Source organism: Aquila chrysaetos, chromosome 3 (genome assembly GCF_900496995.4).
Source record: "Aquila chrysaetos chrysaetos chromosome 3, bAquChr1.4, whole genome shotgun sequence".
NCBI lineage: Eukaryota > Metazoa > Chordata > Aves > Accipitriformes > Accipitridae > Aquila > Aquila chrysaetos.
In genome coordinates, this window is record NC_044006.1 from 5,478,546 (window position 1) to 5,597,189 (window position 118,644).

Here is a 118,644-nt window from a genome sequence, read left to right on the forward strand (position 1 = left end):
CAAATGATGAGACTTTGCAATATTGAATTGCAACGTCAGAAACATTAATCATACTCTATCTCCAAAACCCAGTTAGAAAAGACAAGATTTCAGTAAATTTCTAAGGTTTGTACCCTCTGCAGTGAGCGCAGTTCGTGAGGACGTAGCTGCAAGAAGTTTGCTCAGGTATTGACAACATTCAAGTACTGAAACAGAACTGTGAAAGTACCTTGTTGATTTTGGTTCTGCTAATTTTAAATAGTTTCACAGCAGTTGCTAATGTTCTCATAACTAATACAGTGGGGGAAAAATAGATCCCATGTAAATTACTGAACTTAGCACTATATTGAAGTTCATGCCTGAGCTAGGAAAGTAAGTGCTTGCTTACCTTTAAGGATGAGTAACTGCAGTGACCTGAATGTTTATATAGTTTGCTTTGCTGGATTGTGGGTTTGTGTGTATTAGTCCAAGCATCAGCAGAGTTACAGTTAGGCTTCACAGCTGTATAGCTGTTGCTATTTTGAAAAATATCATGACAAAATATCTCTGAAAAAAGAATGTTTTTGAAGATACTTCCATTTCTTATATGAGTAGAAAAATTAATTGCTTCAAATCAGGAAGTTCTAGATATTGTACTCTGATACTCTTGGATACAGGATTGATTTTGACAAATGCTTGTGATTGCATTTTAACTTAACTGAAAAAGGGAAAAAAATAGAGATTTATTGTGCAGTTACTGTTTAACAGAACTCTTCACTGCAGTGAGTAGGAAGTACTGCTTACATGTTGCTGGTGTGATAAGTAATAATGACATGAGTCCAAATTCTGATTTATGAATTTCATTTTCTTTATTGCAACACATTTTTTGTTGTTAATGATGTAAGATTATTATAGTAACAAAGAGTTTAAAATGAGTGATATATAACTGCATCATATGTATAGGTTTGTTATGGCAAAAAAAGTCATGTGTTGTGAATTGATTTAACCACATTTTCAAAAAAAAAATTGTTCTATTTTTTTAAATGATATTTTGAAGGCCTCTTCTACATTACTCTACTTTTTCTTCCATGTGCTGTTTAATCTCTGAAAAGCCAGGGGAGGCCATATCAGCACTGATACTGAGTGCTGTGTAAACAAAAGAAGTAATAAAATATATTCTGAAATTAGGTATCAGGGTTCAGAAATTAGAGAAGGGCAAGGTTTTGGTCAAATGGCCTCATGTAAGCTTTAGAATAAGATAAGACATAGACTCTACAGGAAGAAAGAGACTCTTATCAAAGGAATTAATACTTCTAGATACTGTGGGCCTGATTCTCATTTACATTGATTATCAAGTTATTTGTGTCACATATTACCTAATGACTTGAGACCTTTTTATTTAATAAATATAGCAGTCATAAACCAAGAATGGTGGTTAAGCCAATATGAACCGCTAAATTTAAAAAATCCAGGGCCCATTTTGAGTTGGGGTAGTAATAAATGATGTCTGGATATCAATGGCAGTGATATTAACATGTGATGCAAAATGGTTTTGTAAATCTATTTAAGGATTATATTTTCATTTGGTTAAAAAAAAAAAAGAGTAGCATCTATTGAGGCAGCTGGTATAGATTGGAGATCCAATTCATATTATTTTACAGTTTTTCCTTTAAAATTGTTTTAACTTTGTAGGTTCCTTTTTCTATTTCAATTTCAAGATCTTTAGGGTGGATGGGTACTTTGCAAAAATCTTGAGAGCCCTGGACTAAATGCGTGGAGTTAATCCTTTTCTTTATACCTTCTAATCTTCCCACCTCCAACATACTCCTTCCTGCCCTTGTGCAGAAGCAGCACAGCAGTGCTGTAAGAGCCAGCTATACTCTCTACACACAATGGGAATTCCCCTGTGCTAGGACACTTCCTCATTCTTAGGGCCACCCAAGCAGCTTAAGGAAGACAATCAGGAGATCTACCCTGTTGCCGGGTGTAAATACTGTATATTTGAGAACTTCTAATCGACTGAAGGGAGAATATGTCTTAGAGATGAGGTCAAGGCTGAAGGAGTCCTGGAATGTGGAGCAGCTGAAACAGATGATGTTAAGAAAAGCAAGCTCAGATTCCAGATTTTATATTTGAAAACCATGGACTGCCATTTCAATTAGGAACATAATCTTGGTTTTGTTTAGTACTTCTCTGCCCCTTGTATCTGTACTTTATACAGTCATGCAATTCTGAAGCAGAGACCCTAGCAGTAATTCCACAGCATTTAACCTTCATCATACAGGTTACTACGCAAAATAGTTAAGAGTTATAAAGAAGTTCCAGATGTGTTTAAATAAGGTTGGTTACTGAGGGAAACCACTTAAAAAGCTAACCTTCTAGGATATATTTACACTAGTAATAAAGTCTGTATTTAAAAGGTACACTAGGGTTTCAGCAGCAGTGGAGAATTTTTTGGCACTGATACCTATTCTTACAGTTTCACAGCAGGCCAAGAGGAAAGCCTGATCAATACAGATATGATACTAAATAAAGGCAACCAATCTATTTATGACATTTATAAACCATTCATATCTCTTTTGCCACTCTCTTGCTTCCTTCTTAATCACGGTGTTCTTCCTTCTTAATCACAGTGTTCTTCAGTGTTGTTGAAAGAAAAGATCATACTAAGCTGCAAATGCTGTGTATTTAATAGCACACTGCATCACTCTCGCAAGGCAAGCAACTTAATAGATGGTAGCTGATGTTTGAAAAAATGTGCTGAAATCAGTAGGTTCTCAAGAAAACCTTATCTTCTGATTATTATTTGTTACTTTTTGCTTGGGTTCTATAGCCAGAAAGCTGAAGTTAATCTTGTTTCCCCTCCTGTTACAGACAGCCCTCTTCAGAGCCCTTTGATGTCAGTGCGAAGAATCCCATTTTTAGTGGCCTTTGAACCAGATGTAGTAAAAGGGCAACTGAGCATTTTGTAGGGGTTGCGGTTGGGTAACTTGCTTAAAGGAGGAAAGTTCTGTTACCTATTTCTGTTTTCCCATGCTTTTTATTATTTTTAATATTTATATACCATTGAAAGTAATGTAGATACTTGGTAAACAGTAAAGAGGACAAATGCCTCCGCTCTGACCATATTACAATTTATTTAGATAAAAGCAAAGTAAAAAAAGGAACTGTATGGCTGTTTTTCAGCCTTCATAGCAGTAGAGCAATAGCACACAAATTTAATGATTCCTGCTTGTTTCAGCTATTGTGAAATTTAGGAAGGAGTTTGCATAAGATAACATATCCTGCTGTTGTAATATACTGGAGACAGGTCTCAGATCTCTGGATAAGGAATGCTGCAAAAATCCTAAGTGTTATTATCACCACACACCACTCACCCCAGGATCTGAACCTGACCTCACTTCCTGGATCCAAACAATCTCTGTCTTTGTGAAAATAACAGGATTTTACAGGAAGAGAATTTTCTATAATTATTACGTGAAACAGTTCTTTTCCTCGACATTTATTCAGGTTTAGGCATGTTACTGAACAAAGAGAATTCCATATTAAAATATGATCAATGTGAATGCTTCTTGTGTTTGTAAAGAGCGGACGGAGAGCTGCCAGCAAACAAGAAGCTAGAGGCGGAAAACTGAGGCGGCTGTGTTGCCAAAAGAACTTAGCACATTTAAAAATTAATAAGGCGGAGAGGCAGACCACTTGGGAGGGACAGCTTGTTTCTGGACATGCACTGGCAGGAGGAAGAAAACACAAGTACCAAAGCAAATAATTTTGGGCAGAAGCCATTCTGGAGGATGATGAGAAGAGGGAGGGAGTAGTGTGTACATATAAAGATTCGGGTTCTGGCCTGGTTTTCCTTCCTCAGCGGCCTGGTAGGAAACTTCTGGTCAGTTGTTTGTAGTGTGAGTGACTGGGGAAATCTGTAGTCCTGGGAGGAAAGGGAGGTGTAAAGGTAAGCTGGAGGAAGGTGGCTAGAGAGTAGGTATGTCCTGAAGACTATGGCTGGCCCTCAGGCTATTATACAAAAAATGAAATTCATGTGCTTCTCTGACAGCACTTCCCTGAGAGCTCCCCTTCCTGGAGTGCACTGAGCTGAAGCTTGCCTGGATGCCTTTGAAGAGGGCATTTTTTGCATTTGTTGGAAAGCCAAAGGACCAGAAACCCTGAATCGACTGTCCTATCTGGAGCAGAATCTGCAGAGGAATACACTGGACTGCTGGAGAGGTAAGTGTCTGCCATTGCCGTTGCTGTGCTCCTAGGAGCAGGATGGAGCAACAACGTGAAGTGTACTGGGGCACTATAATGATGCCGCTTTTACGGCTCCCTTTGTCCAGAGATGTAGCAGCTTAGGTGGAATAAAAGCCTAAAGCTTGTGTTGCAAATCCTGTGGTTCGTAGCCCTTCTGGCTGTGAAGGGAGCTTTACGACATCTGCTGGAATTTAATTAAGAGCATGGATTTTACAGAAGTGGTTGGCCTTTTTGTGTGGTCACAATTCCTGTTTGCCTAGCTAAGCAGTTTGGGGGCTTTTTTCTTTGTGTGGCTTCATGATGTGACATGCAAGTGATTGTAGAAATTTAAAAAACCCTGTGTTGGACAACTGACATGCAGGAACATCTTTTTACAAATCTGTAGATGAGACAGGTGTCTTGTAACAGCCTATCTTGTTACACAATAAGGGCAGTCTGGAACAAAGCTTAATAAAATGTGGAGTAGCAAAAAATGTGCACATGAATAAAATATCCCTAATTTATATGATGTGCCCAGGTGGACAAGACTGTTAATGTACATGCAGCAGTCAGTATACTGTGTGATAATAATTTATTCACCTATATGAAAACCAAACAGGCTGGTCATAACTACCTTTATTCTGTGGCAAATCTCCTCTTCAAATTTGTACTTAACAACATTAGTAAGAGATTAATGTTTCTGGTGCTGCCTTGTAGGATAGTTTAAATAAATGTTCTGTTGCAGTTACCAGCTACTAATGAAGTTAGCGTCTCCTTATTGCAACTTCTTGGTAAATCCAATTTTAAAGACAAGTACAGGTCTGACCGTTTCTTTTCCTGGAGGATCTACAGCTGAGACTCATCAGTCTAGCAACAACCTTGACACCATGTTTGAATATATAGCCTTTCCTCTCCCCAAGTAACTTATCTCTCACTAAGAAAAGACTTTCAGAGAGAAATAAACAAGTGTCTCCCTGTATGAACTAGTAAAGGGAACATAAAATGAAAAATGAACTTGTATTATTTAAACAGTGTGACATGACAAACTGCAAGCACTGCTCACACCTAGTCCTCTGAGAGCAGCTTGCTTTGTTGATAAGCTTTGATTGAACCTGAACCTTTAGTTACTGAACTTAGCTTTGTGAATACATTACATTTTGCAATGGCATGATATTATAATCTTCCGGGTTTTCTTCAGACCATTTGTTGGGATGAAATCACGCAAAAAATCTGAACGCAAAGACAAGGCCAAGTTGGGCATCAATGTTGTGAGTGATCTAAGAGTATTCAGGTTTGGTGCAGAGGCTGAGTAGGTTAAATCATTCTAATACCTAGAAAGACTGTGTATATGGGGATCAGGGGGCTGTAGCATGAAATCTGGGGTAACAACTGTGAATCATCTGTGCAGGTTGCATTGCCAAGGGCTGGTGCAGGTTTAACTAAATGGGGTTAAGGAAGCTCATGCATTGCCAAAGTGTATGTACTATGCTCTAACCCTTCATGCAGTGCATATAAGGGTGCACAGCTATTTTTGTGCCTTCTAAAAGTCCATTTAGGTGTGCATTATGGGCCTAGCACATCTTATGGCAAAGAGAAAATTGTCATTCAGATCCAGATTACCAGGTTGTTTTCAGCTTGAGATGCTGTTGGTAAATAACAGATGGCACAGATATCCAAGGTAGTCATAGTTGCGAAATTCGTGTCTGTGGCTATGTTGTGTTTAGTCTGATGTCTTGGAAGAACTGGAATTGGCAGCATCCTTCTTGATGGTTCAAAGAGAACAGCTCTTTCCAGAAGAGGCAGAAGTCTGCAAAATAAACATACAGAGTTACAAGATGAACATAAGCCTAATGTAACATGGGATTTCTTAATCTATTTAGCTGTTCTCATTGACATGATTGGACTTATTCTGGAGGGTCTTGACCTCACATTCAGTTTAATAACATAAGCCTGGGAATAACAGCAATGCAGTACTTTAGACATGGCAGGAGTTCTGTACATTTTGTACATTGAACTACATATATTATCTTCTCTGTGGTTGAAACATCAGGATAGGAAGAGAGGTGGAGGAAGAGTAAGCGCACTGTACAACCTGCATCTAAGTTTTGAATGCAGCTGATGTAGCTTTTCCCTGTCTCACGTTTTCCACAACTGCCTTTCACTCTACCGTATTAGGGCTGGTAAAGCAAGTGCTAGTAAATCAGATTATAAGAAAAGAGTGGGTGCCAAAAGAATGCTCTCCCCTAGCTGCTAGGGAAGAATACTGGGGCATGAACCAAAATTGGACAGGGAAGGTAGCAGTGTTTTGTGGGAAAATAGGAAAGGTAACAGGGAAAAACAATAAGTAAAGGAAGGGGAAAAGAGAAAATCCATTACCTCGATTTTCACAGAAGTATCTTTTCTTTATAAAGACAACAAAAGGAAAAAAGAGGAGGAATAATCAAAAAGTAAAAAAAATACACTAGGAGACTTAATGGGGGAAGGAGAGAAAAGGAATAAAGAAACAGGGTAGAGGAAGAAAATGAGATGCTAATGTCTTGCCAAGGGTAAGTATATCCCTCTAACAGTTAGCATGGGTAGAATTTTGCTTCTGCTTTTTGCCTCTGAGTGCTTCTTTAAGCAAATTGCTAACCAGGCACCAGGCTGTTTAGATTAGCGGATTGTCATTTGAGCTTCCTAGGTATTACACTATTTCCCTGGCGAAAATTCTTCAGCTGCAAACGTTTTTAGGCCATGGTTGTGTTGTTAAGGGCATGAGGAAAAGAGGCAATCTGAGATAATTTCTTAGCACAGTGTTACTTCTCATATATTTTAGAAGATATATTGTGGTAAGAATTGAAAAGAATATTGAGGCAAACTAGAACAAAAGGCAAGTTCAAAAAGCTGTTTTATTGATTGAAGGACTTGATGACGGAGGGAATGAAGAAGGACTGGAATTTGTACAACTCTGTTAACAGTCTGGCTGCATTCCTTTGTCAGTATTTTTATTGACTTTCACTTCCAAAGAAACAATGATGCTTCAAGCTGTTCTCTGAAGCCTGGATATACCTTGCTGAACTAATGAGACAGAATGCATCACAGCTGTTAGCAAGGGTTGCATGTGTGTACAGACGTTTGTACTAGAAGAACAAAGTGTTGTGGTCGTATGTTTCTCACTCTGAAGTGCAATTGTTTCCATGCCTTTTGAGTTTTCGATAACAGCGCTGCACATGTTAGAAGGGCCATAGTGAAATTTATTATCCCTGAAATAATTTATTGTTGTTTTGACATTTTTTCTCTTTTACTGTTTTGTCTTTTCTCAGACTAGGAATAGAGAAGTAGGAGTCAGACTTTCTGCTTTTGATATTTGCAATTTTGCAAGCAAAGATTGACCTAATGTCTATACCAGTTAAAGTTAGACTGGTAGTGACTATCTGTTTCAGTGATATATAGCTGAAGAGGAAACAGGACATTTGTGATGAATCAGAATCTAGGAGCAAGGATTTTATATGTCCATCATTGTCGTAATAGTGATGGGCAGAATTCTGTAACAGTCTTACTACAATGTAGCGGCAAAAAGGATGATAAGGATTTTTATAGGCTCCAGTTAAATAGCATAAAATATGAATTGAGTAATGATTGTCAGTTTTTCACTGAATAGTTTCTCACTGAATCTAATAGGTATCTGATCAGATAGGGATTCATTCAGATAGCTTTATTTGCTTTTAGGTACTCGGTGAAAAGATGCATGAGTTATTCATAAATTGTAACTAACTATTGCTTTAATGTATTTGCTTCAAATAGCTTATATGTGGCGTTCTGAATATGCACCAGGACCTTAAAATTTGCAGAATATAACAAAAATGCTAAAAAGGGTTGGCATCGAGGATAAGGAGATGTGAGCAAGTAAAGATAGTCACACTGCTGGAAACTGGCCACCCAAGAAGATCTGGCAGAGAAAGTAAAGTATTAATAGCTTTATTAATCTACTGAGTTTTACTGCTTGTAAAATAAGTAGAGAAAGCAAGATCAAGGAAGAGAAGTTATGAGGCAGCAACATAAATAATGTAACAAATTTACAGTTGTCAGAAGTATTGTTTGTGGTTCCTGTTACTCACAGTTTGGTATACACAGGGACAGCAGCTATGCCAAATGTCCAGATATTGCAGTTCGCAGTGGGATAAAGGGCATAACACCGTTTAAACTCAGTATGCTTCTCAAATGTAGTAAATCCCCCATGATTATTTATTACAACAATCAGAAGCCATTTTTCATGGGTTTGTGGGGGAGGGGTTTGAATGCTGAGTTAATCGAATGCATTTCTTCTACTTTTACTCTGCAGAGTTCCAGTACCATGGCAGTGTGCCATTGTTACTTCTTGCGTATTTTTCCAAAAATTAAAAGTTGTTTTCCTGGTATTCTGGACAGATATTTTTTTTTCAGATGAACAGTTCCTGTAACTTCAGAATGTCTCAACCCATTGAGACTGTCATTCATGAAAAATTTGCGTCACAGTTCACATTGTTTCTAAAAACCACTTCTTCCCAATCCAGCACCACTCAAGGCAATGCCACATCAGGCATTGGAAACCTCCATTTTGCTTTCTGTATGTATTCACATCAATGCTTTGGCAGAAACGTGTTAAGCTTTAATCAAGAGGTATGTTTTATTTCTAATTGCATAAAGAAAATTCTGCTCTAAGTCTGTGGTTTCTGTTAGGGTTCAGATTTAGTTGCCAGTTTTCAGTGAATACTTTTCTTTTATTCACTATTTTGTTTTGTTGCTCTTGCCTTCCTGACACTGACCATGACTTCATAGCTAAATAATGATCAGAATAAATTTTTCAGTATATGCTTTTCAGAGGTAAAGAACAGACTGGAAGAGCATTCAGCTACACAGGCCTCCCTGAAAATGACATGAAGCTATTTTACTTTTTATTTTATTTTAATGTTTGGTTTGTAGCATCAACTTAAAGGGCCAAAACAGAAGGATGTGAGTGCTAGATCTACTGCATGTGCATAGGTAGCTCCTACCTCCTCTGTTCTAATTGTTCCTGGTCAAGACAGTAGGTTTGCACAGTTGGAAAACTGAAAGTAGTGATGGGTCAGATGATTTAGAAAAGATTGACTGAAAAAGGAAAATACTGTGAAACATCTTTGCCTGACATCAGATAGAATAAATAACTGACAGTAACTTTTTTTTATACAGAACATGTTCAATACGAGTGGTCTCTAGCAGTCCCTCTTTATTACACAAAGCATGATGAAGCCAAGTGCAATTAAATCCAGAAACTGATCTATCCACTAGAAAATACAGACTTTCCAGGATATGGCCCAGGCTATTCCACGTTACGTGGTCTAGGAGAGGAGGGAGAAAAAAACGAACACATTGGTGATTTCATATCCTACTATAGATATATTAGGGCTCCTACAGATGGGTTAAGAAAGGATGCAGATTCCAGGCAAAAGGCCCAAGTAAATACAATATCTGGGACAATAGCTTCAACACAGAAGACTGTAATACAAAATGATATCTGTGGGGAAAACAACATATATTCTTAAATAAACAGATGAGACCTATCAACAAAGTCACATGTAGCTAGAATTTCCTAGAAATATGAAAGGCGGAATAGGAAAAAATTGTTTGGAAAAAGAGAATAAAAAACAGATCAGCAGGAAAATGGAAACTTAGTACTTTAGCTGTCAGAGAGCCATCATTCACTTTTTGATTCCTCAGAAGAAGAGGAGAACACAGTGCTTTCCTCTGTTGCTTCAACTTCTTAGTAAAAATCTGTTGTTTAGTTTGAAAATTCACATCTGTTTTATACAAAGTGCATGAGTATTTTAAACTTCAGCTATAAATGCTGTTAAGACATCATTTGCTGGTCACAGTATGGTTTATAATTGGGATCACGTACTCCCTTCTTGAACCAGGAACTGAAGCCAGGATTCCCTATCTCGATAATCATCTCAGAAATCAGTGACAAACAGAGTCTCATCATCTGTGAGCTGGGCTCTGCCAAGGGTGACAGACTGCTGGTCACTACCGGTTACTATGTTAGCTCAGATGGAAGAGGAATGTACTGGGAATCCAAAGGTACCAGCCTCTAGAGAGAGAGGGGGCTTTGGTGTAACAGATTTTTTTTTTTTTTAACTTGTCTGTTTGTAGTAATTTGTTTGTTTTCAAAATCTTCCTTAATTCCTTTTCCCAAACTAAGTTAAACCCAAGCAAGCATCCTGTTTAAAGGTAAATAAATAAACAAAAATTCTAGCTATGTAATCAACTCTCAAGTACGTTGCTTATGCAAGTGATCTGAACTAACTCAGCATGAAAAATCCAGAGTTCTGGTATTTTACCTCCTCAAAGGTTTTAAAAAGATCTTTTTTTTGTTGTTTGCTTGTTTTAGACACCTCTGAAAAACAGTTGCTTTAAAGATATAGTGCCTTTTGAGGTTTATTTTCTAACCTTCTTCCGATACTACCGTCTCCTTCTGTCTTTGGGTTGTGTATCTAGCCATTTGCTTTTTTCTCTTTCTTTCTGTTTCTCAGGATTACTCATAATCTCTTGGGTCTATAAAGCATGTCCAGGTTGCTTTACCATTCAGAAACTGAAGATACAGCAGTATAGAAAGCTGAACCAAACCTTTTAGGTTTAATTCTGATAGAAATTTTCCATTATGATTTAGGAAGTCATCATCTCTTGCTGGTACTATCTGACAATCTGGGCAAGTGGTGTTCTTCAGGCCTGTCTATTTAGGTTAGAAGCCGTTTGAGGCAAATTCTCCTCGTCTTTTGTGTGAATACTGCCTCGGTGTTTGCATTTTGACTCTAAGTACAACTGAAATATGAAATATGTAATGGTAAGTCCCTCCAGTTAGCTCCAGCTTTGATTCATAGCTGCCACTGAAGATATGCTGATTATTCCCCATTTTAAAGATCTATATCTTAAGTAAGCCAAAAAGTTGAAAAAAAGCTGCATCTTGCATAAGCGTTAGTATTCTGTTTCAGTGATATTTTGCAAGTTGAATATTTTGTTTGCGATGGATGTTTGGAGTTAAAATTCAGTGGTATTACAGAATAAAGGCTCTGTATTTGGGGCATTTGAAATGTGTGGTTGGTTTTATTTTCCTCTTAATTTTTGTATGCTGCCTGTATTTACATTTTATGCCCAGATGGTTTTCTTTAACGTCTTAGTATAACTTACATGTAACATCTTGCACCAGTGTTGTTTTCTTGATTTATGCCTCTGTGTTTGAATAGTTTGAAAACTTTGTTAGGGCACCTAATGGGGAAACTGCTTTTTTAACACTGTGGATGGCTGTTCTCTATCAACAGAAAACTGGAAACCTGTGGTTTGTGTGTGAATTGTAGGACAGTATTATAGTCATGTCATGCTGTTGTTTTTTTTTTTATTTTGTCTTTTAAAGAAGCCTAAAACCTTTACCCCCAATTGAAAAAGCGTTCTTTCTTTGCACATTAATAGCTCTGGAATTAAGGATTAAGTAATTGATATTTTTCATAAGGGATCATATGCTTCTCATGTAATAAAATGCCATAGAAGATGCTAAGGCCTGTATGACTAAGATAAAGATGAAACTTATGAGCTGATACATGTGACATGAACTATTCATGGAAGGAAAATCCAGTGTTAGGTAGAACTAGAAATGCTCATTGAGTAGATAAAAAGCCTGCAAATACTACTGGCTATAACCTTTCTGTACACAGCATTATCTGAAAGGAAAGGTTGTACAGTAAAGAAATATTTATATAAAATTTAAAAATTACTCAGCAACCTGAATGTGCAAGTCAGATGTCCTGCATTGTAGCAGATAATTTCATTCTATGAGTACTTGCTTTGCAATGGCAGCCTAAAAAAATAGGATGTATAGAAATCCATAACGTGTTAAATTGAACTAGCAATTGAGGGTATTCTCAAAACAAAATAATACAGGCTTCCTTCTTTCTGCATCTGGGGAGGGCCTGAGGGCTTTTGAGATTACTTAAAAGGTGAAGTATAATTGTGAATGAAATTATCCAGCTGGCACAAGGAATTGATTTCTTATCAATTTTGACTAGGCCAGTCGTGAAGTGGTTTAGCTGCAATGACTAACAAGTATTTCTGTTCCACTGTTGAACAAAATGGGCTAGTAATACTCACAAACAACGGAGTTTACATTTTCTCTTGCAATGTGCTGTTGCCAGAGTTCCATTTCATCCCTATTTAGGGGAAAGAAGAATAGGAAAAGCATCTCATTTTTGTATAATGTGAATGTAATAGAAATTAGGCAGAGTACATCAAATTTATTGTAAATGTACCACCTAAACTGGTGAAGCTTAAGTTACATTAGTAAAGTGAAGATATTAGCTAGTTATACCTTGCCAACACAGTGAGATCTTTTCAGGGAGGCAGGACTTCTGTGCAATCCCAAAGAGATGAGATCTATTAAAGTAATTCTTAGTTACACAGAAAAGTACCTACTTCCTGTCTGAAAATCTTTCCATGTATGTTTGTTTGCATCTCATACCCCCTTCAGACAAGTGCTTAGAGGAAAAATATTATGCTAAATTCACTAGGTTGGCAAAATGTAATTAGAAAACTTGAAAACAGCAGTTTTCACTAAATCGTGATCTGCAAGTAGTGTTCAATATTGTAAACCTGCACTCTACATTCAGACTCACTGAACATACCAGAACATATCAACTCTACAAACAACCTGAAGCATGATCAGATCTGTAGCTTTGAGTGGAAGAACAAGTCTTTTTTTTCATTGACTACAACATTTATGTTTGCCAAGGTCATACAATCCTGCAGACCGTCATTGGTAAAGTATAAATTTTTCTGAATTAGTCTTATGACTTGATTGATTTAGTGGAGGGATTTAAATCCTTTTAGTCTGACAAAGGACTATTGGGATTTCATTGCTTTTAGGACTTCTTTATATTTCTGCTTTTTTGCAGAATAGCTAGTGTTCTCCCACAAAAAAAAAAAAAAAAAAAAAAAAAAAAGACAGACAGACTTGTAGGGTTAGGATGTAATACATATTAGGCAGATATTGCCCTTGGAGCAATTTACTGCTTTCTGGTTTTGTTTGGTTTTTTTTTTTTTTTTTTTGGAGTTGAGTGTGTTTGATGCAGACTTGTGGTCTGTTTTAAGTTGTGCTATTCTATGAAGCCATTGTCTCCCAAATGATGTTAATTCTCCCTACATTGCATAATTTTGATTTCTCAGTGGAGGAAGGGAAAGTACCTGTGAATACATTTCAGTTCTGTAAGGCTCCTCTTAGGAGCTGCATGCAAGTGGCAGTGCCACTCAGTTCTGTGGGAGACAGAGGAAGGTCTTACCTGGTTGGTCTGATATCGCTGTGGTGCTCCGAGTCTCCTCCTGACACTGCTTGTACTGCCACTGAGAGAGAGGCTTCACAAGCCTACGCTTTCCCATGTGTCTGGGCAATGTTCTTCCTAATTCATGTTCATGACTTTCCTTTATTTGCTGCTGATGTCACTCCCATGCCCATTTTTCAGGCTGTTATCTCTGTTGGTTTCAGCACCTGCTCGTCAGCTAATCCCCTGAGCCTCTGCCATCTTTCATAGCAAGGGAAAGCACCAGAGGTCTCTTTGATGCTCTCTGCCCTAAAAATGTAGCTCTTCAGCATTAACTCCCTAAACTATATCCATGGCTCAGTAAGAAGTTTTTTTGATCTGAACTTTTCTCTGCAGCTACATGCAAGTCTCCCTTCAGCATCCCATTGCTGTTGCATTCTTGTGCTTCGTTTCCTGTCCCGAATTCCTGTACTCCACAATGACGCTTCCTCTCTTTGGTTGCTTGAATAACAGAGTTGTCTTCTGGCAGATAGCTATTGCTATCCTTCCTCTAGTATTTTTTCCACAATGACCCACAGCCTAGCCATTTCCCTCCTCACCCTTTTGAATTTGGAAATAAAGAACCAAAAAATTAATTAAAACTCTACTTGACTGGGTCCCCTAGCTGCTTTTTCTTCCATTCTCTCAAGTATGTTAACTTGGCAAGTGAAGATGGACTTGGTGAACTAGAGATTTTGTGAGTAGACTGGAAACGTACTCAGACCTGAAATGTTGCATTTAAACCAGTCTTCAAGGATACGTTGGAAGCAGTCTGATGACACAGCTATTCATTAAATGCTTTGAAATTCCTTTTTTATCAGTTATGGAAGTTCCAGGGCTTCTCAACAGGGCTTATTGGCTTAGGTGTAGCTCCCCATAAGCACGACTAGACTCTGAATAGGTTTACTTCAAGCCAGCTTGATATGTTAGTTCTGATCTTCCATGTTCCCAATATTAGCCTGAGTTAATAGAGTTTGGACAGAGCCAGCTTTGTTCTTCCTGAACCCAAAAGCGTGTAAGAATGTCCACCCAGCACATAAATGGAGAAAACCAGCATGTAACTGGAGCCAAGGGACGTGAGAACAATGGAATGAAGTGGAAAGACATGTGGTAGTGAGAAATCAACATATTCTTGAAAAGCTCTTCCAGAAGATGCAGTACTTGCTGTGAACAGACTAGTTGAGAAAAACTTGCTAAGTTTTATGTTTGTTTTTAGTAATAAATGTTTTGGCTGCCAATGAAAATACTTTATTAAAATAGCAAATTGCAGATTTTAGAGTAGTAGAATGCGTATAGTGAGACAAAAGAAGCGCAAGCTATGAACATGTTCTGCCACTGGTGTACGCATATTAAAAAGGCTATTTTTTTTTTTTTTAAGCAAAAGTCAGGCACTAGTTAAATAATTATTGCATGTAACTGCCTTTTTTTTTGGCTTTCTTTTCAGATGTCTGACACAAGGCTTGTAGCTCACTACTGCATTATCATTTATGTAGATTATGAGAAATAACTGAAAGATCCATTCATGGGTAATTTAAACATACTTTTTTTTTCAACAAAATTATCTGACACACTTAAAAAGAGGGAATTCAACATCCAAGTTAACTGCCTTTTGGAACACTAGCCCTGAGTCTTCCCAGAAGAATGTAGAATGAATTTAACTTTTCAGGGAGCAAAGATATTTAAAGCAATGCAAGCTATGTAAAGAGCTTAGGGATAGTCAACTAAATAGTTTTCTGTTGACTCAAGCACTCTTTTTCTTATTGTCACGCAGCATGGGATTCAAGGGTAGTGGAAATATGCATGTGAAGAAGTGTGAAGAAATGGCTTGCTCTCTTTGTATATCTTAGTGGCTTTTTTAGCCTTGGCCTTACTGCAACATAGTTACTGTTGCTACAGTCCAATCTGGAATCTTTCCATTAGAAATGCTATTTTGAGTACTGACTTCTAAATGTTTCATATCTCATTGTTCTGTAATTTGTCACATCTAGAGCTTGGGAGGCAAATTAAATCCCATTTAATTTTAGATGGATTCTTTGCTATGCTAAAGACCAGATTTGGTTTTGTTACTTTTTTGGCTTAAGATTTCTGTTGATTTCTGAAGCCAGAAACATTATAGAGTCAGAGAGGTGGGTAGCAGAGTCATCTGAATGGCTCAAGTAACTAGGCACGGGATGTGTGCTTTGTGTGTAGACCAGGACATGTATTTTTTTTAAATGGTTGGTACTAGTCTAACTTTGTTTCAGCTGAGCTGAATTAAAAGTACAATGAACACGGTGCTTCTGGAATTCCTATTCATGCAATACGGATGCTCATATATAGATAGCATCAAGCTAACTTGCTACCTGTTTTCTTTGTTCCACTTAAACAATAATCTTTCAGGTTTGTTTTTGTAAGATGAGTAAAGCACATCTCTTGCTCAGCATGTGAACCTCAGCCATATCCTGAAGAAATTCCTGGACACACACAGAGGGTCATGATTGGGAATAGTCAGCATGGATTCATTGCATTCTCTGATGAAATTACTACGTCAGTGGATGAGGGGATTGCAGTGGATGTTATCTGCCTTAACTTTAGCAAGATTTTTGACATGGTCTTCCATGGCATCCTTGTGTCCAACTTGGGATGTTAGTGTAGACAGGTGAAATACTAGATGGATGCAAAAAATGGCTGGACTATTGGGCTCAGAGGGTACTGATTAATAGTTGATACTGCATCTGGAGTCCAGGTACCAGTGGAGTTCCTAAGAGTCTGTTCTTGGACCTATCTGTGTAATGTCCTATTTAATATCTTTATTGCTGACCTGGAGAAGGAAATGGAATGCAGCTTGTTTAAATTTGCATGACACCAAATTGGAGGGAGCAGTCACTCAGCACATGAAGGTAGCATTGCTGTTAGAACGACCTAGGTAGCCTGGAGGAATGGACCAACCACAACCTCATGAAATTCAGCAAGGACAAATGCAAAGTCCTGCACCTGGGATGGACTGACCTCATTCAGTGGATGACTAGCTGAAAAGCAGCTCTTCTGAACAGGATCAGGAGTTCTGGTGGGCTAAACATGAGCCAGCAGTATCCTGGGTTGTGTCAACAGGAACATAAACAGTGGATTGAGGGAAGTGATTATCCCCCTTTACTCAGCACTCATTAGACTCCATCCTGATTACTGTGGCTCCCCAATACAAGAGAGGTGGTAAACTTGAGCAAGTTTAGTGCAGGGTCACCAAGATGAGCTGGAGGCTGGAGCCCATGATTAGTGGGGTGAGGCTGAGACAATGTTCACCCTGCAGAAGAGAAGATATCTTTGGGGTTGAATACTGGCATGCCTATAGTTCTGAGGCAGTTACCAACTAGATGGAACCAGACTCTTTACTGAACTGCATGTTGGGACAATGAGACACAATAGTCATAAGTTGAAACAGGAGATTCCAGCTGCATATAGAAGTGTGTGTGTGGGATCATTCTGAGGACAATTATGCATTGGAACAAGTTTCTCAGAATGATTCTTGAATCTCCATTCACAGAGGTTTTCAAAATTTGGCTGAACAAAGCCCTTGGATGCCTTCCAACCTGAACAATTCTATGAAATAAATAACATCTAAGCAAATAAAAGTAGTCCAGTCCACTTATCTCCTCATGGAGGGTTTTATTCTGCCTACAGAAACTACCACCAGAATTTGGATCTTGAATTTTCATCCACTAAGAAATGTGGTGAGACAGTCACATTTGTTTTATGAGTTTCATCACACTAATGTAGATTTTACTTAGTCACTCTGTCTAAAAGCTGTTATCTCTATACAGAGATTTTAGTTGTAAGACTGGAGGAAGGAATCTTAAGGGGAAGGTCTGAAAGTTGGAAGAGGAAGAATACAGTCAAGAACATAGTCATAAGCCTGAACACTGACTGACTGATTTCAGAGATTTGGCAGATACTTTTAATCATGAACAATTACTGCCAGGGTACTTTTTACAACGAGGCTAAATTTCCAATTGTTAACCCTGAACATGATAGTAATATGAACGTTTGCAAACATTTTTCTGCCTTTTGTATTTCTACCTGGATTTGCACGTGCAGAATTTTGATGCATTTTGGGCATAAGTGCACGTGCTCTGAATCTCTTTGCCTAGTGGTTAGTAAATTAAAATACTGGCAAACATTGTTGTTGCTTCCAAAAGCAAAATACCAGCAAATATATGTATTTTCAGATCTATCTTAGAAACTCTCTCGATCTTATTATCCAGGAGGCAAGAATAAGTGGTAAGATTGCTCTCCTTCTGGCCCCATTATTTTGCAGTGTCATAGTGTCATTGTAATTAAACCAAGAATGGTGATTTTTTTTTTTTTTTTTTTTTTTTTGGGGGGAAGCTCTTCTTACACAGTGTGTTCTTGATGAATGCAAAATGGAACATCTGGTAGACTTAGCACATAAAGGCAATGCAATTACATTTTAGTAACTGATCCAGCTTGGATAAATTTTCATAATGCATTAGTCACTACTGTGTGAATTAAGATGGAGAGAAATAATGGATACAGGCATAAAAACAATGAATGTAGACATTGTGTCTGATTTTATGAATGACAGGTATATCTAAGAGAACTGCTTGATCGCATTCTCTGGCAACCTCCTGTGTATAATTATTTTGTACGGTGAGTGGCTGTGTTCTAGCTTCATGTTAAATATCCCAGTGGAGGTATTTGGTAGCTATAACTGCAGTGGAACATTCTCTGGCTGTATTTTTCTTCTTTTCAGTTTAAATCTTATTACAGGACCTATTGCTTCCCTAAAATATTTTACCAATTCCTTTCCTTCCGAAAGGGAATTCTTTCTCTGAGTATTTCTAAGCAAATTCTTCATATCATATGTTTCAGTCAAGCTTTTCTCCTGGTTATATTGGTACATCATCACTGAATTTAATTGGAGCACATTGGTGTAATTGAGAGCAGAAGATTTGTTCCTTTAATCTTTCTGCGTAAGTAATCTATTTCCCCAATCAGTTCTTTTCCCTGCTTGGAATGTCTTCAAATTTGTCAACATCTTCAGGGTAAGGACATGCTCCCAGTTCTCATAGCACCTGAATTCTTTTTGAAGCAAAGAACATGTTTCCGCAGGCATGTTATTAATTATGGATATTTCCCTAATTCCACCTCTCTGACTATTGTCCAATAGTTCACATCTGCCTATCCACATCTGGTACAAATAAAAAAAAGTTTTTGTGTTTTTCATACCAAACATGTGATAATGACCATTTTGCTTTTGTTCTTATTTTAAAATCAAAGTTTGTAAATCCTTTTTATATAATCTCTTAAGCTTTATAATATTGCACAGGATGAGGCAGCTTTTTTTATGGTTTACTTAGCTATATTTACTTTCTTGCTTCTGGACAACTAGTTTTGAGGTCTGAGACCTTTGAATCATTTCCCTTTTGAGTATTTGCTCCATTTGGAGCTAGCTTAACCCATAACTAGAATCAACAAAGTTATGCAAAACTTCTTCATAAGAGGGATGAGTTGGAATAAAAACCACTCGTGGGCTGCAGAGGCTGTGATGATGTGTTTTATGCCTGTATTCCTTTCCATTTGAGGAGCTCAATGCAAATTATTCTCTGTAAGCAATGGGAACATTAAGAGGCATCGTAGAGTTAATGGTCAAATTACTTTTTAAGAGGTGTAATTTTCCTTGTTCCTCCTTCCAGCCAACACACATAAACATGTATGTGCACATAGCTATCTAAATTGCTAGTTGTGCCAATCTTGTAATTGCATTTGTATATACAGGTTTTGAGATTCCAGCTAACTATTATAGCCCTGGTTTAGCTTCCCAGTAAAGTATTCCTCTTCTCAGACTGTGGTTTCCTATCACAGGTAGGAACAACCCTGGCTCCCTTTGCCCTATTTAGTTGCTAACCGAGGTTGCTGCCAAAGCATGCTACAGAAATAAATTTTGTTCTTTTCTTTTTGCATTAACCATTTTGACAGAGAGGGGGAAGTTTTTGTAATGGCTCCTTTTTACAGAGGAGAGAGGACAACAGCAGCTCCTCTGAATGACCCTGTCATATTCCCAGCTGTGTATTTGAGACAAAATGTTTTACTCGGGAATGTACAATGAAATGACAAGGATATTTTCAAGAAAAAACTGAATATGGTATCTATAGTAAAGAATGATAAATCACAGAAAGATTTTTAGATACAAACACAGACTGTAGCTCTATCAGTGTAAAAAGAGTGGGGAGGGCTGTTGATGTGACCTTAATTTTGCCCCGTGAATACCTCTGTTATGTGTAAGAGGCTTTGCTTTGCAGAGGTTAAGTGTAATTCAGGAAGATACATTGAAGCCTGACTCCATAAAGGCTTAGCTGTCTACGTTTGTCTAGAATGATTGACCTCATCAGCAGTACTACTGAACCTAAGCAGTGTTCAGAGACATCTGGAAAACAAGACCACAGTAGTTTATGAAACACAGCTCCCACGGCTTTCATCCAATTGTTCATTTTGTTAATGGCCTAAGAATCTTTGAAAAGAATCAGTCTCATATCTGATCTAGCTCACTCTGAAATACTTCCAATCATTGCTGGATTAAGTACATACTCCTAATATTATATCCAACATTGTAATTAGAATTGCTTGTTTTGTCAATCAGTGAAACAAAAACACGCTACAAATGCATATACACGAAACTTGTGATGCTTAAAAAACTGGATTATGGATTAATTAATTGACTATATTAGAATCACCTTGTTTTGTAAACACTAACAATCATTAGGGACTGATAATGAGACTTATATAGTAGGTTTTTTAAAGTCAAAATAGTCTATGCACCCATGGCACAAGAATCCTTTTTGACTACTTTGCAAAGCACCCACAAATATGTTCAAGTGAGCCCATCCCTTGTAGTTCTTCTAAACTCAAGCATTACATAAATACGGAACATATTTAGGCAGTTGTCATGAGTAGTCAATAGATAAATTGACTTTGACTGTGAGAAAGAAAACTGCTTTTTTATATTTAAGTCCTGCTTAAACTTAAGAGAATGACTTATAACTGAACTGTGGTAACATTACAGTTCCCTGGAAGACACAGCTTTTAAGTTATGTGCTTCTACGTGACATTTATCCGGTTCCACCAGGACACTTTAAATGTGCTGTTAAAATCTCACGGTATTTTAAAGTCTAAGAAAAATAATACTGACCTTTTCATCCATGTGACTTTTGTGGAATGCCGATGGTAAATGAAAAATACAGGCCAGGAGTCTTAATCTGCAGCCATAATTCCACACAAATCCTTAAGGTAAAATTACCAAAAATACCAAAGCTATTTAACTACATGATTATAACATAAACACTCATGAATGGGAACAAATTTGGTTGTGTAAATAAAACATAGGCAACATACAAAACCAGATATACATTGTGAGTAATGCAAAACAAATGTGTTTAGGTACCACACTGTGTGTGTATCAGTAGTGCATACACAGCCACAGAAGTAGTAAATGTTTTAGGCATTGTGTTTTGGGGAAGCTATTGACAAACAAGAATTTATGAATAAAAAATAGGTCTGGAAAGAAAGTCTGTTCCAGCCCTAAATAATATTATCCCTATAATAAGAAATACTTGCCTTAACTGTTACTGAATTCCCAAGTGAATGAAAAGTCTATAATCTTCCTGGGTTATTTGTTACATGCTTAGTTGCTCCTTAAATAGGAAGCTTTTCTTAATATCTAGTTTATATGCTGCAAATTAAGCCCATCATTTCATATCCTCCCAGAATGGATGTGAAAGACAGATGATTGCAATAGTCTTCCCACATTTCTCTACTGAACTTTTTTGTGCATATTCCCTTAATTTTCTCTTCTGATAGCTAGACAGCTCTTGTTATCTTTTCTCATAAATTATGTATTCAAGGCATATCTTTGTATTTGTGGGTGATCCCTGGGTTTGCTCTGGTTGGTTTGCATCCCTGTCATCCACCCTTGTGTGTGAGTTGGGGTTTGCCAGGCAGATCAGTGAAGTATCAATAAATTAATAAGATCGAATAGAAAAGTTTGAAACAATAAGAAATAGTTTGTTTGCATGTAAAGAGGGAAAATCTGAAACATCCACTTATTTAGAGTCTATTTGAGTAACTGTAGGTGTTGAATATAGATCTTATCAGTGATCAGCATTCCTTCTTAATTTGCTTCCTTTCATAGAAGGAGGAAAAAGTTGATGAGATGCATTCATGTGCAAAGGAATTTCAAATTTGTTTATAGCAAAGCAATGATCCATCAGAACTGCTGCTGACTTTGAAGGATAAAGAAACACAGATTTTTCTCTGTGCCTAGTGCCCTCATGTGGCTTTGATGTTCAGCTTCTTGCGAATTAATTAAGTACCTCACTGCATGGCTGACACCTTTGCAGTGTAAAAGGTAGAGAATAATTTGCCCAGATAGCCTTGTATGTTCTTCTGTGAATACAGCATCTTCTGGAAAGCCAAAATATGCTGGTTTCCATGCGGCCAACTGGATTTGGATATGCAAACTCCTTGAGTTCCCTAAGTTAAACCAAGAACATTTTCACAGTCTTCACACGTTGATGTACGTGATTCTGACCTTAGTCCTCCAAGGGTTGTTATGGCTAAAAAGGTTTGTGCTAGAGTCGCTACCTTCCTTAGTGATACTGTTAAAAATGCCACCATAGATCTATTGGTGCTTTTAAAGAGCTACAATTTTTTGGTTTTCAGCTCTAATGTTAGGTCAAATTTTTATACTGTATACTGAGCTAAAATATTGAGGATTACTTCTGTCAGGAAACAGAGTTTAAAATGTACTTTCTCAGCTAACTTAAAATTGTCCCATTTTTCTTCCAGCTACAGCTGCAGTATGTACAAAGAAATTTCTATATTTAATGCTGTAAAATATACACAGGATAAATGTTTCTTTGCACAGCACTTCTGAGTCTGTCATTAGAATATTTCTAAATTACTGATCTAGAAATTCCACTTTAAAACACATCATTTAGCCACAAACATTATGCAGAAAACTTTATATAGCATATCCATTACATGTCCATAAATTATAATAATAAAACTCTTGCACAAGCAAGAGATGAATATAGTTGCTGTGGAGGCTGCTGGTGTGGTTTGATGCAATGGCTTTCTTGTGCTGCGCTTTCTAAAGGTGCTTGTCAAAGCTTTTCTTTACAGCTGGATCAGACAGATTTGATAGGTTTGGAAATTTTCCATTAGCTCTAAAAGACTATACATTTTTTAAGAGACTTTGCAGAACTTTGAAACATTTGAAATTTTACTTTGTCAGATTTTTTGATGGAATGGCACAGAATTGAAAATTCTGATTAAAAATTGAAAAAAATGCTTTCTTGTCATCCATACCACTATTAACAAAGATATATAGGGAGTTTGAAAATGAAGAAGGAAAAAGATCTGAAGCTAAAGCAGCTGAAACCAGGCATATGCTTTTTTGTTACTGTGACTCTCTAATGAACGTATTCATGCAAGTACCTGTGTGATAGCAGTCGTATAGCCTTTAATAAAGCTTGGCCATCAGTATTGCTGGGAACACTGTGACTTGTGTATTTCTGTAAGCGTTGCATTTCTTTTTCTCCTGCTTTTTCTACAGATTCAGAATCCAGCTGTAACTTTGAGTGATTCCATCAGAAAAAAGTTCCAAAACTTTGAATGGTTCGATATTGTGGCACTATTGAGGGCATCTCCTCTGCCTCCCTCTTCCCTATTTTTTTCCTCTTTTTCTCCCAAATTGGAGTTATATTAGTGTACTTCTTTGAATTCACACTATTTAAATTCTCTGCACCTGGGATTCACCCAAATTCCTCTCCAGTTTGATTTGGAGCGCAAATACAGAACAGAGCAAGAAAGATTTCGAGACAGTTTTTTCTTTGATCCTTCTTGTTCTTGTGATACCAAACCCAGTAAAACTTGCCATATTAGTGATGTTATCAACATTTTTCTTTCTAATAATCTCACTCAGAAGTTTCATAAGTAACCTGTTAGTTCTTCTGCTAAGGTTTGAGGTATACAAAGAAATTTAGCATAATTGCTACTAAAAAATCATTAAATGTTAATATGCATGAACTATAATACTAGTGCATGTACCAAGATCGTCATGTTTCATTTTTATTAAGATAAAATAATTTAACAGTATAAAGAGAAAAATCTAATATAAAAACAATCTACAGCTATATAAATCTTTTCAGCTGTATCATTCTAAACAAAATGGTATATTTTGTACTGTATGTCAGTCAACAAAACAGGCAATTTGCAGTGCCTTGCAACCCACCATTGTTGATGCCATTCATTCTTCAACTATATGCCTGTTCTTGCTGAGCTCTAAATTCCAAGCTTCCCAAGTTAAGGAGGCTGTTCCTTCAGCTTTTCCTCTCATTATGTGGTATGTGGAGATAAAATTGAGGTTTACAGAAGTCTGCCATAAAGTCTAGCAAAAGAGCAGACCGGTTCACTGGATGTCCGAGCTGCAAATTCTGATCACAACCCAACAGATTAGTAGTAATACTATTCTTATAAAACCCCAGCACTTGGTAAATGAGAAGTAAAGCAGGAGAATAATTCCTTAAACTACTATTTTTTTTCCTGGCAGCTTTGACACCAATTATTGGTGTAATTGGTGTAATATTGTAACATTTTTAGAAAGGGAAAAATATCTTTCATGGTTCATCCTCTATTCTGAAAGAGTAGATTTTTTTCCTAACTTTTTTTTTTTCTTTAACACATTAGAATTAGGAATTGGTATAATACTTTCATCATGATTTTTTTTTTCTGTACCAATAATAAATTTATGAGCATAATTTGAAGCTCAAGGTGAAGCTCTGTATGGACTACCTCAAGTCTTGTCATGGTTGTAAGACATCTGAAAACACAGGAATTGCATGGGACTTACCACTTGTTTTATCTGTTAGCTGTTTTGGCATTTTTTCGCACATACACATTTATTTTTCTCATGTAGTATACTAGATTTCTTTGTGAGTATGATCTATATAAGCTTACCTGTGCATGATTAAAGTAAAAGCAATTCCAAATATGCCATGTAGGTTAATCCATAAGACCCTATGTATGACTCACAATATAAGAACAGTAGAAGTTTAACTATAGAATTTGACTGTAATGTAGAAGTGGAATGTTTTTAATGTTTATCAGTTTAATCAAGCAAGTGAATACACTTGGTCAAATTAAAATATCTAATTATTTATTCACATAGAAACCAGTAAATTTTAGGGTTTGTAGCACAAAACTTCTTGTTAAAAACAGAAAACAAGCTATGCCATATAGCTCCTTTACTCTCAATAAAATAGCATAATTGCAGTTAAACTTAAGATTACAATAAAAATTAAACATTCCAGATTACATCAGTTGGAGCACAATGTGATGAATATAATGAGAAAATCCTTGTCAGAAATTTTACCACAAGGAAATATCAATAGCTAACACCCATATTCTCCAGATAGAAATCAAGAATATTTGAGTAGATCTTGGCATAAAAGGCACAAAACACAAAGCAAAGCATGCTTGTGTCATTTGTCACAAAGAAGCATTGACATTTGTGCAACATGGAAAAAGAACAGCATTTTTCCAGACTCTTCCAATATCACAGATACTTAGGGAAGAGATCTTCCCCTTAATGCCAACTGTATGACTCCCAGTACAGATGGCAGTGGCTACAAAAGAGGAGTATATAGAAGAGGATACATCCATACCCTTCCGGGAAATCTTAGCTCATATATTGAGGAAGCTGCTGCTATTGTATTGTTAGTAGTAAATAAATATACTGCAGCCTTTTAATAATACAACTACTGGCAGCTAGCACTTGTGGGAATTATATAAGACTGGTAAGAATGTTAACAATGCTGGAAACCCCTCATAAACACAGGTTTACCACTTGCATTTAAATGTGTGATGCCAGTTCCCTCTTTGCTTCAAATAAGTTTTTTTTAAAAAGTTTGAGTCCTTGAAAGGATGGACTCTTCAGAAGAGAATGCTGCCTATTGCACAGAGGAATGGCTTTTCTGATTTTAAGGTGCTTCAGAAATACAGATCAAACATCCCTGCTATTCCCTTCTGTAACGGGCCATCATAGAAGCATCTTGTTAGCAGCCTATTTGCTATATTTCTATAACAAGCCTATCTTCATCATCACTGCTAGTGTCATCATATTCAACTCTGGTTTGCTTCCTCATCACCTCTAAACCTCTCTTTTTGTATATCTTGGAAGGTGTTGCAGAGTAAGTCTTGAACTCAGGGGACCTGAGAGTAATTGGGGGCTTTTTAAAGGCAGTAGTAGCTGTTTCGCGTGGCCTCCCATAGCTATTTGACTGCAGGTGGGTTCCATTCTTGTCTGCACTTCCGTGAAGGTCAAGGATTTTTTGAGAAAAGTTTGCCCGCTCTCTGTATACTGTACTGGGTAATTTAGCCCTTGTGACTGACTCAGGATGAGACTCTGCTTTTGATCTGAATACATGTGAACATCCAGGCTGGGAACTGGGAGTTGAGTTTTCTTTTAGAGATGAATATGTGTTTTCTTCAGTTGGAGGTTTCTCCCTTCCTGAGGCCTGGATCACCGGGTCTAATGTACCAAATATTTGACTCTCTGACTCTACATTTAGTACGTTTTCCTGGCTTGCTTCTAGATGTAAGGAAAGAGGACCAGTAGGCTCTGAGTTCCTGCTGTCAAGTTGGTCACCTGTGCCTGTATTTGTAAAATCAAAAGGGCAAGACCAAAAAGAAGATGCCATTGAGTCACTCTGAATGTTTGGCTGTGAATCCCCTGGGACTGATTGCTGAAGCACAAATGGTTGTGTCACTAAACAGCAGATTTCCACATCACTGCTGACTTGCTGCGTGGCTGTATTAACTGTGGATGAAAAGGAATGAGCTGTCATAGATATTTCCAAGTTTGTTCTTGTGTGTTCCCTGATTTTCCCAGAAATGTCCTGTAGAAATTAGGGGGGCAAAACAATTTACACTTAAAATTTTCAATCCAGAGCAATTCCATCCTCCATAAAAGTGCAATGATAACTAAGTTGACTATATCAGTAGACAACATTTACTTCTGCTATAACTTCATATCAACTGAGTAATTAAACATAATGTCAACCTTTATTTATACAACTATGATTATATTTGCACTCCTTTTTTTTTTCATTACTGCAGACCAAGTTACTCATCTCTCTTTTGATGAGAAAACTTTTTTTTTTTCCTTCCAGTGTATGGGGGAGGTGTAGTAAAGGATGTATTTTTTCCTTTTTTTTTTTTCCTTGGGTAGGTGACAGATCATGCTAATAATTTATGGATGATGGGGATTAGGGGTTTGAAGCTGCATTCTTATGTACTGTCTAGGATGATGTTCTTTTCATTAAGATATTTTAATATACATATTGCAACAATGTTTGTGCAATGTAGGGGGAAAGGTTTGTGATGAGTCTGTAGGAAATATTACAATGTCCGAGGTGGTGAGATATGGGTAGGAAGTAAAACTACTTAGTAAAAAACATTTTAAGGATTAGGTTCCTAACTATGATACTGCTTATGCTACATGAAGAACCAGTGCTTATGCTACATAACAGCAGTATGGCTCAGTAGCTTTGGACTTCAAGTGTGGCCAGCAGATGTCTAGGGAAAAGTATAAGTAGGATAAGCATAGAATACTCCCAGAAGCTGTGCTGACACTGCATAGAACAGCACTGTTGCAGCATGTACAGATGTGTCTAAGGCCCCTTCTAGCTAATGCAGCTACTGGTAGCATTGAAACCACAGCAGCACTGGCTTCCACAAAGGGCTAAAGAAATCCGGTTGTGACGCTGGGTACACATTCTTCCCACCACTGTGTGGCCATTACTACCCTCCCCACTTTCTAGTTTCAAGCTTACTGCCTCTGTCTCAGGATACTCTGTGCTACATCTACTGGCACCTCTGAAATCAGTGCTAATCAAATCTCTGACAGCAAGCACGAGAAATATCCTTTTCAATTGATGCAAGTTTAATTGTTCTTTTAAAAAGGCTAATTCTAACGTTAGTAAGTTTTCATTACATTTTAACCCAAAAAATACCTTTAACACATTTTTAAACAAAATCTGTGATACAAAGTAGTCTCAACTTGAACTTTAAAACAGCTGAATGTAATTCAGGATTTAATTACCAGTATCTTTTTTTCTTTTAATAAAAAGTAATACATGAATTAAGGTACAATACCTACTTTTTTATCCATTTTGTCTTTTTGTTTAACATGGTTTAGATTTTCAGTATGGGAAGATATTCCCGAGTTATTCTTTCCTTCTTTTTTCCTTCTGCAAAGTGGCTTGTCTGAGGTGGAAAAAGATGTGTCTTTTTGCTGGTGTAGGTAATTTTCTATTGAAAAGAGGTTGAAGAAACTTTTACTATGATTTTTATTCCCCCACATGCTAGAACTTACTAAATTTCCCATCATATCACTGAACTAACTTCTATGTTTTTACTGTTTTCTGTAGAATTCTATTCTAAGCCTGATACATTTTCTCATTTACTTATATATGTTTGGTTTTTGTTTTTCTTTTTAATTGGCCATTACTGTCCTGCAAAGTAATAGCTATTCTATCTGCTATGAATGAACACAAGGTGTTGTCCCTGCTTCCAAGATGGTTGTGGCATAAACATCATTTGCATTAATACTGCTAATTAAACGGGGGGGGGGGGGGGGGGGGGGGGGGGTGGAAACACAGAAAGCAAGTCAATACTCCAAATTTCACACTGCAATTGTACAATCTTGTTTCAGAAACTGATAAAGATCCATCTTAAAACTGTTTAGGCTTCTAGTGGAAGGTTATTTTGAGTTATAGAATCATAGAATGGTTTGGGTTGGAAGGGACCTTAAAGATCATCTAGTTCCAACCCCCCTGCCCTGGGCAGGGACACCTTCCAGTAGACCAGGTTGCTCAAAGCCCCATCCAGCCTGGCCTTGAACACTTCCAGGGATGGGGCATCCACAGCCTCTCTAGGCAACCTCTTCCAGTGCCTCACCACCCTCACAGGGAAGAACTTCTTCCTTACATCTAATCTAAATCTACCCTCTTTCAGTTTAAAGCCATTACCCCTTGCCCTATCACTACATGCCCTTGTAAAAAGTCCCTCTCCAGCTTTCCTGCAGGCCCCCTTTAGGTACTGGCAGGCTGCTAGAAGGTCTCCCCGGAGCCTTCTCTTCTCCAGGCTGAACAACCCCAACTCTCTCAGCCTGCCCTCACAGGAGAGGTGCTCCAGCCCTCTGATCACCCTGGTGTGCCTCCTCTGGACTCGCTCCAACAGGTCCGTGTCCTTCTTATGGTGGGGGCCCCAGAGCTGAACGCAGTACTCCAACGAGAGTGGAGTAGAGGGGGAGAATCACTTCCCTCACCTGCTGGTCATGCTTCTCTTGATGCAGCCCAGGATACGGTTGGCTTTCTGGGCTGCAAGCACACATTGCCGGGTCATGTTGAGCTTCTTGTCAACCAACACCCTCAAGTCCTCCTCCTCAGAGCTGCTCTCAATCCACTCATTGCCCAGCCTGTATTTGTGCTTGGGATTGCCCCGACCCATGGGCAGGACCTTGCACTTGGCCTTGTTGAACTTCATGAGGTTCGCATGGGCCCACCTCTTAAACCTGTCAAGGTCCCTCTGGATGGCATCCCTTCCCTCCAGCGTGTTGACCGCACCACACAGCTTGGTGTTGTCAGCACACTTGCTGAGGGTGCACTCAATCCCACTTTCCATGTCGCCAACAAAGATGTTAAAGAGTGCTGGTCCCAATGCTTCTCTAGTGTTCCTTTTATCACTGATGTACCTATAGAAGCTTTTCTTATTGCCCTTGACAATCCTGGCCAGATTTAATTCTATCAAGGCTTTAGCTTTCCTAACCTGATCCCTGGCTGCTCAGACGATTTTTCTGTATTCCTCCCAAGCTACCTGTCCTTGCTTCCACCCTCTGTAGGCTTCCTTTTTGTGTTTGAGTTTGTCCAGGAACTCCTTGTTCTTTCATGCAGGCCTCTTGGCGTTTTTGCCTGACTTCCTCTTTGTTGGGACGCATCGCTCCTGAGCTTGGAGGAGGTGGTCCTTGACTATTAACCAGCTTTCTTGGGCCCCTCTTCCCTCCAGGGCTTTATCCCATGGCACTCTACCAAGCAGATCCCTGAAGAGGCCAAAGTCTGCTCTCCTGAGGCCCAGGGTAGCGAGCTTGCTGTGTGCCCTTCTCACTGCCCTAAGGATCTTGAACTTCACCATTCCATGGTCACTGCAGCCAAAGCTGCCCTTGAGCTTCACATTCCCCACCAGCCCCTCCTTGTTGGTGAGAACAAGGTCCAGCATAGCACCTCTCCTCATTGGCTCCTCCATCACCTGGAGAAGGAAGTTGTCATCAACGCATTCCAGGAACCTCCTAGATTGCTTATGCCCTGCTGTGTTGTCCCTCCAACAGATAGCAGGGTGGTTGAAGTTGCCCATGAGGACCAGGGCTTGTGAACGTGAGGCTGCTCCTGTCTGTCTATAGAGGGCCTCACCCGCTCGGTCTTCCTGGTAGCAGACCCCCACTATAATGTCACCTGTCCCTGTCCTCCCTTAAATCCTGACCCATAAGCTCTTGGTCAGCTCCTCATCCGTTCCCAGGCGGAGCTCCGTGCACTCCAGCTGGTCATTGACATAGAGGGTGACACCCCCTCCTCGTCTGCCCTGCCTCTCCTTCCTGAAGAGCCTGTATCCTTCCATTCCAACACCCCAGTCATAGCAGCCATCCCACCACGTCTCCGTGATGCCAGTAAGATCGTAGCCCTGTACGTGTGCGCACATCTCTAACTCCTCTTGTTTATTCCCCATGCTATGTGCGTTTGGATAGAGGCATTTCAGTTGGGTCCCTGATGAAGCTGACTTACTGGCTGGAGTTATTTCTTTTTAAATTGCCCTCCTAATTGTCAAATTCACATATGTAAGTGTGTGTATGAAAATCATTGTGTGTTGAGTTCTGAAAATATGCGAGATGTTTGTATTTTTACTCACAGAACATACTGAAGGACAAAAGTGTTTTTGCAGTTCCATGTGGAACAGGTTCATGTCAGAGATACTGCTAACATTCATTCTCTTAAAAAATAAACATTCAATATATTAAAAAATATTCAAAATACTTACCTTGTACCTTTGATTGAGCAGAATAGGACTTCTTATACTTCTTAAATTTACAGGGTTGTGATGAATAGCCCTTTTTCAAAGTATCCAGTGTTCTATTTGGAAAACAGTGCCGCTTGCTTAGTTGGCTAATTTTCAACTGAGCATATCCATGTACATGCTTCCCTCTGTACCTGTATTGCCAATGGGTAAAAAAGGGTAAAAGAAAGGGTAAAAAAATATGTGCAATTTAAAAGCAGCCAGAGTAGAATAATACCACATCATCAGGTAAATTTAAGTCTAACAGCAAGTTACTACTGTGAAGGAGATGTTTGTTTATGTAGACTAAAAAAAAAAATCAGGATTTTAGGCAAGAGACCCGTAATTATTTTTTATTAAATTTTTCCTCAGTAAGTTTCAGTAAATCCTTGGTTTGCTAACAGGAAAGGATTCAGGAATAACAGATCCTTTTTCCTATATCTGGAATTTTAAAACAACATACTTCATAAAGACTTGAATTGCACAGGAATCACCTGAGGCTGCACAGTTGTTGGATTTTTTACTTTTCACTTCTTATGTGCTACGTATTCATCGTCCCTAATGAACAACACAAGTATTTCAGTTATTTAGAAAACTCACCCAGAATAATCCAACTCTGCTTTGTTTTCTACCCTAGCTAGATCCTTCAATAACTCTTAATGATTGAGACTGAAGTACATTGGAAGGTCCCATTCCTGTATCGATAGAATCAGTCACTATACACAGTGTAATAAGTAAATCTAAAAGGGCGTGCTTATTCAGGTGTTTCATGTATTAGAAAAATATATTACATTTCATGATTAACAGTTTGGCCACATAGCTACTAATGTGTATGACACGAGCTTTCAGGACCCTGTACTTAATTAAGTCCCTGTACTTCTCTGATATAGCCAAATAAATAAATTCTGAAACCAGGGGGAGGAAACAAAAAAACACACAAAAACCAAAGCAGAAAAAAGTCCTAGAAGAATGTCACTAGACTGGATAACACAGACCTGAGTCTTCTATTTTTGTTCTTATGGTCCTTCAAAATTGCAGTGCTGTTTGCCAAACTAGACACAGTGATTAAGTTACTGACACTGATTTGTCCGCAAGGGAGTCACTCTGTCTGATTTTGGTCATGAAATAAAATAAGAGGGATGTAAGCACACAATATGTTTTTCTTATTGAAGCAATTCCTCAGACATTCTGCTACCCCACACTCTTGAAAGATTAGAAGCTAAGTCTTCCACTGATATGAACTCCCATTAAATACAGAGAAGCTGTGCTGATTGATACAATGTGCCTTTGATAGTTTTATACTGAAATTCTTCCTGCTTTTTATTTAAACAAATGATCCTTTAAACTACAGATGGTATTGTTAGTTTGTGTTAAAACTTGATATTTATTCTTCTGCATTCTCTTGTGAATACAAGTTCAGGATATAGATCTTCTGGGGACAAAAGCATCTCACACACTGCTTTTAGCTGTAACAGGATTAAAAACTGAAGTATTTTGGTTCCCTTCAAAGCAAAGTAAATGCTGACAATTTTGACAGATAAGAATCATTTCTAAAGCACAGTGAGAGTCAACTGACCAGTCATCATCTTTCTTTGCTATATGTCTGTTTTGCTTAGAAAAGTCTATACCTGATAGATACTAAACAACATACTGATATTTTTTTATAATTTACCTTTGTGGAACTGCTGCAATGTGGGAATAGTTCTTTCTGAGAGATTGATTTTTTTCCCCTGATTTTGACAAGGTTGAATTTTGGGGATGACTTGTTATTTTCTGTGGACTTTTAACACCCATTTTAGCAAAATTATATCTGTATCTAGGGAAGCTGAAAACCATATTCCTTACCATTTCGGGGTGACTTTAATCTTTTTCTGTTTGTGGCTCCTCTTGAGTTTATTTGTTGAGAGTTTTTCCTTTTTGCAAACTACTGTTTTCTTCTTTTGCTCTGAAATATTTTTGAAAGCAGCACCAGGAGCTGCTGAGCTTAACTGTTGAGAAAGAAAATGAAGTATATGAAAATTGTGAATTACATTAACTGAGAGATTGGAAATCTATGCTCTTTTTAGATAGCACTGAATAGCATAGTAGTTAAATAGCACAATTCTGAATTTTCCCTAGAATTTGTGTGTTAGTTTTTTCTAATCACTTTGTCCATCTACTTTTGTAAAATAAAATTAAAACAACTCACTGCTTTTGTAGATCTATATAGAATTAGTATATGATATTTCACATTCTTCTTCCTATATAAAAAGTAAGTTTAGTCTTACAGACCTGTTCTAGGATCTGTACAGACAGACTAGTCTATCTTCACTTACCTAAAAAAAGAAAAGCTTTCAAGCTTTAAACACTTTACAGGTTATTAATGCAATTTGGTTTTGTTGACATTTCAGTGCATCTAAACAATAAGAGATTTAGTACACAGTCTGCCTTTGACTCCAAGTATCTCCAAGTATAATAAAGTCTTGACATTAGTGGTTTACTTAAGTCCTACTCTAATTCAAATATTCATTTAAAATTAAAACAGTGAAATATATATGATGTTACAGAAGAATATAAAATATACTCATAAGGGGAAAAATCAAGAAATACACTCTTCTCACTAGACAGCATTCCTACTGAAATTCTCAAGTGAAAGAAACTTATTCACACAAAAGTATGTATTTTTCATGAATCAAATGAATATGTAACTTATCTTATAAAAACATAAATTGTAAATTCTGTAATTTGTACAAATCTGTAAATGTCCATAAATATACTTTTGATAATTCTTTTACTTTTCTAATGGGGGCGGGGGGGGGCGTGTGTGCCAGCCAATTACACCCTCTTGAGAAAGGAAATAGGATTATTAATATTACCTCCTGCATCTGTTGTCCTTTAGAAAAGGATGAAACCAATGTTTTTAAACTCCTGTTTGTTAAGCCATATGCCACAGTCTTGCTAATATTTTTCATTTTGAAAATGGAAATATCGTATTTTGACAGTGTGCATTCATTGCTAAATTCCTTGTCACAGGTATGCATGGAGGAATAAGCGGAGTCTGCATTCCCCTTCTGCTCAGCAGGCAGAGGAAGGCTTCTTGTTAAACAACACCAAGTCAGTCGAGGTTCAGCATTTAGTGATGGGAAGGGGCTCTTCGTGCTTGATACTGTTAAACTTCCAGAGTAGCAAGACAGACTATTGTGGGGTAGCACTGGGAATTCTCTACAGTGAGTGGTGAGAGTGTGGCAATAAAATGTGCCAAAAGAATGGCAAAAATAAGCGGGGTTGTCTGTTGAGCTCTGAGAATGCTGCATATCCTGCAGTGTTGGTGAAATGTCCTTAAGAGTGCATGGACTTCCACCTCTGTCCCATCCCACGACTGTTGGCTCTGCACCCTTGCTAGAAGCTGACGTCGTTGTCAGAGAGTCATTTCCTGAGCAAAGATGATGTAAAACCTTTCTCTCTTCTTTGATGTCAGCTGATATGAAAAAACCACTTGTGTACATAGAGGTAAAGCATATTTTCTTCTTTGGGGTCTGTGTAGAGGAAGCAGTTATGCTCATCCACTTCTCTTCTGTTTGCCTTTGATAATTTAATTTATTTTTGTTCTGTTTGTTTTTCCAAGCATTTCTTACAATATCCTGCTGCCTGAAGTTTTTGTTATAAAAGGTGTTATCTGCTGTGGTTAAGGTATTTGTTGTTTCTGAATTGACTGGTGAACAAAATACTGGAGTTTTCCAGTTTGCATGTACGTTCCACCGTAGCTCTCCTTTGCTGGCCTTTTGTCTCACTTCAAATTTTAAAGGGGACCACAATACATCATTAGAATGAGAACTGAGTGATCCGCTGTTGGAAGAGCAGGGGGGGTTAGTTAAGTTGTCTGTCACAGATGTGCAAGGTGTAATCTTCTGTTCTGATCCAAGAAAAAGTGACAAATCTGAGGCTCTCTTGTCTTGCGGCAATTTAAGGATATATTTTGGAGAAAAGGCATTTTGTTGTGGGACTGGAGTTAAATGACCAGATTGCAGATGATGAATTTTAGAGGACACATCAACAGCATTGTCACTGAAAAGTGCTACTTTTGCTCCTGTTTTCACAAGACCTGTTTTGACATCCTTATCTGTTGTGTTGTGCAAGGCAAAAGAGTTGCAATCACTTCCCCTTAATTCAGGCCCTAAAACTCCCACAAATGAAGCTTTTGAGATACCTGCTGAATGTGAAAGAAGGTTAACATCACTATAATTAAGAGCTTTTGTGGGGAGTTTGATTGTTTTCATATATTCCACATTCTCAGTACCTCCAGTGCATTCATTAATTCCTGCGCTTAATTTTTGCTCCTCTGCTTTACTGGAGAATTTCACTGGTGCTGTGGAAAGACATCGAGTGCTAGCACAACAGACTTTCTCTGCTTCATTCACTGCATTGTTTTCACTACTGAGACTAGGGCAGGACTTTGAAATAATGTTTTGTGTCTTCTCCACTTCAAATTTCAGCTTTTTTCTTTCTGATGGTGAATTCTGGGATTTCCCTGCGGCTTCTCTGCTGTTGTTGCAATGGACCCATGGGGGTGTCAGGGCATGCTGGCCAGTTTCTTTATTCCTGCTATGGTTTCCATAACTGTTTGAAGTGCTTTTACAATCTGATTCAAATGTACTAGATTCTTTCCCAAGGCTTGGTTTTTCCCACTTGCTACTCTGTACTGGCAAGCAGTCATCATTCCTTCTGTTAGTGTTCAGCTGACACTGAGTATTTTGAAGCCTGGACTCACAACTGCTTGGAGCTAGTAATGTGCTGTTGCCAGCTGTGTATTTATCTGTGTCGCTCCCACTGAGGTCTTGGGAAGTTTTGGTCATTACAGTATGTGCACTAGCGTTTACTGAATGTGATGTCTCCATTAGGTAGGTTACACTGTCTGCAGTTTCCTCAGAGGACACATTCTGTGGAATATGATTACCATTAGTACAGGTTTCTGATTTACCAGTGTTTAAACCTGTTGTCACAAGGGAGGAAAGACTGTCACTTACAGAGCGCCTGCCATCTCTTTCCTCAGTAATTTCAGTACTGCTGACTGATTCCTTTGAATTAGGAGCGAAGCTTGTAATATCTGTAATCTTATTTCCCCTTTGTTTAATTTTCTTGGCATTTTGACTGCTTTTCATTTTTTGGTAGATTTTCTTAAATGTTTCATCTCCATACATTTGCCACTTTTCTTGAGAGAACATCTTGAACTTCCTTTGATTGTGTTTCTTATTGTTAGCACTGATTACTTCGCCAGCCCCAAGCTTTTTAGTCCCTTGCAACTCCTCTGATGGAGGTGCATGATCAACCACATTACTTAGTGGCAAATCATCCACTGCTGTTTGTCTGACTAGAGCTCGGGGATGGCTATTAGGAAAATCCACTGAATCTGCAGCAAGATTGTTGCTAGGCAGCAAACTAGCAGTGCCTGTATTTACAGACTGCTTAGTAAGAGAAAGTGGCTTTGAGCAACCTGCTTTGTCATGTACCATTCTTGTGCCCTCCACAAACGGCAAGGAGTTGCTCCGTGTAACAGGCACAGTATCTATCGTTGTGGAGAACTGGGTGGGAACTGAATGAAAAAACATTGGCTTGCATTTTTCTAGGGGTGCAAAGGTAGATTTTGCTGAACAAAGGGAAAGATTCTTTTTCCTATTTACATCACAAGTTCTGATGTCAAAATGGAAAGAGTCTTTGTATGTATAAGGCATTGGCAGATCAATGCTTCCCTGCTTTGAAAGGACAGTTTTTCTGGGCCTAACGTTGTCTAAGTGGGTATCATCCACCACACTTTTGTTATGAGAAATAAGTTTTGAAATGTGTTCTTCCAGCCTTTTTTTCTCTAGCATCAAGGCTGTAGCTTTCTCAGCTGCATCTAGCTTTGCACTGCTTGTGGAGGTACACCTTAAGCTGCTGAAAGCAGTTTCGTTTTCCAGTTCTGTGCTGTGTTCATAGAGACTATGCAACGGGCTGGATGATGCCATCTGTTGTTCTGTACTATCAGAGCGTGACAGATACCCTGAGTCAGTGCTCTCACACTTCTTTAGCTTGCAGTCAAATGGCTTGCAATCCCACTGTTTTTCTGAAGAGGTTGCTTGCTGCCTTTGCAACTGAATGTGCTTATTGGCAGTTGGAGTTCTTTGCTCCTGTATCTTCTTTCTCTGGCACTGACCATTTGGCAAAGCTCCTGGAGATGATAAACTTTGAGGTTCTCTTTCAGGAACCCCCTGATTAGCCTTTGAACTAAAGGACTGATTCGTTGTTTCATGATTTTCCGAAGCAAATGATGAACTGTTTGTTGCTGGCAGCGAAAGGTCATTAAGAAGTTTCTTAGTGTCTGTGGCAGCACTGGTCTCTGAACTCATTTGTTTCATCTGTATCCCCTCGTCTTCACCAGTGCTACTAAGTAGTTTGCTGCCTTGATGTGAGGTGATGCTCTCTGTTGATTTCTCATTTTGCTCCAATATACCACTGTTGTCAGAGTCTGAGGGCAGTCTGGTATTGTTGACATGTGTTTGAGTTCTTCTGTGTTTATACAAATTGCTTTGAGTTTTAAATGCAATACCACAAGTGGTGCATGGAAAGGGCCTCTCTCCTGTGTGAGAGCGAATATGTTTCTCAAGGACACTTGGCTTCAAACAGTCTCGTCCACAGTGTTTGCAGATATATTTCCCAGCTTTTTTTGATTTTCCTGGGCTTCCAATAGATGCATTTACACAAGAATTTGGTGATGATAAAACTGGTAAAGTGCTCACTATGTTCAATGTTAGAGTTTGTCCAAGTTGTTTCTGAAAAACTGACTGAGGCTGATCTGTGCCTTCTGAAGCAACAAGTGGATTCAGGATTAGAGGTATGTTACTGCTGTCTAGATTTACACAGCTCCTGCCAGTCACTAACTGACGGTTTGGCTGAAAGCATCCTGCCTGGACAGGCTGATACAGTGGTATGGTAAGGGCTTTTAGATACACAGGTTGGGACAGTGCTTGTTCCTGTTGAGGAATCACACTGCCTTGGCTGAGATCTGAAGAACCCTGTGCAGGCTGAAGAGAAGAGGTTGAAACTGGTCGATCTGCTACTGCAACTGTAAAACCAGGCTGCTTCTGTGCCTCCATTTCAAAGGTTATCTGCCATATGCTCATGTATCTGTAAGGGAGGGGAAACAAAACAAGTAGGAGTCTTCAGATAGCAAAATAAAACACTTTCATCTGCTGGACTGGGAAAGTTGGCAATTAAGAATATCACACATCTTATATACAGGCATTGTACAGACAATAATTACTTCATTTTCCAATTAAATTGATTCATCTTTCATTTCTTAGCTAGGAATTAAAGTTCGGTACAGCGTAAAGAACATTGAACATTGCACTTAAAACCTACAATAAGTACCCAAAGTATTAGAAATAAATCTAAGTATCAGATTTGCAAATGGAGGCTCTCAGCACCCCAGAAATAATACAACTGTGATTTTCTGGAACCATATTGCCATTACATATTTGTACCTTTTTTTTAAATTTAAGAATTTACATTAATGAATGTTATATAGAAACACAGAACAAATAAGGTTAGAAGGGATGTCAGGAGGTCTCTAGCCTAAACACCTGCTCAAAGCAGAGTTAGCACTGAGGTCGGATGAGGTTGCTCAGGATGTTATCCAGTCTGGTTTTGAAAACCTCTGAGGATAAAAACTGCACAGCTTCTTTAGGCAACCTGCTCCAAACACAGGACATTAAACATTGCTGCGTATTATCTGTGTTTACCCAATTTAAGTGAGCTAAGGCTAAATAAATTGCAACAAGTGATGCAAAATGAAAATAGGTGAACAAAATGAAACTGATGTCGTGTTTTACAAGTGAGATTTACATAAATATGTACAAAGTAGAAAAGATGGTATCATGGGAAAGTAGTGGAATAAATTAAAGCTGTCTTTCATGTAGCCCAAATTAATTTTGTCTAATTAAGGGCAATATTATGGTATACTGCTTATTTTCAGATGCTTTCAATGCCAGATGAAAACATTTTGTAGACACAGTTTTTGGAAAAAGTAAGCCTATTCTTATGAAATCTGTCCAAATATATTCCGGGTTGGTGCTGGTCCAGACTACTTCTTATTTTAACAAAAATTAGTCTTGTCTTTTTTCTTTCTTAGAAACAAACTAGGAAACTATCAAAATAAGCTAGTTGAAAATTATCTTTGGAAGAGCTAATAGAGGCGTCAGCATAACCTCTTGTAATTATAGTTTGGGTGAAAATTAGAAGGTGGTCTGTAAATGTTTATTCAAATTCTTATTCAGCTATACTCACAGCTCTGTATCCATTGGCTGTTATGAATAATAGGCTGTTCTTGTGCAAACAGTCATAAAAATCCCATTTGAAATAACATAGTCAGTGGCTAACTATGAAATCTGCAGTTTGTTGCCTTACTGCATAATCTGTAGTGGTGTTTCTGTACCTTCCTTGGATCATTTTAATAGGTAATCATTACTGGGAAACAGTACAAAAATGTTTGACATTTGGACTGGTTCCATATGACACACACACTATGTTACCGTTATTCAAAGCAAAATCTCTGTTGCATGTAGTTACTGAGAATTTTGCAAATAATTCACGTAAAGGAGGAATGGCAAACTCAATGTAATTGGTTTTGAGTATTCCTCTGTTACTATTAGAAAAATTAATAAAACTTGTAAATTGATAGAAAGTTGGATGGAGATCCAAGAGAAGTTCTGTTACTTCACAACTGAAAATGATAGCATCTCACTCGCATCATACAAAAAAATGGGAAAATAACTTTCTATTAATGATCAAATGGAACAGGTTAAGGTCAATGAGTTATATGCTCCATAACAAATGTAATTAGCATCTTAATAAATAGACTAGGAATTCAGGTAGTTTTCATATTAAATGTATGCACCATTGAAACTGAAAGATAAAGCAACCCTCTTGTTTATTAGTCTTCTGCAAAGGAAAAGGTTTTGCATATTAGGATATTGCCTTTAATCCGACTGATTATTTCATCCCTATGTGTAGCTCATAATGCAACTGTAAATACTTGTCTCCTTGAGCAACAGAAAACTAATGTATCCAGAACCCAGCTATTACTCTGCGCTCCTCACTCTGCACCACTTGTGGAAGTTCTTTTGCTGGCTGGCAACTTAGGTTTCACGGCCAAGGTTTCTTCCAGTTTCTCTTTGATCTTCTTTGCGTATTGCAAGAATTGGAAAAGTGGAGGAAAAAACAGCGATGCAGTCTCTGGGATGTGTTCTCTGACTTTCCTTCTGGTCACAAGCAAGGCCATTAGTTTCTCTGCATGCATTACATGCATCAACAAAACTGCTGATGAGCCACTAAGTAACTGAAAAGCTTGCTACCAACTGCAGTGGGCTCAGGGTTAGACCATTTATGGGAAAGGTATCAGTGCCTGATGGGATTCTTTGTCTTCACCCAAAGATTTTAGTGTAACAAAAACCACAGAAAACAACCTGTAAAATGAACTGATCTATGCACTGCAATGTGTTAGATTTTGCCTTTTCTCCTTTCTCATGAAATTTATAAATCAAACTCAGTTATCAAGCATGGACTTTTCTTGTCCACTTCAGGGATTTCTACATGGAACAATCACTGAAGTGGCTTTGTAATATAGGTATTGACTCTATTGATGAAATAATGTTAAAAGAATGTAGCTCGTTAAAGGAATTAAGTTATTATCCATATTCTGCAGTGTGCTTAACACTATGGGATAAAAGTGGATTTCTCTAATTTGCAAAGTGAGGTCATAGACATTTCAAGTCCATTTAAGATGGTTCTTAAGCTATACAGTCATCTTTATAGCAATTTAAACACAGCATACAATAAAAATGGCAGCAAGTGATAAGACATGAGCCAATGATACTCATAAACCAAGCATGCAGTAGTTTTTCCAAAGATGTGAAAATACAGAAAAGTTGAGGGAAAAAAAATATGCTGCAGAGACAAGACTTAAAGAAGAAAGGTGAAGTCTGAATTCCATGTAGCTACAACATCTAACAAGTACCACATCAGACGAAACAAGCCGTAAGTATCTATGCTCCCCTCCTTCCCCTGGAGAGAAGAGTGGAAATGTGGAATTTACATTTCCACCCTGATAAGCCTGCTCCAGTGTCACAAACTATGTTCTCTCTTTGAATATCCTCATGTGCATGCATAGTTAATGGGCCCTTCAAGGCCAGCCTGTAAGTTAGTAGGACTTGCAGTGGGCAGATGTTTTTAATACGAAACCTGCAGTTCCAAAGTACCAGACTCTCTGTGTAATTTCACTTATTCTGTTAAGTTTCTGGGGGCCCAAAATACAATGTAGTCCTGAGAATCATTTCAGTGCTCTGTAATGTTCTACAAAGAAAATACGTAACTGATTACAGAAAATTTAAAGGAAAGTTTTAACTAATGCTGAACAATTAAACTAAATGGTGATACACAATGTCATTACTTTTAAGAGTTTAATAATAGATTTCTACCAGCTGTGGTAGTTTGCTGCTTTTCACAGCAAAAAAAAGATACTTTCTTCCTAAGTGAAACTTCTGTGGCTTGTATTCTACTGTGGCGAATACGATCATAATTTTCACATCTGTCATTTATATACAAAACAAGCCAGTGTATTTCTTTGTACATTGACAAAAATAGCTTATCTCAAACGAATTCTACCCCACGGCTAATTCTGCGTAGTCCTTGCTTAAAGTAGAAAAAATTCCTTTGTTGATTATCCCCCAGGCTCTCTTACTGAGCATCTACGTGATGTTCTGAGCTCAATTTATAACTTGTGGCATCGAACTACTAGTATAAAAACTTGATCCTAATTAGAAAAGAAAAAAATTCCAATAAACAAAACCAAAAGCAGAATTTGGACAATCCAAAATTTTCTAAATTAGTTTCTTAAGCCATCAAAATTGGTCAACAAGATTCTGTTTGAATACAATTATTTTGTTCCTAGTTTGAATTATACCTTCAGGTACACACCATAGGTAGGACTGTGGAACACTGAAAAGTCAAAAAGTGGAGTAGTTTCAGATGACAAATCAGTGTAGCAGAAACTGTCTTATTCTGTATATAAGTATAAAGTATTTTAATAAGAGGGGAGTGGTATTAAAAACTCATTTTAAATCCAATGTGTTCCTCTTTTCTATATAATTTTTTCTGAATGCCAAATAGATTTTAAAACTTGCTTCATTTTATCAGCACTCTTATAATAATCTTGGATTATACAACTTAGATTTTTTACTTCTGCATGGCACACGTGAATGCACTGTCAATTGCCCATCATTATTAATAAAAACATTAAATAAACAGGTAACTGCTTATTTCCTCCACTTACATGTAATTTTTTGACACACCATTGAGAGGATCATCATAGTCTTTAAGCAGATGCAGTACTCAATCCCCTGGCTTGGTCTACAGGTATAATCTGTAGACATGACAGAATTAGTTTATTTTTGTAACCACACAGAAGCAGCTTTTCAACATTCTGAACATACATAGTATGCTATATTACACTAGAAGTCTTTGCCTTTTTTAAAAGCTTTTGGTGATCCCTTCCTTAAATATAATAACAGAGAGCATACAGAAGTAGAATCCTCTTTAGTCTAAATAATTTTAGCTCACCTACCTTTTATTGAGCCAGGCATTTCAGCAAAAGAAGTCTCATTTCTGTCAATACTTGATGCAAGCAGAGAGAAACGAGGACAAAGACTTGAAACAGATTAGAAGTAGGAAGTTGTTTTTTTCTTTTTTTTTTACATTGGTGTCACAGTAACAACCTTCAGAAAACAGGAAGAGATGAAACAGAAGAAAATGAAGTAGCATTTTAATCCCTTTGTATCCTTTATCATTATTCATGTAGGAACCTATAAACAGAATCAGCTGCCTTTGAAATGTAGGGATTTTGTACATTGCAGTCAATTGTATCATTCAGTGAAATACACTGACACAATGGTAGAATTTTTTTTCTTTATACCCCTAAAGGCAATTTGCTTATAACTTTACAATAAAGATCTCTCTTAAAATGTGTTGGAAAAGAAAACAATGGTGAAGAGAAGACACTTGCTACATATGAAATGCTAAACTTAGCCAGCATGGGTATTGTCCACCAGCTTGTCCTAATGGTGCCCTGCGGTAGGACAGAAAGCAGTAAACAGGAGGGAAAATACTTCAAGAATGTTAAAAGTGTTTAGGACATGCTCAACAAACCTCCCTAAAACTTGTGAACAGCTGCAGGGAAAACAGGATAGGGGACAGTCAAGAGAAGTGAAAAGATCATTTTAAGAGTTTAGGTTTCATTTGTGGCTTGACTCCATGAAGAGTCCTCAGATAAAGCAGTCAGTAGAGCTAAGGTGTCCTGTTAGGGGGACAGCTGTTCTTTATGCAAACACCTGTTTAAAATATGGACTGAAATGGCTACTTCCTCCACTGCTATTAGACTAAGTAAATCCCAAACTGGATATGCATTCCCTAGAATGATACAAAATCAGCATATCTGGCCTGTAAAAATTCCTTGGGAACACTGTATTATGGAAGATGTATCTTCTAATCTTACTGCAATGAGCATCTGCCCAATTCGGATAGTTGCAGCCTGTATCTTGTAAATTGGATAGTGGTGAAACTGTAATATTATGATTGTCCAATATCTACTTGAGTGGAAGCTCTTTCTTTTAGTAATTCAGATGGTAGACTAATGCTGGAGGTGTCAGTGGATTTTCATTCTACACAGCGTTATTGATCTTGGAGAGTTTTACCTGTTGTTTGGATTGCTTTCAGTTTGTTTCTGGACCCTATTTTAGTAGGCCTCTAATTTTGGAGGTGGAGAAATATTTCTGTCTGATTCTTCCTATCTTTCTTGCCTGTCATTTAGTTAGTCAGGGGGCAAAAAAGCTCTTAACGGGCCTAGTATTGTTGCTTAAATTCCTTCTAGTTTCTGTTATACCCTGAAATGCTCCATGTGATTGGTAATGGCACTGCAAATGCTTAAAATCAGTGAATCTAGAAAACTACTTGACATTGTGAACTGCTTTACAATGACTCATGCTTCTGATCTACAGACTCATTCTGTCCATATGGATAAAACTACATGCAGCAACTAGTTTCAGCTCTACTGGGAGATGCTTTCCTAAAGGAATGGATTCTCACATATAAGTGAGATCTTCTGGAGGATTATTGCATGCTACAGTCAACAAACTAACAGAGAAAAAAAGATGCACATCTTATAATAGAATACTGGCATGAATCAAATCATACAGATGATTATGGGCATTTTACATAACGAGTCAAAATTAGTTTTTCAGTTTTATCACATATCTGAAGTCCACTATATTTTATTCCACTTTGAGACTGACTATTATTATTTTAAGTTAAAGTGAACTTACTTAAAAGGGACACTTATTTTAAACAGTACTAATAATTCCAGCAGTGTGCTGGAACTAGTAACAACTCTAAACCATAGATAAGCTTTTAAAATTCATTATTTAGAACACTCAGTAGCATATCAAATTCTAAATGCTAAAACTGCAAACTTCTTATCCTGAGAGGCTTAAAAAGAAGCAATAATTAAATAAAGCAAGTTACAACTAAATCAAGTGACTGCATACATATTTGCCACTATCACACAGGTTTCAGGGCTTAGCAGAATCTTTTGAAGCTTGATCTAGAATCTCTAAATCTTGAATAAGCAACTCGGGAATCATACTGACTCCACAGCATCCTATGATTCTTCCCATTTATATTAATGAACAGGTGGTTGTAATGGATAGAAGTAATTTGAACTGTACACTTAATACATTTAAGTTCAAAACATGATCCTGCTCGGAGAAACCCAATTAATTTCAGTTGTCTCAATATACAGCAAAATATCTATTTTAAGTGTATATAAAGATAAGCCTACTGTCAGGTACTACACAGTAGGGAGTATGTGGTGCTACATTGCACTTCACTCTCAATTCATGTCCTAATCAGGATTTGAGGAGATAAACCCATGTACCATTGGTATACATTTCTAGGTTCCAAGAATCTGTGGAAAGGGCTCCTTCCCAGGTGTCTAAAACCCTGCATCCTTCAAAGATACTACAGGGTTTTAGTCAAAGATGTGATCGAGTGGAAGTAGCAATAAGCATGCTTCCTATACTAATAAGGAAATAGATTTCAAAGATCCTATCAACTACATGTTTTAAAGTACTTTACAAACTTAAATGAAAAGAAAGTATCCTATAAGGTTGTTAACAATTGATTTTTCTTATGAGGACAATGATACTGAGAACAGCACACAATATCTTACTGTCAGCAGGAGATACAGATACTGGAATTATCATTTCCAGTTGCTAGTCTACCACTGATGGCTAGCATAAGGTGCCAGTGTTTATGAAGATCTCCCTTGATTCACTAGACAATACTTCTACTTAAATATTAGTATAATAATGTAATAGTGAACCATAGAGTCTGAAATAAACTTTGTGCAGGTACTTTAAACACTACTTGTTTGATGGAAAATTTTATGAGTGTACCCTAATTCTGGCGCTTTCTAGTCCTCAATTCAAACTAGCAAAATGGAACTGATAGATTTCCTGATTAGCCCAGAAATGACTGTTAATCTTGTTTTACTTAAAAACAATTTCTGCCTTTGCTCTTTTCTCAGTTTGACTTCATACCTTGAAATGTCTCATAACAGAAGTACTGACTTCACCTTTTCACTTGTTCGTAAGGGATGTATCTGAAGTTACAAGACTGCAAGTTCCACCAGCAGTGTGCAGACTGCTCATAACCTCATTAACAAAGTTGAGAGCCTCAGTCCCCTGCAGAATTAGGATGAAAATGTGTCATTCCCTAATCTTCTGAAATCCTCATAATCTTTCAATGATAACATTTCTTGCTCAAATTCTGACTTTGGGAAATCTTGCTACTTATTAAGAAGTCATTGTTCCTGAACTTTTGTCCTTCTTTATACGTTATAAAAGTATAAAGCAACTATAAAACATGCTGATCAAACTTTGAAATTCTTGTGCCATATCCTGAGGACAATTATTTTTGACACTTTACTTCCACGATTGTGCAATATAAGCAAAATTGTTTCATTTTTTATTTTTGTAAACACTGTATGAGAATACAGTATTAAAACCTTTTAAGAATGTGATCTGTAATACCTTCATTCTAGAATAGCACCAACTGTTTTGATCATTATTATACAATTTGTTATCTTTTTGATTCTCCTTTTCTCGAATATCCATAAATGAAAACATCAGAAAGGCTTAAATCAGTAAGAACATTGTTAGCTAAAATATATTTTAGTGTGTAAGGAAACATTGTATGGGCCCTTTTGATCTCTTCATGCAATTTGTATCACAGAATACTTCCTATTCTACTTCTTACGCTGCTACTTTTCTCAGCTCCAATAATAAAAAATGCTTTCTAGTTTATTATATGTCTTTATTTTAAATTTACACCACTTCTTTCTAAAAAGAAACATATCTAACACATCTGTTGGTTTTGTAACACTGCTGGTGGCTTCACAATGAAAAAAAATAGGATTGTTAGTGCTTAAAAAATCTAAAAACCTCAAAGGATTTTACATTTTTGTCCTTTCATCAAATTCACTCCTGTGCATTTCCCTTGTTAAGAAAGAGTTAACAACAGCCAGCCAGCAGTCTGTAATCAACAGGTTGCTCTAACAGAAAAATAATAACCCTAATCCATCTTTTAAAGTTTAGGAGGTTGGACTAAATGATGAAAAAATACTAATTAAAGCCCTCTTAAAAACAGAAGTGGGGCCAGTACTAAAATGCTTTGTGTTTTAGGAGAAAAATCTTTCTCATTGCTGAGTGAAAGAACCATCACATTAAAAAAATCATAACTTTAAAATTTCTGTCTTACCATCTAGAATTTAATTATATCTCTGTCTATATAAAATGATAACAAAACACTTGCTAACCTTTAGGTGGCCAGTTCACAGGCAGGTGGAGAGGTTCAGGTCTCTGGAATAGCGTTGAAACAAAAGAAGCATCCTGTTTTCTTTTTTCAGTGTCTTTCTCTTCTCTTTTTTTTAAGCATTTGAAAATTGAAGTGGGTGGTGGGGTGTGTGCAAAGAGAGGAGGGGGTGAAGTCAGCCCACGCTTAGAGTAGGAAGAGTTTTAATGGCCGATGCTGGTAATATGGTTTGCCTGCTACAGTGTCTGCACTACTGCAGCTCTGTGTGTGGGCGTAAAGAAATGACACGACTGGGTTTCAAACCATTACACTGAAGATTTGCAAACAGTTAAAAAAAAAACACAACCCCATCAGGCACAAATGAAAAATTATTACTTTTTTTCTTTTATCTTTTTCTAACATTTGTTTGTTGTTTTTTTTAACTTAACAGATGTAATCCAGTCCAGTTTCTTCCTCAGCCTCTAAATTAAAAAAGGTAAATTAAGTATTTAGGAAGGTTTTTGATTTTACATGGTATGAACATTTTGTTATGATTTTTGCTGCTATTTTTTAATTAACATGCAAGGGCTTGTATTCCAAAAGGCATTCAGATTTCCACAGTAAAAGTCTTCAGAGAACACCTATATTTCTGCCTTTGAACATAGTAAATAGGTACCCCAATCTTGGTAGCACCGAGTAGCATGGCACAAGAGACATAGCAGCCACTCCACAACTGGTCAGGTAGGAAATCTAAGACCGTGACTATTCCCATGAATATTCCACAAAACACAGCCAAGAAAAAACGGGGTATCCTGGCAGCCCATTTTTTTTCAGTAATCTAGCAGTGCATCAGGCTTACTGATCCAAATCGGACAGAAAACAGACTGTCAAACTGAATGTTTGTTGTAACTACTGGATATAAAGGAGACCAACAGGAGTGAGGCAAACGGAGCTGTTCTCTATAATATCATGGGGAATGAGAGGAAAACGCTATTTAAGCTAAAATATAATTGCTGGCACAAGAGAAAGTGAATATAAATGGTTATGAATACACTGTTGTTGGGAGGCGCAGGTGGAAGTTTTTTGTCAGACAAGCGAGAATACTTCTCAAACATATTTTTGACCACAAAGAGTGCAATGGAGACAAGACAGTTTTAGAAAGAAGCTCGAAAACTTCAAAGAACCTTTATGACTTGGCTGCTCCATGATAGTAAGGGACTAGCACTTGTTAAATGCATATCTTCATGTATGTATGAGAGAAGACATCCAGCTTGAAAATCATGTGTTTGGACACAAGGCATATGCATTCCTGAGTGTAATGGTTTAGGTGTGGTGTTCTTTCAAATATTCAAATGAGCCCCAAATCAAACAGGATTTCTATTGCATTTGGTATTCTGCTGACAATAAAAAGCAGGGCAACTGGATACATAGGCAAAGGGGGATGGGAAAGAGAGGACACACTTTATGATGCCCATATTGCTATTTAGTGCATAGTATCCCTGGCAGTTCTTCACCCCATCTCCTGGCCGCAGTGTGAAGAAAGCAGCTGAGAGCTCCAAGTGTCGAGGATGCAGAGCTGAAGACCAAATCAGCAGAATTCAGTGTGTGAGTAAAAACAGCAAGACCAAACTTGAGGACTTCAGACTACTAATCCCAAATTTTAACAAAGAATCACACTACAGTGAATGAAAAACAATCTTCAGTTCTGTATCTATCTGGTAAAACTGTCAAAGAGATATTACTGCTCATACACACAAGTACAGGCTGACTTGGTATTAAGTGGGGTCTGGCTACTAGCCACAGTAGAAACTTAAATTCTTCTTTCATGTATAAACTATGAGCTGAGGTCAGCTCCAGGAAAATTTTGCCAGAGAAATGTCTGTGGCCTCAGCTGATACAGAAAAAGTGCGTGGTTAGAGGGAAAATAAATATGGCTCCCAGCAGGGTTACATTCATGCAGACTGTGTGCAATTGTACAACATGATGTAGATTGCAAACTGAAATTGGTTAAATTGATTCAGTAATTTTTGTGTGTGTGTGTAGAAGTAAAAAAGACAGATTTTTACCTTTTTTGTTACTTTGTCTTTCTCTAAATTCTAAATTAATCTTTGTGTACTGTCTGCTTAATGAAGACACTTTTTGCCCAGTTAAACACTGCATTATTAATGAGTTGAATCTTTTACTATCATTCATATTTTTAAAACAATACTAATTACAATTTTCTTGACCCAGTTTGAAAAGTGTAGTAGCAAAATACATAGTCTGAAGCAGTAACTCTGAAAGCTATATGTTGCTCATTTTTGTCTCAGTATGTCATGGACAACTATGTATAGTGACTCTGTAGTAGTCATATTTCCAAGTCATTGAAGCGTTCATAATTTCTGCCATGGTACTGGCCACTTTGCTGCAGATAAAGTAACATCTGGAATGTCTAAATGCACCTAATCCTCCTCTGAGGACTAATCCCCATGAAAAGTCATTACATAATATTGCTATTGGCTATCACAAATAGCAATATTTCTTTTACAGATGTGAACTCTTAAGTTTGAATGTACAGAAATCATGGTTGCCTACACAACTTTAATTTGACCAAAGGCACAATTCCACCATGGTACTTAACATGATTTTTTTCCCCCCAAAGATCACAGCTCTGTAAATTGACAGTATCTGGAAAATTTTGAATATAAAAAAATATTCAAAGCAGGAGGAATGAAAGCATCCTAGTAAATTGGACAGCCAACTATTACCCTCATATCAATTCTGCATAACAACTACTAAGATTCATATGGCACTTTCATCTATTTGTCGACAGCAAGAACCACCACCCTAAAGAGGAGTATAACCCTCACATATTGGTCAGGCTATACCGAAAATAAAGTCCAAGAGAAAAGAACTTAAGAACAAAAATGTGCTTGAACAGCAAAAGGGAGAGACACAGCTTCATTAGAAGCAAACACGGGTCTAGTTGCCAAAGAAAAGCCAGTACAAGGAAAAAAACAAAAACACAAGGCAAAAGTAATGGATCCCATAGGGAAAAGACTCGAGGGCTGCTGAGAAAATGCTAAGGCAATCACAAAAATGAAAAGGTTCAGCTGGTTGTGCATACAACCTAAGTGTTTCACTAAGGATTGAATTTCTTCTTTAAAGTGCTTCAGTTATTTTCACACCCCAACAGCAGGGCTGTACATGTAGACACTCACCCAAAGGGGGAGAAAAAAAAAAAGCTAGCCTCAAACCATCTTCCATTAAAATCCCACAGACCTTTTTTCCAAACTTAGATTTAATGTGTTTTAGGTAAGTCTCTAAATGCTGAATCATCATACAGGGTGGCTTTGGGGTTTTATTGGGTTTGGTTTTTTAGTATTAATTCAGCATAAGCAGGTCTGGTGAAGGACTGTTTTATGGATTATTTCACAAGGATAATCTACAACCCAAGAAAAAACTTAGACATCTGAGAGAAAAAGCAGATGTGCAAGCCTAGCTTTAAGTACCAGGTGATAGGGTGGTAATGAGAACTTCAATTACTCCTCCTTGCTCAAGTCATTCTTTTGCTAACAGTTAAAAGGTTAAAAAATGGATGACATTATGGTGCCTCTTCTACAAAATAGATGTTTTGCAGGAGGAATATGAAGGATCTTTCCAGGTCTTTTAGATGGTTGGAGTAATGAGCTATAGTATTTTCAGGCATATCACATCATAAATATGAGTAATTACAATTATGATGCACTTAAAAGCAATGTAGCTTTCAGAGGAACAGTTGCTTCAACTCAAAAGGTCAGCAAGGTTAGCTGGTTTTTACACACGCACAAAGTATAGTCATACTAATTTTTCCATCTGTTTATTTGTCATAGAAAAACAGATAAATTCAGAACTTCTGATAGTATTCAGAAATGTTCTAAAAACCACCAGCTACGCTAACTTAAATGTACTTTATGGAAAATGAGACTAGAATTTGACAGGGTCATTGATCATTTGAACCAACTTTCAGATCAATGTCAAAAACAGTAAAAGGAGGCATCAATAACTAGAACTGTAGAAACACAGCATTCCCATCACTGTGACCCCAGACCAGTACCAGTCACATAGGTAAAGCCACGTTCCACAGCATTCAGCCAACTGAACTATTCTATTTTCTCTGTAAGTTTTTATGTAGTTGTGTTTTTTCTCAGCATGTTGTCAAGGAAAACCCTACATTCCTGTAGCTTAGTATCCAGCTCTTTATTGCTATAGACACAAAACAATTTAGGATTTTGAACTGATTGATATACTTTCCTTCCCACGATGAAGGGATGCTCTTAACACCATAAGCTGGATAGAGTTGAAGGAAGACCTTTTTTTTGAAGATTCAGTTCTTCCAAAATGCCTATGGGAAATTTGCCAATTAACTCTTCTATTTATTAATTTTATTAAATTATTTTACATATCAATATTCTATTATGCTATATGCTATCGACTGAAAAATAACCCTGTAATCTTACTGGTGTCCTCTTATTTACCTCTATCACAAGTCCCCTCTTACTTTATTGTCTTTGAACAGTGTTGAGTTCCTCTGACAAAAATATTTTTGGATTGTGTGAGAGCTGCCAGCTAAATTTCCAGTGATAATAATTAAGTTAAAGTTGCACACTCCTTGTATCCCTTCCTGTGTCATAATCTTAGCTAATATTTATACAGTTTTTCACTAGGAAAAGAGGTACTCTATAGATATGTACACAGAATTTATGATGCACTTTAGGGAACAACTGCTCTTCAGCACCTGGGTGTGAAATAGTAGTGTCCACTCTGCCCATGGTTAGCTTTCTGTAGAGTGCACTAGTCACATCCACACTGCAAAGCACTAGGTCAATCTCAGGGTTGGCACCTATTGTTTACATCTCATACATACCTGTTGTCTGAAAAGTTCTTTCAGCATGCTATATACAACACTCATCTGCTCCATGCATGCCACAAAAGCGTTCCAGTTCTTATCACAGGCTTTAACATGCCTTTTTAATTCTTACCCTCATGAAGATGATCAGTGAAACATACAGAATGCCTCATGCTACTGGATAACTTCAATAAAAGATGGGATGTGGTTGTGTGAAAAGAGTACTTATAGCTTCCTGGCAGAGTGAAATATGTTATTGCACTGGACTTGTATTTCAGTTGTATGTCATGGTAAAAGGTATTTCTGTCATTCTCTCCTTTGGGTTTCATGGAGCTATGCTTTTATCTGTTGTCAAGGAAACACCAGGTTTTTTCCCCCCTTGCTCATTAATGTCTGCATTTTTGTTTCCATAGCTACAAAGGAACCTTAGTGTTTTAAAATAGCAGTAATTGGATTACCATGACTTTTTGTAATTTATTAACACCATTAATGGCTCCAATTTTCAAAAGCAGACACCAAAACTGTATCAGCAGTTTTTCAGCTATTAACATTTGTTATCTTCTTGTCCTGAAATACTGGGTACATGCTAAGAAAAGTCTTCAGCATGCAAACACTCACTGCACCCAGGCTCAGACTCTATACACGGTACTCTAACTTAAGTCATTGAGTTCTTAACAGGAATGGGCAATCTGTTGTTGTATTTAAATGTAGTTTTCTGTCCATGCTAATAAGTTATATGCAAAACTGTGGAGATTTAGCCTGTTTGTTCTTCTGTTACAAGCTACTAAAGATTCCTTAAATAGCCACAATGAAATGTGACAGTTAACTTTCAATTGGAGGTTTCCCTGACCGTGCTTTGCTTCTAAAGTACCAGTTGATAGGGTGGTAATGAAGAGAGCTCCAATTACTCAGTACTGAATGAGCATCTATTTGGCACAAGCTGAATTTCCAAACACCTGCCCCAAAATGCCTTCATCTTGGCACAAAATACAAGCTGAAATTACTGAAAATAGTCTGCTTTTTAGTGGTATTAGTTTTGATTTCTGATGGGCACCTGCAAAGAAGTGCAGAGGCTCTATTGTGAATCTGCTAGGTGTTAACCCCAATATCTAACATATTGCTGATCCTTCGTAAATTTGACCCCAGAAGAATAATCTGGGATAATTTTTACAGCCAAATGTCTAGCCAACTCAGGATACAGGAACATGGAAAAAGCACAAAGAACTGAGAGCACCAGTGTTGCTAAGAACTGATATTGCTTAGCAGGGGCATAACTCAAGTTGTCTTAAGACAAAAACTGAAACTCCTAGACAGGCTGATCTGCATGTCTGTCTGTGTCTGTATACACACTCCTACCATGCTGAAATTGTTACTAAGTCATCTTCTAACACTTCTAATTTATTTGTTACAATTTACTTGCCTATTTGAAGTGTCTACAAAGCACTGTAAATGCATATTCTATACCCTTATGCTTCCTTTCTGGTATCTCCAGTTCCTCCTGTCCTCAGCATGGCTTGTCCCATCTCTCCTAATTAGGAGGCATCCACAGTTGTGGCTGCCTGGCCAAGCAGCAGGCCAAACAGAAAGCAACTGAATTCACCATATGGACTTCCCACCAGTGGTGTCACCACTTTGGGTTTCTGCACTCTGTCTACTGAGTCAGTAGACACATACCAGTCCCACAGTTTAAAAAGTTGTGAGAGGAGGACAGACCTCACCTATTTCTTTAGAAAAACAAGCTAAAGAGAGTCACCAAACTAAAAAGTTTACAATCTAGGTGTAAGAAAAAGGTGACAAGTGGCTCGACACAGATAAGTATAAACAACAAAGTCCCTTTAATCTAAAATATTAGTTCCTACTTTTCATAATGGATTTCTGTGCATCCTTGAGGCTAAGACATTCTATTACCATAGAAACAGTATCCTGTGTCACTGTGGACCTTACTGTAGATGTGTGCTGTTATGGAAACAGTCATCTTAACAGCTGTCCTCATGTTATATATTTCAATTATCGTCTTTGTAAAGATCCATTACTAAACTATCCTTTCAGGATTCATTTGAATAAAAACTAAGTCTCTGAAGTATTTAGCAATTTAATAAACACCTCAAGGCTGCTCTAAATTAAAAATACAGCATTAGAACAAAACGTATATTAAAATTACAGTGCCCTTTCAATAATTACCTACCTTTCCATATCTCTAGCATCTGCAAAGATTTGGGGGAAAAAATGGTCTGTCTACCCCAACAATCATTAGTAAAACTATTTCAGGAAATCAAGTTTTTAAGCCATGTGTTCTGTGCAAGGACTCCTTTGCACACACATCCTATATGCATGCATGCCTGAAAATGAAAGAAAAAACATAAGAAGGTACAGTGAGAAAATGTGGTTTAATTGATTGAACTGGGAACTGTGGATTCTTAAATTTTAATCCAAGCTGAACCATTCTTTTGTCTTGGAAAAGCCATCTAAGAGAGATCTTGAAAAAGATACATGTGAGTTGAAAGCTCAACTCCCACTAATTTTTTTCCTGGGGGATTGAGTCCTTAGCTGATCCTAGAGCTTTGAGAAGAATCTCAACATTTTCATATTTGTAACATCTGAGATACTACTACTTACTTACTTCACTAGATTTCTGTGGGCATAAGTATTTATTTTCTTGAATAAAGCCACTGAAGAATCTGTGACACAATTATAAGTTTTTATTTGAGTTAGTGGTCATTCATCACTTAACTTGTCAAATGTAAATAGCTTCCTGGCTAATTATGTTGATTATACTATTTAGTTACTGCAGTTTAAGACTGTAAATGCACACATTTTTATCTTTATCTTTTATCTCTTTATGGTTTTTTTTTAATCAAAATCATCTGTACTAAGAAGGTTATATCCTACCTCTTTATTCCTACACAAAATACTAGTGATTACAGCTTGTAATGGGAACATTTCCTAACACTGAAAATCTGAAAAGTAATCAACTACAGATAGCATTTTAATATGTATGAAGAAAATAGCCAACCATAATTAATTCATTGGTAACATTCAAGTACCTCCACTGAGCTTCAGGGAAGCAGGAAAACAAAAACTACTCAGAAACATGTCAGTTTTGAAACCTGGCTAATTTCCCCATATAAGGCCAGATATACAACAATACCTCAGCAATATTCTTACCATCATTTAAATGGAGTAATGTTTTTGTTATGTCCTTCTAATTTAGCCTTGAATTTGACTCCTTAAACGCTTTTTCTTTCCTAAACCAAACTACTAAAGACTGTTCCTGAATTCAGCTTAAAGAATATTAAAAATTAGTCCATCAAATCTCCACCCACAAAAAAGGTTTTCAGACTAGAACTTGCACTGCTCTGGGCACGGACGTGACTGTCTGCAGTCTGAGAGCGCAGTCACAGAAATGAGGAGCTGTCGGGGCTGGCACAGCTCATAGGCCGACTCTAAACTCACAGGAAAACTCTCAGTTGGTGGGAAACTTATTGGCATTCCACTTTTGGGATATGTAACGAGCCAATTAAGATGTCAACACAGAAATTATATTTTTTTTCCTTCAAGATGTTTACAGCCTCTCTAATGTTAGTACATAAATGTGCCAAAACCTGGAAAAATGTTTAAGTAGATTTAAGTCAAGTGAAAAGGAATGACAGTTATTTCCAGGACAAGAAATTGCTGGGTACTTTCACATTTTTACCTTGGAAAATCAGTGCAGCAAAAATAAAGTACTGAAAAAAAAAATCTTAAGATTTTCTTTAACTGTTTCGATTCTGCAAGCTTTGTTGTTTGGGATATGTGTCATAATTTATTTTGTTCTTATATTCACAACTGCCAAAAAAGAAGAGTTTGTTATCCAGATTGTTACCTGTGAAAGATTCCATCTTCGCAGTGCTGGTATTCCCCACTGACTTAGTAAGTAGTCTCTGTGAACTGTCAGAGCTCTCAGTGCTTTCTCGTATTATTTCTGAAAAGACAGAATAAATTGATGTGCTCAATTTAACTAACAAAGCTGACAGGTATAATCCCATTTTGTTCATCTTCCAAAAATTGTGTTTTAGTGAGGCTAACAGTTGTTCTCCTTCTCTCCATTTATAGCCATGTTTTTCAGAAAACAGATTCTCTGGTACTTATTTTTTAGTATTTCAGGATTTAGAATGCATGCCCGTGCTGCCTAGATTCTCCAAGAGGCAACAACAAAATATAGTAATTGAAAAACAGATAACATACCATACTCTCAATATAGACCTTAAGAAAAAGCCTACAAGCGGATGAGGTAGGAATTACTTTTTGAAGAAAGTCTTTTCTAAGTGATCACAGAAGAGATTCAACATCTGAGGTTTGCCTAAGTCCTAATTCTGCAGACATTTTTTTCATGTTTTTGATCCTCACAATTATTTAAATAATCAGATTAATAATTATTGAACTAAAAAGAATATTCACCATCACTTTTCTAAAGAAGGGTCTTTCTTACAGGTAATTGTAGTTGACTTTTGTTTACATCCATGCAGATCCCTTGTATGAGTGTTCATATGGTTTTGAAAATTCTCCTCTAATTTTAAGTATATCAGCAAGGATTAAGATATAGGCGACACAATGAAATACACATTTATAAAAGGAACAAACACTGATTTTGGAGTAACCAAATTAAATAAGTTTTAGTTGCTTCTGATACTGGGTTGTCTCCAAGTTCTGTGTTTAATGAAGCTTTGTGGAGGTTTTTTTATTAATATCATAGTTTTACTTAGAACTCGCCTTGCCTGCTGTGTTCATTGCTAATGTATCTGGCAGCATCAGTCCCTGCTTGAGTCCATATGCTCAGGGGAGTGTTCAGCTGTTCAGACAGTATTTGTTTTTTCTGTTCCTATGATACTTATACCACTGTACATTTTGGAGCTCCTTACTTAGAAGATACATAGTATGCATATTTTGATTAAAAAGAAAAACTGTTGTAGCTCCTATACTCTTCATGTTACCTTTTTATAGACCTTGATTTCTAATAATTACTGATTTACAGTATTTTGTGTATTTCAGAGAGCTGCTGTATGCTCAGAATTTGTCACCGCTAGCAAGCGTATATAAAAACTATTCTTATTTCTGAGCATGAAAACCATACATTGACACTAACCAAGAAGGTCAAACTCCAATTTTGCCATCTTATTAATCACAAACCTGCTGGAAAAACAATGCATATCCTATTGATTTAGTGCAGTAGAAATTATATAAATATTATTTACTTGTGCAGCAACTTGAAGTAGTTCTTAAATTACTCAAATTTAGAGAAAAAAATTAACTGAGGCAGCTAGTAAGAAAGTGCTTTAATGTACACTATGCAAGAACTAGATACAAAAAATTACATTTCAAATGGTTTTGTGAGAAGACTAGTAGTTTTAAGTTGTTAAAACTACTTTTTGCAAATATTTATTCCTTTTAAAAATATTTTTAATTTCAGTTTGTGGCTGTTAATGTTTTTGACTCTATACACACACAACAGAGAACATATATATATCCTGAAGAGATGGATGGCACTAATCCAAGTTGGCTTAATCATACTAGGTAAGTTTGATGCTTTCTCAGTGCTTTGAATTTAACATTTTTTTTCATTTATACATGTTGTTTATTCCTCTAATTATTGCTTTTGCTGAAACACCTAAGTTGCAGACAGCTTAGTATACAGCTTAGTTTCAGCATCGCATTAAGTGTAGGTAGTATGATGACGAAAAAGCTTTTGTCTCCCAAAGTGCTCTCTAACTAGTTAATCATCACTAATGAAGCTGCACAAATTAACAATAATAATAATGGGGGAAGACCTAGAAGAGTCCGAGTTTCCATGCCCAAATTCCATATCTGAGAACTGTCGTGTGCAATGAGCACTCTCCGTCCTTGGTACAGAGCAAGATGTAACAGTATGGAGAAAAACAAGTGTATGATTTTGCAGGTATACTACATGCACAGGTAGGAGTTAAGGCTGTGATGACACTAACTTGGTATTCTTCACAAAGTACAATGCTTCAAGTATTGTTCTGTAAAGGTATTTTTAACCGCTCGTATGTTCTTGTAATACTTATTAAATTCTTAGATCATTTCTAAGTTGTTGCATAAATTTTACTCAAATTTTCTTATTCTGTATGTACCAGGATTGTACAAGCCTATGAAATGTGTTTGGCTTTGGATCAGGACAGTTCTAGAGAATGTAGTGGAGTTCTTTCGCAGGACTTCTAAGTTTGTAAGTTTTCCCACATATTCCTTTCATTTTCCTTAAGTGCTATAATATTTCACAGTTAAGTGTATAAAAAACCATCCATAGCCTGTAGTAAGTGTCAGATGGTGGTTACAGTACAGTGCGGATTCAGGCATTTTATTTAGCTGGACTCTGCCACTTAATTTTGATCACACCATCTTGTTGCCTTTGATTTTGATTTTTCCTAAATGGAAATCTATTATTCTTACAGCAATGAAGATTTTATGGAAACTGTTTATTAGTTTAAAATGTTTATTAGAAAGAAATACTTTTGTCCCAACTGTACATGAAGAGTATTCTATTGCTTTACTTGCATAGAAGATACTTGCATTATGTTTCCATCTTAAACTCTATTTGATTAATAGTTTTTTAATTTGTTTTTCTTTTATAGTGTATCCCTTAGGTTGGATGAAATAAACTTATTAAAAACCCTCAGAAGACTACTTGGAAAAGATATGTATTTTCGGTGAAGCTACAAGCAGGAACCTACCACTGGCCTGATAAGATATCAAAACTTTTAAACTGTTGGAGTGCCTCATCCCCAGAAGGAGAAGGGTTCTCGTGCAATTTTTACTTTCAGTTTCGCTGGTTCTCTGTGGATTGTCAGTTCCATCCACACACCAGAATGTCTTCTCAGCTTGGAGTTGGGAATTCCTGCTGTCAAGCCCAGCTGAGAAGGCTGGGACTGAGCCTTAAGTTGCTGTTACTAGTAAAGATCCAAGGACTGTAGTCCCAGAGATGAGGTCTTGTGCTCTTGATTGCTGAGACTGGATCCTCCCTCTCCCAAAGAGGTAACAAATACAATCCCAGTATTAAGGACAGCATAAATAGACTTAAATCCAGGATCTACCTCTTCTCTGGCCCACAAAACCTTGAACAAAAATGATTTAATGGCTTGCCTTCATCATAGCTCTGTGGTCAGCCACTGACAGATGTAAGCTAGAGGTGTCTCAAGACTGTTTAATTTATAATTGATCTGATAATTGTCTCTGTGATAGTTAAGAAGTCAGCACTGATGATTAAGTAGCCACTTTCATGCAGTAGTTTGTGTATAAAGAATTCTCAACTTTTATTTCCAGGTTGCAGTTTCTATGTCAAAGGGTAGCTGATTGAGTACAAGATTTCTGAAACAAAGAGCTTTATATAAATTTGGATACAGGAGCAAGGTTTGAAGACCATGTGTTATGTTTGTGATGTAACATGTAATATGTTAGGACCACTACCTGTCATTGCTGGTTCTTCAAAGTTTTGCATTAGAAAGTTGCATTCAACAAATGTTTGATAGCATGGTGTTTTTATAAGAAATCTTGTCGTCTTTAAAATTAAACAAGGATCAGATGTAGGGGAGAAGCATGATTATTTCCAAACAACACAAATCATCAGCAATTTCAAAGTACTTTAAAATATGTGGTTTTGTCTTTAATTGTGCTGTTGCTGTGCTTGCTCATGAGTTGTGGGTGATAACATGTGATTATCATCTGCCTACTTGATCACATGCACATTTGTGATGCTTGCAAGAAAAAACATTATCTGGCTGGTAACTGTCATATTATGCAGAGTTTAAGAGACTGTTTCCCAGACAACAGCATAGTCATTTTGCATCCATGAAGTGTACACCATCGTGTATCTGCACTTAAGTCAAACACCCGGTGGCAGCTGCTGCTGCCACTAATGACATGGAAAAGATGGAACTGTTTGTATAGCCATAATCAAACTCCCTGAACTATGGAAGCCAAGGAAATTGAACAATTTAAAAAAAAAAAAAAAGTAAAAATTCATGGTTCTAACAAGTCATACAGCACATACCTTGTTACAAATTTTGAGTCAGTTTTTAAATTGAAACAAAATCATTCCCTAGCCAAAGGCCATTTAAGGGCCATGTACTACCTGTTTAACACCTCTGCTGCAAAACATAAATACAAGTGCACCTATGTAATATGGTATATCACTTCACTATGGCAATTTGAATATGTTAAACCAAAACACCACAGATAGCGGGTGGAAGACCTAACCTTAAAGGTAGCCAGTATGCTAATGATGAGGCAATGAGATGGCCAGGTGAGTGTGATCGCATGTACATTTATTTTTTACATTTTGTATATTGTCAGATGGGGGAGAAAGCTAGTAAGAAAAGGAATTATTTGCATTCAAATTATATAAACAGTATTAGAGCCTAGTTAGTGTAGACAATATGTTTCACAACTGCAGTAGATATATCACATGCTTGATAAGGAAGGTATTTGGCCACTTTTGCATATGAGACAAAAGTACTCTGAAGGTGTGCAGCTTTAAGCCTCTTAGAACATTTTATGGCAGAACAATAAAATAAAAGGGATCTGAAAATCAAATGTTTATTCCAGTGCTAGTGCCAGATCATTCTATTAAATGCACATTTTTAATATACCCTAACTTAAACTAAATGTTCTGAAGCAAAGATAATGTCTGGGTTTGATTTTTTTTTTTTTTTTTTGGCAGGGGGAGGATGTTGGTAGAGTTTGGGGGTTTTTTTCAAGGTGTGGGGGTTATTTGGGGAAGGGAGAGACATTAAATGCTAGGTAACAAAAACGCAATCTCTTCTGGATGTTCTTAGCTTCAATTAACTAAAAATGAGTGTGCCTTAGCAGCAGTGTAGCAATATCATCAATTAGCAGTTCATATACCATGCTATTATTTCACAGTCAGATGGCCACAGGTTTCTGAAAATCTTATCACAAATTTTCCAATTTTTACTTGTTAGGAATGACTTCAAGTGTGAGTGGAATAGTAAATAAATTTGCTTACTGATCCTGTGACATTCAGTCAGAATATCCTATAAATTTAAAAAGGTGTTCTCTGGGGTGTGTCATTCCATAGAGGATGGGTAGTACGGAGATCCAGGGTAGAATCTGATGGAAAGTTTATCATCTTCTATACATCTCTTTCACATACAGTTTCTGACTGCAACTCTGCCTTTCAGAGCTGCTCCAAGAAAGTAAATTCCATGGTCAAGTCGAAGAGGCCGTCCTCTCTTCAACCGGAGACTACTTTAAATCTTTTTGAAATATGCATCACCTTCTGCTAAGAGCCTACTAAATTACATTCTATGAATGCTATCCTAGGCATACTTCACTATTTCCATAGTTAAAGTACCGAAAGCTCTTATCTGACATTCAAGGCATAGGTCTACACCAGTATACTATAGTAGAAGCTTGCACTCTGGATTTTTCTCAGGTTTTTCTGTCTTGAAATCTCAGTCTGCCTTTACCTGAGACATCGTACATGCTTTATCTAAATCATGACACTGAAAGTTATGTAGTAGAATTGCACATGTGATGACAAGTATCTGCAAAGGTAAGAAAAGCTACTTCATCATAGATGAGGACTTCTGGGAATTGAAGTCTAAAAGACTGTTCTTGTATATGTGAGGCATCATGTATAGAGAGTGGAATACATAGACAACACATGTAATCCAGCATATTCCACTGACTGTGAGTGGTGTTTATTTTAGCTTAAGACAGTCCTTTGGTGCAGGAATCAGATGTTTATGAATAGAAAAAAATACTGATGTTTCTTTAAAAACAATTAGCAAACAATGCATTCAAGTTGACTGCTTCAGAAATATTGTTTAAAAGTATCACCTTGGTAGCACTGGCTCTTTTTTGACTGGATAGAGAAGATTCAGATATCTGTTCGAATGAAATGGCAAAATGGTTTTGCCTGCTTTTTAGCAGTGGATGAGGTCACCCTCATGCTAAACAAGGTTGAATATTATTTTAGTTTTATGATTACAAAGAACAAAAAGATCATACAAGGGAGAGAAAGTAGCTGCATTTTTCATCTATGATTACAAACCTAATTAAGATGCTCTGAATGCTTTTTAGCATGGATAATGTAAGACCATTGACACTACTCATTCACTGAAATAATTACAACTTTCTGCCTCATTACATTTTCAAAATACTTTTTGAAGTACTGCTATGTTATCAGTTATTCAAAATTTCCCTCTTCCTAGTAGCTACATACTTACCACATACACTTTTAAAGCTACATTTTTAAAACTATTTGCTGAAAATTACCCATCTGTTGATTTTCTGGAATTTATAATATTTGTCATAGCAGGTTCTTGACACCTAAATTTGCATTAATAAATATTTGTGAGTTTATTAGATGTAATTTTTACCCCTTCTAGGTTTCTTGATGCAAACTTACTGGCATAGACAGTAAAGTCCTGTGATTGGTGTATGCAAATCTTTGTATAGATAGTGAGCAGAGTAAATGTGTTAGCGTGTAAAAACTGAGCAATTGAAGCATGTGTGACTTACTTCTGCAAGTCACTGCCTTTTCTGTAGGGCAGGTACCTATCCAAAATGCAGCCAATCATTGTGGATGATAAAAAGTTGACAGACAGATCTGCAGCCTTGTGAGAGAAGGATATGCTGCTGTTCCGTTCATCTGCTGTCACCCTTAGTGAGGGATTCATTGGCTGTCAGCAAAACGTGACCAAACCACATTCACGTAATTGTCCAGTGTTGAAGTAATTTATGCAACCTGGTAAATAATGTTGATGAGTTAGTAACTTGACTGCTTTATTGAGTACATGGAAACACCAGTATGGAGACCTCCTTCCCACAAACAAATCTCAGATGGCTTTCGAAAGATCCTATGTTATTTTAGACCTTAGCAATTATTTTGGGAGCCAGGCTGTTTTAAAAGTGTCTGAGAAGGAAATTACCATAATTTTGAAACAGGAAATAGATTTGCAATAGTACTGTTATGAAATTGCATCCCTTTTTTTTTAGCTCCCTGTATCACCATGCTAGAGAACAGCAGCACTTTTTGACTACGGCCTTTGTACAACAGTTGTGCATGCATACCTATATATGAAAGATTTAAGCAGTAGAAAAATAATATATATAATACATATTAAGAAACTCCAGCAAGAATCCTTTTATGCAATCAGTATTGGAAAACATTCTGAATCTACATATAAATCTGTGGAAAAGAGTTAGTACCTTATTGTTTTTAGTCATAAGAAGGAAGAAAGTACATCTCCCCTTTTTTATGATACAGAAAATAGAATATGGCAGCTGGGAATAAATAATTCTCATTATACACTCTGCCTTTTCTGTCATATTTTTTCCCCCAAAGACAAGACAAGCTGTCTGAGACAAACTTCTGTGGTGTGGTTTGCACTCGCTGCATTTCATTTCTGCAATAAGATGTGTACATGAGCAATAGTACCTAGAATCAAAGTGTACAAGTCGGGGTTTGATATTGCCCCATGAGCAATTGACTTCTCTGTCCTTTATTTCCATTCCATAGGTTTACATGTGATTTAAATTCCTGGCATAAAAAAGTGATTTGGAAACTTTCTGGCTAGGCAACCACATGTTCTGAATCTTCAGAGTCTCACAGGATTCCTGCTGCCTATATTTCACTTGTCCTTGTGATGAAGGCAAATGTTGAAGGTGAGCATACAAAGATGCTAGAAGATTGTTATTTATATAGATGTTATCTGAAAACTTCTGGGGTTTTTCAGTCCTTTTGGGAAGACACTGGCAGAAGCAATGGATTTTTGGATGTATATGTTTATTATTCATTGTAGGTTACCTATGTCAGAGATCAGATTGCCAATTACAGTCCCTTTTATCCTTTCACTAGCAGAAGATGAGTATAGATCACTAGCATGTTGGAGGGGTAGCACCTTCCTGTGGTGTAAAATACTATGGTGGATACGTGCAGGGCCACTTAGATTATACTTTCAGAAATGATTTAAACTGGTCTAAGATCATGCTATTGTCAAAAGGACTATTTGTGGCCATACATTCCTGTTTCCTCCATTTTTCTGCTGCTGAAGTCATGCAGCTGAGCAGCCAGTAGTATCAGTAAACTGGTCCAGCAGTAAGTCAAGTCTTTTTGGTAGGTTTAAGTTTCTGACGAATTAACCAGGCTTAACTAGAGGACATAAAAGGGACCGTTAATTATTATTATCACTGTTATTGTTATTATTGGATGTTTCATTGCTTTTATGTTGAGTTTTCATTAATATTTTTGAAGTACTGAGAAAAAGGGCCTGAATGTATCTTTCCGATTTATTTCCAGCAAGGAATTTCTGTCTAGATCACATTTTAACATGGGAGCAGGGGAACAATTTCTTTCTGCAGAAAAATATGCTCTGGATTTAGGAGTGGGCAGCCCTTTGAGAGTGGTTGCTGCAGGGACCCAGAATCAGAGTGGGGATCTTGTCCTCATTCATATGGCAATGCTTAGAGATGTGGATACTTCGAGGTGAGTTCGCTCATGAGACGGTAAGTACGAGTCCTTTCCCTCTGATGGAGTAAGCACCAAGTCTTCACGTGGAGAACCTCAAGGAAATCTAGCCCCCTCTTGCGGTTTTTTCCACACAGAAGGCATTAATCGATTCAACCTTACTTCTGAATAAAAATATATATACCTGCAACTTTTCTCTGAAAGTTGATATGGTTACTGCTATTTCATCCGTTCTTAGGGATGACAGGTAATTAGTCTCAGGATAGAAAATAATAATCTGTAAAAATTTTTATCTGCATTTCATATGCAACTTAACAGCCATTTTCACCAGAACACAGGGGATGAGGGGAAAGGGATTTGTCGGCTATTTCTATAATCTAATTTTTCTTCAAATTGAGGGAGGAATAGCCCCAAATACTAAAGGATAAAAAAAAAGAAAAAAAGACTCTCCGGGTTGACTGGTAAAGAATAGAAGCAAATACAGGCATTTGATTGTCTTACAGTGATCTGTGTTTTACATTGGCTTGAACCAAATTGCACAATACTAACAAATACCAAGTCAGTGTTAGTAGATGAAGAACAAATGCGCTGCAGTTAGAAAACTGTTGAAAGTCTAGCTAAAACCAAGCTATGATTTCAGTAGGCATTCTTGGGGGGTATACAGCATTGGCTTAATCAGCCCTGACCACTTGTCTTGCAACCTCACTTCCTCCTCTGCAATACTAGCATGGCCTTTCTGTGATTTTTCAGTTCCATTTATGGTTCACAGTGCAGAAAACAGAAATTCAGCTTCATTGTTCCCTTACAGCGCTCATCCTGGCGATATGAATAGCTGTTCTGGAGCAACATGAGTAGCAGCTCGAGAATGGGAGTAATTGACCTCAGATGGCATCTGTTCCAGCCAGCTTAAACAGCTTTGACAAAAGTTGAGAAATCAGTTGTATAGAGTGTAGTTTGGCAATGTGTCTACTTTGACTGAGGCAGGTAGCTTTAAGATAGTATAGAGCTCAGTGGTCTTAAATGCTGTTTGCTGCATTCCTGTCCTTTCCGTCTGCCCTGGGTCAAATGATGAGTCCAGACCCCAGCTGTGACAAGGAATTTGGGACTACATTAGTTATGAAGAAGGAAGGTGAAAGGTTTTGGAGTGGAAACCAGCTTGCTGAAGCAGAGGGAAGCAGCTCTTAGGACTCAACATCAGCAGTGGAGAAAAAACTGGTAAAGAATGCTGGTTATTTCAATAAAACCACATTTTCAGTATTGAAGAGGAAATATTTTTATTCCATCTATGTTTCTCTGAAGAGATAAAGAGATGCACTGAAGCATCTGAATGCTAATCCATGATACAGTTTGAGCTCTGTCCTGACCTAGTTAATGTATCATCATGTAAACTCATTTGCGACTCACACTATGTTGTGATGTGATACATTGCGTAGCAGTGGCATTTCCCCATTAGTGACTCCTTTTGGTACTAATCAGAAATCTGGAAGGATCAAAATTACTTGAACAAAACCCCTATTAAAGTATGAGCAAGAACTAGAGGAGTTGGTACTACCCTACATTGAGATATTTCTGTGCTTTCTTTCTGAAAAGAAGGATATTTGCTTATTAAAAGTACATTTTGAGGTGACCTTTTCATAGAGAGATGTATAATGACTTGCATGGCATTAAAGAGCTGACTCTGGAAGCACTGAAAAGAGAGCTTTGTTATCTAACAAAGCTTTATTAAGAAGTACATACAGGAAAATAGAGTGAAGCACTAACAGCCTTATATACTGAATTGACTGCTGATGGTGAAAGAGTGTTTATAGGTGGGGTAGTCATTAAGAATTGTATAATGAAAGTCATTGAAGAGGTATGTCTGGAAAAGAAAACATCGATAATGTCAGTTTTCTGCCAGTACAACTGCCAGACTGACAAAGGGAGTGGGAACTTGTTTCTCCAGCTCAGGAAAAAAGCAAGACCTTTGAATGGTTTTCATTAATACTGCATGCGAATACCAGTATTTCACACACATCAGAACTTTTAATTTCGGATCAAGGAACCGGTGCAGTATTATTGTAGTGTTAGCTATATTTCAGAATGTGACAGGGGAAAAAATATATGACCAAATACATTTTTCTTAAGTGTATGAAATAGTAAACTTGCCTCAGTTGTAATCTGAAAACTGTGAAGTGTTGTGATACATGAAGCAGGGTAAGCAACTAGAGCTCATATCCTGCCTATTGCAAGGAAGTGCAGCAGTTAATACAGAACTTTCCCCATTACTCTTCACTGTATCAGTCATCTGCAGTCTAACCACTGTAAAATTTGGTTGTGGTGATCCATTATGAATGCCACTTCTGACCAGCACTCATTTCATTCAGAACTGCAGCTTGAATCACTGCCACTGTCACCAAACCCTTTTCAGTTTAGAATTTAGTGATATTTTGTACTGGAGAGTAGTCTAGTTGACCTCTGGGATTAGGGCTTTGAACCAGGATGGTGTTTGCTTTTCTAAGTGTGACAGAATACCTGCATTTTTCTTACAGAAAGCTAAAACCATAATTGTCTAAGCCTGAGTGGCTTTGACAATCTGGGGTTTTGGTAGCCGTTATGGAGTGCATCAATGATCTGGACCTAATGCTGGAGATAAAGTGACTTTTAGTTTGTGAGGTATTTCCTGACATTTATGCTTTTCAGTCAAAATAATGGATATTTTATGAGGCTGCTTAAAGGGGCCAGCTCACACCTCCCTGCTGGCAAACATGGGTCTGAAAATACAAAATCATAATGCCTTGTGTTCATTGAGACCTTAGAGCACTTTCATACACAATTCCGAGAACAATTTCAAGTCTTTCTTAGTCATGCCAAGGAGATTGCTCTGCCAAAATCTGTATGAAGCATATAATCACAAGGACCATTTCATGCATCAGTTGCATTTAGCAGAGTCATAAGCAAACAGCCCCTGAAAGATATATACGAACTAAGTAATCTCACCATGGGTTTCCACAGATTTTTATATTCTTTTGTAGATGTCCATTATGGTCCTTAATCATCATCTTGGTAGTACCTGGGACTGGACAGACTTAACTGAAAGAATGTTTTCTTTTATTTCAATTATTAGACAGATACTGTCAACGTATAGGGGAAAAGATATAGAATTTTACAGTATTAAATTCTTGGTCATAAAAATGGACACAATATTCTCAAGATGCAACATCACCAACGTGAAGAATTCTAATGTTTAGGATGTGCAACTTTTTCCTCTGCAGTTACAAATGAGCATTTTATTTTCTAAAGCCTGGCTTTATTATTTATAATTTTATTATTCCTTTTAAAAGTCAGGTTTATTAGGAGTTCAGCCCGTGATATCACTCAAATACTGAAACTTACTTGAACTAAACTCCTGTTAAAATGAACTGAAGTTTATATGAGCAAGAACTGTTGAGAGCTACCTCCTAATCTGCACCGCATGTTGGCATGCTTCCTTCTCGGAGATGTCATTTTGCTTTGCTTCCAGTAGTTAACATTTCTTTTACAGAAAAAACTGAGGAGAGGCTACAGGTAGCCTAATGGATAGGAGATCTGTATCTGCTGAATTGCCAATGTCTGTTTAAGGGTCACCATCCTCCACAACTATGTATTGCCTTCTGAGACCTCTCAAAATGCTTAGCATTTTTAACATCCTTTGCAAAATTCTCCAGTTGCAGAAATCACTCAGTGGGTATTAAGACTACAGTGGATTTAGAACTGACTTGCAATCTTCCAGAAATAACTTTGTACACTATGGTAGATTACTAGCATGTTAACAATGTTTAGGAATAGTCCCATGAGGTGGAAGAGTCAGGAAAAATAAGATCAAGATAGGTCTCTCCAGCAAAAATTTATTCTCTTAACAGCTCTCACTTAGGTACTTATTTGCTACTGACCGAATCTGGTAGTTTATCATCAAACAGTAGCTTCTCTGTATAATAGCTTCTGTATTTGATGTTCAGTGCGAACAACAAGAATGCATGGGAATATTTACTGAATCTGAGTCTTTGCACAGACTGGCTAGGACTTCTGGCACTGCAGAAAGTAAAGTAACCTGTTTCTGGGAAGTTTGCCTCTCAACCTTTTCCAGTGAGGCTATTACTGTGCAGTTATGAGCAAGTAACAGTCACTTACTGGTTGAGAGTTGTGTCCATGAAATGCTGTCCTGCTGTCTCCCTGTTTGAAAAAAAAACAATTTCTGCACAACTCAAGGCACTTTCAACATGGTTATTGTGAGGATTTTAGTAGAAAATGCTTGATGATGTGCCACGAAATACATGTGGGTTTGTTTGTTGCTATAACTGATTTTTTACGGCTTTATTAGTCTTGTAAATCACTTCTGCTTTATTCCAAGGATGAGTAAGAGAAACAGTTCGGGACAGTTAGTTGAAACCCTTCCATTCTGGAACAGCCTGCCTGTTACAGAAGGTCCTCCTGAAGTAACAAGGCTGTTTTGTAACTGTTGGTTATAAAATAACTTCCAGGCAGTATACTTACAAAACAAGTTGGCTGAGGACACCAGTAAGCTGCCCTGGGTGGGGCATGAGTATGACTGCTCATGCATCAGTTAAGGAGCAGCGCCCATCAACCCAGCACGTGCCCCTGTTCCACCAGCCAGCCTCGGAGGATCTCTGCGCCCTCTGGTGACCGACAACCGCGTAACGGTTTGCCCCGAAAACGGACCGTGCCCTAACGGCGCAATACGTAGAACCTCAGTCAACTGTAACGTTGGCCCATTTTACCCAAGGCCGTAAGAGGAGGGCTCCTGAAGGTCTGAGTGAGTATAAAATGCGTATTAATTCCAACTTTAACTGATTAAGCCTTTCAAAAGCTAATCGGTTGCATTTATGAAATGAGCGTCTTACAACACGCATAACTAGAAACGGTTTCAAACGTAACTGAAACTCAGTTCTTAGTTGACGGACGCTACTCAGTCGCACTCTTTATCCGCACCTCAACTCACGGAGGGGGAAAGAACTCAAGCAACGTGACAGCTGTTGCCTTGACGTCGCCCTTCAACGCCGTGCTCGGTGAGACGAGAACAACCCCACAAGGAGATGCCGCCTCTCGCACCGGCACCGGAAGCGGCCCCGCCGCGCGCCTCCCACGCCGCCGGCGCGCGCATGCGCACTGAGCGCCGCCGGGCAGGGCCACCCGGCAGGCGCGTGACACCCTCCGCTGCTCGGGCGCAGCGGCCGAGGCTCCTCTGCGTGACTTCCACGCGTGCGTGACCCCTGACGTCAACGCGGCGCCGGGCGGCGATTGGAGGCCAGCGTTCCGCGCCCCACGGCGGCTCCCTCCTGGCTGCGCAGGCGCAGCGGCGGCCGGCGGCAGTGCCTGGCTCCGGAGCGGCGGGGTGGGAGGAGAGCGCGGTGGCGGCAGCGCCCCCAGCCCCGCTCCCGCTCCGTGCCCGCCGCCGCCATGAAGATCTGGACCTCGGAGCACGTTTTCGAGTAAGTGCAGCGCGGGGGCGGCGTGAGGGGAGAAGCAGGGCTGGCTCGGGGAGGGCGGCCGCTCCTCCTCCGGCCGGCGGCTGAGGGGGCTTCGCCGCCGCTGGGCCGTCTGGCCCCGCCATCCCCCCCCCCCCCCCCCCCTCACGGGCCGGCTCGGCGCCGCAGCCCTGCTCCGGCCGCCGCGGCTCGCTCGCCTCCGTTGACCTTCCCCCTGCGCGTCCTTGCCGCCGCTCTCCGGCTCTGAGGCCGCTCTGCTGGGGGGTGCAGCCCGGCTACCGGAACGCGGGCGCCGCCGCTGCCGCCAGCGGGGCGGGCAGCGTGTGGGGTGACTGCCTCCTGTGGGGAGGCAGCCGGGGAGCCTGTGGAAGCCGCCTACAAACCGAACCGGGAGGCGTACCTGCGCGGCGCGGATCCAGCTGCGGTGCCGGCCGCCTTACGGGGTGTCTTTGTGCTGTCCTCGCCTGCGGGGTGCAGGACTGACCAAAGCATTGAGTCGCTTCGTGTTGTCGAGGCTCGAGGGCTCCAAAACACCTGTGCTGAAAAATAATCCGAAGGAAATACTTGTCAGAGGAAAGGAACAACTTAATGAATTACTCTAGTGCTACTGAAACTGGAAAAAATTGCAATCTTTCAGCATCATGTCACAGGGAAAACATTCTTATCACATTATAAGCCAGAAGCTAATTGAACTCAGGAGTCCTGATTAATCAGGTGTATTGTATGCTGAACTTGCATGTACCACCCTCCAATCCTTGAAACGGGTGTTTTCCTCCAGGGAAGGATATTTGTAGGGTCTAGAACTAGAAATTGAACTGCCTTAAAAATACAAATCAATTGATGTGTTGTGTTCAGTGTTAATAGAAATCCTGTTAAAAAACAAAGGCGTACAACTTTGTGTCTTGATTCTGTTTTGGCAGTCACCCCTGGGAAACGGTCACGACGGCTGCCATGCAGAAATACCCAAATCCCATGAACCCCAGCGTGGTTGGAGTTGATGTCCTGGACAGACACGTAGACCCTAGTGGGAAGTTGCACAGCCACAGACTCCTCAGTACTGAATGGGGAATACCCTCCATTGTGAAATCAGTATGTATTGTATCGCAGAGCTTGAAAAGGGTGCCGGAGGGAGGGGAAGCTTGTGAACCAGGTGTTGTAATAGGCCTGTATCATTTCATAACCTTAATGGTTTAAAAACGTAAGCATTTATGTATCAGGAAAGCTCAACAACAGTACACGTAATGACTTCCTGATAGCCAAAAGTTGCCTAGATCTTAGACTGGGTCCATCTTGAAAATGAGATCTACCTCAACTGAGTAGTTTTATTTTAAGCTAAACCCTAATTCTGTTGTCTCAGTGTCTGTTCAATACAGTAACCACTAATTAGGCTTTTAAAGGCACTAAAAAAATCACAGTTGGTTAGCATAATTAATTCCGTGTATGTTTGCTTGTCTTTTAGCTCATTGGCACGTGCAGAACAAAGACATATGTTCAGGAGCACTCTGTTGTTGACCCAGTGAAAAAAACAATGGAGCTTAAATCCAGTAATGTAAGTAGTTGTGTTGGTCCAGTTGAAAGAGATTACAGATTATAATAATACCTTGTAAATTTGAAAAGGAAAATCATCCTGACATTAACTTGAAATTTGCATTAGAACAATACAAGTTAAACCTTTAAGTAATGTGTTTATAGTTGACCGGTTCTGTTTTTCAGAAAGGAGCTACTAGGTTTTTGGAACTTGTCAGGACCAAAGCATCTGAACATACTGATGAGCAGGACAGGAGTAGTTTTGGGGGCATCAGCGGGGGTGTTAAGAAAAAAATTTTAAAAGCCATGTGGTGTATACTGTCACTGTTTCCTAACCATGTAACATTTTGCTCTTTGTACTACTTCATCTGTCTGATACCACTGTTGAAATATTCTTGTAAATGTGGTAGTCTATATTGGTAAATGATCCAAAAACTTAAGGAAAGAGAACTAGATCAGCAAATGCTGAACTTGGAAATTTCTCTACCTTGTTCTACAACCCTAATTCTTGCAGGAAAAGTATAATGTTTAAATCGGATATAAGCATTAGTTTTGAATCTGCAGTTTAATTTACATTCCTTCAATATTTTTATCAAGGGGTAATCTTGTCTTATGTTCTACAGATCTCATTCACAAACCTCGTGTCAGTAGATGAGAGGCTTGTCTATAAACCACACCCTCATGAACCAGACAAGTAAGTACCTCTTTGTTCTGAGATTGCCCTGAAGTAGTAGTTACAGACTTTGGCTTTGAAAATTTCCATGGTTTCCCTTGAACAGAAGATGAGGTTTACATCACCTCTGTTACGGTAACTTGTCTAAAAAAGAATTAAATGGACTGTCATTTTCTCTAGTGACATTGCTTCTGCAGAGCACTACTAGGAAACTTAGTGTCATGCTATGATGGAGTCCAATTCAGATCAGCTTTTCAGGGAGTTGTCCTACATCGTATCTGTAACTGAGTTTGTATACATCTTCAGTTATCAGCTCCTTATTTCTGATCTCTTCATCAGCCTGAGCACAGAACCGCCACTAGAAGCCACATTTATCTGCCTTCAGTCTATAGTTTTGGAGGTTTGGGTTTTGGTGTTTGGTTTGTTGTTTTTTTTCAAGGCAAGTCTAAAGCTTACCGAGTCTATACTGCTGGAACTAGTGATAATTCTGAAGGATCTTTCTGGGGTTTCTAACATAAGAGTTTTTTTCTTCTCATGACAGTCAGAAATGTTAAATCCCTGTTGTTGAAGGGGATGTCTTAATACTGTTTTCCCAGTTTACCTTCACTCCAAATCTGCTGTTTCCACTCTTAACTTCCTGGTGCTAAAGATGGAAATAGTTGAGTGCCACAAAGGGACACTTTGACTTAGTGGGACTCTTGGTTTTTGTTTTATGAGTAAAAGCATAAAGCAGTTAAGCACTGTGGAAGTGGGTTGTGTTTATGGGGCAAGACGTTCTGTGTTCTGCAGTGAAGCTGATGAGGGAATGTACTTGTTGGAGAGGAGTGAGTTTCTTTCAGCAATGTGTTATTTTTTTAAACTACTCAGAATAATTCAGTTTCCTGCTGTCTGTTTCAGAACCATTTTGACACAAGAAGCAATAATATCTGTAAAAGGTGTCAGTCTCAGCAGTTACCTAGAAGGGCTAATGGCAAACACAATTTCTTCCAATGCTAATAAAGTAAGTATGACCCTTGTGTAAAATGTGTGACCACTGGCTAAATGACAAAGGGAATAAAAATATCTTCCTTTTTTTCTTTTTTTTTTCTTTTTTTTTTTTTGGCTTCTTTTGGCAATCTTAGGAAGGGTCTGCATAGTTCTACTGCCTTTACTGTGGAGACTGAATGCTCAGCTTGCTGAACTTCCTCTTTTTTTTCCTCTTGTGAATGGAGATAATAAATTATTATTGGCAAAGCTCTCTGAATCTTCACTGGAAAAAACATCTCCACTCACTTAACAGTCTGCTGCTGTCACTGTTTTGCTGCCCTCTTGATGCCATCTGTTAGTTTTTACTGTTGAAAAAGGATATACATCCAGACAGATCTGAAGTAGTTATGTGGGAGTAATGAAGTGGTGTTTTAGTTGAGAGTCTGTCCTCTGGGAATCCAAAGATGTCTTGAGTTCAGCCTCAAGAATGATAAAACAATCTGGATAAAGTCTTTTGTGGTTCATAATGTGAGCACTGCTGACATAAGGAATTTTTTCATGAAATGTAAGGCAGTACATACTCCTGCAGTACTCTGGTTATTGAAGCAAAAAATATCACAGAGGCATGTATTTCTGTACCTTTTCTTCCTTTTTCAATTATTGTGTAATTAGTAATTTCAGTAAGACGGGGTTTAACCTATTTACTTATTTACTACTAAGATTTATACACTGATAAACTTCTCTTTAACTGTAGGGCCGTGAAGCATTGGAATGGGTAATTAATAGACTGAATGCTGAAATTGAAGAGTTCGCAGCTTCAGCAAGAGGAACCATGAGGAATTCAATGGCAGCAGCAGCATTTGTAGAGAAATGATAGTAAATATACCTGTATTACTAACAAAGTTTAACAATCTGAAGCTTCTCTCCAAACCTAAATACATGTATCCTTTGTTATTTAAAGGCATACCTGTGTATTAGGCATGTTTCAAATTTAATTTGGAGAAAAGCTGAATTCTTACTAATGAGGCTGATGCGCAAAGCCTAGTTAATATATTGGTTCAGCTGGACCGAATTTCAGTTACAGCTGAAGAAGTAATTTTAAAGTATAGTTCCTGTATTTACATGAACACTAACTTATAATGTTTTCATATATGAAATAGCCTCATTTAGTGATGAGGCTGCATATGGTGGAGGAGACTGGCATGTTAGGTTAACTTCTGTGGAATTTTTATTTTTGTGTGACTTATGGACTACCTCTTTTGGGACCAAGCCCAAAATTCAGCAGAATGGTTTGTTCCAGCATTGTTCTGTTTGTTAATTTTTGATAGTTGTGTGATACAACTTGGTGTAAAAGAAAGTTTATTACTTGATGCTTGAAATACAGAAGAATGTAGAAAATATTTTTTTATAAGCTTTTTAACTTGTTTGGCTGAACTAACATGGTACTCAAATTGTTTTTCAGTCAATATAGGTAAAACGTACAAAGTGTCTCTTATCTACTAAGACCTAAATTCTATTCCTAAATGCAACATTAATGAGCTGGGCATGCAGTAACTTAAAATAAAATTTTATCTTAAAGTTCTGTAATAAGTATCTCTGTTTCTAAAAGCCCATTGAATAAAGGGGTGCAACAAGTATAGAGCCTTAAAATCTTGCAAGCTGCTAGGGCATCTAAGAATAGTAGGCATTAACTTCAAAATTTCAAAGAACCATTTAAAGGACTAAAAAAAAACTTTTGTGAAGTTGGCTAAAGCAGTACCTTAACATAAGAGGAAGTAATATTAACGAATGTTAATGATGTACACATTAACTTGATCATGCTTCAAAAATAACCTGTTACATCAACTGAACATTGTGTTGTCCTTTAATTTAAAGTGTTCTAAGTTCCGGAAGTTCCTTTACCTTTTGAACTAATTTGCTTACAATACAAGGCTCTTCATATGAAAACCTTGAGAATAAAAAGTTTTCTACGGTTTGTGTTTGTTTCTTGGTACTTGCTGTAGATTCTTGGTACTGCCACCAGTCATTAGCTGTGGGAACTTAAAAGTTAGACCGTGACATTCTTCCTTACACAGTATACCAGTCTGCTGGTAGTCCTGTTGACTTCAGCAGGGGCTCTCTGTCCCATGAGGCTCCTTCAGTGTGAAGGAAAAATGGAAGGACATAGCCCTGAATTAGCTGATGCTTGTATTTTGGTGCCAGAGGCTTTTCCTGGAATTTTGATTCTAAGCTTACCAGTAATTTGAAGACTCTCTTTTAGCCTTTAAGAACTGTAATGTCACCTGTCCCAGCATATTTTATGTTGCATGCCGTTTCTGTTATATCAGAATTGCCTATTGAACAGTGTCTGCTATATAGAGAACCAGAGCTTATTTTAAGTGGTAAACACATGGGAACACATTCTTCTGTAAGATTTGTGTAGGAGGAAGAAAACAGGTGTGTGTATATACATATATATAACTTTTAAAAATTTAACTATTCTAAATATTTTTCTAAAAAGAAACAGTTTCAGACTACCTTACTAAATTGAAATCATTGAGGTTTGCCATGCTTTTACAGGACATTATTACAACTGAAATAGCATTTCAATTTAAAAAGTGTATATGAAACTTCTGCAAAACTGTACCATCATTTCTGATAAAAATGCAATGCTTTAAAGTCATTTTAAATGTTTGTTTAGCCATTAGCATCACTTGGTATTTTAAAGTCAATTTGTTCTTTTCCTAATTTTTCTGCACTAAGGACTGCACATATGAACTCAACTCACAGTTTGCCCTTGCACTGAAAAAAACTTACTGTTTAATTTTTGCAAGCATTCAAAAACTTCTTGACAGATCATGATTTTCTTTCTTCTATTTTATTTATATGCCTGCATTCTCATTCTGTCAAAGTATGGCTTTCTGTATGTGGCGCTTTTTAAATAAAACTTTATCTGAGTTCTGGCTAGTTGCTGAAACTTTCTGATCTATTTGATTTTTATAACTACTAGGCGAGTAATCTAAAATGAGGGAGGTGAAGAAATACTCTGGAGTTAGTAGCTTCTTTTATTGAAATGCATATCCTAAAATGCACATTCACAGCTGCTGTGGTCTTTTTTGTTTCTTAATAACTCTGCTTTTCTGCAACTCCGACACGTTAACTAGTGACCAGATTTCACAGTTTGCTAGATCCTGTGGAAGGATTTTCAATCTACTTGGACTGAGATTTGTATGCCACAATTTACCTGTTAAGGAATGCGTCTCTGCATGTGGAATCTAATGCTCACTATTGTTAAGAGCAGAAGAGAACAAAATGTTTGGGTCTGTACAAGTCATGTAACAGCTTGTCTGTTTACCCCCGATTCTCACAATAGGAGACTGCACCTAAAGTGGCTTTGATGGGGAGTGGAGGACTGTGTGTGCAGCAGTTACAACCTATGTGCTGTAGATACCTGCCTTGTGCTCAGTATGCATACATACTCTGATGGTTTCTTTGCTAGTCACTTAAAGTCATGTTCCCTCTGGATCAACTTCACAGTGCACTGCAGGGCTATGTCATGGCTGGCAATGCTCCAGTGAATGTAGGGTGCTGTGGATGAATGCACCGATACTGCAGTGAGTGTGACCTGAGGTACTGCAGAGAAGCTATGGGTTCTGGTGGTTAGAAGGAATGGAGGAGGTAGGTAAGAGAAAGGAGCTACAGCTGGAGGGACAAAACTGAAGGACCAGGAAGAAAGAAAAAAAGGGGGGGGGGGGGGGGGGGGGACACAGAGCAGAAGGGGCAGAAGTGGAAGAATGTGATGTGAACAAATCAGTGGTGTGGTCCCTGGTGGATCCCTACCTCCTTAAGCTTGTCTAAATGGATTCATGTTTTACCTTATCTGCAGATTTAGGCTTAGATCAGTAAACTTCAAATTCACCCATTTAACTTTGCAGAGAAATAGAACAGCAGTGAGTAAGTTTTAGATCCAAAGTTCAATGGCCTGGAGAATATTTGAGATGGCACTGTTAAATTTTTTCGTTCTCACTGCCTGCCTTCTGAAGTTTTCACCAAGAGATCATTAGGTTTCCTTGCTGTTCATTGTCTTAATTATTTTGGATTATTTTCTCATGTTCCTGTGACCCTTAAGTACTCCCAACACAGCTACTAAGGATTTCTGCCAGAAGGGAGGACATGCTACAAGTCTCCAAAGCATCCTTCTAAAGCAAGTTGGATCTTGAAATCCTGTTACAGTTAATTTAAAACCAGAAGTTTAAATTATAGTAGCTGGAAGTTGAGGTCTTCGCAAACTTAATGCCCTCTTCTGTTGAGACTGAACACTTACATTGTCTGCTGGTTCTACTAAGCACAGTGCCCTTGAATTCTCAAATATTTGTATGGATATAGCCAGGTGCCTATGGAAAGATTCTTCTGAATGAAACTGCTTACTTGATTTGTATCTAAAAGTTGAAACAAGGAATGCAAAAATTACTTTTCCTCAGGTTTGATGTAAGAATTGGCCATACCAGTGGTGGGATTTTGGTGTTAACTTCGTAAAGATTTTTTTACTGTAAATTACACCCACCTTGTCCTTGTCCTTCACTTCTTGATTTAAACAGGCTCAGGATGGCTAAAGCAGCAGTATAATGGATTATCTTGTTTTACATTAACTGCAAGGCATTCTAAGAAGAACTGATCTATAGGGTTTTAATTTTTTTTCAATGGTGTGTGGTTGTCTAGCTTCCATGTATCTATCTGCACTATAAACTTGTTAAAGACTTGTGTTTGTGCACCTTGCTAATTGCCTACTACTCTCTGTTCTGCAAGGTACTGCTTTTGACAATCTGAAATGAAAGCTGCTACCACGGAAGAAAGCAAAATCCTACATTTACTGTGACACTGAAATGACTTGTGTTTTTATGAACACTAAAATAATACCACTTTCTTCAGTCAGCAATAGAAATGAAGTACTTTCAAAAAGGCTTAATGTACTTGTGTCCTGGTTTCAGTTAGGATAGAGTTAATTGTCTTCCTAGTAGCTGGTACAGTGCTATGTTTTTGAGTTCAGTATAAGAAGAATGTTGATAACACACTGATGTTTTTCAGTTGTTGCTAAGTAATGTTTAGACTAAAGTCAAGGATTTTTCAGCTTCTGATGCCCAGCCAGCGAGAAGGCTGGAGGGGCACAAGAAGTTGGCACAGGACACAGCCAGGGCAGCTGACCCAAAGTGGCCGACAGGGTATTCCATACCATGTGATGTCACATCTAGTATATAAACTGGGGGGAGTGTGGGGGCGGGGGGATCGCCGCTTAGGGACTAACTGGGTGTCGGTTGGCAGGTGGTGAGCAATTGCATTGTGCATCACTTGCATATTCCAATATTTTTATTATTACTATTGTCATTTTATTAGTGTTACTATTATTATTAGTTTCTTCTTTTCTGTTCTATTAAATTGTACTTACCTCAACCCACGAGTTTTACATTTTTTTCCGATTCTGTCCCCCATCCCACTGGGTGGGGGGAGTGAGTGAGTGGCTATGTGGTGCTTAGTTGCTGGCTGGGGTTAAACCATGACAACCTGAGAAGTATTTCTTCTTGCTGATAATGGGTGTCAGCACCTGTTCAGTCATATAGCAGTTAACTATAAATGTAAACCAGTTGTTTGTTTTGGAAAAAAACAGAAAAAAATTTAACCACCCTTTCCTACAACATTGCTGATTGGTCTATTGTGGTCTATACTTGCAGTTAAACTGTACAGTCTAGCACATTTCCAGTAAATGTCATATATGGTAAACCTAAGCACCCATTGTCTAGTAACTGCAACCTTTCAAAGCCCCCTGACATTGACAGTTGGTTCAAAGGAAAGATCAGCACCTTGTTGAGATTCATGTTTATGGAAGACCTGAAGAGTGCCGATAAAGAGAGCTTCTCAAGGTGAAAGTTGTTCTTTCACTCGCACAGGACCTGTTAATTTCTTTCTCAAATAATTTGATAGCTTTGCTTTATATATTGGCATAGGATTGAATTATTCTAAAGGTGAGGTTACATGTTACAACTACACTGAACTAATTGCTTACCTTCAATGAAAGGAAGCAGTCCTGTGTCTGCCTGCCTTCTTGTTCCTGGCTGTGCTGTCCCACTTCTTCCCTTGCACTGAAGATAGTGGTCTTCACACCCTCTGTTGAGCCAAGTCAACTTGTTGAGCCAAAAAACCATGAATGTGAGAAATGATATAAACTTTATGCAGCCAGCAGCAAGGTGAGACACACTGAAAGAGGAGACATGGAGGATCTCTTTATCTATAGGAAGCTATTGGGTGGGCTGAAATGATATTGCCTCTGCAATGTGTATTACAATAATTTCATATTGCATCTACTAGAAAGAGTATTTGATGCTGTAAACAATGTATGTTATGTTATTATAACAGTAAAAATTACAGGTTTGTAAACCAGTAACATTGTTAAGTTCAAGTCTTTCAGGCTCATATATCACAAGAAGATCAGCACAAGGTGGCTTTTTTACATTTTCTTTTTCTCCAGAAAGATTTGACAGTCCTTTAATCAAAAAGTTTAAAAACACTAGGCTAAAAAAATATTATCAGCTAGAATATAATAAAATGAACAACATAACATAGTAAATATTTTCCTAATCATGCACCCAATCCTTTTTACACCAAATTAAATTAAACCATTGCCCCTGCTGTGAACTTCGGTATTCCTAGACCCTGTTCAACTTTGTGGACACTCTGGTAAGAAATCTGCTTTATAATACAGCAAGTAGCATCATTTTGGTGAGTTCTTGTTAATGGGTTTTTTTTGGGGGACTGTGTAGATATTATTTACCTGTCAGGTAACTGCTTTGGTTTATCTAGATTTAAACTCATTTACATATAGCAGCTGCAGCAAAATCTAGTAGGTATGTTGTGAAATTGGGAGTAAGGAAGTGGGTATCAGAATCTGTACTTGGAATTAATTTATATTTTATAGTCATGTCATATTCCGAACTATCTAGCTGAAGTACTAGAAGCATGTCACCTTCTTAGCCTGATGCTCTATACAGTTTTATTTTCTCTATTTATAATTGCCAGTTTTGAGGAACATTCAGCAAGCTACACAATTTCCCTGCTTTTCCTGTGAAAGAATAGATAGAACAAACAGAAGCAGGGTGCTACTGCACAGATGATGTTATTTCCCTATCTATCTGCAAAGTGAGATGCAATAATGGCCCTTATTTACTTAGGTTCCTAAGTCTCCCTTGTCTTTGAAAGAAGTATAAGCACGTATGAGACAAAAATTTCTGAAACCAGGCTCCAGCCATTGATGTCACCTAGGTGTTTTTAAAACTTCTATTCAATATTATCATCAACTGTGGACAGAATGTTTTACATTATCATGCCATTTTGTCATAAAAACATTTTAAAAGTAACACGGGTACAAAAGTTATTAAATACATTAAAACAGGAAGTCAAGCACAAGATTCTTAAAACTTGAGTGTACCTGAATTTTGTTCTGCAGATCCTGGGTCCCTCCAGAGACTATTTATGCCAGATTTTGTAGAATAGACAGCTGAAAATTTGGATTACAGTGCAAAATTATTTTTACTTTGAGTCCAGATGTCCAAAAGTTAAAAATTAATGTCTTCATCTACTTCATCAACTAACCTTCAAAATGTTGTCCTGTAATAGGAAACAGCACAGAACTGCAACTTTATCTTAAGATTACAGCTGATTTCAGAGTATGTTTTCTGCTGGTGCTCTGTGAGAAGTGCTGTACTTAGACAAGAGGAGATTTAATAGGAGATGACCTGTATTGTCATCAGCATGGCATGATTTTCAGTAGCTGTGGAACAGATTAGGGTCATCAGCAGAGAGAACAGCAGAGCTTTACCAGCACAGCCCAGTATGGCTTACACAGGCAGAGAAAGGAGATAAATCCACAGCTATCAAAGGTAGGAAGCTTTATTACCGACCTGTACATTTTATACAATAGTGACCATAACTCCATGTTTCTTGACAGTGTTATTTCATAGGAAAATGTGCAGTAACTTTGCCATTTTAAATTAAGGCAGAAGGAACACAGTGAAGAGATGATGGAATTTATAGTCTGTTGGAAATCATGTCGATACTGGCTTTTTATTGTATTGTAATTTGCCTTTTGTACAATTATTTGTTCTCCCCTGTACAATGTACTTCAGAAACTTTCAAGATTAAAGGCAGTCAAAAATGATAGTGGTGTTAGATAGCAAGCATTTTTTTAAGGGGTTAATTATTTTTGTTGTTTTATTAAGAATATAGGGCAGCAAGCAAACTTGGAATTTCATCACAAATTATGCAGTTAAGAAAAATTTGCTTTGCCTTTTGATCTATAAACATTGTACTCTTGATAAAATTACAACCATGTTGCATGAACTCTAAAATTACAGATGCATTACGAATAAATATTAAGTGTATTCAAGAACTATTTTGGGTGTTATCATTGGTACATAAGCAGCTTTTTTTAGTCTGGTAATTTTTGTGTCATGCTAAATCCCCACAGTTTTAATATTTGCATAGGAAGACATCATTCCTGTCAACTTCAGTCCATGTTCAGCTGACACCTGCTTCAGTTAAGAGGTGACCTCAGTGGGAGTTCCACCCATGGTGATTATGTTAAGTCCATTATACACGCATCTGGACATCAGTTGTGTAATTACATGGCAAAGCTTGGGTGTATTCACCTGAGACCCTGCAGACTCCTGTATATGTGTATCTTTCACTTTCTTGGTCCATAAAATACTCTTCTGATGACTCTCTGAAAACCTTTATGTGCATTCCTGTGTCGTCTGGAAAGACAACAGCAGGTTTCAACTACCCTCTGCTTTGCAGCACAGTCTTGAGACAAGAGAAGGCAACTGTAGATCAGCCTCTTGTTCTACTCATACTATAATTAGATGCACCTTTATGAACTGAAATATAAGCTGTTCTGTTCCCTTTTTAATTAGATGTCTGCCTTCTATCAGAACTTCTCTTTAGGGTATTTTTATTAAACAATGCAAACTAACCACAAATAAAAAATTACTGTTATTACAGTACAGGTTTTATGTCCAGAGGTACAAAATAAAAGCAATAAAATAAGACCTTTTTTTACCTGAAAAACAAGTAGAACTGATATTGCTGAAATGGGTATTTCTTAGTTTAGCATACTGCTAGCTTCCAAAAATAAAACCTGCACATGCTGCAGAGTAAAATACTGTTTACTTTGCCATTTTTGTTAGCATCATCAGGAAGATCCACATTTTGTAGTTAGATGTTATGAATCAAAAGGAAATAATCCCTCATACCTTTATAGTCAGAGGCCCAGTTTGACTTGCTGCCATTTACAGCTGTGTATTTTTTTTTAAATCTCTGTCCGTAATCAGTAAGCAGCCTAGTATCTGAATATCCTATGGTATCTGGAAAAGAAGAACAAAAATGTTTTAATTTCCATTCTATTACATAACTATTATTTTATTCCAGACCTTCAGGACAGGGAGATGGCATTTGACAGGAGGGTATTCTTTGTCAGGCTATCATAGATGCTAAAATCTGGTTGAACAAGGAGAGACATGCCAGGACAGAAGAATGTCTGCTACTGTACGTATTATTCTGTACTTGTACTTCTGTACTGGTCCTCTGTGAAGGAGCAATATGCTAAATAAGTCTGTCAGCAATTATTACTAGAATTTTTCTGCACCAAAAGAGAAACTGAGAAGAGACATAAAGATTAAAACTGTATGCTTAGTTATTTTCAAAAGTAATATTATTTGTGTTCATTATGTCTTTCTGTTTTGTTTTGGCATGTTATTAGAGATCTTTAGTTTAAAATGCTTCTGATTTAACACCAGTCATGTTGTGGATTTACTTGGCTTTTCAGTGTCATCTCTTCAGTCTACCTGGACCTACTTGGTCTCACTTTTTTGGCCTCCCTGGACCCCTCCAGTGTCAAGACTTCAGCCTCCTTGGAACACTTTAAACTCCCCTTTTCAGATTCTTTGGATTTATCCAGTCTGAGCTCTTCATCCTCTGTGGACTTCTCCAGTCTCACTTCTTCATCTTCTCTGGACCTTTCAAGTCTCACATCTTCAGCCTCTTCAGACTTCTCCAGTACCTCCTCTTCAATCTCCTTAGAGCTCTCCAGTCTCACCTCTTCAGATTCCTGGGAGCGCTCCAGTTTCACCTCTTCAATTTCACTGGACCTTTCAAGTCTCACTTCATCAGGGTCTCTGGATCTCTCTGGCGACAGCTCTTCAATCTCCTTAGATCTCTCAAGTCTCACCTCTATACCCTCCCCAGATTTCTCCAGTCCTACTTCTTCACCCTCCCTAGACCTCTCCAGTCTCACTTCTTCGTCATCCCTAGATGTTTCCAGTCACACCTCCTCAGCTTCCTTGGACTTTTCCTGTACAATCCCTCCATCCTCACTAAGTGTCTCAGAGCACACCTCCTCAACCTCTTCAGAATCACTAGATCTCACTGATTTTAACTATTTCATGTTTCAGGGCTCCTCTGAATTATCCTCATCGACCTCTCAGGATGTTTCTAATCTCATCTCTACACCCTTTCTGGATGTCTCCAATCTCACCTTTCAGGATGCTTCTTCCCACACTTCCTCAGTTTCTTTGGACATTTCTAATCTCACATCTTTAGTTCCCTCAGACCCATCCACTCTCACATTTCTGGATGTTGCTAATCGCACTGCTTCAGCTTCTCTTGATCTCTGCATCTAACCCTCTTAACATATTCCTTCTTCTCTCTGCAACCTCTCTACATGTTTCTAAACTTTCCTCCTTTATGTGCTCTTTTCTAAGTTCTGTCTCTGAAAGGTCTTATCTGAGGAAAGTTTAGGGCTTTACAAATATATCCTAGCATCTAAACAGAACTGGGCATGAAAACAGGTCATACAAATCTATAATGGTGCCTTGTTTACAGCTGCATAAACATCAATATATATATATATGGAATTTTTGTAGAGCACAATTTCTGTCACTAATTTCCATTCTGTCTCAGCATGGTACCCCCCCCCAAAAGTTTAACTTTTTTAATTCATGCTGAATTTTTATTTATCAAGATCAACAAATAGTAAATAGAGCTAAATGTGCGAATAATTGCATCCAAGTTGTATATCTCCATTACAGATTTAAATCTGAATGCATTGCACAGAATTGCAGGCAGAGGCATTTCAGATGGAGGTGCAGAGAGGGAAGATGTGGTGGGAAAAGAAAACTGGGGGAAAAAGAGGACAGGGGGTAGGGAGAAGAATCGGAGAAGGTGTGGGGCAGGAATAGAGGGACATGTAGCTGGAAGAAAGATGTTGAACTCTGCTAGCATAATTTTTTTTCTGCCAAGCCATACCTGTGGCCTGGGCTGCCCATGAGGCTTAAAATAATCTTATTGATAATTATTTTACCTATTAAATCATCAGATGTTACCATTAAAAGAGCATTTGTATGTAACATCCCCTTTATTAATATACTATATATATATACTATATATATATAAGTAGTGCAGTTACTTGTATTGCATCAAATATGTTGCATAGGTAGCAGAGAGGGGCTTCCTTAAATCTTGGTGCTTTCTTGTATCTTTTTGTTATCATTGTTATAGCTAGGTTTTAGAAAACAAATATGTTTTGTTTCTATATCATATCACTGGCACCATTTCTGTGTTAAAAGCACTATCCTAACAAATATTATTTGATTTAATTTTTACAAGTTGGAAAGCTTTGCTCCAATATGCCAAGTCTGTCTCAAAATTAGGATAGAAATGGCTCACACAAAAAAAAATAAACAAGGAAATAAATGCATGAAATAAGAATTATTTTCTGCCTCCTTTAGACTAGTTATTTCTTTAAAATTAAGTAGGAAAGATTGTAATACATGGATTTTTAGAAATGAACCCCAAATTCAACAGGAGCAAAATTGTTTAGCAGTTACTAAAAAAAATAACAAATCATTGGTCCAGATGGAAGGAACTAGTGTAATGTAGCATCCTAAGGTGTCTACTTTCAAAAATGTCATCACAACTGGCACTAACTAGAGTCTTCTTCAGTAATTTCAGCAGAGAGATTAAGTAGGCAAATTAAGGACAGGAAATTCTTTCCATCTTCCCACTCTTTCTTCCTGGTTGGTGTTCCTACTAATTACACTAATAGGCAAACTTCTCTTACTGTCATGTGCTATCCTGGAGACAGACTCTGACATATCTGGTGAACAATTGCTCTTTTTGTTCTGGTGGATCTATACTGACATTACAATGTATGGATTGTTAATTGCAATGGCTCTGGACTGAGATCTCTAATAAAGCTGAAAAATTACTCTGTGCTTTAAAAATGTACTGTAAGTGAAAACATCACTGCGTAGTGATGTGAAGTCACTGTGTGATTTCCAGGGATTTGTAGTTCAGCAGATACAAAAATCGGCAGGACTACAGAAGGCCTCTGTGCAAAGAGGACCAAAGTCACAAGCATTTCCTCAAGACCTGTACAGCTTCTGGCAGATTCTTACATATTTTGTGACGTGGTTTGGCTCTGGACGGAAGGAATACAGAGAAGAGGTATACATACTTAAGTGCAAGGATTTAATAAAAACCCAATCCATAATCTCCTTAAGTCCTTACTCCTAATTATTTAAATGAACATTAGGTTACGACCAAATTGATTCCTTATCAAATATGATTCAAGTCTTCTCATAATTTTTTGCTTATTATATATGGAAAATTGTCTATTTTTCCATCAAGTGTCAACAGATGATGACAGCCTCTAGTTTGCTATGTTGTCTTTTATGAATTTGTTTAGAGCAAATGATTGAATATAATTTCAGATGTATGATGCATAAATGGTCTTACATCCAAAAGAATCCCATGCTAAGGCATCATGTCTGATGGGATAAAACTGAGTATGGCACAGCCTGGCCACACACGGATTAAAGCTCCAAATTGAAGACAGTCTGTGTTTATAAAAATCATTGGCTTGTAAACCATTTTCTTCTTTACAGTCTTATGTAGAAAAAGCTAAGAACTGATGGCACAGAGGGGTAATGACAACTGATTTAGCTGGAAAAAACCATGCTTTTAACTACTTGCTTGGACTCTTAGATTACAACAGGACTACTTAGGAATGAGTTAATATGTAACTAACCTAAGAAGTGCTCTATAACTAGCCATTTGCCTCACAGAAGAGTCAGGCTTTAACTTCTGTTCTTTAGTTAATTGACGTGTAGTGTGTTTCTGGCAAATTACCGGCTCTGAATCACGGAAGACCACACACACACCACCCCCGAGGCAGGTCCCAGCCGGCCACATCCGGAGGCGGATCTGAGACCTTTCCAAAGAAGGAAGGTCCCAAACCTTTCCCAAACAGATCCCACCGCGGGGAACTGCGACAAACACGTCGGTGTGGAGCGGTGCTGACCACGTCGCTGTGCCTCCGGGCCCGACCTGGGCGCCCGCCGCGGAAGGGAAAGGGCGGCGGCGCGGCCGCTGTGCCTCAGGCGGAAAGGCCGGGAGTCGCGCGCCTTATTCAGCCCTCTGATTGGTGGCTCCCAGAGGAGAGCGCTTGCGACTGGAGGAGCGGCGGATTAGTTGCCATTGGTCAGACTCTCTGAGGTAATTCGGATTCCGATTGGTGGACGGATCATTCCTGCTTGTTGACTGGCTGGGAGGCAGCGCTGTGGTCTTTCCCCTTCCGGTGGGCGCTGACCTTGCCCGGGAGCGGAGCTGCCCGTTCGCTCCCGTCTCTGGGCCCCGCAGCCATGGTGGCATACTGGCGGCAGGCCGGGCTCAGGTACTCGTCTGGCGGCCACGAGGCTCCTCTCGCGACTTCCTTGCGATAGCTGTATCGGCCGGAGGCGAGGGCCTCGCGGGGGGGGCTGGCGGAGTCACAGCGGTGCCGCTGGAGGGGGTGGAGAAGCTTTTGGGGCGGGTTTGAGTCTCACCTTCGTTTTCTCGCCCCTTTTCTCTCCTGTCTTTAGTTACATCCGGTATTCCCAGATCTGTGCCCAGGTTGTTAGAGCAGCAATGAAGCCTCAGTACAAAGCAGAGGCAGAAAGGGCGGCAATGGCCACTGTGAAAACTCTGAAACCCAAGAAGGAATAAAATGTAAGTAAACTGAGTGGGCTGGGGTGCCTTATTGTAGCTTTTTATACGAGGAGTGTTGGTTTCCCGGTGTGAGTCGGGTTAATGACAGTCCATAACTGCTCGGTTCATTTCGTGCTCTATGTGGAAAAACAGCTCTGATCTTCATGCGTGAAACTGGAACGGATTGCTGACTGGTTTAGTGCAAATGTGTGCAGATGTCTCTGCATCCTGATGATTACACGTGGGATGGGAAGCTGCTTAATCTTGTTCGTTTGATAAAGTGAGATGTTATATCCATCAATCCCTGCTTTGAACCATCTGGGGTTTGGTCAAAGTTATTGTGGACTTATGCAAAACACCTGGGTTTCTGTAGTGATGTTCATAGGTTTCCTGTCTCTCACTTTACGAAGCCAACAGACAGCCTCTCTGAACTACTGTTTCCCCTAATTAGCAGACTTATTTGTGTAAGGGTTATCTACTATCTGTGAAAGATATATGCTACTTGTACCTTCATTTGTGACATTGCATGCATCACGAGCAGCTGAAATCTCTTCTAAGTAGAACAGCTTCTATTCCTGATCTGAGATTAAATATTACTACCTTTTGTTTGAAGCTGTCGTGGTTTAACCCCAGCCAGCAACTAAGCACTGTGCAGCCACTCACTCACTTCCCCCCTACCCAGTGGGATGGGGGAGAGAATCAGGAAAAAAAAAGTAAAACATGTGGGTTGAGATTTAATAGAACAGAAAAGAAGAAACTAATAATGATAACGATAACACTAATAAAATTACAATAGTAACACTAAAAGGATTGGAACATGCAAGTGATGCACAATGCAATTGCTCACCACCTGCCGACCGACACCCAGTTAGTCCCTAAGCAGCGATCCCCCTGCCCCCACTCCCCCCCAGTTTATATACTAGATGTGACATCACATGGTATGGAATACCCCGTCGGCCACTTTGGGTCAGCTGCCCTGGCTGTGTCCTGTGCCAACTTCTTGTGCCCCTCCAGCCTTCTCGCTGGCTGGGCATCAGAAGCTGAAAAATCCTTGACTTTAGACTAAACATTACTTAGCAACAACTGAAAACATCAGTGTGTTATCAACATTCTTCTCATACTGAACTCAAAACATAGCACTGTACCAGCTACTAGGAAGACAATTAACTCTATCCCAGCTGAAACCAGGACAGAAGCATACCTTGTATATATTCTTAATCGAATAACTTGTATTTTAAATCTCTTATAGGAACTGATCTGTGGTGAATAACAGCAAACTGCAAAGCTGTAGGCAAGCTCAAGACTCTGCGATACAATGTCATCACATTAACTGTAAAACTTGCCACTGTATGTAAATCAGCATGCTAATAAATGTAATTGCTGTTAAACAAATGAATGTGTGGAAAGTGGTGTTCCTCTTGAAACAAAGTACTCTATTTTGCAGAGACATTTACTTTTGCCTGTGTTAAAATAGAAGACTACCATTCAGTGGCAACATATGTTTATTTTTAACACAGACCTCTTGTTGGATATCATGCTGGTATTTCAGGTACATAAATGAGTGAGAGATTTGATTGTTGTTTAAAACTTTTCTGCCTACTTCATTTCAATGATTAATGATTACTTCTTTGGAAAAGTTTTCTTCACTAAAACTTATGTCAACAGAGAATATAGGCATATAATTTCAATAATTAAAAATACCTCTGTTGGTTCTCTCTGCTGGAAGTGGTACGCTGTTGACTTTTTAATATTCTCTCTCATCACGGTGTTCATCTTCCATTTGTGCTTAGAACAAAACTAACTCAGTGAAAACCGATTTGATGAGGCTTAGGGTTACGACTAAACTGGAAGCAGGATATTTTGCCATGGATGTGCTGCACAGGATCTAATCTCCAAAGCTGTTTGCAACACTGAGCAGTGAACTGGGAGTTGGAGACCTGGCGTCCTGTAAGAGGTGGAGAAGGAGGCACAGAAATCCCTGCACCGTATGCTAATTGCTCAGCAATTGGTTGTCCTTCTTGTTACCGCTGTGTCACTTTGCTGTGGGGAGAAGGACACGTGTTCACTGGGAAACAGTAGGAACGGAGGGTGACACTCCATCCGCTCATGGTTAGGGGGGCAAAGTCATACTTTCAGCTGTACTGGTTTGGGGGAAGTGTTGGTGTGTTCCTGCTGCTGTGTGTCTTCACAGCAAGTATGACACTGCCCCACTGCACAGGAAGAAATAGAGCATGCTTGCAGAATTGGTTGCAGGCTTACGTTCACCTATATGCTTCTGCTGTTGAGGCGTTACTTTCTTCAGAGTATAATAAACTCTCTCCTCTAAAAGTATAATAAAACTAGCTCAATTTTTTCATGTAATTTGAAGTTAGTCCTTACAAGAATAAATGATTTTTGTCTATCAAATGTTTCAAGTATTAAAGTATTTTATAGAATGGTATATAATTTTTATTTTAAAGAATATTATAAATACAGTGTTAAGTAGATGGCTGTGAAGGGTAAGAATTTTTTTTTTCTGAAGTCAAGATATGTTTTTGATTTAGTGATTGCCATTGAACTTGTATCTAACTAGCTGCAACCCATTCTATCCATTTTGCTGTACTGAATGATAGGAAGAAAATTTACAGTAGTTAGTACATGGGGGGAAAAAAAAAACCCAAACCACACACTGAAACTTTTACACAATGTTCACAACTTTCCATGCTAATATAACTCTATAGTTTGAAATAGAAACAAACCACACAATGATAATGAATACAAGCTCTGCAATAATATAAAAGCCAGCAATGTGATAGAACTATTAAAGTGACATTAAAAAAAGTAAGAATGTGCATATTGAGTCTTTTGCCCCATGTTCTTTCCCCTTCCCTCCCCTGCAACTTACTTACTTAAGGAACTGAACTAGTCTGCAGATCTACATCAGTCTGTGGGGTGTGTAAAATAGATAACTGGCTTTATAGGCCTCACAGATGTGCATGTGTTCTTAAAACAGTAACAAGTTCACAAACAAAACACTGACTGTGTTTACCTGAGAATAAATAAATCTGATGAGTTGATAGCATATTCTGCTGTTGCTTATCATTCTGATTATATACACAGACACAGAGGCTGTATATTACATTCAGGATCGGGTGATAATATTCTAAAAGTGAATACATTTACAAAAAAGGCTGTTACGAGACATCTTGTCTTCATAGTGGCTCTTTTTTGTGAGCAATTCAGTGTCAACAGTTGTTTAGGAGAGTAAAGCATAGCTGCCATTAATTCCAAAAGCATCGTCTTGTAATACTGGATATATTTTGGCCAGATGCAGAGTAAAAATTCTTAAGAAAGGTGTTATTTTCAGTATGCAGATGATGGCTACTGCTTTTTCTTTAGTGAGTGTCCACAGGCTTATTCGGAGAATGTTTTGATATTACCATTGTTTTTACTGTGCTTCCTTTTCTGGGTTGGCTTCCACTTCTACCTCTTCATATTCCTCAACATCTGCAGTGGCATCCTGGTACTGTTGGTACTCGGACACAAGGTCATTGGTGTTGCCTTCTGCTTCAGAAAACTCCATCTCATCCATACCTTCACCAGTATACCAATGGAGAAATGCTTTTCTTCTGAACATAGCTGAGAACTGTTCAGAAACCCTGATGAAGAGCTCCTGAATGGCTGTGTTATTGCCAATAAAGGTAGCTGCCATCTTTAAGCCTCGCGGTGGTATGTCACACACAGCCACTTTGACATTATTAGGGATCCACTCCACAAAGTAGGAACTATTCTTGGTCTGGACAGCCAGCAACTGCTCATCCACTTCTCTGGTAGACATTCGGCCTCTGAAGATGCATGCCACGGTCAAGTAACGTCCACGACGAGGGTCGCAGGCTGCCATCATGTTGCGTGCGTCAAACATTTGTTGAGTAAGCTCTGGCACCGAGAGCGCTCTGTACTGTTGGCTACCTCGAGCTGTCAGTGGAGCAAAGCCTGGCATAAAGAAATGCAGGCGAGGAAAGGGCACCATGTTAACAGCCAGCTTCCTCAGGTCTGCATTCAGTTGACCAGGAAAACGGAGTGAGGTTGTGACACCGCTCATCGTTAGGGACACTAAGTGGTTGAGGTCACCGTAGGTAGGATTGGTGAGCTTTAGAGTTCTAAAACATATATCATATAGAGCTTCATTGTCAATGCAAAAGGTTTCATCTGTATTCTCTATCAGTTGATGGATGGAGAGGATGGCGTTATATGGCTCTACGACCGTGTCAGATACTTTGGGTGAAGGCACAACGCTGAAAGTGTTCATAATCCTGTCGGGATATTCTTCTCTGATTTTGTTGATGAGGAGCGTGCCCATACCTGAGCCTGTACCACCACCAAGCGAATGGATGAGCTGGAAGCCCTGAAGGCAGTCACAGCTCTCACACTCATTCCTGACCACATCCATGACGTTTTCAATCAGTTCAGCGCCTTCTGTGTAATGGCCCTTAGCCCAGTTGTTTCCAGCACCTGAATTACCTGTAAACATAATTACAGAAAGAACAGCCACAAAGTTAACAAGAGAATTTTTAAAGGCTACAAAGATGGGAGTTAAAAGGCTGTTTTGGGGCAGTTGACTCTAGTTAGTTTGCTGACAGCATGATGTACATACCATGAATAAAATTGTCAGGTCGAAAGAGTGGGCCTATTTTGCTAGACCGTACACTGTCCATTGTACCAGGTTCCAGGTCCACCAAGATAGAACGGGGCACATATTTATGGGCTAGGACAAAAGAAAATGAATGCAAACAGTTACTGTTAGAAGTCAAACAGACAGCCTTATAATCTACTCTGAAAAATCCAACCCACCTATAGTGATTTGGGGATATTTTTTCTCTTAATTACTTATTTTAACCTTCATGTTGGCTCCGCAAATTGCTCTGCCAACAGTGCTGAGCACTTACAGTAAGCCTCATTGAAGTACACGTTAATTCGCTCAAGCTGCAGTGATGCATCCCCATGGTAGTTCCCAGCGATGTCAATTCCATGTTCGTCACTTATCACCTCCCAGAACTGGAAAAGGAAAGAGGTTCAGTACATTCACGAAGATTTATTTTTTTTCAGCACAATGTGTTCAGCACCAGCTCTGCTGCGCTCATGCCTGACTGCACATAAAGTGGGAACTGGGCCTGATGTGGAGGGTGTTTTGCCATTTACGTATTAGATCGAGCAGGGATCCTCCTCTCCCCCCTCCCCTAATAGGGTCAAGGGAAAAGTTTAGTAGACCATTTATGCTTCTTAACTATCACTCATGGACTAATAGGTGGAGGCCCTCAATTTGCTCCCTTCATAGTAAAGGAAAATTGGTATTAGCTTAAATAACACAGGTACTAGTTGGTACAAGCTTAACAAAAATGTCGGGGGGTTGTGTGGACTGGGGAGGGCTGCTTTGAGGCCTGTCATGCACGAGTGGGACTGTGGCATGGCAAAGCTGGCTCAGACAAATTTGTATGTGAGCAATGCTTTCCACAAACAGATGTTGGTCCTAAGCGTCCTATCTTGACATTCATATGGATGTCTTGTGCTGGGGCTCTTATCTAGGCAGCAGCCACAGCAGTGTTAATGTAGACACACCCACCCACTATAATGACCAGGCTATTTTAATTTTAAAGGTGTCCTGGTTTAGCATCCAGTCTTGTTTTGAGTGTAGAAATAGACCATTGCCAACATGCGCATGGGATGTGTGTGTGTGCCCACTTTTCTACAGGTCTTATTAGACATAAGCAGTTTCCAGGCCAAACCCAACAGAAAAAAATACAAATCTTTCAACTATCACACTGGCTGCATTCAAACTATCTGGATCTAACATGACATTCCCTGGCCATCCACAGCTTCATGTTCCAATAAAAGGAATCAAGGTGAGACTTGTGGGAGCAAGAAATGGAGGAAGAACGCAAGGGAACAATCCTTCAGCTATTATGTATCTTCAAAGACCTCCCAGCCCCAAATTAACCCAGATGATACTTTTTTTTGACAACTTCCTACTTATCAGTAAAAAAAAAAGGGCCATCACACAGCAAAAGCAATGTTTTTTTTTTCTCCTAGCACACAAAGTCAGCAATGAGGAACTTCTCTCAAAGCAACAGCATGCCAGCATTTGAACTACACAAAAATACTCCAAATGACATGACGACCTCTCGCAGGAGGCCAGTTAGGCAGAAATCCTTAAATGCACTTTATGCCACTCTTAGAAAAACCTAGTCGGTCACTGATAGCACAGGTCATTCTGTTGACTAATACAATCCCATATTAATGATTATAATGTGGCAGAGTTACTGCTCTATGGCTGAACTAAAGTACTCGCATCACGATTTCGCAGCCCTGGAATTACTGGTCCTTCACTTGTCCCAGTATTTTGCAGACTAGATTAGTGCCGCTGGGAATACAAGTTCCAGCAGGAATGCTCTGGAGCACTTATAATCACTGTGCCATAGTTATTGCAGATGTTTCATTCTTTGACAGACTTAACATTAACCTTTGCAGGAAGAACAAGCCCATGTTACGACTTTCATATCAAAATACTCATATTCACTGCTAATATGCCATGCATCCTACTATTGAGTTAACAAAGTAATAGTTCTCCCCGAAAGTCCCCATCTGTTAATGATGTTTGACCTGCTACCACTCATAGCACTTACTACTAATGACCAATACTGAAAAGAGACCTTACCTTAGCTCCAATTTGGTTCCCACACTGGCCAATCTGAAGATGCACAATTTCACGCATTTTGTGTAGCTTAGACCTGTTGGTGGCTACAACCTAACAGGTTTTCTAGTTGCAGTCCCCAGAACAAGCCCTCTTTCTGCTGCTGTATCAGCTACACCCAGTGCAGTCCGCCCCAAGGGGCCTTTTTATACTGGGGGGACTGTCACGCAGCAAGGGGAGTAGCCAGCTCCTCAGGCTGCTCACCAAAGCATTTCACAAGGAGGCAAAGTGCCTATTCACTGCCTGTGTACAGGGTACAAGAGTACAGGTACATTACTGAGTGGCATGGAAAAGAAAACTGTCACACGCACTCCCTTACAATTAATTCCAGTTCTCTGTGCAGCAAACAGTGTGATTCATGAACATCTGTCCACACTGTATTTGTTTTTCATTATTTTATACATAATATATGTACAAATATATATGCATATATAGAGGTTATAGCCAAAACCGAGTGATCTTAATCTATTAAGTACGTGTGTTTCTGACACCTAATTTAAATTTTAACATCATATGAGTCATACGGGACAACATCCATAATAAGAACAGTAACAACTTTTGAGCAGTAGCCAATCACGACATTCAGCGCATTGCCAGGCAAACTTGCACTTCACTAATAAGCATCATTCTCAGTATCTAACTGCATGACAGAGGGGTACAGACAGGATCAGTAACAAAAAAATACTTTGTAAAACATCAATATAAAACTGCACTCTCAGTGATATATGTTCTTTAAATATTTAATAAGAATCCATCAATTTCAGCCAAACTAAAATCTGAATCAACTTGTGACTAACTTGCGCAGATGCTTTCTCTCTCTCTCTTTTTTCTCTCTTTCTCTCTCCTCCTTTCCTGCCATTAAGAAATACAGTATTTCTTATGTTTCTTATTTTTCTTATATCTGAGATGTAGTATTCCAGAACTTGCCAGGAAAATGCTAGAGGTGAAAACCCAGTTCCACTTAAGTTAACTATAACATTCACTGTGTGAAATGTTTCACTGCATTAAAGGAAACGATGCAAGGCTGAGCAAAACATAACACAGTCATGTTGCCTGCTGATAAACAGGACTAATATCACTGAGCAACAGAAGCCCAGAATGGACTGTCTTCTGGAAGCTTATAGTAGTTTTATTACATGTCAGAGGACTGTCAGTGCTTTGCAAGTGCTCCTTTTAAGGATAGGAAAAGGCACTATAATTAGGAAAGCACCTTAAGCTGTTTTGTATGCAAAGATGACAGTGGAAGGACTTGACTCATTGAAAGTAACTACTTTACCACTTTATGGGTTGCTAGAGATAAGGAATCTCTGAGCTTCCATATTGTTCCAAAAGAAAAATCAGCTTATTCCAGACTTCCCACCACAGATGATTTCCACTTCTTCCACCGGCCAACAAGAGGAACAGACAACTGCTCCTAAGACAAAGTTTAGCACCAGAAGTGCATTGCAAAAAAGCAGCTAGCAAACATTCTGTCATCCTCTGCCAAGCTATGAGCTATCCTTGGTAGGGAGCAATAAAAGCAAGACTTTAAATTCAGGTTGATTAATTTTGTTTCCTTAAAACACAATAGTTTTATCATTTTCCAAAAAATAAGTATTCTCTAAACAGTTTAGTTTACTCAGCAAGACAACATAACAGTTATGTTCCATTGCCACGTTGTAGGTATTTTCTACCATGGCAGTGGATATCTTCTACAATTTCCTAAGACAAAATTCTGGAAAGGTTATTTGGACGTTTACTTTGAAAGCAAATTTCATTTTATTCATGCACATTTCATATTTGTTTTCTCCAACAATGCTTAGCTAAAAGTAATAGTGCAATTCTGAGTTGTATATTCAATTGCTGCACTCTGAATGGGAGCTGCATTGACACTATGTGTCAGAGAGCTACTGACACTAAATAAATACTACTTATAATATGCCATGTATTAATCTAAAATAGCCACAACTTATGAAGAGGCTAATTCACTGTCCAAAAAATCTAGCAAAATAATTTCAGCAATAAATATACTCACTGAGAGCATCTCACATTAAAAATTAAAAAAAAAAAAGAAAAAAGAGGAAGTGAAAGAAATATGCAATCACTTAACATTGGTTTTTCTCTTGCTAAAAATAGCTCCCTGGAATCATGTGCGTCTTCTGAATCACTTCCTTACAGAGTCTTAAAAATGATGGCACGTGACACAAAGTACCTGAGGCGCTTTGTGAAGCGGAGGTTGTTCTGGGCCTCTTTTCCCTCTCCTCCCCAGTTGCATTTCTGTGAACCTCCAAGTCTGTCTTTATACCAAACCTGGTACATGAAAAGCCTGTTTCTATGTAGATTTTGTTTGCAGGCCTGTCATTCCTCAGCTCTGAGAAACCTCAAGGCTCTTAACTGCCCGAGCGCGCTTCCCAGGCGCAGCCATTGAACATGTGCTATTGCAGATTAGCGGTGTGAGCGTCACCAGAGAAAGAGGAGACGGTGGCGGAAGGCTTGGCTTCGAGGGACTTTTGGCACCGCGGAGATTAGGAGCAGCCTGGCACTGGGCACAGCTATTACCAGCCTGTCCTGCTGTGTTTATTATCAGGCTGCCCACTGCTTCCATTGCCTTCGGGGTGGGCCCTAGATATCAAAGCCCTGGTGATGGGTGTAAGCTAAGACCACAAACAAGCCAGGTTTTTTTGGTTACTGGGGGTTTTTTTGTTTCTGTTTTTCTTGGTTTTTTGGTTTTTGGTTTTTTTTTTTAGTGCCACCACAGTACCCACTAGCGTGTGCAGGGAGGCATTCTGGGATACTTTTTCTTAATATGGTTTGTTTCGGAGGAACTAGCTTTTCACAATAGCAGTGAAGATTGTTGAGAAGAAAGCCTATTCGAGTTGAGATAAGCCTGGCTACAGGCCACCAGATAATTTTAGAGAGATCTGTGAATGGCTATCAGGTGAGCTGATGCTACTCTCAACTAATCTGGGCTAGCTACATCATCCTTAGGAATGCTACCAAAACCCATTGCATTCAACAGGCAATAAAGACTACCTACTTCACATTTTCATTTCAGTCAGTAAGAAAAATTATTTAAAGACTGCCTCCCTCTGGCAGGTGGTCCAAAGGAGATAAGGCAGGACTGCCTACTCTTAAGTTATCATCAGTGTAACGAGCCCATATGTTTAAACAAATAGGTTTTGGTACAATCAGAGTGCACAGCCGAGCGGTTCATTACCTTTCCCACGCTGCAGGTCTATGACCTGGCAAAAACTTGGGGCTTGCAGCATGTGAATTTATCTGCTGGGTCGTGCCCTTACCCTGGACCCTACTGCCACAACTGCATTTACTGTCCAGTTTGGGTCATTTGATGAACTGCCAAAAAGGTCAACTGCACAGAAGTCAGGCTCAGTTCTTGCTCTGCTGTTCCTTTTGTTGCATTGGTTCTCAGTGCCTCAGTTTCTCTATTCATAATGTGGAGCTAATAAACCTCATGCCTTTTATAAAAAGTGCTGAGAGCTAAGGAAGAAAAGCTACGAGGGTAGAACTGGCTGTGGTTTACTAAACCTGTTTACCAAGCATGAAAGCCCTAGGCAACATAAGGAAAAGAGACTGGTAGTCCACTCACACAGATACTTAAACCTTCTGCAGGAGAATTAGGAAACTATTTTTACAATTGACTAAATCTTGTAGCAGATCATAATCTTCAAATGTCCTGAACCCTAAAGCATAGCCTAAAAGTGGACACAGGCCTGTATTCCTTTTGTAAATTGTAGCACAAAAGGGCTTGAGAAATTCAAAACTTGCGATCAGTGAAAAAACCCAACCAACCAAAAAAAATCCCAGCCTGCCTGCTCTACGCGATCACACAGTGGCTGGGCGCAGTCTTACACAACGCTGATGCATTAGGCCAAAGGTAAAGGAACCTGCACCCAGCCACGCAGGGTCTGCATCTGTCCCACACACAAGTCCTCTTGTCACAACCCTTGTGTTGAGAGCAACTGCATATATTGAATCATCACAGTATTTAAATGGATTTTCCTATTAGGGTTTGTTTTTTGGGGGGGGGGAGGGGTGATCAAAATCGCTTCATGTTCGAGCATGAGACGGAGACTCGATTTGGGGGCACCAGCGGCACACCTGCGTTCCCTGCAGTGCACCCGGCGGGGTGGGGGCTGCCCGTGGAGTGGGTGCTGCTGCGGCCTTCACGGCCCGAGAGCTGGGAGGGCGAACACCGCGACTTCAGCTCTCTCACTACCTTTGCTCCTTATCCCCCAAGAAACGAACCAGACATCATTAGGAAGGACCCAGCGAGGCGCACGCTGCACTTGGCACTAGCTCCGCTTCCAGCGGACAGACGGTGATGAACACGAAGTAAGGAAGACAGGGGAAGCTCCGCATCCCCCGAGCACGCCGTGTCGTGCCGTGCCGTGCCGTGCCGTGTCGTGACACCCCCAGCGCCCCGGCCGCTCCGCCCGCCGGCACCGCCTCCCCCCGCCCTCCCCTTAAATGCCGGCGCCGTGGAAGGAGGTGGTACCGCTCCCAGCATGGCCGAGCTGTGCCGGCGTCTCGCATCCCTCCTCCTCCTGCTGCTCTTCTGGGGCTGCCTCTGCCCCCCCGCCCGCGCCGGCCTCTACTTCAGGGAAGGGCAGCACTGCTACAAGCCGGCCCCGCGCAAGGCTCCCGGCCTGAGGTGAGGGTTCGCCCGCCTCTCCCGGCCCCCTCACCGCAGGGAACAGCCGCGGCGCCCGCCTGCACGGGGGCTTTGCAAACCCGGCATCGCCCGGTCGCTGCGGGTGGGGACGGGGACTGGGACGGGGACTGGGACTGCTCCCCGGGGCGGCCCTGGACCCGCGGGGGGGGGGGGGGGTATGTGTCCCGTGGGAGGGGGTCGCGCGGGGCGCAGCGGCGGTCACGAGGCCGGTCACGCTGCCCGCCGTCACGTGACCCGCGCCGCTCGCTGGACACTCGCAGCCTCGTTACGAAACTCCGTGAAAGCGGGGGCGGGGGGGGTGTTTTTGCGGTTTTTTTCCAAAAAATATCCCCTCATTTGCCTGAAAATACAGGCCCGGCCAGCAAGGGAGCTCGTTCCTTCTTTCTGCCCCCACACAGGACCTACCCCCGCCCGCACGAGTACCTGGACGTCTCCGCGCTGCCCCAGAGCTGGGACTGGAGGAACGTGAACGGCGTCAATTATGCCAGCACCACTCGGAACCAGCACATCCCCCAGTACTGCGGGTCCTGCTGGGCCCACGGCAGCACCAGCGCTTTAGCAGGTATGCTGGGTGCTGCCTGCTCACCCGCCGAGCTGGTTGCCCCCAGCGATATACATGGGTTTTGGTAAGCAAAGGAAGTTTTATCTTCAGCTTGCAAAATAGCTGGTATAAAGACGAGGTGCCAAGTTAGTGACTAATGCGGCAAGAACCGAGGCCGAGACGTTTGGGAATGCACCACGAACAATGGGAATTCCCAAGCTGAAGGCAAGGAGGTTTGGTTTCGATAGAGAAAGCAACCAGAGAGAGCTGTCCCCATCCTCTCGGAATTGTGTGAGGGGCGGACGCTGGCATGGTTAAAAAGCTGTTTGCAGAAGGAACTCATTCATAGCCCCTGCCCTGCCAAACTGCTGTTTAGGGCCTGGGGTAAGAACTGGGTTTTCTGCCCCTCTTCTTGGAGGTGCGGTGATGATAGCAGCTGATGCAAAAGCAGTTATCGTGTCTCCTTCCCTTTTTTGGTACCTCGGCCTGCCACACTACATCTACAGCAGCAAGGGGCTGCTCCAGTGATGCCTGGACGTGAGGAAACGAAAGAAGTCGCCTCTTGTGGGAAGGGCCCGCAGCGTATCAGCTTCAAGAGCCCTGTCACTCAAATGAACTGACTACCACAGCATACAGACCAATCTAGTTTCAGCAGATACCTATCAATCCGCCGCCTTCTTGGGAAAAAGGGAGGTAGGGGTTTGCTTTAGTTGGGAGAAATATTTTCCCTAGAGAGAGTACATGATGATTTGCATGCAACAGTAACATGCTGCAGAAGTACTGTTTGCAGAGGGAGGCTGTAAGAGGCTTAACTTTCAAGGAGAAAGAGAGGAAATTGTGCAGAAATGGGAAGACAACACAAGTGTGAGCAAGCAGCATGAGTCACAAAGGATCCGTTCTTAAGCAGTACAAGAATACAGACATGTATGAAACCTGCCATGATGTAGTGAAGTACTAGGACAGATAAAATACAGCAACTTCTTAATTATATAGCTTCAGTTAAAACTTAATTTTGTATGTAGGTATGCCGGTATGTGCATCTTTAAGTTATATAAAAAGTTGGTTTTAAAAAATCAGGATATTTTTTTCTTAACTGCTGTGAATAGTTAAAGCATTCATTCCCTGTCTTGTTGCTGGAAAAGTAGGCTGGGATAACGCTGCCCAGTTCTGTCAAGTATAGCTGAATGTTGTTAGTAGTAATAGGATTAAAAGCACTACAGTGGCATCAGTCAAGACTGCTAATGCACTGTCAGAAGCAGTTTATAAATACTCATCGGGATGCTTTTTTGCCAAGTAAGCTAGTTGTTTCTGACAAAATAAGGCAGCAGGATTGTGATGCCTGTCTGAGATGGCAGGGTAACAGTGAGATGTTGATGTAACAGTGAGGATATACTTCTGAAAGCTTTTCCTTACTTTAAGTTTGTGAAGACTCTCGGAGCCAGACCTGGGCTGCATGGGCTTATACTCTCTGCATGGGTTTATGCGTAAGTCTTTACTCCTGTAAAAGAAGCTAGTGAGAGCTGTTTTTATGATGTGTGTTTGAAAACTCTTTGCTGTCAAAGACAGGAAACAGATGTGGAAGTTTTCAGAAGCTGTGACTTGAATTAAAAGAGGTCTAGAGCACTTCAAGGCTTTAAACAGATCTTATCTGCATATTTTTGAATTTTTAATGGAAAAAACTTCTAATGGAAACCCACAATAATAACTCAGCCTGCTGGTTTGAGTTAGGTCATGCTATGTGCCTCACTGTCAACAGTAGAGGATTTTCCAACCGCAAGTACTGTTGCCTGCAAACAGTTACAAGTTCAATGAAGGAGACACAGTTTTAACACTAGTTGCAATGTATAGCCACCTACATATTCCACTAACAAAACCCACTTTCTTATCCTTACAGATCGAATCAACATAAAGAGAAAAGGTGCATGGCCTTCTGCCTACCTCTCTGTTCAGAATGTGATTGATTGTGCTGACGCAGGATCCTGCGAAGGTGGAGACCACTCAGGTGTTTGGATGTATGCCCATGACCATGGCATTCCAGACGAGACCTGCAACAATTACCAAGCTAAGGATCAAAGTATGATGCCTGTTTGGTTTGCTGTAAGGCTTCATCCCAGGTTTAGCAGATTTATATATATATATATATATAAAAAAAGACAGTTTCTTGGGTTTTCAGTATACTGGTTCCTGCCCTTCTGTGTAACACCTGTTGTTTGACTGACAGAACAGGTTTTCTTTGCAGGCCTCTGTGTGTCTCTTTACTCTAGCCAGACAGCAAAGCATTAAATCATGCCCAGACAAGTTTGCACAGCTAAGTTGTTTTAACTTAATCTCCTAAGTCTCTGATATACAATCTCTAATGTACCAAAATATTTACAAGTGTCACTTCAAGCTAAACAAAGGAGAAATGTAACCTTTGTCTGGTCACGTATGACTGGAATAGTTTCTGTATCTATACAGAAGCACATCTTAAACACTTCCTCCTCAAAGCACTTATGCCTATGAAGTAAAGAATAGTAACTAGCGATTGTAGGGACTTTTTAAATGTGGCTTCCAGAAAAAAACTTATTTCACCAGAGACAGTATTAATATCTGCTTCAAATAAGTTAAAAGGAAAAAAAGCTTAGTGTCATATCATTAATTCACTTGAAGAAAAGCATTCTCTTGCAGTGATAATCTCACTTTTGTTTTGTAGAGTGTAAGAAGTTTAACCAGTGTGGAACTTGTGTCACTTTTGGAGAATGCCATGTGATAAAGAACTACACTCTCTGGAAAGTTGCTGACTACGGGTCTGTCAGTGGAAGAGAAAAAATGATGGCAGAAATCTATACTAATGGACCGATTAGGTAAAAAAAAAAAAAAAAAACAAAAAAAAAAAAACAAAAAACTTGAATGGTAAAAATGTTTATCTACTAGTAATATTGGGATTGAAATACTTGAAACTCAGTCTAATGACTGAAGTGTACTTCTCTACTCCAGCATATGTTAGCAGCTCTGCACTAATATGCAGACTTTAGCTTGCTTGTGGATAAATTAAGCTCTGAAGTCAAAATGCAAGAAAACCAATTGTTTTTTAGTTAGGCCCCTGCCCTGATCCCCTTGTACAAAAAAAAAAAAAAAAATGCTTTCTCTATTTTATTACAGCTGTGGCATAATGGCTACTGAAAAGTTGGATGCTTACACTGGAGGACTTTATACAGAGTACAACACCTCACCTGTGGTGAATCACATTGTATCTGTGGCTGGCTGGGGCGTAGAAAATGGAACAGAATACTGGATTGTTCGTAACTCGTGGGGTGAACCCTGGGTAAGGAAACATGGGAACAAACATCTCTGGAGAATAACTTTAGAGGAAAGGTGGGTTTTCTTACTTGTGAACAGGAAGCTGCAAAGCTAGCGTGTGGATAAGAAAAGTAAAACTTTCTTTGAACTAGACTAGCAATTAAAAAATGAAAACAGGGATATTCAGCCAAAGTTACTTGAGTGATGTCAACTCAAATCCCAAATGCTACCCTTCCGTGGACATGCAGCTCCTGTTACGGGCAACTGTAAGTTACTGTTAGTTGTAAGCAAAAATCAAGTCACATACCTGAAAGAGATGAGGGGGATGTAAATACACCAAAGCAGATGGCCCCTTTAAACAAGGTTGCCCTGAGAACCCAGTGTTACACTTCATCTTGAGTGAATTCCTAGATTCACTTACAAGTCATTCATACTTAGAAGGCAGAACAGACTCAATAGCATACATTTTCTATAGTTATGTTTTCTAATTCACAATACAAATTGATTCTTTACAGGGTGAAAGAGGGTGGCTGAGAATTGTGACAAGTGCATATAAGGGTGGAAGAGGAGCAGAGTACAATCTTGCTATTGAAGAAGACTGTGCATATGGAGATGCTGTAGTTCCTTGATTCTATATTGTACATCTTTCTGTTTAGGAACTGCTTTGTTTGGAAGCTTCCCAGCACAACCTTTTTCTGTTTAAAGAATCATCAGGCAGTTCTGCAAAATTAGCCCAGATAGCAACACACAATGTCTTCAGAGTAAAATATATACAGAGCTGCCTTTAGATAATTATTTACAACTTAAAGTAATTTACTCATGAGAAAGTTGTCTGCCTTGATGCATGGTATTTAAATTGTGACTTAATCACAGAAATTGTGTATGTAAGTCTCTATATTTTTAAATACAAATTAAGTAGACATACTGGGAAGGAAAAAGTATACTCAATATTTGGGTCTAGAGCTTATATTAAATTCTCTGACAATATCAAGCAAATAACCATCTCACAATGATGCAGATGAAAACCAAAGCTAAGTCTGGACACGATACATTCAAAAACTAAATCCCCTGTTGTTTCCTTGGCCTCCTGGTGAAACAGTGTTGTTGGAAGTATCATATAACGCACTTGCTTTTATCCAACTAAAATGATGTAACAGGAATTACGTTGATCAAACAATAAAGTCTAAATGCTTCTTAGTTATTTAATTAGTCTTGTCTTTACTTGCATTCCTTGCTTTAATATGTGATTGGCTGTGCCATTTTTCTCCTAAAGCAGCAAAGTATTAATTGCCAGAACCCAGAACTCTTAACTAATTTGAAGAAAGGTAGTAAATTCTCTTTCTTAAAACTAAGCCAGTTACTAAGTGGCAAATCAGTGCCATATCAAATATTACTAACTAGTATTGTTAACTGCAGTTAATAAACAGACTTTTTTCTCTTACATGACCGTATGTGTATTACAAGAGCTTATTAATACATGGTTTTGGTCATCTTCTGTTGTTGTACCTAGCAAGTAGTCTCATGTGGTAGATGAGCTACCCAAAGCTTACCCAGGATGGTACTGCTTTTACTGAACTTTTTCTTATGAAAGGGTTAGTCAACAACACAATCTACACAACAACTGTGATATAGTTCAAACAACAATTCCAAGTTAAATTACACTGTCCACACTGGAGATTACGATACAAGGAAGAATTCAACTTCTACCAGGCAAGGGAGGGAAGAGACATTCAGATGTTACAGAATACCACTTTCAAATGTTGATCTCCACAACCTACCATAAATCAAACCAACCTGTGAATTATGCCTTACTCAAACCTGTAAGTTAAAGCTTTCTAGTGGTGCAGAGGAGGAAAGAAAAGTCTGTCCAGAAACTGTCTCTATTATCTGCTACCTCCCAGTTGGTAGCTTCTGCAACTTACCTTAGCTTTAGGAGCAGACTTCTTTCACAGATAATCAGAAGGTAAGTTTGGCAGAACAGTGAAGACCCATAAAACTGCTAGTGTCTAGGATGAAGTTGAGATGGTTGTGCTATTCTGATCATTTAGGTTTCAAACAGCACAGCTTTTAGTATTGTGACAATAAGAACATGTTTTAGACCTAAGGTTAGGCCATATTCCAGTGGGCTAGGAGACTTCAAAGACTGACTTTTCTGGTTGATGTCGGCCTAATTTTGGCTTCCTATATACAAGAATCATGCTCTAGTCTTAGGTGTTTATCTCTCTCATCCACCATCCACCTCTTAAGCATGAAAGACAATAATAAATCTAGGCAAAAGAGAATTCTATCTGTCTCCTTGGCTTTGCTTTACCATACATAGTAAAATGACTCCTTAGTGTCAATAAGGATTAATTCTGCCAAGGTGCAGTGCCTGCTGTAACTTGAGTTCCATTGAGATATGAACACAGTAGTATGACAGTACCGATCACGGCATCATGGAAGTTTTAACTAGTTAAAAAATCATCTACGTGGTTAAGTACAGAGGAACTAGAGTGTTTAGAGGTAGCAATACCAAGTTTGAACACAGAGGAAAGCAAAAGTATACCCTGTTTAAACAGCTGGCAAATTTGCAATGAACATGAGAACAAAGCGCTCTTGATTAGCACTAAAAGATGACACAGGGCTACATCCTAAAATGAAGCTCTAATGGGTGAATTGTTTCTGTAGTTAATTCCACAAAGAAAGGAAGTCAGGGGCTACCAAAAGCCAAACTTGTATGCTAATTCTACTTAAAATACTATGAAAAAAAAGAGGTCTCATGCGAATTTAAATGGTGACAGTTAGCTGGAATGATGGTACATCTTCTATTCAAAAAGATACACAAAGAAAGAAGTTCAGAACAGCTTCTGCAGAAGCATGTTTTGCCCTTTTCAGCCTGTGCTTTAAGTTGAAGAGAGCACTGCAAGTGTTAATTAGGGTAAGCTCAGTCACTGTGGAGCATGTATGAGAAGGACCAGCTGAGGAAAGGAAGATGCACTCCCTTTTATAAGGAGTTAAGAATCTATACAATTGGCTGCTGTCTCAAGAATTATCATGGTAGCTTAAGAGTTCCCATTAATGAATCACTAACAGAGAAGAACAAAGTGATTTCCCTTTTAAATTTATGTCCAGTTGGACTTAAAACGTCAGTGGCTTTTAGAAAGCAGGTTCTTCAGAAAACACGTGCTTGGAAAAGCGCAGTGGGCTTGTCTATACCCCTCACTTTTTAAACCTGTACAAAGAGAAATCCAGCCCAATGAACAGAAAGAAAGAGTCACCTTAATGAAACTTCGAAAGAAATCTCTGGAAAAGAAAAAAACCTTTATTGAAAGGTGAATTATAATCTTGGGTGTATCCCCCACTGTTTGGCATCAACCAGGACAGAGTAGAGATAAGTATAAAAACCAAGCCACAACAAGCAGTAATGAAATTTCTGCACACATTCATATTTCTGGACAGCAGTAGAATTCTGACATGGTAATGAAACTTACCAGTAACATTTGATGCATCTATTTAACAAAAAATAGATTCTGAAAGGTAACACACTCACGTAGGATTCATCTGTTAATACAAAACTAACCTTGATTGTTACAACTCCACTTGTGTTACACAAAACGTGGGGTTTGTTTTTTTTCCATAGCAGTAAATATGTAGGATATTTAGAATTCTAATATAATGCAAAAGTGAGAAAGAGGCATCGTGGCTTCTCTGCAGCAGAGCTCATCACACAAATTCCTTTTTTACAACTCACAACATCAAAACCTAGAGCATTCAAGATCCAGTCTTCAAAGAACTATCTGCAAAGTGGTTTTAGTAGGAGCTACCTTCCTCATTCTTCAGGTTTTATATATTACACTAAAAATCAGTGACAAATTCTGCAAGTAACCAAAATAACATTCTTTGAAATAAATCTGTTTCTCTCCTGCTATCCCCTTCAGAATATTCAGATTTATACTAATTTGTGTAACAACAGAAAATCCTTCAGTATTATTCCATTTTCCAAAGTACATTAACAGTCCTCTGATATGAAGCTCAAGGTCACCATGCAAGTCAATCAAATGCCCTTCAGCCCTTTCTTCCTTGTTTTGGGTTTGTTGGTTTTGGTTTTTTGTTGGGTTTTGGTTTTTTTCTGCTGTGTTGCCCAGTTACAGAACCTTACTGGTGGAGAGTATGGCAAAGTAGTGATCATGTGCTCTGCATTCTTGATATTTTCCACTGCTTAGTTCATCATAATAAAGTTAGATTTGCAATGAGCTTAAAAGGAGGAAAAAAAAAAAAAAAAGAAAAAAGAAAGCGTTCAGTACATTACTCCGATCTATCAGTTTGCACGTGGATTTCTGCATTACGTGAATAATTACGATTTTAGGGTCTGGAGAGATGTTTTTGTTTTAGGATAGGAGTGTATTATGACAGACTATTGCCTTCCTATCCTTTCCTTACTACAGTGCTAGTTCTCAAAAAGCAGTATTTGTCTCCAAGTTCCTCACTACTACCCAGAGATTCTTGATTAAAGGAAAATTGCTAAAAACCAGGCCCTTAACAGGGAAGTTATCTGTGAAAATATCTGGCAGACATTCCTATTTTTAGCAATCCTCCTCCTAAACATTATTTGCAAGTCGTAACAAATACAAATGGAAGCAGGTATGCAAAGAATAAATGCGACTTACCTATAAACTCAGTGACAGGGTCATGTTCGCCTTCTGTTTTAATAGTACCTGCAATACTTTCATTCTCCAAGATTGGAAGAAAAAGCTGTACAAAGTCTGAGGTATATGGAGGAGCAATCACATCAAGCACCTGAAACAGCAGACAGAAATAGATTATTATTCCAGTTAGAGGGGTAGTTGGGACAATATTTAATTCATAGTACTAGTCTTGAAAGGATACAAGTAATTGCACTTAAGACCTCTTGTTCTCCATACAAGTAGTTAATTATGTATCCTTGTGGTACTCTATCCAGTACCTTAATACTTTCAGAAGTCAGGAGTCAGTAGGACTAAGTCACATCCTAGTGAATACTGATATTACATACATTGCCCAGAATCTGATCTCATATCTTGAAACGTTTTTGAATCTGAGGCGAGCTGATTTAATATCCAAACACATACAACTGATATTAAAGTTTATTTCTATATGTTAGTAAACACAATTTTTGCTGCTGACCTCTGTAACAAAGTATCTGATGAGAGAGATATCGGTATCTAGCTTCTCCAGGCATTTGCGGATATAGCTGACAACAGGTAGAACATATCCTCGACTGAGTAAGTGCACCATTCTATCCAAGAGAGTCTTCTTCAATTCCAGCTGACAGTGTGGGGAGGGAAGAACCAACAGATTAGAACTTCCTCTCAAACATGTGCAGTTTTTATTGCTCATTCATATTGATTCAATATCTGCTATGTTACATTTTAACCATGACCATATTCCTAAATTAAACTATTAAAACTGCTGTGACACCAAAAGCTATCATCTTGAATAAGCGTAACTAATATGAAGGAACACAAATACTGAATCCTTTGAGAGTCACCTGCTCCATTACATCAAGCTGCGAATGTTCTGTTTCAAAGAGCTTGACAAGAAGTTGTAGAACTTGGGGATGAAGCAGCTGATGGCATGTACTGATCTGAAACAAGACAGGAAAGTTAGATCCTCAGAACTTCAACTTTAACACCACCAGTCTTTATTAGACAAGTTTACAGTGATGTTCAGTGCCAGATGTACATTCTTTTAGAAAAGTATTCCACCATTTCTTTCTTTGATGCACTAAGTTTTCCTAGCATAAATAATACTGAGCTGACAAGACCAAATAATTAACTCTGAACAGAAACAGATTCATCTCTATATTTACTGACTTACTGCAAATGATAGGCATTCAGTGAATTGGACGTACTTCCAGTTACAAGCATCAAAACCGTTCTTACTCTCCAGCAAGGTTTTATATACGCTTTTACCTCATCCAATAATGCCAGATGAACTGGAGTGTGATCAGTCTGCAGTTGGAAGTATCGTGGTTCTGACACTGTCCAATCCACCCATTTTAATACACCCATTGCCACCACTGGGAACCTACAGAAAAAGAGATCGCTTCAGCACAGGAGCATTAAAAAAAACAACGCAAAAAAACCAAACCACAACCAAACAAAAAAAAACCCAAACCAAAAAAAACCACCTCCCAGTAAATTTAAAAAAAATAAATTATCTTTCAGTATATTCTAATGGTTGCTAGAGTTTCAGTTTAACTGACAGCAGAATTCATAAAGCTTGAAGTTTTGCTTGAAAAGTTGTCAGCACAACAAGAGTAGTTTTTGTCAAAAAAGGGGGCGGAGGGGATGGGGAAAGATAGGCTGCAGGAAAATTCTTTCTACAGAGACACTCCCTGCTCAGCACAAAATACAAAAAACAAAAATTAGGCAACAAAATTCACATACACTCCAAGTTTGTTCCAGTTTATTCACTATCTGTTATTTCATACTTTTAAAAGGAGAAAAAAGGACACATCTATTGCTAGGAAAGCTTTATTAGGAAGACAATGTAATCTATCATCTTTTTCCAGTGGCAGAGAAAAGCATGTTCTGTGACACAAGGACAAGTTGTCAGCGAAAGCCAGAATTTATGTCCTCATGAGAGACATTCCAAAGAGTCAGATGTACAATTCTGAAAGCTGCTTTCAGACCACATCTTCATGTATTCTACAATGAGGATGTCCTCACAGAGCAGCCCAGAAAGACATTTCCCTTTAGCAGTACCACCTCTCCTAAATAATACTTTCCTTCCAACAACTGAGGCTCAGGACCAGTCTCTCTGCTCACCTGATGCACTGGTAGAGAGTGCTCAGTTCTGCAACCAACTCTGATGCTCCTTTGTTCTCATTGCAACACAGATTGTGAACAGTTTCAATGGCTTTTGAAGTTGACTTGAGTTCATCCTTGTTTATGCTGACTCTCTTGTTCTGAAAAATTGCAAAGTTTGTATGCAAGAGTTGTGAATATACTGGATGTCTTTGGTTATTTAAAGAAAGGAATTGTAACCTGCAATAAGCCTAAGATTACATTATGTTTCTCAAAATTTAGACTAAAATACAAGTTTCAGAAGAACTAATCATCAATGAGCTGAAGTACAAGGTTGTTTGCTTTATTTAATTCCCTAAGAATGACTTTATCCACTTCATCGAATTAAATTCCTCTTCCTCTGAAAATGCAGGTACATACGGTTCTAGTAGCACAGAACTGCTACTGATAACCTTTGGGAGGAGGTGGGGAAAAGAGCAAAAATACTCAGTGCACTCAGACTTTTATAGTACTATTTGATCATCAGGATCTACATTTTTTAGTCATTTCAATTAAAACCAGAAGCATGTCATATTAAAATAAGTAAATCAAGCTGAATACATTATTTTAAACTGTGCAGCTGAACTACCATACATTTTCTTCAGCACAGTCAGGCCACTGTAACTAAGGAAAATGTTATTCACAGAACTGAACATCACCTTTTTCCACATCTCTACTACACTAGCTGCATATGCCAGTATGTGAATATATTTATGTTTGTGGTCCTGGTTGATCTTAGCACCTGGCTTAAACAATGACTGCATGAAGAGGTCCAGAAAGGCAGGTACTCGAATCTGTGAAGAAAATGAATGGTTTATTAGAGCCTGGGAATTATGAGAGGTGACTAAAAGTACAGTCTTTGCATCTGATACACCTTGCATAGAAAGAGCTATAACACATACGCTCTTGGAAGTAGGTTAGATAGTTTTCTGAAGACACCAAACTTTTGACAGAAAGACAAAAAAAAAAAAAAAACAAACCAAAAAAACAAAAAAACCCAAAAACAACAGACTTACAGACTATATTGCTGAAGTACCTAAATGCCACCATTTGTTACCAGGACCCATGTTAGAATGAGGCAGTGAGAAATGTGAAACATACCATTGAGGCCTGCTTATAACAAATTGCAAAACTGGGTGGGTTTTTTTGGTTTGGGTTGGTTTTGGGGTTTTTTTGTTAAGAGAAGTTAATTAATTCCTTGCCATCTTTACCTCCTATTGAGAAGTTCTTTAATTAATTTAATTGTATGTAAAAAGACAACTTGGAATGATTTAAAAAAAAAAAAAAATCAATCAAGTAGCTAATGCAAAACAGAATACAAGCAGTAGTTTCACATTTAGACAGTACTTAAAATTATAGAGGGATGAGTCTGAGTGCTAACTTCTACTTTGTGTCGATACAACACTTTGCACAACAAGACCTCATATTTCTGAGTGCTACTGTACTAGAATTAAGTTTCAGAGATTCTAAAAAGATAACTACTAACCAGTTCTACTGGAGGTGGGTCCATGCTTGTAAACATTTTGAACAGGACAGTGATATCTGCTGGATTCAGAGCTCCTTTGGACAACATCGCACCAAGAGCCTGACACGCTCGAGGATAGGAGGCTGCAGTACCCAGTGCTAAAGTGATCTGACTAGCATCATGGCCTCTAGATGAAGAGCAAACATACACAGCAACTTATTTTCTTAATTTGGACATTTTAGTTTTAGCCTCACTGAGTCAATAGGGCACATCCTATGGAATGTAATGCCTTAAGGCAGAACCCCTTATCCTGGGTAATTATAGAAATAGGCCTGTATCTCCCTTGTTCGTTTCTAAAATGTTCGTAGAATAATAAAATATATATATTTTAATAGACAGAAACTTAAATTCTTTGCTTTTCTGATTTCAGGTCTCCCAGTACAGGACATTGAATTTTTCTGTTGTTCTACGAATTAAAGCTTGCTACAAGAACTGCTCTGTTGCAGCTAAGGATTCTTCTTTTGCTGGTAAAAAGTAATCAAGAAAGAGCAAAAGACAGCAGTTTACAAATTCCAATGACTTACATTTCACTAATAATGTAACTCCCACTTACTTCTCATGAGCGTATCGCTGAACCTCCTGAGCAATCCGTCTGACAGCTGACCCTCCTTGCTCTTCTTGAGCTAATATGGACATCATAGACTGAGCAAAAAGATAAGTGTGTTCTCCATGGCACACCATCTTCTGTGAAAGCACACATCAAAAATCTTACCAGTCAACAAGAAACACACAAGTATGCTTCTGTGATTACATTGCCATAATAGCAAAGACTTCACTGAAATCTACTAATCAAAACAACCCCCCCCAAACCCACAAACAACTAAACAAGAAAACCAAAAATCCAACAGCCAAGAGAAAGCACAGAAAAGCATAGTATCGCTATGCATTGATACCATGCAAGAAGAAATGACTAAATTGACAACTTCATTTCTTAAAATGCCAAAACTGAGAGGAAATTCTATCCTACTTACACTCAGTACTTTCTCTGCAATATTTAAAAAGTAAGAGAAGTACAAAGCCATCCGAAAGTCATTATGCTATTTCACGACACAGAACATATGCTGGGTTGATTCAGGTGGCAACTTTCACACTGACGTGGATGATAAAAAGAATGATTTTCATTTGCCAAGGGACTGACTAAACTGATCTTTAGATCTTGCATTAAATGTGAAAGACAACAGTTCTACCTTCACCTTTTTACAATCCATTTAATAGATAGAAGAAGTGTCACATAAGCAACCCAAGGAATTCTTTGTCACAGAATGATCAAAAAGCATAAATTTCTGTTTTTTAACTCAGATATACCTTCTCTTCATAAGATTTTGTAAGACTTGATAAGATGTCAAGATTCTCTACAATCCTGCAATGACTTGTGTATCCTAACTGGCAAGGAAAACACTATTTTCTTTCCACATAAAAAGGAAAAAAAACTTACAGCAAACTCAGGGAGGTTTTTTTCAAGGTTTTCTTCTCCACCATCTAAAATTGTTGCCAGAGATGTACGCAGGACTCTGGAAAATACTTCTAATTGCTGACATGCTGTTGAAACACTTGTTATTTCCCCCTGATATCCAGCATCAGATATAAGCTATAAAAACAAAAACATCACAGAAAACTTGTATTATTTATTTATATTTCAGATATCCTAACAAGTCTAGAAGAACACACAGAATGTAAGATTTGCCTCTGCATATGCTTACTGGAATTCACATTCATCTTTTAGACTACAGAAAAGGAAGCCAATAAAGACGTAGCAAAAAGAAAGTTAACCATAACGATATAAAAATATTTCAGAGCGCAGCAAGATACAACATTCTTTCCCTGTCACAGAAACACACAAAACTGACTGAAATGTTCCCCTGCACCAGAAATCCAGAATTTTCAAATACAGATCAAAGGAAAAAAAAACCCCAAACAATAAAACAAGCCAAACCCAACCAAACAAAACCCCTCAAAAAGCAGTACTGCAAACTGGGAAACTACACTTACTGCTTTTAACCTGTAACACAATTCCTCCCACCAATGTGTACTTGTACTGTTCTGATATTTGAATAAGCAGTAATAGCAGGAATATATAAAGGACACAGGCAAGACCACACCCAATATCCGATGCTAGAACAGTTAATCCTTTATGGATATTCTCATTTATCAGACTTGAGTATACTACCTTCACAGTAAAATTAAGCATTAAACAGTCGGGATGGGCTTCTGCCAACTTGTAAAAGAGATCTCTCCATGTAGTATGTGCTATCATTTGCTCAAGCCAGGCTGGCGTCTGAAAAAGATTAGAGCAATAGAGAGAAATGTAAGAATATCTAGTTGTCGACATCATTAAAAGTAAGCCTTTTACCTCTCAGGAGTCCTGTGAGTTGTTATACAGAACTTTATTACAAAGGAGGATGCATTCAAAGTTTCTAAGTTCTCTAAGCCTCTGAGGACTCCAGTGAGATACAGCTGGTTTTCTGAAACTGGTTGTTTCTTAACCAAAGAGCTTTGAAGATACAGTTGCCCTTCCCCCACCATCTACTACTCCATCAGATGAAGGCGTCTATGTAGGATCCACTCATGTAGAGATAGCAACACGTTTTCCATGCACACCTCTCCTTCCTCTGTAAAGATGGAATCTGCTTTCCGAGGGTCAAAATGCTTGATAAGTAAGCTCTTTAAATGGTTTTCTACAGTCTCCTGAACTTGCACTGGCTCAACACCTGTATAGAAGGAACAAAACACTTGGCAGATGCAATCCAATCAAACATGGCAGCAACATCTTAAATTTTTCAACGAGAACAGAAACTACTCAGAAATTTATCAACACAGAGAAGATGAGAGGAGAGCCATCAGTCCTACTATCAAGCCACACTGATACAGACAGATTTACAGATTCTTGATCTTTTTTCCTAAATGCAGACTGTTTAGGATCACAGGAAGGTCACACTAGTCCTTTTCTCTTGCTCTCTTCATCAGTCATGCAAACAGCAATGCCAGTCATCTCACAAGACTGTTACTGGGCACAAAACCAAAACGCACATATCTTAAACACAAAAGGGATTATCAGGGTTGGTGCACAAACCCGCCTCACTACAGAGTAAAGTCCATCCTTTTAATATATTGGCTATCAGTAGCTTTGATAATATACTACAAAACAATACACAAAGTAGTAATAAGTAGTTGTACGTTTCTGAGACCAGAGTATAATAATTCTGATCATTTGTAAACAAAAGTTTATACTAGCTAAGGGACAAAGATACCACAAGATAATGCTGAATGTGTCTTGCAAGAAGCTGCTGAAGAATTCATAAGCAGACTGGTAATATGGAATTCTTGTCTCAGAGAATACAGGCATCTGTATGAGAACCTTCCATCTAACCACTGATCCACTGAAAGCGAATAGTAACTAGTAATAAGGTAATTGTTTTTTCAATATTAATTATATAATACTATTACAAAATATTGCTAACACCAACTATGTAATGCCCTTGTGCATGAAACAAAAAGAAACTACAGTTTATGCAGTTGTTTCAACTATATTTCCCTCTATAATACATTTTGTGGGTATTTCAAAATGTTCATCAACAGATTACTTATTCTCTGAGTGGAATAAATGTATTATTATAAAGAATGTAGTCATACACACATACAGGATGACAACTTTATAATGATCCACTTCCTGAGTATGATCAAATTTGCCACTAACAAAAGAAAGACTACAGACCCAAATCATACTGTACTACTTATCGTACCTGTTTGAATGAGCCACTCTGCCAGCAAATTTACAGTCTGTGCCACTGCAGTGTAGTTTTCAGAGAGGAGCTGGATAACATTCTCTGGAGAACCTCCTGCTTGGAAATATCTGATGGAAGGATTGGAAAAGAACTATTTGAAAGTCGTGTGAAAAATCAAAACCAACTGAACTCTAAATAAAGGGAAAACGATAGCATCATTTATACATTTTCGCACACACTTCCATACAAAGTGACAACATTACACCTACACCACACATAAGGTTACACTCACCTCTTTAACGTGTTAAATATTGACGGCTCCATTATATAGTCTGGGGTTGAAAATTTCTTCAGGCATTCTTGCTGGACTTCGGCATCGTCTTCTCCCTCCCCGTCCTCATCGTCTTGCTATTGACAAGCACAGTCAAGTCAGCCACCTCTCCTGTCCAGTTCCCCCCGCCATACTCCCACATTTAGGCTATTTTTGCCCACAGAACCTCACACACCTCGGTTCACCACAACAAGCGACCCGCTCCCCAGACAAATGCGACTACTTAACAGAGACAGCGCAAAATCAAGAGCCTTCTCGCAGCTGTTCTCCTCCTTTTTAACCTCCTCAAGCCCCAGGCCCTACCACAGGGAAGACTTCCCCGCCCGCCTTTACGCTCGGCGCTTTTCGCCTCAGCTCGGAGCCTCAGACGCGGCCCCCCCCCGCCCGCACAGCGAAGGGACCCAGGAGCTCCTCCGGGACCCCCCCCGGGGACCAGGCGGAATCCTTTGGGAGAAGCCCTCCGCTCTCCAGAGCGGCGCGGAGGGAGAGCGCTCCCCCTCACAGGCCGCTTCAGGCCCGACGCCGAGCAGCCGGCTCCCGCCGCACCACCGGGCAGCCCCGCGCCGCCGCTAAGGCGCCCGCAAGCGCTCACCGTCCCTCCGTCCGCCTCGTTCCCCCACTCCGCCGCGCTGCCTTCGAAGTAATCGGCGTCCTCCATGGCTCCTCCCGTCCCGCCCCGGGCCGAAAAAACCGCGGCGATGGCCGCAACCAGGCCGCGACCGCCCCCCCTGGGCGGAGCGGCGCGGAATGGCGGGCGCCGAGAGGGTGGAGCCGCCGCCGGGCCGGGCCGGGCCGAGGGGTGTGGGGGATCGCCGCGGCGGCCCTCGGAGCGGCGGGGCCGGCCGGTACGGGAAAGCCGTCCCCTTTCTGCCGCCTCGGGACGTTGGGGATTTCCTGCCCCAGACCGTCCCCCGCCCCGGGACGTGCTGACGGGAGCCGCCGGCGGCGCGGCCTGCGCCGGCGGAGCGGCCGTTACCTCACGCCTCGGCGCCGCTTCTCGCTGGAGCTGGCGTTGACGGGGGTGAAGCCGTTGCGTGGTGAATTATGGCTGCAACGATCCACGGACGCCAGCAGATAAAAATGAAATAGGGAAACGTAAAAGCTGGCCCCATGGCGGTGGTTCCCCAGGAGATGGAGGCTCGCTCTGTCCCAGTCCGAGCAGTTCATCCCCGGTTTGGCACTGCTGGACAGCGAGGCAGAAGACAGCGTGCAGTCAGAGGGAAAAAAAAATAAAGTCAGAGGGGAAAAAGAAGCCAATGGAAGTTTAAAAGCAAACTTCCCTACCCTGCAAAACCTCCCAAAGCCTCCCAGCGCAGCTGCAATTGGATGGGGATTGCAAGGGAAGAGGGAAAAATTGGATGAGTTGCTCTTCTGGCTGCAGTTGAGTAACAGCAGTTTCCTCGCAGGAAGGGTATTGAACGACAGCAACAAGTTGATAGTAATGATCAAATGTTATGGTAGAATTAAAAAACTAACAAGTAGGGAAAAAAAGTTAAAGAATAGGAAAGATAACTTTGGCGAAATGGAAGTGGTAAAATTTTTAGGGCCAGATTTTAGTGGTAAAGTTTTAGGACCAGCATTGGTGTAACTCTGTACCGAAAACTTGCCGGAGAATTACATTAAATAACATTTCTGCCTTTTCTCATTGCAAACAAAATATTTGGGGGTTACTTTTAGCCCAAGACAAAACCCTGAAGTCTTTGATCTAAAAAAAACCTTGATAAACCAACTGTAGTCCCTATTAATAACACTACTGGCATTACAGTTAGCAGGTTCATTTTGGGGCAGCAAAGAGGTCTGCGCTGCATGAGCCAAATTCCCCGTTTCTGAGGCTCTTAGGCCATCTGTAACCACACAGGGCAGCCTGTTACGCAGGATTTGTTCCCCTGTACACAAAGCTGGGTCCCCAGAGCAGTGGTTGTGCTAGCCTCGGGACCTTAGTACAGCCCTTCTTGGGGGTGCCGAGAAAGACAGGGTCCCGAAGGAGACCGGCTGAGCTAGGGAGCTGACTGAAGGCAACAGGCCAAGAGGGCTGCCAGCAAAGGGAGAGACTAAGAAGTTACAGGCGGATGAAGAGGGGATAAGTCTAAAATGAAAACTGATCATACAATCTGACCTTAGGCAAGGAGATAGGCATTGCTGAAATGGAGACCATGTGAGAGAAACAGAGTCCCTTTGTCTCTCGTCAGATCGACTCCTGTTCTTCAGTTGTGTAAGAGTTTAACTGTGAGAAAGGGGAGGCTGAGGGTGTGTTCTGGGATTTGGAGGGCATCCAAGAGCATTGCTGATTAATTATTTAAAAGGTCCTTTATTCTCATTCAGTTCCTAACTGAAAAATAGTAAAAAGAAATTACATAGTATTCCATGCAGTCCATGAAATCGCTTGGTAGGGAAGGCCAAAAACCCCTGTTCAGAAATAAGCTTTTGTAGGATCTTCAAGAGATGCAGTCCTTGTTCAAGCGTGGTCACTGTACCAAAGGGCTTACTGCACTTCAAATTTCAGTACAGCAAATAAACACCACCACCTGAACTGCAGCACAGTGCGAGCTGTGCTGTCATATGCTGCCCTACAGTGGTGAAGCAACCGTTTCTGAAACATTTCTTCAACATTTTTGTGAGCCCAGGATAATGTTCTTTTTGCTCTGTCAACAGAAAGGAAAAGAGACTTTTTCAGAATAAAAGGCATGGATTGAAGTAGAGGCACAACGGACACATTCTCTACCTGTGCTAGACGATTGCTCGATTGCCTGCAGTCAGGAAGACAGTAAGGTAACATTTCAATGCTTATGGAAGCACTGGCCATTTTTTACGAGGAAAGAACTGGGAGTGAAGTGACAGGCTGAGGCTGGAGGCCAATGGAAATATCCTTGAGAAAAAGTTTTTGGCTTATCTCCACTTAGTTAGCGGGCAATTTCCATCTTGTAGATGTGAAAAAATAATAGTATACTCAGAACAGACAGCATGATCAACCAGTCAAAACTCCTAAGAAAATACCAGACCTGAATTTAATCTATCCCAAACCAAGAAAGAAAAAGTATTTTCTGAGAGTCAAATAAGAAACATCTATACACCTCCAGTGCTTCATCAGCTGGTTTTTTTTTTTTTGGCTTGTAATGATGTACAGTGTTGTAAGATGTAGGACAAGTTCTCTGAAGGTGATTCCAGAGTAACTATTATGCTACCCTAACAGAAGGTTCCGAAAATTTAAAATTGGGAGAAAAAGTGAGTCCAGAACGTAACTAACATTCCAACGAAACTGGATGGGAAAACCACAAAAGCTGAGACTTTTTGAGGCTTAGGAGATCCTAGTTCTTTACAGAAGGCTCACATAAATATGCTTTGTACAACAGATGTCTTTATATAGGTGGGAGAGGCTTCCTTCCCATGACTGAAATTTGGTGTGCATCTCCTAGGTAGGATATTTGGGTCTGCGGTCTAGAGAATTTAATTGTGCTCAGAGCTTATGGCCTGAAATAGTATGTCTTAGCTTCAGTAAAGCATTTTCAGAGCAGGTAAAAGCTTTGTCTAGTGACAACAGTTGCCCTTGTAGGACTTCAGTGGTAATTATGTTATGAAACTTACTGCTTCATTGAGTAGAAAAAGGGAACAGTTCACAGCACCAACTGCCAGTGAGAGACATAGCGGTATTAGACATTAATTATACTAGTAATTTCAGAGTCTGAATCTTAAAACTGGAAATTCTTTTGTCTTTGTATCTTTTTTTCTCTTTATTTTGATTGCAGTAACAGAAAATGATTTTTTTTTTTTTTAATATATAAAGAATGAACAATACTCAAAGCATTTACTTTCAACTTTCCTTGAGGAGAAAACTAGGGACCTGTAACAGAGCCAGACATTTCCTGAATAGCCCTTTGCAGAATTGCAATATGCAAGCTTTCCCCACTTCAGGTCAATAAACAAGACGCAAAGTAAGATCAAACCCAACAGTTTCAAGGTATCATTTAAACTGTGATGAAACCCTAAATGTACCAGAAATTGATTTTGCAAACTAAACTTTTACAACTTTGAATGGAAACAATGTTGGTTGTCTTCTTGGGTTTAACTGTGTTCTCCCATATGGATTTGTGTTTTACAAAGTTTCAGTGAAATGTTCATAAATAAAAGCACTTAGATTTACCTGAATGTCCCTGAAATTTTATTATCCAGCAAATGAACGCAACAAATTTTTCCCTAAGTGGGTATTTGACTACATTTTGTGTATAAAATATTCTTGAGTCACAATTCCCACCTAATGAGATTTTGACGAGGCAGTAATGAGGCAGTGAGCATATTAAAGATAAAAATCTTGAGCCCAATAAATACACTATGAAGGCCAGCCTCAGAGACTCTGCTGCATGCTTTGAAGAAGCAGTGAAGACATCCTGGAAAGTGGATGTGTGAAGAAGAGCCAGATCTAGAGA

At 39.0% G+C, this 118,644-nt stretch overlaps 6 protein-coding genes and 1 long non-coding RNA gene across 12 annotated transcripts; 4 read left to right on the forward strand and 3 right to left on the reverse strand.

Moving 5' to 3' along the window:
• Positions 1-24,715: 24,715 nt before the first annotated feature.
• Positions 24,716-85,925, reverse strand: ZNF831 (zinc finger protein 831). 3 transcript variants are annotated; one of them, XM_041122201.1, is made up of 15 exons: positions 85,784-85,925; positions 81,850-81,960; positions 80,192-80,369; positions 80,028-80,096; positions 78,609-78,799; positions 69,806-69,944; positions 55,322-55,420; positions 53,645-53,798; positions 46,618-47,074; positions 42,313-42,463; positions 33,536-37,820; positions 32,526-32,668; positions 30,666-30,835; positions 27,736-27,887; positions 24,716-26,473 (listed from the first exon to the last, which is right to left on the reverse strand). In XM_041122201.1, the coding sequence occupies exons 11-15, from the start codon at positions 37,814-37,816 to the stop codon at positions 25,646-25,648; spliced, it is 5,574 nt and encodes a 1,857-aa protein (XP_040978135.1). In that variant the 5' UTR covers positions 37,817-37,820; positions 42,313-42,463; positions 46,618-47,074; positions 53,645-53,798; positions 55,322-55,420; positions 69,806-69,944; positions 78,609-78,799; positions 80,028-80,096; positions 80,192-80,369; positions 81,850-81,960; positions 85,784-85,925; the 3' UTR covers positions 24,716-25,645. The 3 variants fall into 3 exon arrangements, 2 of the variants coding, with proteins under 2 accessions (XP_040978135.1, XP_040978136.1); XM_041122202.1 differs by lacking the exons at positions 53,645-53,798; positions 55,322-55,420; positions 69,806-69,944; ... (3 more) ...; positions 81,850-81,960; positions 85,784-85,925 and having other exon boundaries at positions 46,618-47,178; XR_005932023.1 differs by lacking the exons at positions 24,716-26,473; positions 27,736-27,887; positions 30,666-30,835; ... (6 more) ...; positions 81,850-81,960; positions 85,784-85,925 and adding an exon at positions 67,277-68,131 and having other exon boundaries at positions 80,028-80,477.
• Positions 55,599-67,133, forward strand: LOC115338816. The gene is made up of 5 exons (XR_003922538.2): positions 55,599-55,729; positions 56,906-57,009; positions 57,591-57,679; positions 58,086-63,141; positions 63,776-67,133. It is a non-coding gene; the product is annotated as an uncharacterized LOC115338816 (long non-coding RNA).
• Positions 69,208-75,513, forward strand: PRELID3B (PRELI domain containing 3B). Its single transcript, XM_030007684.2, has 6 exons — positions 69,208-69,408; positions 70,326-70,494; positions 70,865-70,954; positions 71,556-71,626; positions 72,503-72,605; positions 73,326-75,513. The coding sequence occupies exons 1-6, from the start codon at positions 69,377-69,379 to the stop codon at positions 73,443-73,445; spliced, it is 585 nt and encodes a 194-aa protein (XP_029863544.1). The 5' UTR covers positions 69,208-69,376; the 3' UTR covers positions 73,446-75,513.
• Positions 85,926-86,069: 144 nt separating the features above from the next.
• On the forward strand, positions 86,070-88,012 carry ATP5F1E (ATP synthase F1 subunit epsilon). The gene is made up of 3 exons (XM_030007687.1): positions 86,070-86,327; positions 86,515-86,641; positions 87,870-88,012. Exons 1-2 carry the CDS (start codon positions 86,296-86,298, stop codon positions 86,636-86,638), a joined length of 156 nt encoding a protein of 51 aa, XP_029863547.1. The 5' UTR covers positions 86,070-86,295; the 3' UTR covers positions 86,639-86,641; positions 87,870-88,012.
• Positions 88,013-88,104: 92 nt separating this feature from the next.
• On the reverse strand, positions 88,105-97,938 carry TUBB1 (tubulin beta 1 class VI). 3 transcript variants are annotated; one of them, XM_041122203.1, is made up of 4 exons: positions 97,843-97,938; positions 91,546-91,654; positions 91,254-91,364; positions 88,105-91,120 (listed from the first exon to the last, which is right to left on the reverse strand). In XM_041122203.1, the coding sequence occupies exons 1-4, from the start codon at positions 97,852-97,854 to the stop codon at positions 90,048-90,050; spliced, it is 1,305 nt and encodes a 434-aa protein (XP_040978137.1). In that variant the 5' UTR covers positions 97,855-97,938; the 3' UTR covers positions 88,105-90,047. The 3 variants fall into 3 exon arrangements, with proteins under 3 accessions (XP_040978137.1, XP_029863541.1, XP_029863542.1); XM_030007681.2 differs by lacking the exon at positions 97,843-97,938 and adding an exon at positions 95,539-95,770; XM_030007682.2 differs by lacking the exon at positions 97,843-97,938 and adding an exon at positions 93,312-94,460.
• On the forward strand, positions 97,815-103,040 carry CTSZ (cathepsin Z). Its single transcript, XM_030007683.2, has 6 exons — positions 97,815-97,998; positions 98,418-98,581; positions 100,455-100,634; positions 101,253-101,403; positions 101,702-101,864; positions 102,355-103,040. The coding sequence occupies exons 1-6, from the start codon at positions 97,853-97,855 to the stop codon at positions 102,466-102,468; spliced, it is 918 nt and encodes a 305-aa protein (XP_029863543.1). The 5' UTR covers positions 97,815-97,852; the 3' UTR covers positions 102,469-103,040.
• Positions 103,041-105,122: 2,082 nt separating this feature from the next.
• On the reverse strand, positions 105,123-114,970 carry NELFCD (negative elongation factor complex member C/D). Of its 2 annotated transcripts, XM_030007679.2 has the most exons (15): positions 114,816-114,970; positions 114,185-114,300; positions 113,911-114,020; positions 112,769-112,878; positions 112,338-112,445; positions 111,606-111,758; positions 110,724-110,854; positions 110,132-110,297; positions 109,305-109,439; positions 108,628-108,767; positions 107,770-107,884; positions 107,346-107,441; positions 106,982-107,122; positions 106,486-106,615; positions 105,123-106,072 (listed from the first exon to the last, which is right to left on the reverse strand). In XM_030007679.2, the coding sequence occupies exons 1-15, from the start codon at positions 114,879-114,881 to the stop codon at positions 106,038-106,040; spliced, it is 1,752 nt and encodes a 583-aa protein (XP_029863539.1). In that variant the 5' UTR covers positions 114,882-114,970; the 3' UTR covers positions 105,123-106,037. The 2 variants fall into 2 exon arrangements, with proteins under 2 accessions (XP_029863539.1, XP_029863538.1); XM_030007678.1 differs by lacking the exon at positions 105,123-106,072 and having other exon boundaries at positions 106,131-106,615.
• Between the last annotated feature and the right edge of the window lie 3,674 nt (positions 114,971-118,644).

Coding starts and splice junctions, on each gene's coding strand:
- ZNF831 (XM_041122201.1), bottom strand. CDS start 37,816: ATGAGCATATGGCAGATAACCTTTGAAATGGAGGCACAGAAGCAGCCT. Junction 32,669..33,535: donor AAGGACAACAGATGCAGGAG/GTAATATTAATA, acceptor CTTTCTCAACAG/TTAAGCTCAGCAGCTCCTGG. Junction 27,888..30,665: donor TGCTCAATCAAAGGTACAAG/GTAAGTATTTTG, acceptor TCTTTTCAATAG/AAAATTACCTACACCAGCAA.
- PRELID3B (XM_030007684.2), top strand. CDS start 69,377: ATGAAGATCTGGACCTCGGAGCACGTTTTCGA. Junction 70,955..71,555: donor TGGAGCTTAAATCCAGTAAT/GTAAGTAGTTGT, acceptor TATGTTCTACAG/ATCTCATTCACAAACCTCGT. Junction 71,627..72,502: donor CACCCTCATGAACCAGACAA/GTAAGTACCTCT, acceptor TGTCTGTTTCAG/AACCATTTTGACACAAGAAG.
- ATP5F1E (XM_030007687.1), top strand. CDS start 86,296: ATGGTGGCATACTGGCGGCAGGCCGGGCTCAG. Junction 86,328..86,514: donor TGGCGGCAGGCCGGGCTCAG/GTACTCGTCTGG, acceptor TCCTGTCTTTAG/TTACATCCGGTATTCCCAGA.
- TUBB1 (XM_030007681.2), bottom strand. CDS start 95,601: ATGCAACTGGGGAGGAGAGGGAAAAGAGGCCCAGAACAACCTCCGCTT. Junction 91,365..91,545: donor GTACTTCAATGAGGCTTACT/GTAAGTGCTCAG, acceptor CTTTTGTCCTAG/CCCATAAATATGTGCCCCGT. Junction 91,121..91,253: donor ACCTGACAATTTTATTCATG/GTATGTACATCA, acceptor TTATGTTTACAG/GTAATTCAGGTGCTGGAAAC.
- CTSZ (XM_030007683.2), top strand. CDS start 97,853: ATGGCCGAGCTGTGCCGGCGTCTCGCATCCCTCCTCCTCCTGCTGCTC. Junction 97,999..98,417: donor CGCAAGGCTCCCGGCCTGAG/GTGAGGGTTCGC, acceptor GCCCCCACACAG/GACCTACCCCCGCCCGCACG. Junction 101,865..102,354: donor ACTCGTGGGGTGAACCCTGG/GTAAGGAAACAT, acceptor GATTCTTTACAG/GGTGAAAGAGGGTGGCTGAG.
- NELFCD (XM_030007678.1), bottom strand. CDS start 114,881: ATGGAGGACGCCGATTACTTCGAAGGCAGCGCGGCGGAGTGGGGGAAC. Junction 114,301..114,815: donor ACGAGGCGGACGGAGGGACG/GTGAGCGCTTGC, acceptor GCTTGTCAATAG/CAAGACGATGAGGACGGGGA. Junction 107,123..107,345: donor AGCTTGATGTAATGGAGCAG/GTGACTCTCAAA, acceptor CCACACTGTCAG/CTGGAATTGAAGAAGACTCT.